General features: G+C 39.7%; 1 protein-coding gene across 3 annotated transcripts; it reads right to left on the bottom strand.

The window, feature by feature from the left end:
- Positions 1-10960: 10960 nt before the first annotated feature.
- Positions 10961-114907, bottom strand: gabra3 (gamma-aminobutyric acid type A receptor subunit alpha3). Of its 3 annotated transcripts, XM_019364101.2 has the most exons (12): positions 114448-114907; positions 114115-114355; positions 84175-84269; positions 59405-59526; positions 55229-55296; positions 38744-38964; positions 31391-31473; positions 30468-30611; positions 28114-28266; positions 25548-25753; positions 17657-17695; positions 10961-17511 (listed from the first exon to the last, which is right to left on the bottom strand). In XM_019364101.2, the coding sequence occupies exons 2-12, from the start codon at positions 114214-114216 to the stop codon at positions 17203-17205; spliced, it is 1542 nt and encodes a 513-aa protein (XP_019219646.1). In that variant the 5' UTR covers positions 114217-114355; positions 114448-114907; the 3' UTR covers positions 10961-17202. The 3 variants fall into 3 exon arrangements, with proteins under 3 accessions (XP_019219646.1, XP_019219647.1, XP_005472001.1); XM_019364102.2 differs by lacking the exon at positions 17657-17695 and having other exon boundaries at positions 114448-114903; XM_005471944.4 differs by lacking the exon at positions 114115-114355 and having other exon boundaries at positions 114448-114902.
- Between the last annotated feature and the right edge of the window lie 9001 nt (positions 114908-123908).

Raw genomic sequence — 123908 nt, 5'->3', positions numbered from 1 at the left:
AAGCTTAGGAAGAAAACTGAAAAGAGTATTTTTGGTCAGAAGCTTTTTCAACAAAGCTGCCATTTTTAACATTAGCCTGAGATTTGGTTTACACCACTGAACACACGTTCTTCCTCCCAAGGTTCCCTCCACGATACATTATCTGCAAAACGAAGAATTTGTGTACCGAAAAGTCTTTAGAATTCCACGCTTTAGGATTTACACACCAAAAATCATGAGCCAAGTGCTGTCACTACTCAACCTCATTTTAAAATATGACGTGGACTGTCCTGTACAAGCACACACACAGGTACATAACATCCTGTCCCACACTATGCTATCAAAGCCATTTGTAATGTCCTGGATCTGCACATATCGCATCGCTTTCTCAACAAAGCAAGTCCTCATTTCAGTTTCACTCAGACTACAGTTTAAACTTCTTTCAAAAAGAACAAGCAGTTTCTCAGTGTTGTCAGTGTCACCAGGGGGCGATGTTACCATTTTCCCTTCTCTGTGTGGATTTCAGCATTCACTCCACATGAGGCCCTTTTTCTTTTTTCTTTTTGTTAATGTTTGAAAAAGCCTCACTTTACTGAGAATCCCAACCCTCTTAAAAAGAAAACAGACCAATTGCTTTTATAGTTCTGGCTCCTTAGCTGGTTAATGTGCTTTAAGTGAAAAGACTGCAAACAATACTTTGTTGTCTTTGAATCATTTTCACTTTGACAGAGAGAGCTTGGAGCCAACTCCACACTCTGCAGCTGCCAAACCCCATTTTCAACTCCCATTATAAAATTCAGTTTATAGAAATAATTGTAGGACATTTCAGTTTAACATGAATTATCATTCCATTTGGTTTCTGCTTCCTACATTCTGCTTCCTATGTGTTTACTATTCGTGTATATATGTTTAAATTAGGCTAATTTCCTTAATGAGCTGGTTGGCATTCATTTCTTGCAGCAGTCTGAATTTTGCATGCACACAGAAAGAAAAAAAGAAAAGGGGATCAGACATGGCCAGCTGTGCCCCCGAGGTGATGGCTTCTACATGAACAACAGATAAACAGTTTTGTGACTCTGTGTTTGTGTTTGGCAGAATAGTGAGAAAAATCAATGGACTCCTGAGGGGGGAGGCCTTGCTTTCATAGGCCTGCTCCTCCTCTTTGCACTGCAGAGCGGGACTCAGTCAAGGATATTAATCTCAACATCAGTCATGCATGGGGAACACCCCACGAGGTGAATGAGCCTGCTCATCCATGCATCTCCTGGGGGGAGGTAGGGGCGCTTTGAGGAGGGACTCGAATGGGTAAATGCGTCAGGGTATCATCTCGGGAGATGCCATGTGGGCCGACTTGAGGCACACAGTCAATGAAACTCAAACCGAGGAAGATGCTGGCACCATCAAAACCCAGCGAGCCACATTATAATGTCAGATAAAGCTGAGAAATGCACAGTTCAAACTGCGAACAGCAAAGAACAATATGTGTGGGAAATGCTGCGCTTTATTTCTCTTATATGTAAATGTAATTCCTCTGCTTGCAGCCTAATCCTCCAGCCATCCCCGAAAAGCCACACAGGTAGCTTCACATATTATAATTCAGGGTTCATTTTCTCATTACTGCCAATATGCCACAGTTCATTTTCTCTTCTCTGCCTCTCTGTTTCAGCCGTTCGAACTGCGTTATCTTTCCAAGGACGAATGCAGCTGTTGAGCTGTTTCCTCTACGAGGATACTCCACACTGACTGCAGGGCATCTGAGCTTTCCACTCTGCAGTTAATCTAATGTACCGCAACTGTCAAGTGTGCTAACAGCTACAGAAACATGCCAACATAGTTCATTTTTACCCGCTAATCGATACTAAAACCCGGGCAAAAAAATCATGGGGCATAGGAGGGGGATTTGAAATGAAACTCCCAGGGACACGGTAAAGCAGAGCAGGTAGCTTTCTCACCCAATCCATATTGCTGCTGTGGTATCTGTTCTACAAGATCAATACATTTCTTAAGAAAAGGTAAAGTAATAGCAGAGATTTCAGAAAAGTCTAGTTAGGTTTGCTCTGTACGTCAGAGAGTAAGGACTCACTGGGTATTGTTACAGCTGTCTGCAGGGGTTTGGCTGACTCAGAGCGGTGCAGAGGAGGGGTGGGGGATATACATGCAAGAGCATTTGCGTAAGGGCAATAGGTTTGTGTTGCCTTACATGACAGCAATCTTTGCATTTCTGGCCATTTGATAAATAAAAGTGTCAACTCTGTTTGCATTATAAAAGCACAATTCACACACACACAAAAAGGACAAACTTTATCACAATGTTGATGATTTTCCTTTGACTTCAGCTCACGTCTCTCATGTGTCCAGTGTCCCAACTTCATTTAAGACAAGTAAACAAGGCAACTTTTCTCCAAATCAAGATTTCTTCCCTTATCTTTCCTGTGGTCGTGACATATTTATTTCCAGCTCGCAGCCACGGGGACTTTAACTCGTTTCAGCATCAGCAGAGTGCAGCATCACAAGTTAAAGCCAGATGAACAGCCTCATTGCAATCTTTAGAACAGTCCGTCTGCTTTTATATGCTTGATAAATCATTAGAGAGAGCGAGGCAGTCTCTTCCCAGGCAGATAAAATGACAAACCATCAAATGAGATGTCTGAGAGAGAGAGGGGGGCTACGTTTTTTTTATGGAAAGATTACAGTGAAATGTGTCACACACAGGCATGTAATAGAAAATTACAGCTTGTTTCATGGACATCATAGTTCAATATTATTAAATAGGACATTGCGTAAAAAAAATAAATGTGTGCAGCCCATCTGACCTTTCGCAATAAGCTGATGTTTTCATGCTGTGACTTTAGCATACTGATGAAGACTTTTCATACTATCATTACTTTGCAGGGGGTCCAGGCCCTCCAAGAACATAGGAGTGAGTCAGAATTTGGCACTACTTGATGCAAATTTTTTCCAGCATATTTGCGCCCTAACGACTTATAAAGTACCGGAGATGTCCGTATGAAATGATCAGGTCTGAAGCAAGAAAGTATTAAAGAAAATTTCAAACTGCACTAGAGTTAAAGAAACAAGCACTGGTAGAAGATCAAAACGGAGGTGCAGAAGGAGACCTTTCAAATGCAGCACCTTATTTTGACCAGCCATATCCCAAATGTTGATATGACCCCTGAAAGTTTACCCAAAATAATATTAATAATTAAAAAATGTTTTCTCCAGTGAACAACAACAACAACATAAAAAGCATCCAGGGCATCTGGTAGCTCCTGGTGCTATTGCAATCATAACATATAACATGATATTGTTGTTAAGAGGTGGTTGGTTTTCTTTTCTTTTCTTAATTTTCTTTTCTTAAATGTGTTTTTCAGCCATGAGAGTTTCATGTGCTACTAATAAAAATTGACCCACCCATATAAGCTATGAGGGTCTGTAACTTGGACCATTTTCAAAGGCATAATTTAGCATGGCTTGATTGAATATACAAAATTGCTGAGCAAAAAAATAAGCTTATTCAAAGGGAACTTTTTTTTTTTTTTTTTTAAAGATTTAACTGATTCTTTATTGAAAGACCAAGATCTAAAACAGAAATTCTAAAATTATTCTCTGGGTGGTAAATCCTGGGTCTATAAAATCATATTTTCCTATGATTTGACTGTGAAGTCAAACTAGTCCTTATGAATCAGGCTAATTCTGCTTTGTACATGCCTATCATGCCACTAAAATGCCTACTACACGTGATGCCTTTCAGTTCCTGTTATGTTTATTTTCCAAAATATTTACTGATTGATGAAACGTTTTCCACAGAGCTGTTTCCACTCGCATGTTTTTTTCCAGATTAGCATACTTCTTTTCTGGTAAACACAAACCATCGAACGCTCCATAGTAGAAGAAACTAGGCATGGATAGAGGCAATTCCAGCATTATTATCACTTGTATTGCAAACAAGCAGGCTAATTAACAACAAAGCTACAAGAGGCAGCCCTGAAACAGCCTTCAGGCAAAGTATCTGCCTGCAGGGTTACAGTACCTAAGCTAATCACTGAAAAGCACCAAGTGCCAGCGGTGTCTTCTTCAGTACAAACCGACGAGCTGAGCTGAGATTTGTAACTGAGAAAAATGCTAAAATTGCAAGATGTGACTGAAGGTGGAGGAAAGAAATCGAAGCTGATGTACAGGCTCGATATTTGAGTTTCACCTGACACGTTTTGTTCACAATCTTTTTGTAGAAAATCAACATAACAATTAACAAGTCTTAACAAGTCTTTACAATGACCCACTGCCACATGGTTATATTACTGTACTGTGAATTTTACATAGTATTAGGTAAGTATGAAGAAAAATCCGAAGGCTAAGTATTAGTATTAGTACACTGTATTAGTTACACCTTGCTAGTACCATCTTGGGCCTTCTTTTGGCTTTAATTCTTTGTGGCATGGAGTCAACAAGATGCTAGAAACACTGCTCAGAGATTTTTGTCCATATTGACATGATAGCATCACACAGTCACTGCAGATTCATCAGATGCACATCCATGATGTGAATGTCCCATTCCACCGCTTCGGAATTGGATGGGTTTGAGGTCTGGTAACCCTGGAGGCCATTTAAGTACAATGAATGTCATGTTCCTGTCTTGTCGTCTTCAGGAAACCACTTTGACATGATTTGAGCTCTGTGATATGGCGTGTTATTGTGCTGGAAGCAGCCATCAGGAGATGGGTACACTGTGATTATAAAAGGATGGACACAGTCAGCAACAATACACAAGTAGGTCGTTGTTTTTGAATCATGCTCAGTTGGTACTAAGGGGCCCAGAAAGTGCTAAGAAAATATCCCCACATCATTACGGCACCAACAACAAAGCAAATTATTGATGCAAGGCAGGAAAGCGCTAAATTCTGACCGTACTATCCAAATATTGCAGCTGTAATCAAGAATCATGACCAGATAATGTTTTATCCAGACTTCCAACTTCTAGCCTCAGTTTCCCGTCCTTACCTGACAGGAGTGGCATTTGGTGTGGTCTTCTGCTGGTCTGTTCATCTGCTTCAAAGTTCAGAGATGCTCTTCTGTGTACTTTGGAATCAAGTGGGTTTTTTTGAGGTACTGTTGCCTTTTTATCAGGTCACAGCAGTGTGACCGTTTGTCTTCTGACCTCTGGCATCAACTTGGCATTTTTACCTGGAGAACAGCAGCTGACTGGATATTCTTTCTTTTTCTTTTTCAGACTATTCTCTGTAAATCCTTGAGATGATTGCGCAGATAAATCCCAGCAGGTCAGCAGTTTCTGAAACACTCAATCCAGCCCACCTACAACCAACAACCATGCCATGTTCAAAGTTACTTAAAACACCTTTCTTCTTTATTTTAAGTTATTTTCAATTTGATCTTCAGCAGGTTGTCTTGATCGTGTTGCCATGTGCAACATGGTTAGATATTTGCAGTAAAGAGCAGCTGACCAAGTGTGCCTAATAAAATGGATGTTAGTGAAGGTTCTCACCAAAGAAAGTACTATACCCTATTGACAGAGCTACTTACATTTCATTCATATGTTGTTTGTTAGTAAAGCTTTTTGTTACTAAAGAGAAATGTCACACTGTGCCTGGTCTTCTGCTTGCAGTGGACAGTGAATCATTTTTATACTGATTGTTCCAATCCAGTCATTTTCAACAATTTAGTTCCTTTTTCTGTTCCAAAGTGAGTTGCAGCTAACATCAGTCTTTGCAAAAACTCAAGTTAATACTCATGAGAAGCTGCAACTATGGCTTCAAGATAGCAAGCTAGTACCCTTTATTGTTTCAAGGTTATTATCAATAATAAAGTTCAATATCTGTATGAGTGTCAGAGACATCACGATGAATAACAGTAAGGAAGATGCTGAAAGCTGATTGAGGTATTATGTATCAGTCCACATAGATGCTTTTCCAACCGTCTGACTGCTGTGACAGTGTCATTCCCGAGAGAGATGTGTATTTGGAGATAAAAGTCATGCAGCAAGTCATATTAAAAAACGTTTTTTTATTGAACACATTTGCTGCAGTCACAAACTTGGTTCACGGGCAGTTACTTCAAAAAGTAAGAAATATTTTGGGAGGTTTCCAGTTTACATAAGGATGTCTATGATATCTATTCCTCCATGCATGGCTGAAGGTGTCTAATGCATAAAATTGTATTAGACCAATCAAACTTTCATGGAAATGTATATGAAGATTATTATTATTAATAGATATTTTTTTACTCTAAAAGTTGATTTCCATACCTGGATGATTGAGCATGCATCAAGAGAAATATATTTTAGTAACTCCAAAATTGCTGATATTAAGTAAAATAAGTAATGATGACACAACTTGAACACACTTAAAGGGATATTGCAACATTTTTAAATAGACTGTACATAAACATTTATTTTCTGGAGTTCTCTTTTAGTCTCATCTACACACCTACTGTGGAACAGACACACAGTTGAAAGACCTTTTGCTGCTGAGCTAATCAAACACACACCTGAAAACACGATTTAAATATTTAATGTTTTCAATAATTAAATGTGATAATATTATAAACAGGTGCACAACACTGTGACATGTTACAAGATATATTTACATACGGAGAAGTGACATTTTAACTAGTCCAAACTCACTTATAGATATCTTTGATTCAATAATAGTCATCTTTAGGCTAATTCAAGTAGTGCTAATAATAATTAGCACATTCATTTTTTTCTTTTTTAGTTTTTATCCTAAGCATTTGCATTATGGATACGTGGCCTAAATTTGTTTAATCATTGCAGATAGTTCATGCTAATGAATATATTCAGCTTGGATATGTAGCCTGAAACCATTTCATCATTGCAGATATGTCATTTTAATAATCACATTAATTTGAGATTTTGAGATGTTTCAACTAAATGTAGCATATTTGTGATTCATATGTTGGTATTTTATTTTCTAAGTATTTTTTATGCTTCAATTCAATTAGGATCAGTTTGTTATTACGCATAAAAACTAGATAACATCTCATAAATGACAATCCATATTATCAATAAAATGAAATAGAAACTAAAGGGAAAATAATCATTTTACATTCATAGCCTCATGACAAGAGTAAATAGTCAAAACATGTAATAAACTTAGTATAACACATTTACCTATACTGCAAGTGTGGCATTAGGGTAAGTGACCCATCTGGTGCCATTATAATGTCTATGTTATATGTGAAAATCAGCAAGGAGGTTTTAATAAAGCACAAATTTTCCCTAATTTACTGAACCAGGCAGCAGGCAGGTCTCTGTTCCAGCCTTCCATACTGCCCCTCACTGAGCAACGAGAAGGAAGATAACCAGCTCTGGTTTGAGTCATCTGGATCTTATTAAGCTCTTGGTTTGAAACACTAGACCAGATTGCTGAACACTAATCAAGAAAGTGTAAGAGCACACAGTGTATCATGCTCAAAACGGCCCTATTAATGTCAGCTAACCATGAAAATTAAATGTTGACACCCAGTAATTTGGTGTCTTTAACCTGCTTCCACCACATTTAACAAGAGCGCAGATTTGTTTGAGATTTTAAACTCGTGGATAATAGCTTTAGTGACCAATGGAAATGATTTTTGATATCTAAAATTCAATTCTATAGATTCTGCTATATTTCAGCTATGACACACCAAATGAAATGGTAGAGAACATTCAAATGTGTTAAACAGCAGTTGGACAAACAAAGCCAAACGTGTACTTTGGGTTTTGGTCACTAAGCGTGTCAGAAACCCCCCCACAGTTTTTTAACACAGGGTTGAAGGTATATTTGTCCCAAACTTCAAAATCCATGCATCATTACAGAAAACTCAATTATAAATCAAACCTACACTAAAGAATTAGCAAAAAATGAAAATGACAAGGATTTGTGTGCTGGTCCCTTTTTTCTTCTCGTGCTTCATTGAATTTCTTACTTTCTTTTTCTTAAAAAACATTTTTAAACCTCTTTTTCTCCCTTTCTGTCTCTCCTTGTCTGTGGTGTTTGTCACTGCTACGTCCCACGAGGCATGGCTTCTGCTGGTCACGCTGGTTCTCTGGCTGGTGCACCTGCTCTCGATTAACTGCTCACTCACCCTCTGAATTTAAACACCAGCTCTTCCACCCACTCTTTGCCAGATCTTTCTGCCAGCTCTGTGATTGTATCAGTCAGGCTCCCTGGTGTTTTGGGGTTTTTTGTGATTCTTTGTGCTTTTTTTTAAATCAGGGGACATGTCTTGTTTTTCGCTGCTCTTCAGATGTCCTCTCTGTGTGTCATCAGAAATCCTGACCTCTAGTCCCTGCATCTGGATTAATTTGCATGTCCACTCTTAGCCTCCACCTGTGGATCATAATTGGACTTTTTTTTTTTTTACTTATTAATGAGCTCTTAATTAGGGAACTCTTGAATAGGTGTTCTGGTGGTTAAATTGTTACAAATAACCAACTTGGCATAGTAATAACACCTCAAATATATATGTATCTTAATTTAAAAAGGGTCAGTGGTTGATTAGTGGAATTAAACTAGAGATAATTCGACTGTGTGACTCTATTATTGTGGAACCATTTAGCCTGTCCTCCTGTTTTAACTTCAGATGCCCGGCAAAACCTCTGTTGTTTCTGTCAGACTAGCATTGCAAGATGAGCACCATATTTTCGGAGTGTTTTGAAGATGTCTGCATTACTGCAGTTCCACTTGTCTCTTGCTTTAAACAAAAACTTCAAGTTGAGGTTGTAGTTGATTGTGATTGGTTGTTGATACTAAATCCATGCCAACAAAGGCACCTGACTCCAAGGATGAGGTGTGCAGACTGTCAAACATTAAGCAAGCAGTAACCTCTGGCGCTGAAAAATAAAGCCAAAACACAAGTGCCAAAAAAAAACCTGCAGTTCTGGGAGTTGCAACTTGAGGCTGTCTCAAAAAAGTCATGGTTTCATCTCAGGTTCACGTACAACGGGAACACGGTTGCTTTGATCGACAGTTGGCAGCTGCACTCCATGGCCAGGTCTCACTTATACTAATTTGAGTTGCTAACTGAATGAATGGACAAATATTACACGTTTCTGTCTTATACATATCTGATGAATGGCGTGCGATCCAGGCTGTATTCCGTCTCTCTCCTAGTGTCAGCTCCTGCCCAAGTGGTAAAGTTGATGGATGAATGAAAGGATAAATAATGTGTGTGAAGAGAGAAAGGACACAGCTTAAGTGAGCTTGCTTGCATTAACTGATAGCACTCAACATCTCATCTAAATACCCCCCCCCCTCGAAAAAACAAACAAACAATCCACCCCCCCCCCCCCCCCCCCCCCCCAACATGGTGCAGTTCTCACTTTAATGTGGCAAAAACTCACAATAACTAGTGATGTGTTGTACACAACAGTACATAACGTTCCAGATTCAGTGTGTTAAAGAGTTGGCTATTCCCCTTTTTCTGGTAAGAACACTTTTTTGTGCCTGTTTTCAGTAACTTTAATTATCATCCCATTCAATATCACATTGAATTACAGATGCACTTTGTCAGCTAAAGCCTATTCACATGGTTGCCGTGCCACTTTACAGAGTATGCAGTATGGCGAATTACTCAAATAGACAAATTAGTCCTAAATTGTGAGTCAGATTGCCAATCGTAATTCTATCAATCCTTTGGCCAGATTGTTGAACCATAACTAAACAAAAATAACCTCAAGTGTTGGAACTAACAGGATTATATCAGCAGAACTGCTTTTATGGCTACTTCCTTCCAGCTTCTTGTTGCTTGGGAGACTCTGCCAGTCTTTTTGGTTGTCACATAATTATGTTTGGGTTAATGTCACAACCTTTTTACACCTTTTTTTTCTCTGTCAAAGTTAGTTTATGCTACTGCTACACTCAGCTGCACTCATTCATAGCTTCACTCGTATCTGTACTGAAGGTCATCTGCTGTATAATGGTAGAGCTTCTGAAATATTAATACAGTTTACTTAGCATAGAATAGCTCTCGAGTTAAATTTTCCATCTGCCTTTTAAGATCCGGTATTTGTTTAATTATTATTTATTTTATAAGACTTCTCCTCTTGAATAATCAGGCCTCATTTTATCTTAAAGACCTCAGAGTACCTTATCAACCCAACAAAGCACTTTACCCTCGGACTGCAGGCTTACGTTTGGTTCCTAGGATATTTAAAAGTAGAATGGGAGGCAGAGCCTTCAGCTTTCCTGCTCCTCTTCTGTGGAACCAGCTCCCAGATTGGATTCAGGAGACAAACACCCTCTCCACTTTTAAGATTAGTCTTAAAACTTTCATTTAGGATAAAGCATAGCTAAAGCTGGACCAGGTGACCCAGAATTATCCATTAATTATGCTGCAATAGACCTAAGCTGTTGGTGGACTTCCCATAATAAACTGATCATTTCTTCTTCACTTACCTCTTTTTACTCTCCATGTGTTTATGCACTAATATGCATTTAATCATTAGTTATTACTATCTATCTATCTTAAACTGAAAATGAATTGAATTGAATTCTCTGGGATGTTTGGTTGTGCTTTGTTTTGCAGTGGTCACATGTCAGCTGGAGTTGTTCCTCTCTTCTACATAATCCATGTGACTTTGGTCCACTTTGTTTTTGCTGTCTTGCTGTTCTAAACTTGGTGTGTCTGGTTTCAGGCAATGACTAGGCTGGGGTTTACACAAACCCTATTAACCTTGTCCGTTCTGCATTCATATAAATCTGTTCCATGTGAGCTGGCTGGCTGTAATGTTAAGGCGTGTTTCTGCACCTTTGAATTACATTAAAGTCACCCCCTTGAGCTAGCTGCATTCTAACAGTATTGTCCCTTGTGCAGAGTTGCACGTCTGTGAGATTGAAGACTCCCCTGAGTGGCTTTTGGTGGACTAGACTATTACTTGAGGTCCAGTAGCCTATTCTCTATAATGGTTTTCATTAACTGAAATCAGACATTTATCTGACCAAACACTCAGTCACACTAGCAGAAGCATGAAAGCACTTTAACTTTATTTACTGTAAAGAACAGCGATTCCTGGACAAAAGGATGGAGACAGCTTGTCAGCAGCCCCACACAAACCCTGTGTAATAGAAAGGTGAAAGGTTAAAATAAAAGAGCTTATGCTTAACAGCTTTGCTTCACAAGTAATTAAAGATGAGCGTCCTTTACGACAGCAACCCATTTTTTTTCCTTTCTTCTCTTTTTACATCAGTGAGCTCCATTCTTCATCAAACGAACTTCACGTCACAAAAAGAAGCGCATTAGCCCTATTAGCATGTTAGGTATTATCATCTACTGGCTTACCATAGTAACTGGTCTCCAGTTTGCATAAATTATACAATAAATTTACTGATCTATGCAACTTGGCATCTTACTGAAAGAAAAGCATCCTTTGTGTGATGTCAGGTCACTGGTTAAGTGAAAATAAAACTTATCTTTGACGCTTTACTCAGTGTCCTGCTAATTCCACTGGGTTCACAAAACATTTGTGTGTTATCACGTTGTTCTGAGATGTGTGTCGGGACTCTCATTTTAGCCTGAACAGTGCGCAAACGGAGTGGTTATCCCAGTGGAAGATGGTGTTCACTCGATTGAGTGTGAACAGGTCTTTAGTGTTGCTGTACTCAAAGCCTTTTTCCATGTTTGAGCTCTGGGAGATGAACAAAACAGGCGCGCAGACAATAAAACAAAGACAAACAAAGCACTTTACGGTCTAAGAGATAGCGCGCACAATATCTTCATTTATCATTGCACAAGCATGAAAACAACCTTTTGTGTCTATGTCGTGGCGGGGGGGGGGGCTAATTTTCTCAGGCGTGCGGTTGTAGCTAAATTTAAAGGTTGTAGTTTTACACATAACGCCGTTCCCGTGCAGTTGAAGGCACCTACAGGGCAGTCAGAACTGGACTCCAGCCAGACAGCAACAACCTTCAAAGTCTGTGGACAACAGCACAGCTGCTTTTGTCAAAAACACAAGCTAGTGTTCATCAAATGTTCAAAGTTCATCAAAACTCTTGCGCTGTGCAGATTTTACTTCCTTTTTAATTCTCTGCTGTCACTTCAGTTGCAGTTACTCTTTGTAACACTGATGCTTCCCTCCCCTCTAAAAGCTGTCTGGCGGTTTTTGGCAGTTTACTCATAGTGAAAGGCTCTCGAGGGTTGCGTTTTTTTTCTCTTTGTAACGTAATGTCTGTAATGTAATGTCTGGCTCATGTGCCTTCTGGCCAATGTGCAGCATTAAATCAAGTTTTACAGGTAACCTCCAGCATGTGTACATCTACCAACATTTTTTTGTGTGTGTGTGTAATAGAAAACTGTAATTTCATAAATCCTGACCATTAAAATGTACGGGAATAACACTGCATCTGTCAGTTTAGAAGCTAATTTGGACAATTCATTAATAGCAGGCAGCACATGTTAAATAACCATATAAATGAGGTACAACATTAAATATACACTATTTATCATGACATATATTAAAATCATCAGTATACACTTTAAGCCAGATGCTGTGCCCTTGCTGTTTTGTCTGATTTGTGTGTCTACAGTGGCTATAAATGTTGTGAAATATCATAATAAATTTTAGGTGGCTGTGCTTTGACTTGAATGTGTGCAATATGTTCGTTCGCTGTAGGATGTCTTCAGGCTGTAACTGAATTTTCCCCTAATGAATCACAAACAAAAAGGACCCGCATGCACAGCACAGACAATCACACAAAGGGTTAAACAACAATAGTCGTCAAATGAGCCTCTAAAGGAGCATCAGGTGAGTCCAGTGTGTTGAAAGCGTGCACCTTTCAGGCTCGGATGTCACCAAGAAGGGCCTTATAACTCCGAGACAAAATTAATGGTCCTTTTAATCCTCATTTCCATTTGCTATATCCCATACAGTAAGCACATGAATGACAGAGGGCAACACACAGAGTCCAGTCACTGAGCATATAGAGACCACTTCCTAACGAAAACACAAAGTCCACAAAGTTCCCGGCGCTGTCTTTGTAGAGGAAGTCTTTGATCTCTCAATGCGTAGGGACATGCAATGAAATTGCTGGAGAGAGAACACAGTGTGTACGACTGCTTGCAGACAGCTGCTTATTCACAGTTAGGTTTGAAAAGTGCACACAAGGTACGGATCGTTTAAATAGCTCGATGAGTATTATCTCTACTGTACATCTTTATAATACCATAACACGTAGTGTTACAGAGCTCAATGTAAGACAGCAGTACTTATCAAATGTAAAAATAAATGACATGACATATCAATATTCACAAAAACTATCGGAATTAATTTCACAATATCTACAAATTCACAACTTAGTAGCACTATTCTGAGCAATTATTCTGCGCAATTAGAATTGTTGCCATTTAGTTGAATCATTTGTTTAGTTTGCCTATTTTATCTACAGCTTTCTACGCATCAGGAGTTTTGCATAAATGCTGTTGAGGTTACGTCGTATAAAACATAGAATATTTAATGCTGTACTGAATAGCATAAATATATTAATATAGTAATATAGTCTTAATATACTCTATCTCATATGGATGACATGTTTCTGCTGAAGTTAACTCTGGCCCTGTGAGAAAAGGAGTTACCACGCGACTAACACAATCGTAGCCGAGCCTAAATGGCAACAGTACAGTGGAGTCCTGCTCATCGAAATCATCCCAGGAATGTTCAAATCAAACAATCAATCAAAAAGAAATAAAACAATTACCACAGGTGTACATGCATACTCTTCAAAACACAGTTTTTTCTTACAATTTCTAGTTTTAAAAACTGCTCAGATTCTTATTTCTGCACTATGACATGTGCTGGCTGGTATGGCCTTTCCAAGCAGACTGGACAACAATGTTACGCTGTAGTTTAGCGGCAGAGTGAAGTGGTTGTGGTCTTATAGCTCTGGAAGTGTTTTACCCTTGTTTGCTAATCACAAACACACAACATATTTGGATTTAAAAAAAACCTGATAATTGATGAAGTGTAGAGAAGTACGTTATTCTGTAAATATTTAACTTGTTCAGTATAGTCAGTACAGCTTGGCAGTCACACTTATTTTATGTTGTAAATGGGGTTAGACATAAGTTTATGAATGCTGTAGCACACATGAAATTACAATGCAAATTGATCTTTGGTTATCACATTATACCAGATCCTGACATGACAAGGGCCTTTGGGCATATCAGGGATATTTATAAGTAAAGCGACTGTGTCCCTCAGAAATGACTGTTTCTGCTTAGAAGTACGTACCTACAGTACATTTATCCCACTACCCAGAAGAGTCATACACAAACATTAATGCTGTGTGTCATCAGCTCCACATTTAGCAGCAGCCAGCAGGGTTTATAAACCCTCAGTGGATGTGTATAATGGATCATTTTGTTTGCGACTAAATCCTAAAAAAAAGGAAGAAAAAGAAGAGGAAACAGGGTGTTTTAATAGAAAATTGTATAAATCAATGAAATGTATCGGATTAAAAAAAGCTATACTGCGCCGGGATGACGTGTGGTGTTCAGAAATATTCAGAGGTAATACGTATCATTAAGACACAGCGACATGCTTCACCCTGTTTGTTATACATTTAATTTGTCCGATGAAATGAAATGAATTTCTATTCCTCGATTTCAGTGCAGAGGTTAGTATCGCGCTTTATTTTGCCATTATAGCTGCTGTGTTTCCAATGCCTGTGTAAGGTTTACAAAGAGATGCACACGCTGTTGCAATTTAGCTGCAAGTGGAAGTGGGACATAGGGTCTCACTTTGTGTATGTCCACATACATATGGCTTGAAATTACTGCTTGGGATTTACTGTGATGGCTAAAAGAGTCAGAGCTCTACAAATAGCCACTGATCACATTTTATAATAATAAAAAAGTAAATATCTTATTTGTTCTTCATTTGATATTGAGCATTTTTTATAAATATAAGGTCTTGTATTAAATTGTAACCATAATATATAATATATATATTTAATAAGAATAGCTTGTTTTCATCATGTTATGCTAAATCCGCAACTTGTTTGATGTATTTAACTTAATTCTTTCAATCACGGAACAAAATTTTCTTCTATATTGGTGTTGATTAATTAAGATGACTGCAGAGCCAGTTCAGTGTGTGAACTGTGCGTGTGTGACCAAATAAGGGTAAAAACACTCCCAAAACTCTGTACCAGCTGTAGAGCAAAAACATTGCATAATATGCACAAATAATTGGAATTTAAGTGTGTTTATACAGATGCTGGGTTATGAGAGGTTATGAGTAACTGGGATGAAGTACAACACACTGATACCAAGCCCTATTTCCTTAGTGACAAACACCAATATTTGAGGCCGAAGACGAAAAAACGTGTACAGACTTCATCATGCATTAAGCTATGACTGAACACTTCTACGTGGTTTGTATTAACAAACCTTTACAGGTGCCACAACACGGTTCACTCACTGTCCTAAGCTTACCACTGAAAATGGTAAGCTTAATGTATGAAAGAGTATCGAGTACAGTGGGTGTCAGAGCAGGTATTTAACATGATGAATAACAGTTTGCTTAGCATAAAAAGCAACAGAAATGGCTTTAGACCTGCATAAACGCTTAGCACACATAACACAGAGTGTCACAGAAATACAGACACCACTAAACAAATCAGAGACAAATTCAATGTACGAGCGATCATTGCTCCATCGTTAGTGGCTCTTTGGCACGATCAGAACAATTTGTTGTTTTATTATTATGAATTTTGCAATGCAACTGTCGCCAGCGATGGCAGTGTCTCCGAAATGTGTTCAGAAATGCTGCATGACTGTGACTCGACTTTTACTACAAAACACAATATATGGAGACAATCAAATCAAACGACTTTACACGACAAAGTACAAAAGGGCAAAAAATACAGCACGAATCAAAACGCTTGTGCATGAGTGTGGCTACGGTGACCGATGGAAACAAAAGAAGGGTAAAAAACAAAAACAAAATAAAAGGTTTCAAGGTGCCTGCTCACAGTTTACTTAAAGGGCGAGTGTCTGCTATGATTTAATGTGTGAAACGTGTCACGTTATTTGCATTTGAATGGTGAAAAAAAATAGAATAATGTGTGAATTTGAATTCGACTTCAGTCTGAGGTAATGGCGGTAGTTTGTAATGACTGCTCAGCTCACAGAGATGTCAAAACATGTCAAAACATAAATGGCACACGGACTATGATATATCCTTTAATATCTTTGCTTCAGCTTTTCACTAGTGCTGAAAGGTCTGTTAGCCTTCCGCACTCATGGGAAACATTTACACTTTATACCCATCTCCACCGGTTGGGTGCGTGATGCACAGCCCACACTGCACTACACTGCAGAGCATGGATGCCATTGTGTAAATGTTTGTATGTAATGTAAACACACAGACCGTCGTCTATATGTGTGCAAATGCAAGTGTAAGCATGTCAAAGCCTTTTTTGCTTTGTGATGTGTGTATTTACCAAGGCACGTAGCTTCTCTGTCGTAGGACATAGCCAGTTAAACCTAAAAGAGCCACTGAACTAGAAAATGTACAGGCAGCCCAATGAGACGCGAAAGCAGTTCCAGATAATACTGTATTGGGACTGTTGAACTTCAGCGCAAGCTGAAGGTCAGACACTGACGATTATTAACGATGTTTCTATGGACCTACACAGGCTGCCCCCAGCTAACAGAATAACAGTAAAGCGACCAGCAAATGGCTCTCTTGGTGTCTTCTGATGCATGTGTTTGTGTGCGTGTCTGCATGCATACCATCAACTCAATGCACGTGACAGAGCCTTATTACTGGTAATGAGCTACAACGAGAACGTTGAACGCATGCTTGCCCTGACTTATCATAAGAAAAGCGCAAACATGTCCAAACTTGGTGAAAATGCAATTTGACTACTCTACAAAACAGCAAGCCATCAAAGGTACAGCAAAGATCACCGGGTTACTCACAACAGAGAACAGGGCCAGAGCTAAGTGTGGAGGGGACAAAACTAAAAAGAAATGCTGCACAAACACAGACTGACGTGACAATGTGCTTCCTCCACGGTCCACTACTCTATGTGAATCTACTGTATGGTCAAATTTGCCTTCCATCTATACGGACGTGCAAAATATCAGATGCCTAAGAAAAAACAGACACACAAAACATGCGCGCACACACATACACACGCACAAAAAAGATGTAATGGACTTGGCACACCGAAACCAAACCCAATCAAGCCTAGCATTTGGTCAGACTCAGTTTAGGTTGTTTGCCTTCATGATAGCGGGCTTTCTGTTGACATATGTGGCCCAGTAACCTAAGTTGAAGATGAAGAACAAAACTGGGAAAATGATGCGTGATATCTTGTCCACTTTGCTGACGCGGTTGTAGGATTTCTTGGCCTCCATGTAGGGGTCAGGCATATAGGGATGCTTCGCCGACGTTCCCGCGCTCTTGGAAATGGTCGTTAAACCTTGATCTTTAGCTACGTTGATGGCGTAGGTGGTTCCGACAATGTTGAAGGTGTTGTTCGCCTTTTTGGACAAAGTCGCAGATTCTCTTCTCTGAAAAGGAAGAAGGAAGTAAAGCAAAGGTCGTTAGGAAGGGGGGGGCACCAGACTCGACCATACTTCCATTTGAACTCATAAAGAGGAAATAGAAGCAACACCACGAGACACGACACACACAAGAACAAAACAAAAGCCTAACCATATCTTTAATCCTGGCCATGTTAGCCTGAAACGGTTCCTGAAAAGAAAAGTAGAAAAGAAAAAAAGTTTACCAATTATATTAAAATTACCCAACTTACATACTGTATTCATCAGTATCTAGCTGGAACTACTTTTGAACATACTGTCAAATCAAATCTGCATCATACAAATCTGGATTGCAGAACGTAAAGGATCAAGATCGAAAAAAAGAAAATCATGATGAAATTAAGAGTATGGGAATAGGAACAGTTCTGATTTGCATCATTGCAGAACCAGGCTGGACTGGCGTCTGATACTGCTAGCAGTAGCAGTAGCAGCACAGAGCAGGATTAGAAAGAAAAGCAAAATAACAGCGCCTGAAAACATGTCTGACAAACTGTATCAATGAGAGCAGCCAGACCTCTGCAGGCAAACAGATTGCGATACAACAAACACGACAAAGGCTCTGTGTGATAAAGCTGGCTGGAGAGACTGCCGTCTTAGTTCTACTAGAGGGAAATCATTAGACTGTCTTTCATATTGAAGTCGCACAGGGAGCCAGAATTTTATTTGCTAAATTGGTACTGGCTCAAATAGCTAAACTTGCATCACTAGAGGATCCTGTCAGCCTAGCGGAGAACAGTACAGCACACACAGTAGATGTGGGAGAGCAAGTAGGACACTAAGATTGATTACCAGGCAGAGTTTTAGTTTCCTGTGTGGCATCCAGTGTGCGAGTCTGTACTGTGGTAATTTCCTTCACACCATTCATCCCCACTGTGGCCACTTTAAGAAACTAATTCAGTGCGTGTCTTGTAACAGATTTTCACTTTCACAGCTCCCCCTTTTCACTTTTGCTTTGAGCCCAGCTTTAATTTTTGCTCCACTTTTTTTTTTTCATTTAATTTTCCTTCCTTTTTGCTTCTCTCCATCTTTTTAATTAGCATAACTAATGTCCCCTCTACCCCAAAGTGCTTCACGGTGAATCTCTTTCAGCGCACAGCTCATCACCAAATATTTTGTTTGGTCTTTATGCTCAATGTTCACATATACTCACGAATGGAGGCACAGCAATGGTTTTACACGTGACAAGACGTGCCGTGGCTTTGTTCAGTGTCTCGAGTGTGTGTAAATCTCACAGGGAATCCTTTTTAATGTCTGCCAGTAGGTTTTGCTTGGTTTTTTTTGACTTTGTACTGGAGGCAGCAGGATTGAGGAGGAATATATATTTACTGTGATAAGTGTGTTTCCTCGAGTGAGCAGGGCAACAGGATGAGTATGATCCTTCAACCTTGAGGAGAGCTAACAAACTTGCAGGCAGTTGATTGCTTTAAACATAGGAATGGTGAACCAGTGCTTGAAGCGCCTGCTATCTTTAGTCAATTTGAACAGAAAAAGAAAGGAAGACAGAAGAGTCACACTCGTGCTCCCAGACAACCAGGTACCTTTCAATGATATTGATTCTAACACAGAACGAGCTGCTCTACTGGAGGCTTCTGTCACCAGGAAAGGCAAATTACTACAATATCACACATCAGGGATGCATCAATTGTAGTAACAATATAGCTCAATATGGCTACCCGTCACGCATCTTTTAAAGAGCAGAAATTCAATCATAAAATTTGTGAAACTGGGTCGACTGCAAAATGGATGGAACACAACAGATAGCCATCAGTCACTGCCAGTGGTGAGTGTCATGTCTGACAGTAGAATTACTTGGCTGATGAATATGTGGCAAACACCAGTCCTGAGAAATGAAGCCAAACCACAACTTGATTTCCTGTAATGGCCACTTGAGTCTGGCTCCAAACGTAAGTCCACACAGACACAGTGTTTTCACAGCCTGCTACAAAAATCAGTTTTGGCCTCGATAGCTAACAGATACTAAATTTTAGCCTTGATAGCTAATGCCCGCTATACCTTCTGCCTATGTACCTGTCAGGTGCTATCATTTTAGCTTTGATTGCTAGCAGACCTCAATAGCTAACAGATGCTACCATAGTGGCCACTATAGTATATTCATGGAAATTGTATAAGAGGCCTACGGTAGGTATGTTTGGAGAGGGAGCTTCAAATTAATAAGGATGTAGCTGCTTTGAATGACAGGTGGGTGCTAACACAGGATTCTGTAGTCGCTAACCGCTTGTTTGCCTTCACCTCAGTTAACTTGAATGGCTAACTTGAGAAACTTCTTAAATGTTCCTGCGGTGCTGCATTTAAGAGCATTTTTAATAAACAGAAATACTATGTTTAGAGTTCTCCACCACTCTGGAGAAGAAGGCCTGAATGAAAGTGGTTGTTAGCCTGTATTTAGAAAACATAAATTGCAATTTTAGAGGTCAGTTTATGTCTGTTTATAGTGAAACTTTCAGTGAGTACTAAAAGTGTTTGGCCATCTCAATTTAACTTGCTGTACATTATGAAGGCTGTGTACCAAACTTCTAAAACCAATTTTCATACCGATCAGCAAATGTTCTGCACTCTTACTCTCTAAGCTCTAATAATACCATCCCAAACTGTTCAGTCTTTTAGACTATGGATGCTATCTGCACAGTAATGTAGCAAATTTGTAATACAAAGTAATTTTCTGTTCTTTTTTGCTGTTCCATTGTCCTTGTAGGTAATAATTTATATGGTCTAATTATTGGGGGAACAGTATGTAACACTGGGCTGTATGCATGTTTTTATGAAACCTTATGTAACAGAGCACATAATTCACTAACAGCCAAAGATTCCTGTGTACTATTCAAAGTCATTTCGCTAGCTGCAGGCAAAAATACTCCCTGAATACAATGCATCTATTGACCTTGTCTTTGTAACTTCTGAAAATTGTTGCATCAGAATTTCTTTATGAGTGTGATTAAGTGTCCTGGGGGTAATTGTGCCTTGCTGTGTCCTGCTGTTTGGAGCTCAGTGTGTGCATGTGTGCGTGTAACTGAACCTTGTGACAGTCTGTCCCCCTCTAAGACTGGAGCTGAGGTGTTGGCGTAATAAATAGCCCCAAGTATGTGAGCATGTGGGTATGTGAGTGTGCAGACTGTCTATAGGGAGCCACGATGTCCCTGTTTGTGTTCCTGTGGACACGTTTTGACATGAGCATTTAAGTGTGTATTTAGGTAGAGAAAAATTTGGAGGAATTTGCTAGTTGCATGGGTGGCCTCTCTTAATAATTATGTCATTTAGTTATGATATTATATATCATATCTTTCTGATTTCACTTAAGGAAGTGTTAATGTACACTATATGGAAAAAAGGATTCTAGTATTTGAATTCAGGTATTTTCTGTCCTTTTGCCACAGATCTATGAAATCAAACACCTAGCCATGCGGTCTGCCATTACAAACATTTGTTAAAGAATGGGTCATTCTAAAGAGTTCACTGATTTCAAGCGTGGCACTGTAATAGGGTGCCATGATGGCAACAAGTCAGTTTGTAAAAGTTGCAAGCTATTCCACAAACAGCTGTGAGAATCTTGAGAACTGGATGAACTCGGGCAACGTAAATTTACAGAGTGGGGCTGCCATGTGCTGAGGTGCATAGGGTGTGAAAGCCACCAACAGTCTGCTAACTCTGGCATTAACATCAGCACAAAAATGGTGCACCAGGAGCTTCATGACATGGGTTTCTGTACGAGAGCAGTTCCTGTTTGGTGTAGTGTGTAGGTGGCCCATTACATTTGTTCACATAGCATGGAAAAAGCCAACAACAAGGGGTCAGCAATTTAGTGGTATTTCATGCTTGCTACGTCAAAAAACTTGTTTGTTTGGTGTAGTTTGTGACTTATTTGTGATTAATGGCTCACAGCATTTTATCTGGCAACGTTTTTTTTTGTTCAGTTTCCTGTCCGTGTTAGGTTTTAACACTTTAACACAGAAGCTTTTATTGCTCTTTGAGTAACATAATGAATTTTTCTCCTTCACATGGTGAAATATACACACCGACAGACAGAGCAGAGAAGAAGAGAAAAGCTAGCGTGACAGTATATGCCAGCACATGATGCAGACACTCTCAAGTGCAACTAGATAAGTTAAATCCCATTATTGTCATGTGCCTGTTTCCTTACATACAAAAGAATGCTTCTAAGTATCCTCCTCGCAGTGAGGAACACAGCTTAACACCCAAGTATCTCTATCATTATTGGGACTGAAAAAGTACAAAAGTGCACCCTTGGCCTCCAGAAATGTCAACTCACCTTTGTTCTTTCCACCTGAGTGCATCAAAACTTCCAGAATACATTTTACTGACACGAAACTGCTTGTGCTAATAAGAGATAATGAATTATTCTGGTAAAATGTTGATGAAGTTATTATGTACTGCAGGTGCGTAGAGACACACGCGCACACACACACACACACACATGAAACCGCGACCACCCCTTGGCTGCAGCAGAGCAACCCACAGCCAGTGCTTCTGCCTCTGCTGATAAAACAGCACATGATATCCAACATAGCAGTGTCCAATCATGTGTCACAGGGTGCCGAGAATACGCAGGCTTTTCCAACCAAACTCCCCACCGGCTAATTTCTGTAATAACCTCACCTTCAGCCAGAGAGGGGATAGCTAATTAGGCAGATTGCCTGTCACAGAAAACGTTCGAATAAAAGAAAGGAAAATGGCATCGATGCTCCATAACCAGTAAAGTAAATTAGTGCGCACACACTCGGCTGTGGATCATATCTGAGACCTAAAAAAAGAAAGCAGCCTAAGGGTGATGAAGTCATCATTTGGTTCCGGTAGGAGTGGTGGCTGAAACCCTAGCTCTGATGGCTGCGGGGCTGGATTTTTAAAAAAGACTTACTAGCTAAAACTTCTCTCCTGAAGAAGAGGTTTTGCTTATGTAGCTCGTGCTCATTAACAGCCATTTTTCTAAATTTGCTAAAAAAAAAGGGAAATATATGCATTGCCTGATTGCTTTGGATTCCAGTAGCTTGTTCTAGCAGGCAGTGTGTTGGGAGTGCCACGTCTCCCTCTGTGACCCCATTCTATTTTATCTATCATGACAACTGCATGCTCAGCACAGCCCCTGAGAACCCAGTCCAGGCTGTTGCCGTTAAGACGAGCCATCAAAGAGGAGGGGCGGGAAAAAAAAGAAAAAGAAAAGAGAAAAAACCCCTCCTCTCTGCAGCAGTGTAACGCTGCAAAGTATCCCCACCAACTGAAAAGTTCTGTGGCAGCAATATGCATTTCTGCCAATCACTCCGAGGACCAAATGTCAAACTATAAAAAAAGCGGGAAAAGGCTGTACTGATTGTGTCAAACAGTTTGTACAATGGTAGCAGAAAATAGATTCGTGGCACTGTCTGTCACAGAAGAAATAACTTTCCCTTTATGTTGTGTCTGTGGCTGTGTTTTTATGCGCTCACAGCAATACAGTAATAGCACTGCCACTGTTTACCACTGGCACAGCTTCATAATGTTTCTTATTTGATTCTTATATGTTTTTCCAAACACCCCAGAAGGCTGTCCTTTTAATATAGCTTTGCTTATAAGCCACAGTTAATATTCTTTTTCTCAGTTTGAAATAGACTGTGTTATACATGTATCAGGTAAACTCATTTTAGCTGCACAATTACTAACTTATATTAGTCTCTTTATGCTGGTGTGCTTTGTTTTTATTGTTCTAATGCTCAGTTCTATGTAGGAGGTCTATCCTTATTGAACTTAAGCTACTTCTTCATGCAGCCCCCCCTTTTTTTTTTAGATGAACTCACTCTGATCATAGACTGTATATAAAAGATGGGTGTAGCCACCATGACGCTGTTTTTTTGTTTTTGACAAAAACGGGAAAAGTCTGACTGACCACCCCAAAGCATACCCAGCTTTTTGCTCCTTTTTGTTTTGAGTCTAATGAGGACAGAAGGTTGCAAAAAGAACATCATACTGCATTCAGTAAGACTTGAAACTAGCTCTCATGGCTGTGGAGTGCAGAAAAGTGTTTAGTGAAGTCAAAGGTTAAGTGAGCAGTAGGGTCATTTCCCCAAAGACGACTTCTTCTTGCATCCAGAGAAGTCGCCTCCTGCTGGCCACAAGAAAGAATCCAAACCTGAGCCACTTCAGCACTGTGGTTTCAATTTTCAGACACGTCAGTGTTTTATATATAGTCTATAGTTCTAACTGGCTGACATGTGAAATGCTCCTCCATGAATCTCTCCATGGTTCCGATGTCAGTGACTCACCATGTATGTTAAGAGAAATAAAGGTGATGTTTGGTCCATGCTAAAGTCTTTTGCTTTTGACTTTCTAGGAGCCTTTTTACATATGTTTATCTAAGGCTTTTGTAAAAGAGCTATATAACATGAGCATCTTACATCATAACAGTAAATGACCACAGCCTGAATTTAAAATGGTATTTAGTGCCTGGTGAGACTGATGTTGAAAGAAAATAAGACTATTTTGATATTTAATGTAAGTTTTTAATCTGACTTACTTTCTTTCATGAGGTGAGCCAGCTCACCCTGGGCAGGATTAACTTTTAAAGGGAACAGCAGAGTATTTTGTGTGGGAGTAGGTAATAGATAATAGGTATGGATTTGTAAATAATTGGATATAATTATACTACTGTATATATTTTTAACTAACTAAGCAGATCTTGACAATACTTTCTTTAAACATACAACATATAACTTCAAAGAAAGCCAGATGTAAAAGTGAGGTCAGAGGTCAAATGTGACATGACATTTAGATGCAAACTATAGTGTAATATTTAGAACTCCCATATACTGGCAGCATTTCCTAAATCTTCCAATACAAACAAAGGCTGTGGAATTTCCAGCACATAAAGGACATTTTATGAAGGTCTGGCCTTATTGGCCTTATCATTATTATTATTATTATTTCAATTATTATCAATCAGTTATTATCACTTTGACCTTCAAATCATTCTATTGAGTTAAAGAAGAGGTCAGAGGTCAAATGTGACATGATACTTTAAATCTTTCTATATGATGACAGTACACACAGCACTTGCCATACGTTTTAAGTCATAAGGCTTTTTGTCACTCTTCGACCAATAAATCATGAGGGTGACCATGAAGACTGTGGTGGATCTAAGATACTTTTTAATGGCTCGTACTCTACACTAAAAAAAGGTTTTATCAGAATTCATTGAAAACTTTTCGAGCTGTCGTGATTACAGACAGAATGACGTCTTTCCAGTAAGGTAATCATACAGATCATATTGCATTTAAAGGCTGAAGCTGTCATGAGAAACGTGGCTTGATTTAGGTGTTTCTTTAAATTTTTGAACCACAACTTCTTTGGATACATATCTGGTTGTTCCCTCAATATAAACCATTAAATAGGCTCAGGCACGGACATCTTTTTATTTTTATTTTTTTTTGTTTGGCTATTGATAATGTATAAGATGTGATTTACCTTCATCATCACGTGATTCATTTTTAACCATGTACTATATAGATGTAAATGCACCATCTTTTCTGAGGAGAATGAGGCTGCACTGATTTTAGGATGAGAGTTGAACATATGCTGCCATCATAAATCAGGGCCAGCGTCTCTGGGAGTTTACCTCTGTTTTGCTCTCACTGTTCCGCCCCACTGTCTCTCTTCCATTTGGCTGGTAATGAATAAATAAAAGGTCTCTTTACAGTCTTTACAAAGTACTGCAGGTTGCATTAAGGATACTTTCTATGTGTTTCCAAACTGCAATTTCCCCTCATCACTCCTCCAGAATCAGGTGACATTTTTAGTAACTTCTTTTTTTTTGGATTTAATAAGCAAAGAAAAGTTGCGTGAGACTTTTTCCTGAACTAGCTGCCTTGCATTCTGTTTTTGTCCTTACATATTGGTGATAGTTAATGTTGGTGTGCTGCGATGAATCGAAAGAGCAGGCGTGACACATCCATAATTTTTTTTTGGGTTACATGAAACTGTTGCAAATGAGAATCACTCACCCTTATTTCCATGCCCTCTTTTTTCCCATCCCATGCCCAGCTGCGCTTGGTGAAGTAGTTGACTGTGGCAAACTCAATCAAGGCAGAGAAGACAAAGGCATAGCACACAGCCATGAACCAGTCCATGGCGGTGGCATAGGCCACTTTAGGAAGGGAGTTTCTAGCACTGATGCTCAAGGTAGTCATGGTTAGGACAGTGGTGACACCTGAGGAGAGAATAAAAGATCATCAAATATTTCATTATTTCTGAAATTAAACATTTGCGGCAAGCAAATGCCATGTGGTTCCTGTGCATTCAAAAGAAGGAAATTTGCTACCAATGTCTTCAGTTGCTGGGAAAATCTCTTCAAAACAGTCCAATTGGATAAATAACGATGTGGTAGTGAACTGTCCCTTTAAAGGAAAGTTACTTAGAACTCAGTCATGGTTTGTTTGGGTTTTGCTATCGTGGCACTAAACTCTCACTTTATACTGACCAACATCTCTTTAGAGATTTAAGAGAAAATGAAGCTGCACTGCAACATAACAATAGTCTGGACTATGGCTAGAAAAAGAAATGTTAATGTGTACTGTCTCTTTAAACCTAATATAGATTCACTTTCCTGGGTTTGGTATTAGGTGTAAGTTATAAACTAAAAATGATGGTGTAGTTCCCTGCATTGCAGAGCTTTACATAATCTACTGTATGAAATCAAAAAGTCTAGCCTCATACAGATGACATAACTCAGTGGTGCATAAACATTCAAAGTACACTGGGTCAGTCTTGCGAGTTCAAACAATGAGAATGTAGAATCTCAGTGTAATGACCCACTACGGAGGATTTTTCAGGATGTGTTCTTCTGTTTAAACCAGTCTGATGAATGTATTTTCTTACTAGGCTTATCTACAGTAGAACGAATGACAATGTTGAAAGTTTCCCTTAGCTTATACACAAACAAACAGACAGACATGCTATGGACCTGCATACATTAAGTACAACCCGTCTAACCTGCAGGGTTGCGTGCAAAGGTTACCTGAAATGAAATCGCTAAATGGCACCACTTTTGAAAAATGAGCAGCAGATCTACATCTGCTCAAATTAATTAAGGCGAAAATTACGTCTTAAAAACTTTCTAAATTTCGCAGATCATTTCACAACATGGCCTTTACAGTCACGGCAAGTGGAAATGAAAGGCGGCTCGGACAATGTTCGCCCATCGAAGCACATCGCTTTATCTGTTCCAACCTTTCTCATCTGATAAAAGACGGATACAAAGGAGGCTTAAAAAGGCTGCAACAAAAGAGTGATAGATGGCTATTCATGGGCTGATTGATTTGCAGGTAACGCATTTCTAATCTTGACTTTGTTCCACCATTTACATAAAATTAGAATATTCATCTGTACAGAAAGCAGTCCTTATTAGAACAGCAATTAACTGGTGTCAGATGGGATGAGGACATCTGGTGCTTGCGGTAACAGTGAATAATGCTCTTATATAAAATGCAGGTATAAATCAAAAAGTATCTTAACTAGAAAATATAACTTAGAAGGTGACCGAGGATGCAAAAACAATGATAAATTAGATTACGCAGGTAATGACAGTCACATGCTCTCATAAATGAAGGTACTGCAAGCATGATGGCGAGAAAACTAAAACCATCACAGCTTGAAAATGTGTCCACTGAGAAAACAGCACTGATTACAATTACTCTCATAATGTGAAGGAAATTGTCCCCTAAAAATTCAACCTCTTATGGGGCTGAAATGATTCTCAGACGACTGTATAAGAAAAATATAATAGTGGGTGTATTTGTGCAGAAGTGAAGGAGATGTGGTTATTCAGACTGCACAAAGGGAGCTGGAACAGTTTTTATCTTCTCAGCAGCGCTTTGCCTTGCATGCATCTTTAATATCTTTTGCGCAACGTATGCTTCTGCATGTACTTGTCTAAATGCAAAAACGCTAACCGTGTTTAGAATTACATAAGACTACTCATATTGATTATGCAGCGCAATAACAACAACTGTAGGAGAAGGAAAATTACATTCCTTCTTTGAGTATCTTTGAGTTGATCTCATCTGACACAATGTTCTTAGCATGAATTGAGTTGGATGGACAAATTGAATCTATTATTATTCATGGCTTCAAGGGAGAAAACACAGTCAATTGTCGCGATGGCAACTGGGAAAATGTCTCTATATTAAAGAGCTATTGTTATGAATAATAAAGGCAAAATATGACATGTAAATGCTTTAAATCTTGTTTTATGTTCTCTGTATTAACAGTGAACAGTTTTCTAAGAATAAGTAGTAAGGATGTTAGTGTCTGCAGCAGAATAAAGTCAGTACTGATAAAATAAATTACTCTCAATGCTCGTGTGCACCTGAATGTACTAAACTAACTAAAGCTAAAAAAAGAGAACTGTTCATGCTGAAACTTTTTCAAACCGTTTACTTGTTTGCTGAGTCATTTGACTGCGCCTTTCTGTTACCTCATCATTTAATAGCCCCCCGATTAACTAGCTTCTTCAATGAATCATTGAATGCATTTATTTGAGCTGGATTTAAAACACGAGATAGCACTCACCGAATACTGTGCGCGCCGGAACCGATTCTCTGTTTAGCCAGAAGGAGACCTGAGACAGTATGACAGTCATGATGCACGGAAGGTAGGTTTGAATCACAAAATAGCCAATTTTCCTTTTCAAATGGAAATATGTTGTCATCACTACATATTCGCCTGAGGGGAAAAGAGACAAACAGAAAAAGATGGAGAGACACAGACAGGGTCATGATTATTAATATACTTGTTCCTCGCTCACAGCAACACAAGGCAAAATATTTGAAAACTGATGCATTAATGTTTGAACATTAACATGCATGTGAGCAGTATTGAGACAGAAAATGCTTAGATGCTTAAAATATTCCAAAGATGCTGACGCACACTTCCAAACTTTAAGCTACAGACTGTATATAAAAGATGGACATAGCCACTGTGTCATCACCCATTGGCTAGTTTGGCCTTAATGCCTCAAGCTGAGAATGCTAGATCCTAATGAGCCGAAGGACTGCATTCTCAAAGGTTTCTATACAATATGATTTGATTTTGGAACAACAGGAGTCGCCACCTGCTGGCTGATAGTAAGAATGCAAGTTTAAGTAACTCGCATTGGCTCAGATGAGAAGCTATGTCCTTCTTTTACTTACAGCAAGAGTTTTTAACTGTAAAAGACAAAAAAGCATAATAATAACTAAATAATAAAGACTGTAAACAAACCGACTGGCAGATGACATCACATTGATGTCATTAATAAGACACATTTACAAAGTGTCACATTCTTTTAAGAGCACATTTACATGTTCCTTGGGATGTTTTTTGCTGTTCATATAAATATGTCAATTATACTAGCAAATGGATAAACTCACATCTTCCAACTGCCAGCTCTCAGTGCCATGTTTGCAATCTGTGTTACGAAGATAGGAGGAAAAACAGATTTCTATCCCTGAGGTGTTTTTTTGTTTTGTTTTTTTCTGAGGAGAATCGGACCAGAGCTGAACGGGCTCAAATCCTCCCATCCCCCTAGATCACTGTAGTCCATTAGGTTTAAAGTCTAAGGAAATGAGCTTTTCCAACAGCCATAAGCTGAAGCGGTTTATGAAAGAAATCGCACTGACTCTGTCTTGAATCTTTGGTACTTGTCAGACTTCTGTTGGTCTTATTCCATCGCTGCAATTCTCCTGACTTACATTCAACCCACCAAACAGCACAAACAATAAAGATACTCTCAAGGAACGCATCCTCTGTAGATTTAAACAGGTGCAGTTATTTAAAGGAGACACACACATACACACACACACTTTTATTTCTTGGAAAACAGGAGTGCCATCTAACAAAGTGGTTTCTTGGTGCTTTAGTCTCCAAAGACAACTGAAGTCTGACAGATATCAGTGACTCTGTGGCTCACCTCTTGAAAGTTTCACAAGCAAACAGCTTGGATGCAAAGGTTAAATCTCTCAAAACTGAGAGCAGCGTGGCTCGCTGGTAAGCTGTTTTACTCTTTTAGTGATTTCCAAACGCCTCACTGAAGCAACTTTTTATTTTTAGCTCTGCCATTACAAGCTCTTTGGTACTTTATCTAGTCCTATTACACCATTAACTAAAGCTGCTGATTGATGTTAGCGGTACATGATAGTGACTGATAAATATAATAAAAATGCAGCACATTCTTGAAGGTGTTTGAACTCAAATGATCTATTACCTTTTTTTTTTTTTTTTTTTTTTTAATTAATGATGATCAAATGATCTATTACCGGTGAGATGCTGCTGCTGTAAATATTTTCAGCATATGTGAGTACCCTGCCCTCACTGTGCTATTTCATCCCTTTATATTAAATTGCTAACATAAGTTTTAAGCCCTCTAATGGGGAAATAACAAAAAAATTGATTTTTGTGTGACAGATAAAAAGGATTCTGCAACAGTTTTGAAGATAAGATTTTAAGATCAAATGAATATGTAATCAAAAGAAAGGGCTAGACGATGGTTATTATAGTTGACTCTTGGCTGTACCCCAAAGCAAAGTGAAAAAAACCCCCCAAAAAACTTTCACCTCTGGCAAACATCTTCATATTATCTTGGTAAATGTGCTCAATAGTTTCAGTCATCACTTTCTCGATGGAGCCAAACAATGCAAGATGAATTTAAAATGACAGAAACTGTTGAGAAACTGCAGACTGTATATTATTTTGGAAGAAAAATTACACAAGAGCCACTATATGTCAGTGGAAAAGATTTTATGCAGAAAACTAAAGAAGTTTATCTTTCAAAAGTGAGAATTTGATCACTTTTGAGTACTCAAAATCAACTTTTTGCCTGTTCCAGACAAACTCTGATTTACTTTACAGTGTATTGTATGCTGCTGTCTGTACCCAGAATAGCATACCTGTGCTGGAACTGATGGTTTCTTTGCCAATAACATGTCCTAGTAGGTCATATTGGTTCAGCCTGGAGCCGTCCTCTGCCACAGCGACAGACCTCTCGTCGCCCTGGGTCCACAGGTAGATCACCTCATTATTCGTGTAAGCATCTGAGCAAAAAGAAGACAGCCCCCAAAAAACAGACAGCATAGGTGAGAGCTCGAAATATGGGTGCAATGTTTTCTATTTTTCTCCTACCTCTGCACATTGTGGGGTTATCAGCATTTGCTTTGGCAAAAAGTTAACTGCTGACTTCAGGATCTAAAAGAGATTTTTCCTAAATTCCAATAAGTCATTCATGATAATACGCAGCGTCCATCCAATATTGATCGGGCTGATAGACCTGCGGCCGATACTGATATAAATTTTCATGAAAAATTCCTTTCACCACCCTGAGATTTAATCCTCACGCGTTAGGGGATCACTGATTTTTCCTCCAGTGCCACTTTTTTAAGTAAATGTATCCAAAATGAATGCTGTACCTATCAGCATCATTTTATGTTGAGTCATATAAGCATTGCTGCTAACACATCAAACTACATCTAATGCTGTCTGAAACAGTAAATAGCCTATGCTTGTGTATGGATGGTTACATGCCCCGCACTATGAGCATACTGAAAGTAATTTTAGCACATTAACTGTCGCTGCGGCGATGCCTAAAGGGTGCAGCCCAAAGAGGGAGAAGATCTTTATTAATAAAATTGTCTCTTGACTGCTTTTGTTATATTACCAAACATCATACTGCAGTGTAGTTTTAGTCTTTGTTTTTTTTCTTCTTTTTTTATAGGTCAGGAAAAGGTTCCTAACACCTGCAGAGAACCATCCCCACTCTTTCAGATGTCTGATCTTATATAAAACTCTTTTGTTTTGACCATCTGGACTGACTTACAACTTCCAAACTTCAGAGGACAGGCGTGTGCATCCATCGGGAAATCCTCCAGGTGCATGGGGCACTCGGCATGAATGGTCAACCTGTGGGGGCAGAGGGAAAGAAAATGCATCACTGTTCAGTCTGCAGGATGGTTGAACAGGTCATTATAAACAAATAATGATGCATAATGATGTCAAATATTTCTGCAGAAACATAATTTGGAGCATTTTCATAGAGACATGTGAGACATGCTGGGAAGGTCTTATGCAAATTGCTTTATCGTGCATCAAAATTGGCTTTCCCACAAATCCAAATGTAGACCAAATAATGCTTTAATCTCTGAGTTTATTTCAAAACCAGGGATTTGTGTACGTGTGAATAAAAACTGAAGGAGAACAGATTTTGTTCTCTCTCTCCTTTGCATCAACACCCTCTCAGTGGTAATTAGAAGGCAGACATGGACTAAATCTCCAGAGAGCACCCGAATTTGTTTCATTTGGTCAAATGGCCAGGCCACAAAAGGCACTCTGCAACTAAACAGAGAAATTGTGCATATTATCTCACTCATACATGTTTAATCAACATCGGGGCTACATTTGCTGAGTTCAAACAAAACAGCAACTCATAAAAAGCCATCCTTCGGTGCACTAACTCACTAATAAACCCCTAAAACTGGGTTATTTAAACTCAATTATACCATATTTACCCTGTAAATCCATTGAAAACTGGGTTTTTACTGGGTAGATTCATTTGGTCTCACTATTGTAAACACTGTTTAATGTTGCAGAAAGTCCCACAAGTTTATTTGTAGCCACAGCCTTAAAATTTGTAACATCGCGGTCTGCCTCCACAGACAAACTTTCTGTTTCCAATTAGCTCATTGTGTTGTATTTACAACAATGCCAAGCCTGTTTTTTTGCCTATCACTTGCTTCTGTGCTCTCTGTTGCTGCCTCATTACTGATAAGTGGCTCACTATCTACACAAGCTAACGCTTTACAACATAAATGTGAGAATCCTTTGCATCACACGGCACTTAAAACCAACATTCATGCGCTGTACTTATACTCTGACAGAAACAAAGGCAACAAGAAGACAGAATAATCTTGATTAAAGACAAAAAGGCAAGCTGTCTTTATACAGAGCTACAACTATATCATCAGCCTTGTGAAGAAGCACTTGGGCATAGAGGTACCTTACACAGCATGTGTCAGCAATTTATGGTACTCACAACGCGGACATGCTGGTGTTTTTTGGGGAGGTGAAGTCTGATAAACTTTGGCAATGTTTACAGAACCATAAACACCAATGAACACACACTGAAACCTCTAAAAAAAGGTTCATTTTTCTGTCAGCCACTTCTCCTTAGCCACCCTTAGTAACCTAGTAAATTGTATTTTTTATATTCTAGATGTGTTTACATTTCAGACTCAGGATTGTAATCAGGTGAAATGGACCACATGTTCCAATATATGATAGAGAGAAAAAAAAATAATGAAAATAATAAAATTGCAAAAATAAAATTAGTACTAGTAGTTTATTGGTAGGGTTGTCTAACATTACAGTGTGATTGCATCTAAAAATTAAGTTAAATGTATTTTGCTTAATGTTTCTTTGCTGCCTTCAAGCCGCTGAATGGAGTTTTTGTCTGAACCGACATTTCTGCCTTTCCTCTCTTAATCCTTCCTCTTGCCTTACAATTTGTTCTGGCATTTTCTCTAAAATAATATATTCCACTTTAATGTATTTAAATAGACCTAGCTTATTATACTTTCAAAGCCTTATTAAACCTGGCATGCCTAATGTTTTAGCATGTATGTAAAACCATATGATAATTAAATATATACAGAAAGAATTGGTCGCACTTATACGTGCAACTGGACTAAAAAAATAAAATGTATATATATTATAAAAAAGTATTATTTCACCCATCACTAATGCTCTGTTTCTAACCTGAGACTTATCAAATCAAACAAAAACGCTTCAAATGCTTTGCAATAATTTTAACTGATTGACAGTGACTGATTACTCATATTTAATTTAACAGTATTACTCCTTCCAGTACTATTAGTTTATTAAAGTACTGCTGATGACGGGTGACAGGAATGGCAGCAGTGTTCATAAACCAAAACGCTGGGCAATCTCAAATGGGATCCGATGATTGGTGCAAGTTAAGTGATCGTTATTAAGAAATAAATATTGATGTGCAACGTGAATGACAATCGACTGAATAGCTGTTGAAACATGTTACTAAAATATTAGTATAATTCAAGTAGAAAGCCTCATTTGGAAAGCCTCGTTTTGATCTGCCCCCACAGAAATTCTTAATTTCTTGAAGGGCTTGAAACATTTGCAGGCATATGCAAGAACAGCCAGACTAGAACAATAATAAAGGAAGACAAAGCAAAGAATTAATGAGGCGAATGCTACCACTGTGCTCTTTTGAACAATGTGAGACATGATGGGTACCACCCAACTATTTTCTAATCCAGGACTGTGGGGGCAGCAGTCTAAGCAGAACCCCACCACCTCCTCCGCTTCTTGTGTATGTGTGCGTATGTGTGTTTCGGATATCAGAAAGCTTCCAAACCACCAGTGAGTAAAAATTTCCCAATTGTGTCCCAGAACTCCATCGGGATCTTCTCCCTCCTGAACTCCTTTCTTAGAGCAAACCCAGACATCCTTCAGGAGAAGCTCATTCTCGGCACTTTTGTTTTGCTCACTAGTCACTGCTTGTGGCCATAAGGGAGGGTCTGAACAGTTGCTGCCCAGAAAATCAACAGCTATGCCTTGTGGCTGTTTTCACCACAACAGACCTGTATAGCTGCACTGATCCACTGATCAACCTGCTGCCTCAAGGTAGAGTGATCAGTCCATCCTCTTCCAGCAGAGAACCACGTCTTCAGACTTTTAATTCTCATACTGCTTAGCTGCTTTGCAGTGTATTCACTGTGTACAATAATACAACACTTGCCTTCACAGATACCAGTTTTTCTATTTGTTTGATGCCTGTCTTTATTTGTTCATGTGGATCACACCCACTGCCATCACTGAAGTCTTTCTTTAGTTAAATACAATTCTTTCATTTAAGTAAAAATGTATTTCACTCTGGATAAAAGGGGGGAGACATAGCAGTCCTGCTACTAGCAAGCTATAGATCCTATAAAACTATTTATTTAGTTTTTTTATATACTAAATATACCAAATGTTTAAAGACAAGACAAAAAGTTGTGTCTTAGCAGCATTGCTTTTGTATTGTGTTGCTTTTATAGTCACATAGCAGTGTGTTAAGTGAAGCATTACTTCTCAACTTTGGCTGTGTTGAAAGTGCTTTCTGGAATTGTAAATCCCCAAGTACGGCTGTACAGTTGTATTTGTTTTTGGTGGTCTCTAAGCTGTTAAGTCCACTTAGTAAATGATACATTCGCATACAACAAATTCTTGAAACAGCTTTTAATGACAAATATAAACCTCTCTCGCTTTAAAAAGTACACCTGAGTCTTCTCACAAATTAATATTAGTCAGTGACGGAGAAATGCCGAAGAAGAAACAAGGAGGTTGAGTTAAAATGAGGTGAACTGTAAATGAGTGACAAATGCTTTCACAAAAAATAACCGCAGCAGCGCAGGCAGACAATACCAGCTCCCTCAAAAATAATGATGCAATCCTGCAGAGCCGAGGCCTTCATAGCATTTGTCAGTTCAGATCCTGTAGACGTGCTGATTAAATGGATTTAAGCAGTTGTTTAGTGAGGAATGCCAATCAAAGCAGGGCGCTGTGGTGACGCACTGTGCACTAAACTTCCCGTGAGACAGATTTATATTCTAAAGCCTAATACCTGTGCAGTATGTGGAAATTTAAGGTATCAGTCTCTCCTTGGGAGTGTTTGCCAGTACCTCCAATAATACAGCAATATTTTCATGCAGATCCCCTTCAACTAATCACCCAAAGCTTAAGATAGATGAAAGGTAGCCCTAAAATTGAGAAAGTTCTTGCCAGTGCTTTCAAAAAATACATTCCATATTAAGTTTATGATATAATATGAGTTTTATGATAGAGTCAGTAAAAGTAGGGATGGTCTAAAGAATACTTTGCAGGTTTTCATTAGGGCTTGGCAAGATATCAATATATTTGACAGAATTTTATATAAGAAATGACATTATTGATGCTGTACATTGAGTGCGCAGATTATCACCTACATGCATTTTAGCAGTGCAAAAAAGTTCTCTCTCGCCGACTGCTCACACATTAGAATTCCAGATCTTAGTGTTTTTACTTTTTTGGCTCAACTCTGCAATGATGGAGGGAGATGCAGTTGTAAATTTGCATGAACTAAGTGTTTATTTTCTTTATTCAGGCAGTAAAGATGGTTCACAACATTTGGATTTAGGTAATAACACTATTTTTACTTAAAGTATTCAGTTCATTTCCATTTTATTTATATAGCACCAAATCACAACAGCAGTCACCTCAGGGTGCTTTACATTCTTAAGTTAAGACCCTTTAATAATATAGAGAAAACCCCAATGATCAAATGACCACATTTGAACATGCACTTGGCGACAGTGGGAAGGAAAAACTCCCTTTTAACAGGAAGGAGGGGAAACCATCTGCTGCAATCATTTGGGGATGATCGGAGGACAAAAAGCACACTGCGGAACTATGGTTTTAATGTTAATATTAAATAATGTAATAATGTTAAAGTATGTAATGTATAATAGTGTTAATAATATTAAAGTATGCCCCCCCCAAAGCATTGCAATGGGAAATACAGAATTCCATAGAATGAGTTTTATTTGCTGGTGTTCAAACTGAGTAATAGTTTATTTTAGCTCCATAATACAGCTAAGCTGGTTCCAAAAATGCTTTTGGGCCTCTAAGGATTATCAAGGATGCCAAGGATTATCATACTTAATCATGCAACTTTTTCATCATCTTACAATACATTCCCCTGCTTATTTAAACATGTTAGTCCTTGTAATACTACATCAGAGCTCAGGGATCTTTGTTGGCCTTGGCAGAACTGCCACAGCATCAGATCTACTCATGTGGGAGCACAAAATGATTTTTTCACCATTTCATTTTCACCCCTAAAAATCTATACTGACCTTGTGCACGAGCATCATAAAAACATTTCTGCAGCCTTTTCACGGCCCTGGTGCAAAGCTGGTGAATGCTGATCGACAGGTTCAGTGTTTCCAGCCAAAGCAATCACAGAATTATTTTTGCTGTTATTCAGTACATAATGGTATTCAGTGACTATGACTGTCTTGCTGATGCTATTTACAGTGTACTTTACGGATGACATACACACAATGACACTGCTTTGATCAAGTGAGTATTATTCACTCGGCTGTCTGTGTGTGATACATATATGGGCCAGACTGGCTGCAAGTCAGTTATCTGACTCACAGACAGGTAAAAAGCACAATTTTATTCCTAAGATGTTGATTTTCACCCTAGTGCCACCACGGTGTTTGCATTCATGCTTTTAAATAAAATGTCTCTTTAGCTATTGAATTTGCTGATATACACACATCATCTTGTAAAAGCTAAACTAGGTTCTCTCATAATCTTCTAACTTTTCTTTGGAACCTGGGACTATAGTTTCCAATTTTCTTTCTATCAAATGTTCATGTTATAACTGAAAAAATATGACAAATATTCAGATTTCATTTGATAAAGGATGAGAATTCTCAGCTTAAAAAATGTTTTCAGTGATTCAATATTGACTATTATTGCTGCAGCTGTTGATACATTTAATCGCTTGGTTAATTAACTACTCATTTTAAGTCTTTTTCAGGGTTTCCAGTAGTTAGATTTCTCTGTACAGCTCAACAGCAACCTCCTAGGCTTGGAAATTAAGCAAACCTGGAATCGTCAGCAACTACTGTTCCTCTAACAGCCGGTTGAGGCAAGCTGGGAAAGTGAGTCAATAGACTGCCATGTTCAAATATCTGTATATAATGATTAGAGCATATGTATGTAAATATGCCTCTATGTACCCTTAACATTGGGCCAATCTGAATTAAACTTTGCATGGACATTGTGACGCATACAGTAACTTACAGTAACTTCTATATGATCTTTAAAAAACCCATTTATTATAAATCAAAACTAAGTTTTTAAAAATGTTTTAATATTGGCGACAGAATTTTGCTTGACTTGACTAAATACAGGATGATGAATTTGAAAAACCATTACAGGTCTGGCAAAAATTTCCCACAGGCTGGAGTTTTGCTAGTCCAACAAAACAACATTAAGAAGCATTTTTACAGACTGGTACAGAACATGACTTTGATCTTTATGGATAGTTTTCCTTTTCATATGGTGGGTCAATTTTGTTTGAACTAACCCATCTACATAAACTACTAGTCAAAAGTTTTAGAACACCCCTTTTTTTCAGTTATTTATTGTGATTCAAGTTGTTTAAATCCAATGCATAGCTTGAAATGGTACAAAGGCAAGTGCTCAAATTAAAAAAATAAGGTTCAACAGCTTCAAGCACATCTTAATTGTAGTAAGCAACTCTCAGTTTTAACTGTGAAGAGAAGACTTCAAGCTGCAGGTTTGACTGGACGAGTTGCAGAAAGAAAGCCACTGCTAAGACATCAGAATAAGACAAAGAGGCTTGCCTGGTGCATGAAACACCACCATTGGACTACTGAAGATTGGAAGAAGGTACTATGGACTGATGACTCAAAATTTTAAATCTTTGCTTCATCACGCAGTATTTCAGTATGCCATCAAGCAGACGAAAGGATGGTTCCACAGTGTGTGACATCAACTGTCAGACATGGAGGAGGAGGTGTGATGGTTTGGGGCTGTTTTGCTGGATCCAGGGACGGTGACTTGTACAGAGTGAGAGGCACCCTGACCCAAACCAGCTACCACAGAATTCTGCAGTACAGTGACAGTACAGTGCAGTGTTATATCTGCCAAATGTGGCTACTTTGAAGAGTCAAAAATGAGAAAAATTGGGGTGTTCTAAAACTTTTTACTGGTAGTGTATACTACTACTACTACTACTACTACTACTACTACTACTAATAATAATAATGATAATAGTGTATTTAAGGCTTAATGTTATGAGAGGTATGCTGTCACAGTCAACTGTATCCCAAGCTTCTTAGCACAAGCTTATAAGGAAGTGAGTCACCCTTTCATACATATGGAGAACTTCTGGCTGTAAAAAGTGCTGAGTGCCAGTGGGTGAAATCTTTTATCATGCTTTCTTTTTTCTTTTAGGAATGTCAAAATAAGGATGTCCTCATGCCAAATTAAGATGGTGAATATATCTACTAAACAGCACCTGCAGATTTTTTTTTCAAGTGATGGTGTTGACCTCCGAATCACTACAAAAGGGGCTCACCTCATTGTGTATAGAAGCGTGCCGTTGTCGACTAGTCGTAGCAGTTTGTTAGGAGTTGTCATGTTGTGGGCTACAGATTTCTTTCCGTTGTGGAAAAAGGTATCAGGAGTCCAGATCTTACTGGCCAGGAGGTTGTTGAGGGGTAAAACCTGCATGGGCCCATCAAACTTCAGCCTCTCATCCCTCCAACTCTGGCGAAAGAAGACATCGATGGTGTACTCCTGATGGGAAGAGAGTTTGAAGAAATAGTTAGCAAGGTAACAGTTCACAAAACTGGGAACATGGCTCTCATTCAAGCCTTACAATGCTCTTATTTGTGAAAGCATACAAAAAAAAGGCTACATGATGTTAAGGTGAGCCACTTTTTTTGTTCTTTTATTTCCACTTTTGCTTTTCCTGCTTTAACCAGTCAAAATGTGTTTCCTTTTTTTTGGTGACACGATAACTGCTCCGTTAACAATGTTGTGTTTCTCTCACACTTAAGGTGTTAGAGCCTCAGCGAGAAAGCTTGTAGAACATCTGTTTCATGTTTTATTAATGTGCGACACAGTATTTCTGCATCGTCACCAACACACAAAAGACCAAACAAACTAAAACAAATGCGGGAAGTAGCTGTTCAAAATGAATTTATTTCACATTATTCATTCAATGGGTCTTGGTGTCCTAGCAACTGCTTTTCCTTGCCAGCTGTGTACAGCGACTGTGCAGACAGAGAGCTGAAGCTTCAACAGAGTGAGATGTGGGGAAGCAATCTCACAACAGTGCGCAACAAAGGCACGGTCCACGTGTTGCTAGCCATTTTTGAGCTTTTTGCTCGTTCGCTGAAACAGCTCAGGTACTGTGAACTGTAACTGGCTTCCCCCTGAGTGACACCTTGATTAAGTCATTTCCCATTGGTTTTAACAACAGGAATCCTTCATGCTCTGTGGGGAGGGTGTGCAGCTTCCATTCAACACAGCAACAGGTCTCCTCTAAACAGCACAGGATGGACGTCCATTAATTGATGCGATTGACCTCCTAAAGGCCTGCAAACTTGCAATGCTATACAATAATTACATCGCATCTGTCCTCACAGCAGTGCTCTAAATAAAGCCCACAGAGAGCTTCACAGACTGATAAAAGCCAGAATGTGACTAACGTGCGCAATCCTCAATCACTTTATTTCATCTTTGCCCCATTTATTAATTAACTGCAGTCTCTGGTTCTCTTTTTACACCTAATAACGAGTTCAAAAAGTAATTCATGTACTCTTTTTCCCATTAATTATGTCAGACTGATTCCTTCATGCATTAGGTTCTCAGTACTGTCATCAAAGGACTCTCCAGGTCAAAAAAAAGACAAATGACCAAACACATGTGGACAGTAGGGCAGCCATGACACTGATTTATTGTTCTGTCCTGCGCATCTTTAACAAAAACTTTCCTGCACAGTCTAAGAAAGTTTGTTCTATCTTGGCATACAAAAAAAAGGAACCCCAGAAAAACATTTAAATCCCCATCGCCAAGGTTATCCTTTTGTTATGCATGTTAATCACATCTTTATGAGATGCCAAATCAGGCCTCAATTAGTGTAAAACATGCAGTGATGTAAACTGACAATAGTGAGCTTGGCCCAGCTGGGGTGAAGCCATCATTTGATTGTTTCCTTTGGACAGAACCTCCTGTAAACATGGGGAATTAATTTGAAGACTGAAAGACAGAAGTGAGGAAAAGTATAGTCAATCTCCACAAGGCCAAATGGCACAAACCATTCAGATGCCAGCTGGTGTTCCTCCAGGGACTGAGTGATTGATTTCTCCTTGACAGAGGAGACAGAGCGGAGCCTCTACCCAACAGTGGCTGTCAAATATCTTTTTTTACAGCAGTCAGAATCATGAATAGATTAACTATGGCAAACAACTCTAATTTAAAGAACCCCTTTAAACACGTGACACCAGTATTGCAACTGCATTCATTAATGCTGACTGTCTTCACAATACGCAGACCATTTTTACAAGATTGCTGGCATCTTGCCTTTATTAGAATGATGAATATTTGGGGGGATTGATGTGCCTTGGATGGATTCAAAGTGGATGGTGCAGATGCTCTGTCTTTCTTACCCAGACAGCCCACAAATAAGTACAAATTCCATAACTGTAAAAACATATTTGCTGCAGTTAAAAAAACAATGAAATCATAAAAGTTGCAACTGGATCTTGCAACTTTTATGATTTCATGCTCCACAAAGAAAATTTGTGGAGCATGCTGAGCTGTAAACTAAATCATTTGATTGGGTTCTGATAAAAAAAACAAACATGTAAAGACTTGCATTTTATGGGTTGAAAATTGCTCAATACAGGGAGTGCAGAATTATTAGGCAAATGAGTATTTTGTCCACATCATCCTCTTCATGCATGTTGTCTTACTCCAAGCTGTATAGGCTCGAAAGCCTACTACCAATTAAGCATATTAGGTGATGTGCATCTCTGTAATGAGAAGGGGTGTGGTCTAATGACATCAACACCCTATATCAGGTGTGCATAATTATTAGGCAACTTCCTTTCCTTTGGCAAAATGGGTCAAAAGAAGGACTTGACAGGCTCAGAAAAGTCAAAAATAGTGAGATATCTTGCAGAGGGATGCAGCAGTCTTAAAATTGCAAAGCTTCTGAAGCGTGATCATCGAACAATCAAGCGTTTCATTCAAAATAGTCAACAGGGTCGCAAGAAGCGTGTGGAAAAACCAAGGCGCAAAATAACTGCCCATGAACTGAGAAAAGTCAAGCGTGCAGCTGCCAAGATGCCACTTGCCACCAGTTTGGCCATATTTCAGAGCTGCAACATCACTGGAGTGCCCAAAAGCACAAGGTGTGCAATACTCAGAGACATGGCCAAGGTAAGAAAGGCTGAAAGACGACCACCACTGAACAAGACACACAAGCTGAAACGTCAAGACTGGGCCAAGAAATATCTCAAGACTGATTTTTCTAAGGTTTTATGGACTGATGAAATGAGAGTGAGTCTTGATGGGCCAGATGGATGGGCCCGTGGCTGGATTGGTAAAGGGCAGAGAGCTCCAGTCCGACTCAGACGCCAGCAAGGTGGAGGTGGAGTACTGGTTTGGGCTGGTATCATCAAAGATGAGCTTGTGAACCCTTTTCGGGTTGAGGATGGAGTCAAGCTCAACTCCCAGTCCTACTGCCAGTTTCTGGAAGACACCTTCTTCAAGCAGTGGTACAGGAAGAAGTCTGCATCCTTCAAGAAAAACATGATTTTCATGCAGGACAATGCTCCATCACACGCGTCCAAGTACTCCACAGCGTGGCTGGCAAGAAAGGGTATAAAAGAAGAAAAACTAATGACATGGCCTCCTTGTTCACCTGATCTGAACCCCATTGAGAACCTGTGGTCCATCATCAAATGTAAGATTTACAAGGAGGGAAAACAGTACACCTCTCTGAACAGTGTCTGGGAGGCTGTGGTTGCTGCTGCACGCAATGTTGATGGTGAACAGATCAAAACACTGACAGAATCCATGGATGGCAGGCTTTTGAGTGTCCTTGCAAAGAAAGGTGGCTATATTGGTCGCTGATTTGTTTTTGTTTTGTTTTTGAATGTCAGAAATGTATATTTGTGAATGTGGAGATGTTATATTGGTTTCACTGGTAAAAATAAATAATTGAAATGGGTATATATTTGTTTTTTGTTAAGTTGCCTAATAATTATGCACAGTAATAGTCACCTGCACACACAGATATCCCCCTAATAGCTAAAACTAAAAACTACTTCCAAAAACATTCAGCTTTGATATTAATTAGTTTTTTGGGTTCATTGAGAACATGGTTGTTGTTCAATAATAAAATTATTCCTCAAAAATACAACTTGCCTAATAATTCTGCACTCCCTGTAGGATGTATAAGCTCACCTTAAAACAAAAAGGTGCCTTTAAATGTTATGTATTGTGGCCATGTGTATAAAACCTGGAAGGACTGTTGACCTGTACAGGGTGTACTCTGATCTGTTCACTGTCATCTGAGACTGAATCTATTTCCCTGGAATCCTAGTTGGATATGCAGTTTTGAAAATTGACAGATGAAGAGTCACCTTGTAAAGCTAGTGCTGACATAAAGTCAACAGCTTGAGACCAATCAGAGGTGGGCTGTCCACTTCCTTCAGCTGCCCACCCTTCAGTGGCAGGTCTGTGAAACAGCGCTCATTCTTAATCCATCCTCAAGGCTCCCAATTCACAGGAGCAATGTTTGGAGCTATGGTTTAAACTTGGACTTTTGATGACTGTAGGAGCATCACTTGGCAAAGGTAGAAGCTGGCAGGATGGGCTCCTTGACTCATTTTACTCCTCTCTCGCGCTTGCATTGACTAAACCAGGGGTGGGGAACTCCAGGCCTCAAGGGTCGGTGTCATGCAGGCTTGCATGTGTCCTTGATCTGACAGCTGATTTAAATGGCTAAAATACCTCTTCAACATGTCTTGAAGTTCTCCAGAGGCCTGGTAATGAACTAATCATTTGATTCAGGTGAGCTGACCCACGGTGATATCTAAAACAGGACACTGGCCCTTGAGGCCTGGAGTTCCCCGTCCCTGGACTAAGTGATACAAAATGTCCCTGCTTTTGACATTATTGGGGATGTAGCAATAGCTCTATTTGATAGAGCTGAAGTCTTCCACAACACTAATGCCAGCTTCAAAGATTTCAGGTGCCCCTCGTCCAAATTTTGCCCATTGTTTGTGAGCAGATCTATTCAAAAAGTTCCAAAAAACAATTTGCATGAAACTGTTACTTTTGGAGTTGACTGAAATTTGGGTTCATGAATTTTTCAGTAGGATTAATTACCGTAACAACACAGGAAAAAATGGGAGACATTCTCTCGATGACATATTCCTGGAAGCAGGTATGGTGTGGAGGGAATAGTCAGCCTTTGTGTGGGACTGTTGTTTTTTTGTAATTTAGCAGTGGGGTGAAGTTACAGTTTAATTACTATAGAAAGTAATTATCTAAGGCTATCCTTATTATAGTCATTCCTTAATGTGAAAAAGAACTAAAGAAAGGTACTTCACAACAAAATACTGTAAATGACCGCTATAATCAATATCGTTTGAATAACAATTGAACTAAGGCTAAAGTAAACTAAGATGAGCTCACTGGCCACTTCACTGAATGCCCCTTTTCCTTCAGAATTGCCTTATTTCTGGTGGTAGAAACATTCCTCAGAGATTTTGGCTGCAGATGTACCAGCTGCATGTTTGCAATCCATGATGTGAATCTCGTGTTCCACTAAATCCCACAGGTGCTACTGGACATAAATCTGATGGTCATTCAAGTAAAATGAACTTAATATCGTGTTGAAGAAACCAATCTGAGATGATCTGAGCTTTGTCATATGGTGGGTTATCCTGCTGGGATAATGCGCCTTTATCAATGTGGTCATAAAGGGACGGACAACACCGATACTCAGGTGGGCTGTGGTGTTTAAATGATGCTGATTTGGTACTAAACACCCAAAAGGTGCCAGGAAACTGTTCCCTACACCATAACATCACCAACAGCCTGAATCATTGATACAAGGCAGGATGGATCCATGCTTTCTTGCAGTTTATACCAAATTCTAACTGTATCATATGAATATCACAAGACTCAGACTCAACAGAAGAAATCAAGACCCGTCATGCTTTTCAAATTTTCAATTGCCCAATTTTGGTGAGTCTCGCAAATATAGTTTCCTGTTGTGGCACACAAGTGGCAACTGGTGTGGTCTTCTGCTGCTGTAACCTATTAGCTTCTGCATACCCTGGTTGTAAAGACTAGTTATTTGAGTTAATTTTGCCTCCATATCAGCTAAAACAACCATTCTCCTCTGACCTCTTGAATCAGCAAGGTGTTTTTGCACAGAGAACTGACACTTACTGGATATTTTCTCTTTTTCAGATCATTTTCTGTAAACCCTATAGACAGTATATGTGGGAAAATTGTAGCACATCATCAGTTTCTGAAATTTTCAGTTTAGCCCATATGGCACCAACAACCATGTCACATTCAAAGTCACTTAAATACCGTTTCCTCCCCATTCGGATGCTTGGTTTGAACTTCCAAAGGTCATCTTGACCTTTACATGCCTAAATGCACTCTTACTGCTATGTGAATGGCTAACTATATTTGCATTAAAGAGAAGTTGGACAGGTGCACCCAAAAAAGTGGCCAGTGAGTGTATTTTATGAAACGATTCAGTCACAGTTACAAAGTCACAAAGTATCTTTCAAGCCCTTAGTTGTTTCCAGAAGCAGCAATTTCAGCTACAGAGCTTTGATGAAGCCTCTGTACCCTTGCTGCTCACCAAAGATAGCAACGAGCTGAGACGGACGGATAGATTAGACATTTTTCTCACATGTTGTGAAAGGACCACAATGTAGCTAAACGAGGAGAAAATCTGGACTTTGATCTGATAAACACAGCGATGACTCCAAATAAATGCTAATAATGACTTGTGAGTTAGATGTGTAAGTACAAACAGTTTCCATTTGATTTTTTTTCTTACTATATCATCAACAGATTTATCACCGGCTGCAGACGTTTGATAATAAATGTCCTCTTTTAATGGGCTTAGATTTAAATTAAATTCCTCCTAAACTGTCTGACTGCACCCCTCTAAGACCATAAAAAAACGAAATTTCATAAAGTGAAAGCTTCAAAGGGCACAGCTGGGGTTATGTCTGTTTCTAGTGAGAAGGTTTACTGGAGAAATCAGATAAGGTTTCATTTACTGAGATGTTGTTGCGTATAAAGAACACAGTGCATTATGGGAACAATTCTTAATAAAATCGTGCATATTTGTGTTCATGTTTTTTTCTGCCTTGGGTACTGCAGAACCAAATGAACTAAAATGAATTAGGTAAAACCAAATCTCTGTCACTCTCTCACGTCTAATGTTTTCAAGTTGGGTTTAATGGCTGAGAAATTTCAGTAGATACTGACGGGCTCGCCACTGCAGTGAAAAAATAATTCACATTAGTGAATTATGGAATGAAAGGAAATTAGGAAAATATGAACAGTTGTTGAGGTAGGATGTACACGAGACTGGGCTAAATGAGTCTAGACGTTAAAAAACGAGATCGGGTGTCTGGATCTCTGGTAATGGCAGGAAGGTTGTGTCTAATATCTGATAGAATATTAATGCAGTCTTTTATCACGAATTAATGAGTTCATTAAATTCTAAACATTTAGTTATTACATCCTCTTGTAATAATGTCACCACGGCTTTGTTTTAAGTTGTTTCTTTTCTTTTTTTGTCCGTTTCAATGAATCCTTTTTATCAAATGAAATCAGCTTTTAGCCAAAGCAACCTGAACAAGCCGTTTATGCCAGAAAATTTCCACTCGGTAACCCATGCTACTGTTATTCGTGGCTACAACTGGAGACATTTTTTCTTTAGATTAGCAGACTGGTTTGACAGGTTTGATTTAGTGCCTCTGACGAGATAGCATATTGTGCACAAGCGCTGTTTCCCCAATTTACTGTGCAGAAATGGTATGCGTGGTACACAATATGTCATCATGTCTTGTTTTTGACAGCGCACAGCAGCCCAGAGATAAGAGACTGGTTCGCTGGTGTGGTAACGATACAGAATTAACACAGCTTTTGGGCCCAATTCTTCTCTTCTGTGGGCATCGTGTCGATCAGTCAGAGGCTTGATTAATAATTACAATTTCGCCTTTCTCTCCCCTTGCCAATTATTCTGTCTCACTTGGATTCTTGTTTGCTGTTCACCTTTCCCTGCTGAGAGTAGAACCTGCGTGAGACTTGCATTGAGCTGTGAATCCCATACCAACTCCAATTATTGTCAGAGTTCACAAGCTTTTGCAGCTCTGAGCCGTAAACATGTTTTAGCACTTCACTGCATCACACTTCAAATAGGAACATTTTGTTCCACGAATATAGAGTCAAGTATGTAGCAGTAATCACATAAAAGCAATATGGAAATGGGACTCATTAGCAAATTACGACTGTTTGGAGCTGCATGCAGTGATGCAAACATGAATGAATTACATTTAGAAAGGAAATTTTGGTTTATTCATCATGTGTTATATATCTACTACAAAAATAGAATGAATCCATGCATGCATGTTAAAAAAAATGCATACATAGTGTCCCCTGACAGTGTTTTCAAAGTCCGCAGTAGAAAATGCAAGAGAGAGATTTATCAGAGATCAGGGTTTCCATCTTGTGTCCAGTGGAAATCACGTGATTTAGACTGAACATATTCAATTCAATTTATATATCACCAAATCACAAGAACAATTGCCTTGAGGTGCTTTATATTGTAAGGTAAAGACCCTACAATATCAGAGGAAAACCCCAACAACCAGACATCTGTCCCTCTGAACAAGCACTTGGCAACAGTGGGAAGGAAAAACTCCTTTTTAAAAGGAAGAAACCTCCGGCAGAACCCAGCTCAGGGAGGGGCAGCCGGAACGAAGGACACACCATGGAATATATGTAAACTGATGTGTGGCATATGTATAAAAACTGAATACCATTATAGTAGATCTGCTATATTAGATTTATAGTGGCTCTGCTGTACTACTTTAACATGGATGTTTTTTTATCCTTGAACTTCCCTTGAGTTCTAGTCCTTATTTATCTTACACTGCCCTTTGGTGCAGTTCCTTAATTCATCCTGTTTGAAAGAAGCTGATTAGCTTCCCTCTGTCTAACCCTCAAGCAATCAAGCTATTTTTAGACACTTAAATGTAAATCTATATGAACACATTTACATTTAATTAGAGAATCTAATGCTATTTGTTGTAAAACTAATTTTCTTTGTTTTAATACTAATAATATTTCATTTTTGAAACCTGAGGTATGTTCGAATCAGTAACGCACAGTTTTCTCATCCTTTATTACTGCAAACAAAGATTTTTTTCTGCAGATTTAACCTATTTTGTACAGACACATTCAAAGCATTTAGATTACTGAAATATCTAGAAATATGGAATAACTGCCTACAAGCTAGAGTAAGGTTTCACTGGTCAAGTTCACGTCTTGCTTGTATTTATGTTTTAAAAGTCCATTGCATACTATGACTAGTTTGTGGCTTTGCTCTGGCCTGCGTTGGTGAAGCGTTGCTCTGGTCCCATAGACACATTCTGTGTCAGAATGGTCGGACATCTCAGGGATATTACCTTCACTATCCGATGCCAACTCATCTCCGTCCTTGAGCTGTGTTCACTGTCACTTTGGGCACTTTCAGCACTTTGGGAAAGTATCTGCCTCAAGGCAGTAAATTTTGATACTCTGGGTCTGTTATGTCTGAATGTAAGAGAACAGGGCATTTAGAGCCATCTAAAGCCTGTGCTATCGGCTCACTGCAATTTCAAACAATACAATGAGCTCCTTATAACTTTTCCAGTATTTAACATTAGATGTCCCATCAAAAAAGAGAAGATGGCTGCAGCTGCAAGACTGAAAAGCACCTAACTGTAGTGTTGGTTTAAATGGATTTGTGGTCATGATTTCAGTTGGCTTCTTTGGGGTCAGAAAGCGAACATGTTTAAAATAGAAGCCATACAATAGTTTTGCTTTTAATAATAAAAAACACAAGCCTCCACTGCCCTTTACTTGCTAAGGGATTAGGATTAGGGATGGGAATCATGACGTTTCAGGTCAGTAGTTCAATTCTTTGGAATTGGTGGTCTGCTAGCCTATTGATCCTGCTTATCTGTTCCACTTTCACTTGTGCTACAATCAGCTGATTTCAGTTTGTGTGCTGAAGGACGACTATAAAGTTGCAGTCTACAGCGTGAACATGGACATTACTTTTATTTTTACTTGATAAAAAAACAAGAGTGTTATGGTGCAAAGTGCATCAGGGACAATTGCACTATGCTGCTAACACAATTTTGGCTCTTTGCAAGCATCTGCACAGACATCATGCTAACGCTAAGCTAGCCAAGAACCCAAAGTGACGTTAGCTGAGCCAACCCCCGCCCAGCAGGCAGACCCTAAACTTCAACAGGTAACAAACTGATGAGCAGTCAGGCTGCAGCTGTTCACACCTAAATACGAGGAGAGAGATCATATGTGTAGCCTCATTCAGATAATGATTTGTCTTGGTGTATGGGACTGTAGCCACAGGTTTACACTGTTAAAATGTAATTATGAGACTATGTGTTTCGGGTCATTTTATAAAGAAAACTTTATCCTGGGAGTATTACTTTAAAGACTGCTTCTTAGCGATGGTGGTGACATTTAAAGCAGAGCCAACGAAAACTCAATGAGAACTGATAAACGATCGAATTAATAAGTGATATCGATAATGGAATTGGAATAGCTAAATTCTTATCACTTTCCATCCCCATGAAGGATGTTACAGCCTTCTTACTTCTGGCTGCTATTAGAAGAAAAATATAGGCTTTTAGGTTGCAAAAAAGTCTTCCTGTTCTGCTTTCAAGTTGTTCCTGTACGACACATGAATCATGCCGCAACACTGGGGAATACTATGACCTGTACAGTGAGTGGAAAAAAGCCCTATTTTAAGAGTAAAGTTTTTTTTTTCATTTTTTTATGAAAGGTGGTGGTGATGACCAATTTAAATTTGGTGTATTCTCTAAAAAGGGCATAAGTGGGTTAGCAAGTCCTTGAATAAGGACAACATGATTGATACAGATTCCAGGAGTTCACCTTTAAATTTTAGCAGCACAAAGATTCATCTGTTCTCTCCAGAATTTAAACTTGTAGGGGGTTTGTTTTGGAGCTAAATTTTTCTGAATTGTAGACATACAGATATAGGCTGTCACTTTTTCACATAACCCAGTAATTTTTATCCCCAGAAATTTTGCAGCCCTGGTGAGATCGGGCCATCACTGCCGTCTCTGTCAAACCGAGCCTCAGCACAGTCCATGTGACAGCCTAAATCGCTTCCCATTTCATCAGCAAAGGCCTGTCAAATCCCACCATGAAACAGGTACATGTGCTGTGACACAGCATGCATGTGGATACGACGTGACTCCATTGACTTACTGAAAGGGCAGGAGAAAGACACAAACGAAAGACAGAAAAAAATCCACCGGAATGAGTGAGAAAGTAGGAGGCTCGGGATAGAGAAACACACCAACCTACTTACTAGAGATCAGCATCAAGATCGTAACCTACATTCTTAGTGTGACAAAGTGCAGAAATCTTCTCTTAGTCAGACACAACTGTACAAAGTGCCCTGCTACTGGCCTAATATTTGAATCATGCACGATGAATACGCAGTTGTGAGCGTTCCTCTTCTTCCAATATGGGACACTAAAGGTAGATGTGGCGGACAGGGGTACAAGTGACGTCTAAATGTGTGGCCCCAGGGCGAGCAGACATTTCTAGGACACTTGATGTTACGGAGATCGGTAGCTGGATGTATGCAGCAGAAGATAAGATTAAGAGGTCATTGAGTGTGCTCTGACTGTGAATTTCTTGTAACAGTTTGGAGAGAAATATCTCTACAAGTATAGTGTTTGTTTTTTCATGATCCCACATCAACCTATTGCCTGATCCGATTTCATGAGACTTTATTTGGTGATATTGTTCTTCTTGAAATTGTTTGTTTCCCCTTATACACATAAGAATGAGGTCTAGTATGAGAACGCTTTTTTTAGGAGACAGTGTTGCACGATAAGATACTTTAATGGCTAATTCAAAAGATATCTTATGCTCCTATAGAGCTGGTTTGCCTTTTTGTTTCAGTGACTCTGCAGCTGCCTCAAAGTAATCAGTTAAACTGCGGTTAGCTGTAGACAAAACAAAACTCTCTTGTGTGAACACATCAAGGGAAAACCTCAAAAAGCTTCTCTCCACCTCTGAAATACCTCCAAGATTAGCCGTTTCCTCTTTTTTAACTGACCTAGAAAAATGGTTCAGGCTTTTGCTTCCCAGTACTGTTTACTGCAATGCCCTACTCAGAGGCTGTCCTGCTCCACGCTCATTCAGCTTGTTAGCCTGAAAACTCATCATCCAGAAAACACGATCCCGCGACCTCAACCTACTCTAGAGATGCCACCGTCGGCTCTGACGAGTGTCTTCAAAGCTCAAATATACAACCATAAAATAACCCACCCTATAGGATTATCTATAAGACAGCACTAATTTTCTAAATTTGAAAGAAAAACTACGCCAACTTCCCACCCACTTGTCCTAGAAGGCATCCGTCGATGTGGAAACAGGCACCGATTTCAGACAACTCCTTATTAAAATGCACAATAGGAATTTTAACCCAGCCTGCTATCCACATATTTTCCTTGTACTGCAGTCGGTCTTGCCTTGTGTTATTTCTTCCTCTGCTTAAAGGACCCGAAAAAGCTCAGAGTGCTGATCTATGACCAACATTTTATTCATGCAATGCTACACAATACCTTTGGAGATAGAATTTAGTAGATAGTGTAGGAGGAGATTACTGGAGTATAAAAAAACGAGATGTTAATCTCCATAAAGTTGCTATCTGAACTGGACCCTTGCAATGTATGCACAACAATGCAAACACAACACTTTAAGCAGTTCACTGGTACAGACAAGATGCGAGCAAGCGAGAGGAACAAAAAGAGTGTCGGCACTACATATGCAAAAGATGTCCTATAAACACATTTGCAATGCAGATATTCAGACACTTGACTTTCAACGTCAGTTCCATTGTGGGATGCCTTTTGACGGCTTAAGCCTGATCATCTTTTCAGACTAGGCTGTGGAAAATCTTGAAAGGAAGTACTTGGAGCCGTTCTGCAGCCTTCATGTCAGTATGGAGCAAGAAAACCCAGTGTACCCTGGGGCCAAGATGAGTCCTTCTTGGGTAATGATCTAAAACTGACAAGACAATGGAGAAATTAAAATAATAATAATATGTTGATGCTGTGTTTCCCAGGCTGCTACTTTACATGCACTGACAGCAAGACAAAGGTGCCAGCGTGTGTGAACCAGCACTGACCTAGCTAACTGCAGCTCTGACCAAAGCATTACCACAAGTGGGCTTCTGTGTCCCGTGGTGTTTTCTGTTGATTCATGCAGCTGCCAAGTGGAGCATGTGAAGAGAATAAAAGACTGGATCTAGAACTGAGCTCTGAGAGACCCCAAAGGTGACATGTCCTGAAAAAGAGAAAGCACTGTCCTCTGCACCAATGCAACAGAGCCCTTCTCTCAAAGCAGCGAAACTGCTGTCTTTCTCATATTAATAATCATACTCAGCAAGTGTCACATGCAAACATTAAATGAGTAATCACTTTGTTTTTAGGCTACTTGTAAGAGGAACATTGATATGTCATTAACTTTTAGTTTACATGGCACAGTTGTTAGAAAACAGGTACTTATTCACATATAAAAATTTCCTCTTATTTTGTTTTATTTGTGTCCATATAGTGAACATTGATCCCAGGAAACTCTTCTAGCACTTTATTTGGTGTCTGCCAACACATGAGCCAAGTGTCTCCTTTATTGCTTAATGCTATGTTCATGAGCTAGTCACTGCCTGCCACTTGATTTGGAGCAGGCTGTGTACAGTGGGACAGATGTGTTCTGTGGCAGCTGAATGTGGCATGTGTGAAAAGGTGGCTGTGAGTGCAGGTGTATCAAAAGGCCCGCTATGTCTTGAGAAAAAAAAATGCAAAGAACGAGTCCCATATGGAAATGCAGTATTTTACATATGAGTTTGATGATCATTGAAAAGTTATGGGCCAAGAGATCATAAGTTTTTATTTGAAAGATAACGAGTTGTCTGCAGATCTGCACTTTATGAATGTTCACTTTTGCTCAGTGGTTATTAAACAAGAGTTTGCAGATTAGTCTTCCATGCAAACTAAAGACAACTGTGGCAAGCTGCTAGCAACCAAGGAAATGGCATGGAGGTTTATGGTGCAAAACCCTCTGTCACTCGGCAACCTTCAGCAACAACTCATCAATTGGCCAGGGAATGCACATTTTTCCCTAGCGATCGGTTGTTGACAGGGGGCCACTGAGTGGTCTCAGTGAAACTGGGGGTATTAGCGATCGATTTCACAATGCCTGCCTGCAATCTCCAGCAACTGGCTGGGGAATATTTCTGTAACAGTTGGTGGTTGCCAGGCTGTCGCCTCTGATCTCTAAGCCCGTGTGACTGGAGCCATGGATAACCAAAAGTCAGTATGTTAACAAAGAGCCTCAAGCTTTTCCAAGACGTTTAGAGAAGATTTATCAAGATTTTGATGTGAGAGTGTTTCTGCTTAACAACATTTTGTCAGCATGTTCATGTACTGAAATGTTGCCATCACTGTTTGCAAAATGTGAAAGACACAGCTGTTGTATCAGCCTTACATGACAGTCTCGTAGCTTATAGAGTACATACTTATGGATAGGCTTATTTAGATCGACATAGAAATAGCTCATGAAATGAACTGTGCTCTGTTCTTGATGCGAAGCTACATCACAATCATTTCATCTGTCAAATAAGCAGTGTGTTCACACTGTAGCTCACATTATGTTGAACTAAATGTTGAAAGACTGCTGTTGAACATCCAGTCAATATGCTGAATATTTATATATTGCCCTTGTTATGTATCCATGTATATTATCCTTTTGTGGATTAAAAGAGAACAAATCAAGCAAAAAAAAAAAAAAAATTACAGCAAGAAGAACAACTGGACTGACTATAGTCCACCACTGGATGTGGAATGGTATTTTACCTTTTTTTTTTATCATTAGACCACAACCTGTGTTGACTAGTGACACATCAGTATATTGGCACTATACAGTATATTAATGGGTAAGTGCATTATTATACACAAATAATTTTGTAGTCTTTTCAGGTATCAAATTTGGGATTATAAGTCATTTAACTACCATGATTACTACAGTGACAACCCTACAGTGACAACCCTATTTTATACACTGATATAATAAAATTATTCCTTACAATTACAATAATTTCTAATTATGCAAAGTCAGGGTTATCGCCCAGTCACAGTAGAATAAGAACAGAATGGCAATTTTCTTGTGACTACCAAAAGCCAGTACCTGCCCAGTGATTGCATTAAATTTTCGCATTTGACAATCAAATGCAAGTAGCTGAAGCAACCACAGTTGACTGCAGAGTTACTGAACAGGTTTCTTGGTGGGAAGCAACTGGTCTCTAAACAGTTGAGTCCCGACACTGGTAACATTTGCAAATAACTGTTGTCTAATTTATAAATGTAGACAGATTTCCAACACATCTGAATCAATCTCAGACTCCATTCAACTAATAGAGAGACAGATTTATTGCTTATTATGGCCATCCTGAGACACCAAAGTTGCTTGAAAGAAAGCAAATGACTGCAAGTGGTTGCAGACCTGGTCTTTGAATCATAAGTATTGAGATTGCAAGCTGATTGCACACGATCGCAATAACTTTGGATTGATTTGGGCCATTAGAAAGATGTGTGTTGACTCAGGGATTGCATAGCATAGGAAAATAAAGAAGCCACCAACCATGCAGACTAATATCATTTCTGACTTGCATGGCGCTACCTCTTTTGTCGTCGGTTGGCTGGTCTCCTCCTCTTTTTGTTTTTTTTTCTTTTCACTAATTAATTAATTTTCTGATTCTTCCAACAAATCTCTTCTTTTGTGTACTAATACTGACATTTAATTACTTCATCTCATTTAATTATATTTCATTTAATTATCTAATTATATACAGATATACACCCACTCATTTTATTTGTGTCTTTGTTACCCGGCACACTTAACCATGACAGCATGAATATTTGTGCGTCTCTGTACTCTACAGTTGAGTTAGTTAACATAAAGAACATCTGTCATATAACATTAAGGAAGTAAAGCCGTTCACCTTTAACATCCTCTGTAACCGTCTTCACACAAGTTTATGACATCCTCAGGAGATCCTCATCGACTCGTGTTCGAGTCTGACAGCCTGAACACAAGCTGCTGTAGAGGAGCTATGCTTAGAGCCCCAGAACAGAGTGAAGCAGAGCTCCAGTGAGACCGAAACACTCAAAGTTTGGCAAAAACGCACTAATCTTGCTACGTCATGCAGGCTGTCAAGCCAGCTCTGTGCTCAGCTTGAGAAACAAACCCAGAGCTCAAGGCGGTCAATTAGAGCTGCATGATCAAATATGTCAAATGCTGTACAGGGTCTCAAGACAACGCATAAAAAATCTCAGGCAATTGCTGCTTAAAGAGGGTCATATGAGGCTTTTAAAGGCTGTGTTTTACAAGGAGACCACTTTGACAAGGAACAGCACCATCCGAAAGTTGTCTGCTAGTATATAACATAAAGATATGTACACAAAACCAGTACTACTACTACTGATAATAATAATAATAATGAATGCATGAATAGCTAAGACCAACAATTCCAAAATCCTCTACAAGGACCTCCAAGCAAAGGTGCTTAAACAATCCAAATTCCACACTGTGATGAAAAGCCTTCTTAGGTTAGATGGCTCTGTTCAGGTCTGATCAGAGTGAGGAGGAAGCTGAGGAAACTGATACTCACCATGTCCGTGTCTGAAACGGGTCCAAAACTCGTTACATAGATGTTTGTCCTCACTTCTGTTACGCTCTCTGAGGAAAAGAGACAAAAAGGACCAGAACACATTACGGTGCAGTCTGCACACAAAAAAAAGCATTGCTGCAGCTCTGTCTTTGTTAAGCTGATTGTTTGTGTGCATGACAGTGAAGTTTGCTGGTTGGATTTTAACTAAGCTGCCTTAGAAAAAGCCTAGAGTATTAAACGGTTAGAGAAACACCTCAATCTGAAGGAAAAAAATAAAACAAATGCAGAAGACTTATGCATGCTCAGGGAGGAATTTGTGTCCTCCTGGATGGCTTAATACCTGGATTCAAACTGTCTTTATGCATCATTTCGTCAAATCCGTGTTCTTGTAGCACAGGCTGCTGGTTTAAGAACATAATGCTACACCAATAACATAAGACATTTTCTAAAATACACACTGCACTGGCTATAACAGTCCTAAGGATTTGGCCCAGGAGTTGTTGTTTGTTTTTTTTCCTTCTTCCCTGACCTCAATTCGGAGGCAAAATGTTGCTGCGAGCAGCTTCACAGATGCTTCTGAAAGTTATCCATTCAGTAAAACTACCATTTGTTTGGCTCAAGCTCGTTTTTGACCACTAAAGCATAAAATTTGCTTTGGGCCACGCCCAAGTCTGTATCTTCAGAGACGAGATTCCCTTTTGACCAAAAATGATTTTAGTCAGCCTTTTCAAAAAAATATTTAACAGCCCTTAAAGGACTACTGGCTCAGGAATAATATGCAGCAGCTTAACGGTAAGCATTATTTAACTCAGATAATGTACATGTTTTGCAGTTACACACACATACACACACTGAGTCTGATTCTGGCATGACTCTATAAGACTTTCTACTGTGTCTATTCCTAAGGAAGATGTATTTCTTCAGTTTTAATGACATGCATCGTTGCATGTTATGTAACAATAAAAGCTCCATAATTGCTTTTCTGTCATAATGATTTATAGATGATTCCTGAATTTGCAACACCGATCACACTGATCATTATACGGCATGCTAGTGCAGACCTTTAATTGTGATATGAATCATGCGACGTGGAAGGATTGTTTCCAAACACGTCACTAATGATTTTAACATCGCATTAAGTAGGGCATGAGATGAAAGTCATGACAGATCAAAATTTGCCCTCTTCAGTGTGGGCTGAATCAGCTCCTCGGGGGCAACCGTGTAAAGCAGGCTCTTGGGCCGCTGGCGAGACAAATAGCTGCTCCCGGTGGTGCAACGACTAGAGAGTGATGAGGCTTTTCTCCAAAAGTGAATGGATCCTCGCTCTAACTGTGTCCCAGATCTAAATGGCCACCCACAGGTGAAGTCCCTAATCCTTTAGCAAAGAACCCCCCTTTCCATCCCAAGGGAGGAGATCCACTTCCACATTAATCATTCCTGTGACTCAAATAGCTCTCACAAATACACGATTATCACAACACCAAGTCAGCAGTTTGCATGGAAGACATAGGCAGGGGAACAGAATGATTTGCCCTGTTTCTGTTTACAACAAAGCACTGGAGCATAGGGCAGAGCTAATAGATGCTGCTGAAAATAAAATGAAATGGCATTTTTCCAGTTTCTGCCCAGTCTGCTTGTCTGAGATGGTCCCACATGACTCTTTTTTCAGAAGGACTAGTGAGGCATAAGGTGGCCAGCAGGAAGAAGATTGGTACTCTTCTTCTTGTGCAGGCAGCAGCTTTAGACTTTAGAGCGTCCCGGCTATACTAAAGCGTGGTGCCTCGTCTGTGTGAAGGGCAGATGCTCCTAATCTAATCTGTAGATTTAAACCTGTGTCCAGAAATTTTTCAATACTTTACATTTAAATACATTTTAAAATATATCATAACATAATTATATTAAATTAAATTTAAAGAAATACAAGTGTATAGCAGTATTGCAAAAGCTTCGATATATTTTATACATTCCTGTCATATTTTTGATGAATAAAGAAATAAGAAGATAATAAATGTCACCACCTTCCTGTCTATTAAATACCAAAGAGGATTTCAAATATGAAAAATTCAAACAGGTCTCCATTCTGTGCCTTCATAAAACGTAATACGGCTATGATAAAGTAACTTTAGAAATGTGTCCAGCTATTGCACCCTGCTTACATACAAATAACTGACATATTTGAACCAATCAGAATCATTTCACCTTCAATCCTACAAATGTTCTTTGCTCAGTGACAATTTTCCTAAAGAACTATGAGTAAAGAGGTGTTGAAAAATGGAATTGTGCTTTAATCTATAGGCAGTCACTTCTGTACAGAGACACCTGATCATCTGTTTTGCCTTTGGAGATGGGAATATAACATGAGCAACCTATGTTTGGTTCCTTTTAATGGTTACTGCCACAGAGCCCGAGTCATCCAGCATGGTGGGCCTGTTGCCCAGTAGGTGTGCTCGTGGCATGTGAATCAAGCAGTAGAGCAGAAATGGACATTCCAGCTGACTGGCTGAGAAATGGTAAAGCCTGCTTGAGCATGTGGGCTTGCTGTTGTCCTTTAGGGCACGGATATTAGGATGAAATGGCATCAATTAGTGGGATTTCCACTGACATGTGTGCTTATTTGCCATTTGGGCATGATTGAACAAAAATTTTCACCCAAGGGAACGCACATTTCCACAAGAGTGATGTAAAAAAAAATGCTCCATATTGCCCACTAGCAGTGCATAGTGTCAGTTTGTTTTCATGAAGCCAAAAACCTTCAGTTGAGAAGAAAATTGAAGTTTCAGCTACACTAGTCTAATATCTGATATTTACACCACAAAGAAAATGTCAGTAGTTTGTTCAAATATATATATATTTTAAAAAGAGCAATATGAAAATTGCATAAGGATATATAAAATAACCTGCAGATGTTGGGCCAATGGCACCTATAAGAGTTTGCCAAAGTATGTGTGCTGATGAACAGGAGTGTGCTACAGGCTTAGAAGTTTATAACCTTCATAAGCTATGTGTCAGGCACTGCTGCAGCAACTGCTGACTGTGTTGATAAGGGGCCAAATTAGCCTTCCGACCTCACCTAACTCACTTCCTCAAGCACATTCACCTGTTTGAGACGTAGAACATTACACGTATCAATTATGTAACAGCTTTTTTAAAGAAAAAAGACTATATTAAGTCTAATTATAAATAAATGTGTCTCCTATGCATCTGGACTGAACCACAGTGTTCAGTTGGATCAATAAATGCCTCAGTGAAGCATAGAAATGCTGCTCCTTAGACATGCACAGAACATTTACTTCAGACATTTACTGTTTGCGCGCTTTCTAGCAGCTCTTTGCTACAAATAAACATAGTCAAAAGACATAATTAAGATTATTTTTTGCCAACACTAATAATGGCTAAAGAGCCATAAATATCTGACACCTTGTAATCCCTGTATTTAAGTCATAAATTAAATAGATGGATTAATGCTTCACACACCCCTTGATTACAAAAACGCCAATAATTCAACTTCAACATTTTCTTTAACAGGACTCATATTCTATTACACAACAATGTTAATGAATTTTGCAATATAGCACTTTTTTTCCCACTCCCTTAGGCAGATGTAAGTAATTATATTCTGAAATGAAACAACATAAACTCCTGATATTTAAATTACATGTGATTGTTACGCTTTATTCTACTGTACGCAATGATTCACGCATCAGGACGACAGCTTGAGGTTTACATCAAAGTTCTGTCTTTGCACAGCAAACATCACTCTGCAAAACACGATGATACAGACATAATTTGCTACTTAAATCCAGAACTTACCCAGCACACCCACTCTATATTAACTAATATTAATGGAAAAAGCCACAATAGTGAAAGACAAGTATGAAAATAACTACAATGAAATTATACTTTGACGTGGCGCTTACTTAATCTGTAAAAAAAGTTCAACTTAATCAAAAATAATCCATTTCATTAACGCAACAGGAAGGAAATGACATAGGATCTCCAGGATGAGTTAGTAGATTAATTAATGTATTTAATGACTTTCAGCATTTGGGATTACAGTGTGATTAACATTTTTGTGTATCCATCATCAGTACAGTTGTTTAGGAACAGTGACACAGTGAGCAGTCTGATCCCCCCCCCTCGTGTTTAGGTGTCTGTGATTTATCCAACGATGCTTACCTCCCAGCCCGGGACGGAGCCTGTTGTCATATCCATCCAACAGCCTGTCTAAGATTCGGGTGAAAATGGTGATGTTGTCTTTACTGTCATCAGGCAACGGCTCTCTGTGTCCAACTACTGCCCTGCAGGGAGAAACAAGGAAACGAAAGTGGAGTTCAAGAATAAGAAAAGCTGTCAGATTTAGCAAAACCACTGATATGCTGACACTGCGCACAACAGTGTGAAAGCCTGCTGTTTGTTAGTATCACCCACTGTCTCGACAGGGTGGACTGTCCGTTTTTAGAAAAAGAATACATTTATAGTAATGAGTTGTTTCCCAAAAAGAAAACACTCAGCAGCATTTTGTTAGAAGAGAATTCATCATATGCTATCAACCATTAGTTATTAATTTACACGGCGCACAATCCCCAACAGAACAATACTGTAGTGAAATGAAAAGGCCACTATATGTGGAACTGTGATGAGTTAATGAGTACCATCTTTAATTAAGTTAAAATCCCCCGGGGAGCTGACCTATAATATTAAAGTAATCCTCGTCAACCACCCCTCCATGCCCAGATGCACTCTTCCACATGCAGCCCTTCACACTTCTGCAAGGAAGGAAACGAATCGTGTATATCCCGTGAAAGATCCTCAAAGCAAATCCCACACTCCTCAGCAAATCTGTTTTCTCTTGACTTTCTGTAGCTTAATGTCTGCTAAAATAACAAGTCAATATAAAGAGTCCACTGGAGCTACAGTATTATCCATTAAAACACTTAGTGGGTGAAGGTCACCTCTTTAAATGTATGCAATTGTAATTATTATCAGCTCGGGGAGTTTGGGATCTTAAAAATGGCATTCCTACACAAAACGCATCATAATTTTGAGGCACCTGGGCAAAGTACTTCGGTTTAGCTAAGTGGCCATTATGAGGGCATGTGTGGGCAATAAAAAATATCAATTAAGCATCAGGGTTCCTTCGTGTGCTAGCGATTATTCCCTCCATAATGTAGTGGCACTCATGTTGTACAATACACCAAGCATAAATGCTTTTAAAGCTTTAAAAAATGATAAAGTGCTGTTTTTATATTAGGCAGTTTAAAATGTGTAAACTCTGCCAGTAATACTTTATTCAGTGTTAAATTAAACATTACCACCCTCTGGTTAATATAAAGGATACTGTGCTGTCAATATTACAGGGAACTTTGTATTTATATTGATTATAAAGGTAATGTAATGCGGCACAGTTAGCGCTTCTTTTACAATGTGCTTTTTATTGCTTTTAACTTTCTTTTATGTTCTGCATTAGTAGAGAGACATTTAATTTCTGTTGTATATAAACTGTTATGGCTCTGGTATGGTCTGTATGATGTGAATGAGGTAATATGGTCATCTCAGGCACGCAGCTCTGTCTATAAGCATAGAAGTTAAGTTCTATTATTACTGGTGTGTCTTAGTTGAATCTTAGTCTGGTTGATGTTTTAGGTCTTTTCCTGTCCTCTGTGTAGTCTGTCTTGTCCCTTATGTTAAACGTGTAAGTTATGTCAGCGCCGTCGTCTCCCTTTTCTGTTCCCAGTTATCTCTCCTTGTGTTCAATGCCTTCCCAGTCTGTCATGTGTTTTATGTCTACATTTTCCATTGTCAGCTCGTGTTATCGTGTCCACGTCTCTCTATGTTTCCTGTGTTATTTTGAAAGGTCTAGTGTTTCCATGTTCAGTGTGTTTAGTTTCACTTCTCCTGTTGTGTCATGTTGGTTTGTGTCAGCTGTGCTTCCCAGGTGTTTCTATTTCCCTCATTGCCCTCCTGTGTATTTAAGTCTCCTTAAATATTTTCTCCTTCTGTTCTTTGTTGGGTCGTCTGTCAGGTCACAGAATTTTGTTACAACTGTTCAGGTTCATGTTTGGATTATTTCTCGTCTACGTTTTGCTTGTGCCTGTTCAGTTTCATGTTCATGTCCCCTGTTTGTTTAGTTTATTCCCAGTTTATTGCCAGTTTTAGTTTAGTTCCGGCCTTGTTCGCCTTGCTTTGTGTTTTGGTATTGGGCCAAATAAATGTTCGCTTTTCATTTCCTGTTCTCCCGCGTCCGCTTTTAGGTCCGCGCCATAAACACACATGTTAAACACCCGACGTGACAGTAGCCAAGGGAAATGAGTTAAAATCAGTCTCTTCAGACAGTGGAGCAAATGAGGGACTATGGTCAGGTGTGAGATAAATAAGAATTAATGTGAAATGTAAATCATGCTAAGCTATTCTAGCAGTGTCGACAAAGATCAGGCAGGAAATGATTACAACAGGTTCCCTTTAAACACAAGACTCAGTTCGGCAGTTTTCATTGCCAGTCGAGTCCACCATTCACATGCATGAAGAAGTCCCAAGAAATGAGGCAAGCTTATTAACCACCATTAACGTGTGTAATTTCATCCCACTGACTGACTCATTGACTGTTTACTAATTGATTTTCTAACACTGTACTGGGGGCTGCGTTAAATTGTTGGCGCCTCACAGAGAAAGCATGTGGGTTGGGTGACTTTTACTGTGAAAAGCTAATGAAGCAAGATGGTTATTGAATAAAAAGGCATGTATGAAATAACATTTTATTTTCTTTTTGGACAGTGGATCAGTTTTAATTATGGACGACAGTAATAGAACTTTAATGGGGTGAGCTCTTAGATGAAGAGTCGGAGGCGAAAGACGGCACACCTCCACTGTCTGCAAATTACACTTCCAATTATTTCTGATTGACTCCTTGAAACATTGTTTGTTGGACTGCACAGTAAACAGAAACTATTGTGTGTTTTAAGTATTTAACTCATCAAAGCTGCTCATTTTGAAATAAGAACACTGGGGGCCTTTTACCAGTACATTGCATAACTCTCACACAACACTACTGAGAAAAGTACCTGCAGCACTCAGTGATTTGTGTCTTTAATAACATAGCATTCAACATGCGCTGTAAAATCTTCCACTGAGGTCTCATACCATGTCTACAGTTAGGTCCATACTTTGTTTTCTGTTATTTTGGACATCACCAAATGCTGTGTTTCGTCCCTCGATGCCTTTACTGCAGCTGCCTTCAGTTGCTGCTTGTTTGTGCTTCTTTTGGCCTCCAGTTTTGTATTTAATAGCAGAAAAGCAAGCTCTTTATTGGGCTGAGATCAGGTAACTGACTTCGCCACTGAAGAATTTCTCATTTCTTTGCCTTGAGAAACTCTAGGATTGCTTTTGCAGATTGCTTTGGGTCAGTATCCATTTACAGTGTGAAGCCCTGTCAGTTTTACAGCTTCTGGTTGAAAAGTTCATCTTGGTTTTATCTGTCCAATTAGTTTATTTTTTTCAGAACTTTGAAATGTCTTGTTCTCGAGCTGTTTGAAACCAGTGGTTTCACTTGGGCAGCAAACTGCTTACAGCCAATTGTCCGACTGGTTTTGAGCGTGAGGCTCAAGTAAAAATGGCTCCAATTACTAAACAGTTACTAAGCTGTTGTAACCCCTTAAATTAAAGCTGAAAGTATGCACTTCAATCACATCTTGGTTGTTTGATTTAAAATTCACTGAAGTTATGTACAAAAGTTGTGCACCTGGGCCTAACTATACGACCACGACAGGTTCACAGGTTTGGCTGTACCCCCGAGTAGAAACAGCACATGCTCAGAAAGTCCCAAGAGAGTCGGAAACTTTCAGAGGGTTCTTATCACTTCCCCGGGTGAAATCTTTGCTCACTTATGAAACTTGTGCTGAAATGCTGCTGGTAATTTCAGCGTTCAGGGTGGCAGCAGAGGGACGAGTTGAGACTTCACAATAAAATCAAATAGGGCCCAAAAAAGTTGTCTAGGAAAGATGTAAAATGGAAGAAATTGCCTCTGCAGCAATCTCCCTCAATGGACTTGGTCATGCCCAAGCAGGCGCAAGTACACCGAGTTCACTAAGTGCACGTTTGTTTGAACAACAACGTTGGTGTTTTAGTGCATTTCTGCTGTAATTGCACAAGATTAAAAAAAATCATTAATCTTCTTCTCGTTTTGTTGACATGACACAACTGGAATTTCTGTTCATCTTTTCTTTTCATGCCCTAAATGGACACTCTTTTCTATGCTATATATTAGTTATTGTAATGAAATTGACTCTTCTAGTATGACCCATCATCTTACCATTAAAAAAATATAAAAAATGACAAATAAAATCAGATTACGATGGATTTTTTTACGACCGCGTCCATCAAAATGACAGAAACAAAACCTAATTCTACCTCTGCACCGAGGTGAACATGGAAAATAATAAAGAATACAACTTCCAGAACCGAGGGCAGGTGATAAGACGGATGATGTCAGATATGGGAGGCTTCGTAACTTGTGAGTGCACTCCACTGAGACTGAGCCTTTTAACTCCAAGCTCACGACTTGAACCCCATCGAGCAGGGCATGGTTTGATATATTCCAACTGTCAAATAAGCACCTACCTCTATAATTATGCTCTGGCAAAAAATATATTAAAATATGACAGCATAACAGTGTACTCATAAATATTTGAATGAAGTAATACTGGATAATTCTGGATTTTCCATTCACGCAACTTATCAAAAATGGACAGGCATGTGTGTTTGAAGTAGCTCAGACACCCCGAAAACACCAAAATACAAAAAAAGCTTTTAGAAATGGCTGGGAGGAGTTTAACTGCAATAGGTGATATCTCACTTAACATGAATCATATATCAAACAAAAAGCCTCTGTGGCCTCTCAGACGGCACCAATGGAAATTCAAAAATGAATGAGAACCCCTTAGTCGCTAAGAAACCGTTCGAGCAACATCTGCTGCACAAATATCCACTTCAGAAAAAAAACAAAGCAAATGTGTGGCGTGTAGCATCTGCATGTTTAACTGAAGCACAAACGCTTTCTGTGACACACACACACTAACACACACTCTCGTAACCTCTTCCAGTAGGCGCCAGCTGTTTAAATTCACTGATGAGGACTAAAGAAATGGGACATTCCCTCTGTATTTGACATCATTTTTATTGAAACACAGAGGTTTTATAATCGTGCCAGCTGCTGTGTTTCACTCCCTCAACCCCCTTCATTATTCACACCATCTCAACACAAGCGCATGAATCCAATTTTAAAAGAAGCACAAAGAACCAAACAGCCATTATATCTGCACATAACGGGATGTTTGAATTTCAGGGGGGGAAAAAAAGTTGCAATAAGAGCAAAAAAACTCCCCCCAAAAACGATTACTGCTGTATGTCTTAGTCTCATGTCAACGCCAAATTTGACAAATACTTTCTTTTATTAAACATTGATATTAGTCATAGGCTCAGCATATAAATACTGTTAATTATTAATGACTGCCAGGATGTCTGATCGCATTATTCTGTGTAGCTACTCTAAAGTTGGACTTTGATGGTTAAAAGTGAATTATGAATATTTGAACATGAGATGAGTGATATTTACCGATGCCGTGTGAAGCCAGCCCGGAAAACTATTAGTAAAAGGCCCCAATTCATCATCAGATCAGTTTGCAACAGAATTGTAAGAATTAATTCATTTTCATTAGTGGCTGCCGGAAGACATGGAAAGATTAGTTGGACCTATTTGGAGGGATATAACTCGTACTTTTTAATTCTTATTGACCATTTTCATATCAAATGAGTGACTAACACACTTTTTAAGCCTGACATTGAACACAAGTAGCTCGTGTTTTATTTACTGAGGCAGTGACTGTAAATGAAACCGATATGACTGCTCTAAAAAAGGTGCAGTGCGCTAGCGCTCGGAGCTTCGGCTTGTATTCTTCTCGAGCCTGAGCAGGTTTAATAATAAGGATAAGTGGAAACAGCTGTGTGGGTGTGCAGGACCTTTAAGCTAACAATGGGCCTTTTTTCACAGTGGGTACTTGACTTGTATCTAGGAAGAGCACAGGTGTTACAACTAACTTTAACAATGGCCCTGTTATACCGTGCTGCAGAAAACGGCGTGGCAGCAGCAGGAGCCCGAAACCGGAGCAGATAAATGGTATTCACTTCAATAGGATAACAAACGTCTGTGCTTTGTAGTTCTTTGTTCAATTTGCAAAATTTTCCATATGAAAAATGCATTTGAAATTCTCGTTATCCATTTTATTTTCCTGGTTGCTTCACTTCATTTGTAATGTCGGCACCTGGTTCTTTGCTTTGTTTTGTCTGTGCGGGTGGACTGTACCAGTGTCCGGGGGTGTCTAAACCCACTAACTTAATCATATGACGTACAATGTGCATTTGAACACGTTAATTTATCAGCAACACTAAGGCGTTAAATGTTAACTCGTGGACTGGATCCAAAGGCCAATGAATTACTGTTGCTGAGAGGACACAGAGTAACCTTCAAAGCGCCCACTTTGAGCATGTCCTCTCCTTCCACACTGCAGAAGGTTTGAATATATTGTGTATTTAACGATCCTCATATCTGACTAGTTACAGTGACTAGCTACTGCTAGTTAAATGAATTGTCAGAGAAATGTAAGTAAAGACGACTTTGTTCTTGTTAGTAGCAGTCTATTAATGCCTACAAATGACTGCTCACATTTTACTTGCTTTGGAACTCTAAGGCACATGACAATGGTACAGTCCATGTTTTTTGTCATGTAAAATATCCATTTGTGTATTTATTTAAAAGGGTGGTTATTTATTTTGATGACACAAATTTAAAAAAGAATCGAACTGTGAAGTGTTACACTGAACGATTACTTGTTAACAACCATTAACAGGAGTCACTCTGTGCTTTTGGTCCTCTTAATAGCTGATTCCTACATATTTTCCACAAAAAGTCTCAGTTTCCACACTGCACAATTGCTCACTTACATGAAAAGGCAGACAGTGAGCTGCTATATCTCAAAATCCAGACAGTAATTAATATTTGTACACAACAGCACTACACTCCCTGTTAAAGTGATGACGACTGACTATTTTCTATAGACAGGAAACAAACTTGCATGGACTTTTGCACAGCTTTATCCTCAATGTTTAGGAGCAGCAAGCACACAGTGTTGCAGAAACAGATTATAGTAAAGCATTTTACAGCCTGAAATTAAAAACCCAACGCTGCAGCATTTGTCACCAAATTAATGATATCAAAAACAACGCCGACTCACCGGAGCGGCGAAAGGTGCACGCCGTTAACCCGAGGTTGGTGTTACCATAGTTTTAAAATATTTAAAGCCTAAATTATAATATTTAATCACTTTAATTTAGTTTGGGTTTTTGGCTTTGATTTTGACTGAGTACTTTTGCGCAGAAAGCTTTAATTTAGAATTTAAATTGGCTGTTTTGTCACTTCCATGGTCGCAGTGAAGGCAGGAGAGCGCATTAAAACCAAGCTGCTGGTGCTAGGCATATTTTCTGATGGCATCATTAGATGGGATAAACACGGGTATTAAATCAAGGGTATTCTGCCTCCTGGAGCACAAGGAAAAGTTTCTAACCTAATCATATATGCGCAAACTTTTTGGGAAGTTTACTTTCTGTAGTAGACACTATGGATTTAAATGTTATCCTGTGAAAGTTTCTTAATTAGCAATGTTCTGTAAAAGGCGTCTCTTTAATTAATTATTACCAAGTCCCATTTCTGAAGGGCATCACTGATTTCCGATATTCCTCAGCTGAAATGAAAGCGACTAAACATCAAAGGCCTTTGATACCTTTACTGTCCATAGTTTTATTCCAGTGGCACACCATATTGTTTGTGAACGCTAACCTCGATGTGGTCACTTTCTGCTGTAGTGTCAGCATCTTACATGGATGACTGACAACCTGAGAAGAAGAAGCAGACTCGCTGGGCTGGTGGGAACAAAATGCGTGTGGGCCCAGCAGTCTGAGTTAGTGGAACGGGCATGCACTGAGTGAGTGGACTGGCGCCGATCCAAGGTTAGTGCACTGAACCAGTCTGACAGGTGAAGGATTGCACTCTTGGCCAGGGAAGAGATGTAGTGTTGGTCTCCCAGGGCATGCTGGTGCCTGCTGGCAGCCAGAAGGTGTGGAATGAGCAGCGAGGCTGGAGGGAAGTGAGCGGTAATGAGAGCTGTTCGGGTGGCAGGAAGAGATGAAGGTGCTTCATGAGCTGACAGAGTGATGGCAAATAAACCTTAGTGAAGAGGAGTAATTGTGCAAGCTAAAGTTCAAGTGTGCTGTTGTGTGCAAATGTGTGCTTCGCTCGGTGACGGATCTGCCTCGTTTTGTGGGGCCAGTTATTTTATCCCACAGCCCCAGGATGCTGAATATATAAAGCAGTTTCAAACTATTTGATTAAATCTTTGCTGTACACACAACAGGGACTGAATTTCATTACCAGCTAAAGGAGCTCTGAGGTTACATCGGGACTGGCCAGAGGAAAAGGTAACCAAATCAGATTTTAGGGAAAAGTTGTCACTGGGTTAAAAGATTTACTGCTATACAGCTACCACCGACTTAAACGCCCCGTGAATCAGCATCACTTCCTCAGTGTGATGCATCCTCATTTCAAACAGGATGTCTGTGAAGACAGTGAGGGGCGAATCTCAAGTGTGAGGCAATGAGCTTCGGCGGTTTTATTAGAGAGCTGGGTCAGAAAGGTGAGGCTGCTGGAAAAGTTGTGAGGATTTTATTCATTGGACCTTCAGGTTACACCCACTTGTGTAGCATGAGTCACCTCTGAAAATGCTTTGTTCTCCTGAAGGATCTCGGTAGCTTTGACCTAAACACAGCTAAACAAACCAAATCCATGTTGAACCCCATTTAAAAACAAACAAAAAAACCCAGCCTTTTCATTAACAAGAATGTGACTTGTCTAGCAATGAAGCAGAGTGCGCTGAAGGAAACAAAATAGATGGACCTATTTGCTTTTCCTTACTGTCGTCTATTCTGTTACAATGGTGGATGTTCATATTAAACATGGGCAAAATTTAAAGCAGCAGGTTTTTCCTTCTCACCATTCCCAAATGCTTGTCCATAGGGGTTTGTCTGATTGTTGGGGTTCTCTCTCAGTCTTAGCTTTACAGTATCAGGTATTGCAATATAAAGGTGACTGTTGTTGTTTTTTGGAGCTGTATGAATAAAATCAAATTGAATTGCTCTAAACAACTATTTTCCAACCATTTTTTTCTACTTTTGGCCGTGGCTGATATTAACTGGCAGGGATTTCCTGATATGGTTATCACAGGCACAGCAACAGGTGTAGATATGAGCACAGCAGCTTCTTGGTTCTAAACCAAATTTCCTAAAGAGGAAAGCACAAGGCAACAGTGGACCCAGTTTCTGTTAATGGCCAAAGTTTTTGTCTGTATATTTCACAGACATCGAATTCACCCCAGAGCCCGGGGAGCAGTGTGTAGAAACGTTACCTTGCTCAAGGGTACCTCAGGGTAGCCGTTCAGTGGATTTGAACCCTTGACCTTCTGATCATGGGGCAAACACTATACCTACTAAGTAGAAGCAACATTAAATCACTTAAATACTTGTCTTTATATTCAAACCCAATGGTTTGTGGCTACAGTTTTAGGAAGGCAATGGATGTATGTAGTCTACAAGGGAACCAAGTTTCATTATTCTACTCTTGTAAGTCAAGGTCAAGATGAAGTTCAAGTGCAGAAGTTCAAACAGAGCATCACAATGGCAAGCAAAGGTGACGTAAGTGATATTAAACATGATATGGCTGTTGGTACAAGATGGTCTGGTTGGGTTCAAAAAGCCCAAAAGTAAGAGGTAAATGGCTGGACTACTTCAAGCTGACAGGAAGGTAAGAGTGACTCAAACAGCCACTTACTACAACCGAGGTATGCAGAAGAGCATCTCTGAATGAAGGCCACACCAACTGCCAGTCCTGTCAGCTAAAAACAGGAAACTGAGGCTACAGTTCACACAGTGATTCCACCAGAATTGGACGATAGAAGATGTGAAAAATGTTGGTCTGATTTCTGCTGCAACATTGAGATGATAGGGTCAAAAGCTAGGTGTAAACAGCATGAAAGCAGAGATCTATCTTGCCTTAACAAACAAATTAGTTGCCAGGAACAGTTTGAAACCTCCACAGCAGCAGGAAGAGGAGCCTCTTTTTCTGCAGTCACTCAATCAGAAGAAAGTCAGCTTTTAGAGAGCTGCATAAAGGGCCAGTATCAGTTAAATAAGAGCTTTTTCTTTTTTCCATCTGCAGCTTTAAAAGTAAATTATGCAAAGCTACTCTAGTGGAGTCCCAAAATAAAAAATATATTGCTGGAAAAGAGCAGAACGGGTCCCCTTTAACGTTTGATGGAACAGGAGGAGACAACAACTGGAAAGATGTCACATAGATGCTCATTCCTGGTATCTTACAATGTAATAACAACAGTGCAATGCTTTTCACACTAGTACTTGCAATGGACTTCATAAACTGTATTTCATATTTTAATCCCCAACAGGTCGTGCCCTTGGATTGTTTTTAATGAAGAAAGAAGAGCATGTTCCTGTGCGCATAGTGAATACATACTTGCACGCTGGAGAATTACAATATATATTGGACAGTAAATGCAGCACTCTACAGCTCATACTAGAGCAGTACATGGGGATGCGACGCACCCGTTGTAGTGCTGCGTCATTCTTATATTACCGAGAGCACCCTTTTAAGGTTAGCGGCTTGAAAAGCTGTCGAACCCTGATAATAGAACAGGAGTAAAGGAAGGAACAAACAAATGGTCTCGTTGATTAACTCCCATTCCAACAAACTTTTAATCTCTTAAACATTTGGCTGCTGCTGCTGTTACTGCTCATGCAGTCTGAATTCCAAGTGGGCACCTCAGGAAATGCCACAGCATCCTCATCCAACTACCTTGTCTCTATCTCAAATGTGCGTCACCCCATCTGGGTTGATGTGAGAGCTGCCGGATGACTGATAAGAATCCTGATATCCAAAGTGGCCCGACGACGCACCCGCTGAACTTCTCGCTGTCTTGCCGCTGAGAGCCAAAGCGACTCAAATCGAATGGAGGGGATTAGTGAAGCTGCTTGGAGCTTTGGGAGAAAAGATATACTGGAAGCTGATCATTTTTCTTGACTGCAGTTATGGGAGGGACTGATTAATTTATTTATTTAAACACATGAAGACAAATATTTTCATCTTCCTGGGAAGAAGGCATGATGGGAAGAGATTTCTACATTGCTGATTAATAAATTTTGAATTTTAAGTTTGCATTTATGCATGAGGTAACCTTTACAGCATAACTAATCTTCCTCACCAGATCCTCCCACTCATATTCTTGCCACATCTACCAACAATATATTGATAATGTTATGCGGCGCAGCATTATGCAGTATATTGTCCCTTACCAATGGATGCCTTGTATCATTCATAGCCTTTTCAATGTGACTGATTTTTCTTTGTTTGCTTCTTTATTCTGTCATCCACTCGCCTGGTTTAAGCAGATAATATGCACCAGAGAGAAGCTGAAGTAGGAGGGTGGGGGTGAAGTGCTTCGGGTAATATCAAACGGTACCTTTGCCCGACTGCAAATGTCTCATCTGCAGTCATTCCTCTAGGCCAAGATTTCTCACATCTTTCACTCACTGTAGTTGAAGTGTTTGAGAGGAGCCGATCAAAGAAGTTCAGAATCTGTTGGAGTGGAAACTGTTCGAAAATGTGATAAACAGAGGCGTTTAAACACATCAGAATGACAAAAGGCTTTATGGCCGTGCTAACGGTGTTCTTGTTGTCCATCACTTTCTTTGGGAGCATTTTTCTCATCATTTCAGATGCTGTGAAATTGTTGTGAACACACTCACTCCCTGTATAAAGAATCTAAACCATTTTACAATGCCACCTTTTTAAAGACATATTTATACTATGTAAGTACGAGTCATTACAGTTATAAGTGTGATCATATTCTGCATCCAGTGCATAGGTTAAGATTCAGAGAAATAAGAATTTCTGACTTATTATGTACTAAATTCCAAGACTTTTTACACCATGCAGCCTGATAAATTTTCCTCTTACAGTCCATCTCATCCAATCATCTTTCTACTAAACCTTGCATCTTTCGCTATGCAGTTTCTTACGGCGCTCTTCCCGCAGGATCCCCAGGCACTCCCCTGGCAGCTGGGCTGGAGTCCCTCCAGTATTTTCTCAGTTAGCCCCCCTAGGCCTTTTACCAAGTATGCCACACCTGGCACTCTTTTTAAGGCAGGCACCTCGGGGACATTTTTAGTACTGGACACACTTTTCCAGTGTGTGTTTGGAGTAGATGCCAACTTAGGTTATATGTCCACTGGGAACATTCCCTCTGAGCTCTGTATCACTGTATTGACTTATGAGAAACTGCTACAGATTTCATACGATGTCGGGAGATTTTCATTGAGTTTTTCACTCAGAGCAGAGGAGTGAAAGAAACCTTTCAACTTGAAAAAAGGTTTTCAATAATTGTTCAGGATTAATGACAGGCATGTCCAGCAACTCTTCCCCAACATCTGTTTAACACTTCCAAGCAAAGAAACAGGAGCAGGCCAATTTGGAGCCTCGTCAGCCCATTGATTACCATTAGGCTTAAAGTTGGAGACTGTGGCACAATCTGTTCAGACAGAAGAACAAGAAGAGGAAAATAAAATCAATTGAAAAACGTTAATTTTCAGCTGTACTACCATCAGATTTGTCGAACATTGTTCTGTCTCTTGTGGTTTGCAGTCCCAGATTTGCACAGAAATATGTATGTGACATTTCTGTCACCAGAAATAAAAGCTACACGTATATTAGACTATGATAGGAGTTAAAACCATTAAAATGTAATTTCTTTAAGTGTACAGCAGGTGTATGTTTCAGCTCTTAGTTGCTCATTCTTTGAAAAACAAGCTCCTCTTTCCATTCAGTACACACATTCATCTTGCATGCTCATCCCACACACAGTCTCAATTCCCCAGTCCATCGCTGTAAAAGCCTCTGACTTACTTGATCTTGGAATTTAACAGTTTGCGCCTCTCTTGTTGTCCTTGATCTGTAACTAGCTTTAATTCAGTGCCATGACAACCAAGGTCGGCGAGAGGGCGGAGAAATGTCTTTCTGGTGTCCGTTCAGCTCGCAGACAGAAAACTGACTAATCAGAAATGATCGAGTTGCAGCGGAAAAGAAAAAACAGAGAAATGAAATCTCAAAAATAATGAGAGCAAGGTCAGCATAGTTCAGTATTGCTGTCATAACAGCTATTTGAGTCTAATCAGATTTGGAAATGAAGCGCAGACTCCATGCAGAGATCCACAGCAAGGTTATACCATACTGAATTTAAAGTAACACGTGCTTTAATACTCCAATAGTGATGAGACATTGCAAGAGGAAAGCCTTGGATGCTTTATTTGGAAGTATGCCACCACAATAGATATATGCTTTGGTGTAACAACTCCTTACAACAGGAGGAAATTATCTAACGTAGAGATATGATCTGAAATGTGTTGCGACACCAATCTGCTTTGGAGGCCCAGAGTTTCACCTGCACTACTGATATCATCGGGGATTACAAAAGCTCTACCAGCACCATCAGCAGCAATGAAGATATCATTTACAACTTTAACCCTCTCTCTAAGTAACCCTAATCCCTAACTCTCTGCTTGCAAAATATGTAGTATCTCGATTTTGCAAATTACTCTCTAAGTAAAAACACAAACAACTGACAAACTATTAGTCTTCATTATGAAACATGATTACAGCAGTCGTGTGAAAAAGAGAGCTCTTGCAGTCAAAGCACATCATTTCTGCTTCCATAGGAATTAGAAACAGTAAGTAGCAGCTACTGCAAAATTCACCTGAACAAATCACAAAGCTTCTGAAACAATATCCTTTAGACAAGCGAGACAAAGTACAGATGTTTGGCCATAATGCACAGTACTACATTTGGAGGAAACCAAACACAGCATATCAACACAAACACCTTGTACCAATTGTCAAGCACGGTGGTGGAGGGGTTATGGTTTGGCTTATTTTGCATTCACAGGAAACTGAGTCGACCACGAACTCCTCTCTATACCAAAGCGCAGTCGAATTCCAAAATTTACAGGGGTTACACTCATATAGCACCCGCGGAATGAATTTTAGATGTGGTAAAAAAATAAAAGCCTATTTTTATTTTATTTTTAGCCCTAAATATGCATTTGGGTGGCATCTTAGGGCTTTAAGAAGAACACAAGGATAAACTGTTATGATGCGAGAATGCTGGACTGCATCTGCTGCAGATGCAATGAGGTGAGATGAATAACGCTCTCGGATTGGCTACTTTCACACCTCCCACCTCTGATTACAAGGGTATTTCACCACCCCAAGCTTCTTTTTGCTCTAAGAAAAAAAAAGCAGAGGATATTTGCGGTTTCTGTGAAAATGCGGTGATTATTAATTAGTTCCTAAGGAAAAATCTGCAAAAGACTGAGGTTGCAAACTCTGAACTGCAATTTCGTGGGGGTATACTGAATTTTAGATTCAAATGTGAGGTCTTCTGTCCAACAGTCAAACATATGACAATTACTTGAAGTTGCTGGTTCTAAAAGCAATTAACTAATTAGGTGTACTTAGTTTTAAATTCCATGAAAACCTTCATATGACTGTATAACCTCACAACATGTGCTATTCTTCACAGAGGATACGAGTACTGCATGGTAAAAAAAATTCAAATAACTTGTAAGGAACAGGAAGGCTAGATTAAATACATTTCTATACCTGATTATCTTGAAGATGACATTCCTCACCTTTAAATTCAGAATTACTTCACAGTGTCTCTATGAATATATTACAGCTACTGAGAATTCATATCATGGGAGCAAGCTTATTGCAATAAAGTCTACACCTAAAATCACATAGGTCACAATCCTTGGAATTTCTAGCAAAGGAATAGGTGTCTATTTCTTTTTACGTTTCTTAGATTGTCATGATTTACTGATTAGGAAGCCATCTTTAAAGAGTATACACAGCAGAATCTTGCAGCTTTTATGACCAACATATGTATCTCCATCTGACTGCGATGTGAAATCACTGGAACGGCTCTTTTTCTCTTCCTTGACAGAAGTGTTATCCTTTCATCGTTTTCCATCTCAGAAACACATGTTCTCCCGCCTTACTCTCTTTTCAACTTGATTTCCCCCTCTCTGTTTTTAGCTGCCTCCAGCAGAAACAAACATCTTCCAACCTCTGAAAATGTAAATGTTATTGAACTAGTGTATACTATTCACTACTGTGTCATCTATTACAATATATCCAATCACGTGTAGGAGGTTAAATGTGTGAAGCAAACATTTACCCTCTGACGTGACATTTTTCATGGGTGTCGGCAGAATAGCTCCTGCGGTAAAAGCCTGTGGTCAGTGAGTCAGTCACAGCAGCTATACTGCAACATCCAGGACATTCAACTGACCTTCCACGCGCACAATCACACATCTGCAGTACTCAGATCCATTTGAGGATTAGAAATGAAATCATGGACTCTTAATTTGAAGATCACAACTAATTTGTCTTTAAGAGTAAGATGAAAAAATGTCTTATTTATTTTTTTCTGAAGGAGGCGATTGATGTCCTGATGTTGGCTGAACCTAAACGTGTGATGCGAGTTTTTGAAATAATGCTACACCCAAAGACTATCATGTTATCATATCTTTATTAATTAAAATGTCCATTATGTACTTTTTTTTCAGTATTCAATTAATAGATCAAGTCCTGTTTTATTCAGTGTTTGTACCAATAAACCCCATCATTAGAACCACTGACAGCTGAAGTTACCCTGATGATCTCATTAGAATGCCACCTGTCAGGGAGTGGGATATATTACATAGTTTTTTTCTCATCTTTGCTGTTTCTGTGCATGAAAGCCTGCAGCATGCCACCGGAGTCATGTTGGCTTGCAATGTGCCTGCAAAGTTTTGCAATCTGTCACATAAAGGTGGCCAAGTGGGCTGGGCAAAAGTCACGAATCTGGAAGCAAGTTGGTCTCATTTGTTTAAATTTTCTATGCTGTATCAATCCAGGAGCACAAGTATTCCCAGATTTAGTGCAACAGCTGTTAAAGAGGAGATGTTCTGCAGAAAACTATAGAAAAATCCCCATAATTGTTTTAGTTCATGTTTTAACCCAAGTTGAGTAGTTGGTACAACAGAAAATCATTCCTCAAGAAACTGGTCTGGGTGGCAGCGCGATCAAGCTTCTTTGGCATGTGCACTAAAAAGCAAGTTGATCCCTACAAGCCCTACTCTCATATCTGCTGCGAGCGTCACAAGGAGGACCTACCCAATACCCAAAAAACAACAACAAAACACAACTTGATACCAAAAATTCAGATTAGATACTCATTTGCAGCAGTATTTATACCAACAACTTCTTCACGCCCTCCAGTTGACAACTTCACACACAACCACTGCAGATAGACACACAGCTCCGCCCCTCACTAGCAGCTAAAGTTGTTGACGTCCACAACACTGAACAACATTTTAGGAAGAATTTCAAAAGTTCAGTAACATTGAAGTGTTAAACACTTTTCATGACCTTGATGGAATACTGACTTTAGTTGTTTAACTATTAGTAATAACCTGGAGCCATATTAGTTTTCTATTAAGGCATCAGGTACTGGTTAGGGGGTTTGGCTAATAATAAAATGATAATGTTTGCGCTAAGTTATCAAGCCTGAAAATGCTGCATATTGTCACCTGTACAAAAGTAATTTTTTCAGATTACCATGAAAACTAACTTGTATAGTAAGTTTCTGGTGATTAACTTGCTGAATTTGTTAAGAACGTTAAATAACTATGCAGGTTAAATCTGCACTATGAGCTCATGAATGTGATAGGAACAGAAATTGGTTATAGAAAATATTCAGCCAAATAAAAGTATCTATATCTATATGCATATATATCCACGCTGTAACTGTGCCACTATTTTCCTCCCCTGGGACACAAACTGAAATCAGCTGATTCTCTATAAGAACCGGATCTATAAATGAATTATGAAGAAGTCTCTATTCTTTTTGCTTAATGCTTAAAAAACAAAAACAAAAAAGTCTGTTCCCATCTGCAGTACAAAGTAATTTGTACAGAAATATGTTACATCTGAAGAATGGGCACCAGCTGGTTAATGAGAGAATAAAAAAAATGGGAAGTGGACTGTAAACCCAGATCAACTGGCACACCTGGATGCTGTCTAAAGCTTCCAGGCAACATTGTGCTTGCCGATTTCAATGAGATGTGACAACCTGGTGGTGTACATCACACCCCCACCTGCGACACCACATGTGCTAAAGCTACCGGTACAACTGCAACTGAAGGAAGGAAGGAAGGAAGTGCTATGTAATCGATTAATAATCTAATAGTCAGCAGTATGTGGTGCTTTTTCACTCTTTAAGGAAAAATTGCTTCCTGCTGCACAGCTTTAACTAGCCAGTCACTGTAATTTCCCATATAGTCACTGAACCCATCATGTGGATACAAAACAGTTAATCTTGACCACATTTAAATCTGCAAGTCATTTAAAAAGAAATTCCTAAAGACATGTAGTCCCCCATAGCTAATTACAAGACATAACCAGAACGACACCGGCTCCCATATTTTATGAATCTTTTCCTGCTACAGTGATATAACAAGAATAAATGTGCACACCTCTGACTGAACAGGCAGGATGGGAAAAACGGCATGTTTGGAAAACTGAACACACAGATGTTCTCGTCTTTCAAGTGTCGTATCTTATCAATCTTATAAACAGTCAATATATTGAGATGTCTTGATCTTGTAGGGCTGTGGTAAAAATAGCAGATTTCAAATATTACACACCTTACGCACATTCTGCGTTGGCTGTTAAAACTGATTTCACTACAATACGTAGAAAAGAGACTCAGAAAATATGTACACTTACAAGGTCTTCATGCATCAAGTCCAACCCACATACCAAAATTGCATTTGTAAAAACCACACACTGTTCTCCAAATATATAACTGTAATGCATAATGACAGCATAAGGCACCTTGGAATAATATTTCCACTTTCTTCCAGATCAACATGACCTCATCCAAAACATTATAGTGATGCTCATGCATAAGACCTAGTAGCATCATTGTATTTTGTTCATCTTTCTGCAGACTGTGTTAAACATTTTTACCACGTTTAGACTTCCTAACCAACTGGCCTCAATCGGTCCGCCCTGACACCAACCCATCCAACCAACGTCATCATCAAATATGCCACTGAACCACTGTGGGTGGGCTCATCTCCCATGGGGATAAGACATCGTACATGGAGGTAGAGAACTTGTCCCACTGGTGCTCAGAAAATAACCTGAAGCTGAACGTTCTTAAAACAAAAGAACTCATAATGGACTTCAGGAGGCACAGACAGGTTCAATCTCCTCTCATCATAAATGCCCTGGTAAAGAAAGCCCCCGCCCCTGGAGGCCATCGCCAGCTCCTCCTGTCTTGTGGGCCTTTCTCTTGTTTTTTATATATTTCTCCTGATTGCTATTTATTCATGCCTCGTTCACCATAAACTATTCTTTGCATTAGGTATATTTTTTTTCAGTAAAATGTTTAACATTTCCCTTTGACTTCCACATAATTTTACTCCCTTTTGCAAACAGGCAAGCTGCCCCCCTGGTAGCCATTGAAGAATGCAAGAAACAGGCTTCATTTTTCAAGCCCTAAAGCTGCTTTTCTTGTATAAAGTCTTTGCCTGTGGACCAAACAGATATTTGAACCTGTTTGCTGGTTAAATTTCAAGCAAATAATGTGTAATTCAGTATGTAAACTGTAATACTTCTTCTGTGTTTTCAGATGAACAGTAAAATAAATAAATAAATAAATAAAAAAACAAAAATCACTTAGAAACTGAAACAGCCCATGTACTCTGAGGAACAGAGTTCACAGATGCAGTTATGATGATGATCTAAAAAATAAACTTTGATGCATATCACTTGATGAAAAATACAAATTACCTCATAAGATATAAAAAAGTGTTTTTATACACTTTTTTTGTATATGTGCGTCTATATATTCCATGAAAACCTATTACAATCTTTTGTTCATAACACAGTGGAGTCGGCGTGACAATTTCAAAGGCACCGCTACGTTTAAGTATTTTAATCTGTACGGCTTGTTTATCCATAGCTTTACTGACTCAGACTCAACTTCAGAAGGGGTCGGGGGTGGATGTTGCTGGTGGCGAAAAATATGGGATGCACTGAAAATGATTGTGCTCCACTGAAAGTGAGTCAGAGCTATTCCCAAAAAGAAATAAAGAGAACCCACAGAGTTATGTTAAAACAACAAAAGCACAATTGAATCCAACAAGTCTATAAACTGGTAATATCTGAGGGGCCATTTTAATAAGGATCACATATTATTTTCAACATTTGTGCATTTTCAGGAATGAGCGGTCTGTGTCTAACACCTAGCTGCACAGACACTGGGAAATCTATTCTGTCTTCATCTTGATTCATGCCTGCCGGGGATGTCAGCTAATTGGTTGCTTGGAACATTATTGACCAGATCTTCAGTATATCAATATAAAATTGACTGAAACTCCAAAGTAATTAGAGCACAGATCAATAAAATTTTTAAAGAATTCACGATGGCGGAAAACTAGTTTTACATGACAGGACTGCTGCCAAAAACATAATTTCTTTAGCTGTTTACAACTACCCTGTTCTTCAAAAAAGTCAATTAGTAGACATAGCAGCAAAAACCAAGATGATTAGAAGACAGATCAATACAATGTCAAAAGGATTAAAAAGAAGTAATTAATCCAAATTAAAAAACAACAACAAAAAACAAACAAACAAAAACAAAAGTCGGTTTTAATTACGAGTTTTTTAATTGTGGAATGGAAATATGAACATTCTGGATGGATCTGCAAGCTGCTTGGCAACCCATCTCCACCCTAGTGCTCCCTTTCATGCTGTACCTGATCTAACTGTATATTTTGTACATGATCCCTGTTCAATTCTATATTAGCGTCTTGCTGGTGTTCTTAAAGGACCCAGTTTGGCACGGTTTGTGGTTGAGCCGGTTTGTGGAACAAGTGACCTACAGCCCTGCCCCTGCAATTTTCTCTCTCTCCCTCTTCAGCCACCCCTTATTTCTTTACATTATATTTTTCTTTGGATGTTGTGTGCTTTTTGTTCTGTTCTCTATCTAGATGATCCACTGTGTGTTTTTCTGTTTATCTATGCTTTTAGTGCATTGGCAGTATGTTTGCAATCACTGTCATGACTGAGCATGTATTGTATCTAAATCTGTATTCAACATCTATTACAGCTGTAGACACTCACTTTTGTACCTCTCTTTTGACCTCCTCCAGATATTTTGACAATGATTTTAAACCAAAAAGTTCAAATTTGGAGTCATCACTCCATAAGACCTTTGTCACTGTCAGTTTAGTTCTTGTATAATTTACCAAACCTTTTCTCCCTGCTTCCTTTCCTTAAGTATGGCTTCTTGACAGCCACCCTTCGCCTGAGACTACTTTTGATGAGGTTTTTTCTGCAAGTTAGATGGATCTGCAGAAGGCCAAGTTACACCTCTCAAGTACTATTGGTGGCTGTAGCTCAGAAGGTAGAACAGGTCATCTACTAATTGGAAGGTTGGTGGTTTAATCCCTGCCTGCTTGATTCTACATGCGAAGTATTCCTGGAGGCAAGATACTTACCCCAAAATGTTCGTCCATGCATCCATCGGAGTGTGAATGTTAGATAAAAAGAACTTCTGTGAATGACGCAAGCTGTATAAAGCGCTTTGATTACTCAGCTAGAGTAGAAATGCATTATAAAAGAACCAGTCCATTTATTGTACCATCTGTTTCAGACTTGAATTTTTCATATTTCTTAACAACATGACTTTCAGATACTATTTATCTGCTGTACATTGTGTTTTTTTGGCCTGAAACTTGTTTGTCCTCCATTTGTTCAGTTTCCTCAGATTTTCGGAGGATGCACTGAATACCACGCTGAGATAAATCAACTTCTGGGAATCAACTTGGTGCAAAAATACTACTTCATGTCAAACTCTCCTATTTTTCTCCTTTTAAAGCTTCAGCTAAAGAAATTGGAAAAGAACTTATGTGTTGCAAAAAGGCTTCAGGTAAAAAAGTGCCTAAGACATCATTTGCCTAAGACATCATTGGTTCTTTGCCAAGTTCTCTATTATGTGTAGACACAACACTGTTTCATCCCACAAGTGCCTTTTTATGGTCGAAACTTGAATGACTCATAGGTCAGGGTTAAGTTGCTTAACAAACAAACTAAAAAAATCCCCTGACTGTGAAAAAGGACGATAATGTTCAAGGAAAAACTTTGAAAGACCTCTGTGTGTGTGTGCTCTTTGACCACTTGACCAGTGACTCAATTGTTCAAATGATTGAAGCCCCTATAACACTGGCTAAGCTAAAATAACTGATAAGCCAACTAATTAAATCAATTTAGAAAGGAAAAGTGGTGTATAATATTGGCAAATCTTGACAGGTAACCTATGATTTGACATTAAGTACATCCTCATCCTCTGACTTTCTATTCCCTTTGACTCCTCTGAGAAACTATTTGGCTGGTCATTCAATCAGGAAAGCAGTTCTGCCGTGAATACCTTACCCTTGTCCAGACCTGTGAAACATTAACCTTGACAACACCACTGAAACAGAATGTTAACTGTTGACCTGGTCACTTCTCAAAGTGATGTCCCTCTCTGCCCTGCTGTAAATAATTCATGTGGGATGAGCTTACAAAGCCAGCAGAGCCCGGGTAACTTCAGAGCCAATATACAGGCAAAGTGTACATATAGCACTTTCATTCTTATAGCTATTGATTATGTGCCATGTTATCCAGAAGCTTGGCAACAGATTACAAACAAAACAGACAACAAGATGGCCTGACTGTCGACACTTGTTAAGCGTCGACTGTTTAAGTGGAAGGCGGAGTGGAAGCGAGGCAAGCTGAAGGACTGATGGACCTTCGCCATTATGCAGACTTCTCATTTATATGTGGTCCATGGATTGCTGGGAATAACAGCTTAATCATGCCCCGACTTTCAGCGTGGGGTGAGGAAATTTGTTGATGTGCAGAATGACAGATCCTTATATAGAGGATTTGTCCGTTACACCTTAATCCATTAGGAAAGTCTCCTGCTTCAACTGTAGTAAAGCCGATTTGGAGCCTGTTGATAGCATCAGTGGGCATCAGGGAGGTGGCAGTTCTCAGAGAGAAACAGCTTTGCTGATATGCAGATATTCTGGGAGCATGTGCAAGCTCATGGTCTGAGGATTATACCTAAAGTTTAATGGACAGTTAATATATACTTTTACTTTCAGATGCAAAAAAATTCCATTTTTCAGTTTAGGTTTGGATTTCAGGAGAGGCAGCACAAAAAAGTCTTTATTCGAATAAGCAAATGTGAAGCCTCATGTAGTACAAGTTAAACCAAAGAAAATGTTTTAAGCAGAGACTGCTGTGCTACACTGAGTCTGAAATAACTGGAAGATGATTTTTAGTGAGTCCCTGTCATGTGTCGCATCAGGCACATGCATTAAAACTTTCTCGGACTGCAGCAGCAGTGCTGCAACAGCATGTGGGTAGGGCTGCTGTGCTCAAAGCCAGATGGCCACGCAAGGGATATGTGCTCTCATATCAGATATGTCAGAAACTAAACGTTAGCACAGTCTGCAGCCTGAGCTTTTGGCTCATAGAGATTACATGTGCTGACGCTGACATCATCATTCAAAACTTTGGCCGTGATTAGTCTTCCTTTAAGAAAAGTTTAGTACAATAGTATCGGAGTCAATCCTGTTTTAGTGTACATATGGCTGCCATCACCAGATGCTTTTAAACTGAAGTAAAGCTTAAAATTAGATCAGTCTTAGCCAAGTACTGCAGATAAAGGGAACACCTTGTTTTCTAAGAGCCAGGGGAGGTTAGTCAAAACCTCGAGAAGAAAAGGTAACACTGTGTCTAAAAATGTGTGTGTCACGCCGGCGTGCTCCTGTTTGACTGAGTTATGATACGGAAAAGTACAAATTTTGATGCAAACTCTAGCTTGAGGTAGTGTGACACCTCCAGAGATCAGCTGTGAAAAACGTTCAGTGAAGTCACTGAGACACTGTTTACTGGAGACAATAAGTTTGCACAATAAGAACTGCGTGCATGCGTGTGTGTTTGGGCAGGCTGAAAGAAGTCTTCATGAAGAAGAAGAATGTCTTAAATAAAGTAATGCGCCTCTGGTTCTGCTGCATCTATTTAGATAAATGTCAAACTTTTCTTTATAAATACGACAATGTGGCACAAGTGCAGCTGACTGTTAGGATTAAGTTCTGTCTTGTATGTCTGGATACTTTTTTTTGGACAAGTCAGTTTAGTCTGTGTTCATCACTGACTAAACATCTGTCAATCTACATACACTGTATGAATGTGGCTGAATTGAAAGCTACTTTAAGACCAGGGCACAGGTTCTTGTAAAAAGATGTCTTGCCAGGCTTGGCCAGCACCTTCCCCTGGTCACACATTTCTATTTAATATATGTAATTACAAGCACTGTGTGCTCCTAATAAGCAAGGAGAGCCAAGTGGCACAGTGACAAAGCAAACTGGGCTAATCCCTGTCACAGTGTTCTGATTTCCTTCCCCGACCGGCTTTCTTCCAGGTTCGGCAAGCCTTTCCTAGCGTGCAAAATCTTAAAGTGATTTACACTCCGTCGCGTCTCCCTGCCATAACATCCTACCTTATCAACAATGCAAACATGGCAACCTGTGCAGTCTCTGCGTTTGAAATTACAAGGAGTATGATTAAAATGACTCCTAGACATGCTGGAGTTTTCTTTTTTCGCTGACTCGTAACACACAGCCTGAAAAAATATGCACAGGATGCAGGAGTGAAAATGCTGTGAATGGACAATCATAGCTGTGGTGTGCTGCACAATGCAAATTAACTCAGCAGTCAGTGAAATTTAGACGAGTGGTGAAGACAGCACTAGGTGCATTTAGATGGGAGGATAACTCACTTTATGTCTGTTCTCTTCCTGAGGACACATGTCATCTACTCTATTTTAAGAGTCACAGTGCTGTCTGGGAGGTCCTTGGGTACAAACACTTCAATATGTGCAAGAACAAAAGAAGGTGAGTTTTTCTCTATACACTCAATTATTAAGCTCCTGCAGAACTATACACACAAGAATTGAGCCATAATTCTTAACATCTCAATTCAGGTGTTGTCAGTCCCACTGTCACAGGTGAATAAACTGAGCATCTGGCCATGCAGTCTGCCTTTACTGTAAAAGTATTTGGGAAAGAATGAGTCGCTCTGAAAAACTCATTGAACTCAAGCAGGGTGCTGTAATATGATGCCACTGTTGCAACATTCAGTTTGTGAAATTTCTGCCTTCCTGGATATTCCACTACAATCTCAAAGTGGTACTATTGCAAAATGGAAGCATTTAGGAACCACAGCAACTCAGACCACAGAAAGTTAAATGAAGACTCAACAAGGTGCCAAAGCTCTGCGGACGGAATAATTGCAGAGTAACAAATCTCCTCTGGTGTTAACATCAGCACAAAAACTGTGTACCGGGAGCTTCATGGCATGGGTTTCCATGGCAGAGCAGGTGCAATGTATAGGTGGTTCAGTACTTAAATCCATATAGCATTCCAGTTATTGCATCTGTCGGTCACAACTAAGATTCTCATTTCATACATTTCTTAAATTTTCCATGCAAATAAAAAAGTTAGGCTGCAGAAGCGAGTCTGATCAAACAAGTTCTCAAAAAACCCACATCAGCAGCAGACACCCAAGTACTGAACTTGAATGGGTGTTACAGCGTGACATATATATTTTTGTGTACCTGACTTCAGGAATGAGGCTGAGGAGCAGGAGGAGCCAAAAGCCAATGTCCACCGACTGAGGCTTCCAATGTGCAGCCATAGTCTCTGCGCAGGTCTGCAGAAAGAAAGAGGAGAAACAAGCAGATGGTGTTATGTTTGGAAACTCAACCAAAATATCCAGTATATTCCAAATATATATCCAAATATTCCTTATTTATTCCATAATTTATTCCATCTTCGCACTCTGCACCACTGCACATATCAATACAAATATGCTATACATGTTGTTATTGCGACATGTCCAGGCTGTCTCCTGCCCTTCGCCCTATGGTAGCTGGGATAGACTCCAGGCCCCCTGCGATCCCGAATTGAACAAGCAGAAGAGAATGGGTGGATGGATGCTGTTCTTGTCTGTCTATTCTGCAAAGTACATTGAGAGCAAAGAAAATAACAAAGCCTAATTTCCTGTATTTGTGCACATACTTGGCCGATAAATGTGATTCTGAATTACTCAGACTTCTGAATGTATTACTCACAAAATGTTGTCTGATCTAAGTCACGATTATAGACAAACAACATGACTACGCTATGATGAAATAACACAAACAGCTGGACTAAATATAGTAACTCAGAACCTCTTTTAGTAGAAACCGTCCTCATCAGTGTTTTCTTGTAGCTGTTTAAAAGCTCTAGATAATGATGTTTTTTAAGTTTATTAAAAGTTTTAATGATTAAACAGCCCTCTTTAGGTGATGCCCCAATATCTAAGTTGGATTATGTTCAGGAGTCTTGGTCTGAATTCTATTTTTTCTTAACTATTCTGTGCTTAATTTATTTGTGTGCCTTGGGTTTTCTTTATTTTCAGGTCACAGACTGCTGCCCTGACATACTTCTGTAACACTGTTACACTGTTTAAATCAATTTACAGTCTAATGCAAACTGTTCAGCCACTGAGGTCAAAAAGCAGCTCCAAACCAAGTTGCTCCCTCCACCATGCCTCACAGTTGGCGCTAGTTCTTGATGTCGGTGTGCAAAGTCTCCTTTTTCCCCACTCCAAAAAACAAAACGATAGCAGTGAATGGATTTGATGAGGGCCACTTAGGAGAACTCTTTTGTCTGATCTTTTCAGAAAGGCTCTTGAGGCAAAATTGAGAAAATAGAGAAGATACTTCTAAACTGGCAAAGCTTGTCTTGCAACTTTGACACAAACCCGAATCTTCTTTTTAAAATTCTTGTATTCGATGCACCAACAATCGACACCAACAAGCAAAAATATATTCTTTAGGGTTTTAATAGCAATTGACTGATTCTACTGTGAACAAATATTTTAGCAAGTTGTAGAGATTTCTGCAGGTGTTCATTCTTTCTATTCTTTCTGTTACGCTTTTAAAATTACACAGTGTGCTCTTGGTGTGCTCTTAGTAGGACGCCCACACCTATGGAGAGTAGCTCTACTGAATTTCATCCATTTGTTGACAGTTTTTCTTATTGTGGATAAAGAAACACCAAAGTCTTTAGAAATGCTTTTGGAGGATTTCCAGCTTCTTCTAAGGTGCGATGAGAGCGTTCGTGATTGAGGCATGGCTGCACGAGTCATTTTTTCTCAAGAAAAGCCGACTCAGCAACTGGGTTTTGCATGGCTGTATTCACAGGGCAGGGCACCTCTACAACCCACACTTCTAATCTCATCTCCTTAATTTGAATGCCTGACTTTAAATAGCTTTAGCACAAAGGTTCACTTATTTTTCCCAGCCTGCCTTTTCAATCATTACAATTTGTTCAGTGAAAATGTGAAAAGTTCAAAGTTTTTCTTGTAACTGTAAGTACAGAATTGATTACTGATCAAAACAAACCTAAGACTGCTTTTCTTTTAAATTACTCACCTAAGCCTCAACAATAGCCCTAAACACAGTTAAACCTGCCTGTTCTCCTGTGCTCGATAAGTTATATTCATGGTATTAATGGTGTTTTTCAGTCTTAAATTCACCCCAACACATAATACTGTGAGTCTGTCTATTATGTGACACAAATCAAAAGAAGCTTTATGTCAACTCAGTGTTTAAATAATCACTGTGGAAGAAAAAAAGACACATTGTCCAAACAATACTCAGAAAAGCAGTGTGTATAAATTTCTCCGGTGCTTAACGGAGATGGCCTGACTTATTTACGAGAGCTGGCTTCATTTATTCTGCGCCTTTATTTTCTTATCATAATAGAGAATTTATTTTAGAACACTAGTGATTTGAAATGACATGGGCTTATAAGGTTCTTTTGCATCACCACAAAAACGGAACAGGAATGAAGACAAATATGTCAAAAAAAAGCTGTATTTCACAGTATTTTTGCATTTTGCATCTCCTTGCATCAGCAGGTGATCTCAAAAGACACTCTTTGTATACATGTGTAAACTTGCAGAAGTTTTGCAGCTTAATGCACCAACCACACAAAACTGCAGTTTACTGGTGCACAGAGTAAGAACACAGACAGCCGTTCCCCATCAGCAAAGAGTGGACTTTATTATGTTGGGTTCATTTTCTTTTGTGCTGGAAACAGTCCCCTCTGAGTTTCCATTCGCTGATCCAAAACGAGCCTGGTTAGCACACCACAGACACTGAAATAAGGCACGACTCTTTGCTAGAGATGTACACTTGTGGAATTGAAATTGTAACCAGTAATAATTATTTATTCCACATAATTATTTGAGTACAATAGTCAGTAATAATACTGTTTATACAGCCTTCAGAATCCCTTTAAGCACATGCTTATTGTAAACTGGATGGTTTAGTACTTAATATATACTTTACTTTAATTAATGATCAGACCTTATCTCTTTAACAAGCATGCATAGGCTATATAAACAACTTCGCATACTGTGCGCTAATTAATGGTTGCCCAAGGCTTTTGGCTATCTGGGAGAAGAACTCAGGCCATGCAGTAAAACTGTGGCTGCCAGTCTAAGTGGGGCACAGGATGGGGAAAAAAAGTCGTCAAGACATTGTGTACATGAGAGGATAACCTAAACGGCTCTGTGGCAGCCTTCATCCTCTCCTTCATCTTCCTCCCTTGGGTTCTGCAGTGAAGTCACATCATCTTCCTGAATTCAGCTAAGTTTAAAATGTAGCTTCATAGGCTCAGCTGTGAACACGCAACATGCACTTGTTTGAAACTTGCTTTAAAATAATCTGCCAGAAAATGTGATGAGGTTTAGATAAAGACTGCTGTAGTAACTATCAAAGACATAGTTTGTTGTTTTACCACCACAGGTTTATACTCTACTTGTTCTGCAGGTGTGCAACACGACAGAGAACAGAGTTTAACACTCAGCTCAGGTTTCAAGTGGTCTTCATTGTTTGCAACAATGCTTCACTTTATCAAGGATTGCTATTGACTGACATTCTATTATCACAACAGTAACATTAATTTAATTTTCTCATTTATGAGAGTGAATGTCTTGTTTATTCTCTACTCCACATCCAATTTACTTTATGATTTGAGACCTGGCTGGAGTGATATTATGGGCTCAAGCCCATCTGTAGACAAATGCTGATGCTTGTGCTTAGTTAAAATTGAATTCATTATTTTATTCTTTTTCATGAATGTCTTTGGTGGCAGATATTGAAAGTAACAGTTCATAAAAGCCATTGGATTAACAGTATATAAACACGTAATGGTTTCCAGAATGAGCAGGCCCGTTAATTCTGCTGTAAAAATGTCCAAACATCAATTTTCAAGGACATGCCTCACTATATTTATCCATAGTTTTAACACAGCACAAACTAGAAATGTACAATGACGTGAAAATGATTTTGTCCCCTCTTAATTTCTTAGATTTGTTCATATTTCTTATACATTAAGGTTTCAAAATGCAGTCTTCAAATGATGATTTCATTTATAAAGGAGGAAGAAATCTATCCAAATCTACCTGAAAAAGTAATTGCCAAAAGTAACTGTAACTGTGATTAGTAAATTTGTTTTTGGAAAGCTGAGTTCAGTTTCAGCAGCCACACCCAAGTTTGATTACTGCTACACATGTTGTATCAAGAAATCACTTAAACAGTCTGACAAAGTGAAGCTGGCTTAAAGATCTCAAAGAGAAACGCATCGTAGCACGGCCTAAAGGAACTCAGGAATGGGAAACAAAGACATCATCTTTGGTTATAAAGCCATTTCTTAGGTCATGGGACCTCAGCGAACCACAGTAACAGCCATTATCACAAATGGAGAACTTAAAATAGTGGTGAACCTTTGCAGGAGTGGCTGGCCTACCAAAATTAATCTAAAAGCACATTCACGACCCATCAGGAGGTCAGAAAAGAACCCAGAACAACATCTAAAGAACTGCATCCAAAAACCTATATGAACCAATTCACTGTCATAGTGCTGGTTTCTTGGTGCTCTGTGCATGTAAAAGGACTAATTTTAACTGTTTTAACTGGACTTAAATATCCGTGTAAATAAAAGCTCAAAAATTGAGATCTCTTCTCTCTGGGCCTGTCTGTGAGGGACATGGGCAGCTGCCATATACACTATAAAAACACAACGTCATACTGAAATCACGCACATACTGTGACTCTTTCCACAGCAGTTAGGCTAGAGTAAAAAAACTACCCTTTATTTATGCCTTCATGTATATGTAACTATTACCTACAGCTAAACTGAAACTAAATTCATAAAATTCTAAATAAATATTCTCAAAACAAATGTTGCTGAAAACATACAAACCATTATTACCGCTCACTGCATGACACACATGTTCAGTTTGCTGCTTCATGTTAGGATCTTCTGCATTTGCTGTTGCACTCAAACAAACTCAGCACAAACAGATTAGTACACGCACCTACATAAAACAGATTATACAAAATCACAGTTTCAGTTTCCGTTATACAGTATATGCACTCTCTTTATGATGCAGAACAACGGCTATCTTAAAATTAAGACTGTCATTAATAATGCAGTTAATAAGCAGCGGGGCAATTTGCAGAAAGATATTACCTTGCATTAAAAATGAATGCATTCAAAAATTGGCAAAGCTGCTATTGAATGCAGTCTGAAAACACTGAGATGAGAAACAAGAAGCCCGATGACTGAGGTACAACAGTCACGCAGCCACATGAATGCACACACACACACGTGTAGCAGGTGTGTGGCACTTTCAAGGCTTTCATCGTGCTTTTGTGAGATTCAGCCCTCCCTCTCCATTGCAACCGTACAGACAGAAGATCAAACCCTTTCCTCAGGGGAATCACTGATCTCTATGTTACCTTCGAGCACTGATCATTACAGGAGGAGTAAACAAATGAGTGGATGCAAAAATACAACTCGGGCTGGTGTTCAAATATGCAGTCGCATTAACAGTGCTCCAACCTGTGACTGTCTTCCTACACTATATCTGTGATGGAGCTGAGGTGAAGCCGTTTCAATAAGGGTGTCTTAATATTGATTGAAGTAGCTAAGCACCAAGATAAGCCAAGATCCACATCTACTTTAAGTCTTTATACTGGCAGCTGTGCTTGCGAGAATTGGCAATTATTTTAAACCGTCTTTGATGCTTCCGATTTCTTGGCAGTTTGTCACCTAAATTTCTCCAAGACCCGAAGTAGCAAATAAAGAGATGCCTCAGTGCTGCTGCTGGTGGCATTTAGTACAAGCCTTCACAATTTCCTTGTCAGATTAAATAGCTAAGACCGCATCACAATGCAAACTGCAATGAACAAACGGTTAGATAAGTAGCAGGAAATCAAGCTCAGGTCAAAGTGGCCATGCTGTACCTACAATCATCTGATACCAAGAATAGCAAAAAGGTTTTATTTGTTCTTTATGATTGAGTATAAAAAGTACCCAAAAATTGCTTTGTAACCTTTTGACTTGTTTAGGGTGCACCCCACCTTTTCTCCAGTGACACTTGGGATAGTCTCCAGCTGGTTCAGAACATCTCCAAAACTGACCACTGCAGCTCTTGTGGGGTGTTCCCAGTCTGCAGTGGTCAGTACCTATCAAACGTGGTCCAAGGTAGGAATAGCGACAGGGTCATGGGAGACCAAGACTCACCGATGGACGTGGGGAGCAAAGGCTGGTCTCTGTCGTCCAGTCCAATAAACGAGCTACGCTAGCTCAAATTGCTGAAGACCTACAAAAACTGCTGGTCTGATAGAAAGACGTCAGAATACAGTTTGTTGCCTACAAAAGGGACTGCAGACCAAACAGGGTGCCTATATGACCTCTGACCAGTGACGAAAACGCCAACAATAGGCATGTGAGCATCAGAACTGACCCTTGGAGAAATGGAAGAACATCACGTGGATCGCCAGCTGCGTCACTTACCTGGGCAACACCTTGCAATAGGATTGCCATGAAGCAAAAATGGTTCAGGAATGGTTTGAGGAGCACAACAATGAGTCTGAGGTGTTGACTTGGCCTCCAAATTCCCCAGATCTCAATCCCATTAAGCATCTACGGGACGAGCTGGACAATCAAGACGCCCCACCTTGAAACTTACAGGACTTATAGGATCTGTTACTAACATCTTTGTGCCAGATACCACAGCACACCTCCAGAGGTCTAGTAGAGTTTATGCTTCGACTTCTCAGGGCAGCAAAAGGGGGACCAAAAACAATATTAGGCAGGTGGTCATATATGCCTAATCGATATATGCTTACAGTCTCTGTTATAAACCAGTAGCTGTCATTGTTAAATAAAGCATCACGTATACCTTTGGATGAGAAATATTACAGTGGGGCTTTTCTCTAACATGGAAACACAATCCTGATGGTCCCTTTAAAGAAGAAAGATACAGGATCTGAACATATTTCCATGCCCACCTATCACATAATCTTATCAGGACAACTCAACCAGAATTCAAGAGCACTCTCATTATTTCACATGAATTCACCTAAAACTGGGTTACTTGAGCAGCCACATTAGGAGGTGAATTGTAAATGTAGCCATTTGAATTGAGCATGGTTCATGCAAATCAGCTGAAATGTTACTTTTAATCATTTCAACACATGTCATGCTCAAGGCCTAGCCAAGACCCAGTGTCAAATTATAGCAATCTTGTGTTGCTTAAGAAATGCTGGTCAAACAGAAAGCTGCAGTCTGCCATGCAAGATTTTGTTTTATTCTTTAAACACATCACATTAGGTTTCCAGCCTCTGTCTCTCTCTTTCGTTTTCTTCTGCGCTGTGTTTTTGTTAAAAATAATCCTGGCTCGTTAGCCATTAAAGATTTTATGTTCCCATAAAAACTACTTGATGCCCTCTGGTACCAGAGGTATCATTTCCTTGTCTTCTAACATCTGTCTGAAAATTGCATTGCTAATTTCCTGACATATATTACCACCTATTCGAGTCACTTCCACTCATACTCATCACTGCATATGTGTCATCTTTAAGGCTTCAAATGTCCGGGGTGAATAAATCTTTTGAAAATATGTAGACACTTCTGTGCCCTTAGGCTCAGTCATAACACGGTTTCACCACAGGTAGTCTTTGTAATTTGTGACTGAAAAAGTGGAGTATTTCTAGTTAAAAAGATGAAGATACAGAATATTGAATATTTCAAATGACTACGTTTAAAAAAAAAAAAAGATGACCTAATTATTTTCATTAGTCAGCCCATAAACTCCATAATCTATCTGTTAATTCATCAAGAGAGCATACGAGACAGCACTCTTATTACGTGTCCTTAAGTCCTTTCCAATAAAAAAGGCAAACAGGCACCAAAAGTCTAGCCTCTATTCACTGTATACAATTCTGCACCAGATTTACCAATACCTGTCATGTAAATGAGGGCTCCAGCCGTCCCTGGGGCTCAGATTGGGCTTGAAAAAGAGAAAACGAAGGAGGGGGAATAAAGACATGGTGCTTTTGTTGGCAAATTAAAAATAGCTCGCCTAAAGTGACAGTAGACCTAAACCACTTTCCATTTCCTGCTCTTCTAACATTTGTTTTCAATTCTGCTGTCAGTCTATTTTTTCCTGGGGATAAAAGCATATGTTATGAATAATGTAATCACATTTTACAGAATTAAAGGCTGTAAATGCCTTTGACGCAAAGGAGGTGAATTATCTGACTGGGCAACTATGCTGAGCGATTTACCGAGCAACCAAGATAATAGGTGGTAAAATAAAAAGTGTCAGGGCCTAGTTTCCTTCAAGCGAAATGTCACTCGGAGACAAATTTGTTTATTGTTCATAGTTACACTGCCAGTCGGAACATAAAAGAAAGTGAAATTCAAACTGAAGGTATTATACAGGCCGGTATTATACAGGCCGTTTCATGGTGTGCAAAATACTACAGCTGCAGCTACTGCACAGCCGGGATGACAAGGAGCATTTAATAAAAAAAGGAAATCTCATCAGCCAATAAATACCAGTCACTCCAGTAATTGTTGAATTCAGTGCACAGCTCTATAGCTATCTAATCCATGTGGCTGTTAACTAAAAATAGCCCCAAATCCTGTCATATTTGCTTTGATGCGATGATTATGCACTGTGCATCTACCAGCAGTCTATTATTTACAACATACATCAAAAAGGACTCATTCCTACAAAGTTGAGGGAATCACTAGTGTTCAGGATAGCAGGACACTTTGATATCATGACGTTTGTCTAAAATCATATTAAAGCACAGAGAATTAAAAGTGTACATCCATGCGGAGCTACTCCCCGCTGCAAAACCGAGTGACAAGTTAGGAATCGAAAATAGCTTCATTCAGTGTAGTTAATACAGAGAAACCCACAGATTTAGAGTCGTAAGAAAGCACAAGTACTGAAACGGAATACATTTCTTTCTCTTGAAACAGATCATTGACTAAATAAAACAGTCCTAAAGTAATGAAACAAAACAATCATCTCATTGGTAATGAATAGTAATAACATGAATACAAATACGAACAATAATTAGAAAAGATCAAGAAGAAACACATCGATTGGTTTGCTGACATAATTTCCTACAGTCACACCAGGAAAAACATTAACTGGTTATCAACTGCTGATATCACCAAGTGCAATGAACTCGCGATCTTGTTGCCTTTGAAATGGTTGTTTTGGAAATGGGGACCAAGCCTGCACTCACTTTCAGCCTGTTACTGTTTTCAAAGTTGAAAGGAGGCAGCCATCATACTTTTACTGTAGTGTGACTGAGCTATTAAGAAAATAAATGAACAGCTAAAATAGCATAAGGTAAACAATAGGTGTTCAAGTAGCTTAACGTAGCCTCCTGGATAGGGAATTCAAATAGCAAATGCTAGTAGAAAGTTGGAAAGTTAGCAAAAATAACTTGATAAATAGTTCAAAGCGTTAGCTTAAATAAGAGCTGAGTATAGTCATTTGAAATATTAATGGTAAAATTTTCAAACATTTATGCTCTTTTGGCAGCTAAAATACTAAATAACGATTAACTGTATTTGCAAAATATAATGAATGGTTGAAAAAGTACAGTGAACAGTGAAAAATGGTTTTTGGTAATTATTTGCTAATAATAATGGTAACGTGGCTTGAGAGCATGAATCCAGCTAAATGCAAAATGTGAAACTTTATTAGAAATTGTGAAATATGGCTGAAATTTGAAACAGGAAAAACAAAAATAAAACACATAAAACGCTTGAGGGTAAACTTTGTTGTGCAATCAGAATCAGAATACTTTATTAATTCCTAGGAAATGATGTATTATGTGTATTAATGATATGTGCTCCACTTCGTAATAACCTATTTGGAACGTGGAGCGAGTTCATCTGTCTGTGGGGCCATGTCTGACAAATAAAAAAGTCTGGGAACCACCATTGTAAATGATTCCTTCTACAAAGCAGACAGGTGGAGCTCTAATAAGGGAAGAAGCACAATTTTTCTCTCTGCTTTGGGACTGTGTGTGATATAATGATCATCAGACTGTTCTCAACCAAATGATCAATGCATTGGGCTGCAAGGCAAAACAGTTTCTACTGGGACCCATCACGATTATGTTACGCCAGAGATAATTTGTCAAGATTTGGGTTTCTTCCTCACAGACATGTAATGAGAGTAAAATGAATCCATTATGAACACAGCGCCACATGACAATAAGCCTATGTTGCTGTTTTTAGGGAGGAGAGAGAACGATATATTTCATTCAGTTATTTCCATCTCACTGTGCTAAGGCTTGGCTGACTCATTTGCAGAGGGAGTTGTTCACAAGTGCTGAAAGGAATGATAAAATTATGGCATGAAACAGCTAAAGTGGCCTGATGGTCCAGTTTAATGAAAGCTAAACATATTTAATCTTGTCTGAATATAAAGCGAAGTGACTTCGAAGAGGTTTTATTAGTGCTGAACTTGGCAGGAATCGAAGTCTCTCACTTCCTGCTTTTACCAAGATCTACTTAAGGAAACATCCTCTCCTGACTGAATGTTAACAGGGCCAGAAAATGTATGACATCAGTGGTTTATTAGCATAAAGGACATAATAAAAAATATATAACAGATGGAGTTATTTTTATAGAGACGGATTTGGACTTTTCATGCCGAGCGCACACATTTACATGACAGCGGAGAGGGAATAACAGAAATCTGGCTTCCAAAAAAATGAGACCAAAGTGGTTGAAAGCAAAACACTGTCACAGCCCTTAAACCTTTGTCATTTGATGTTCAGAGAGTACTCGAAACTTTTTCGGAAATAAAATGTACACTGTGTGGTGACAGTACGTGCATGTGACATCAAATGAGATTTGATATTCCACAAGGCAAAGCTTTCATGGGATTTAGCTTCTCTCGAGGAAACAAGTGATAAAACAGTGAGAGAAAGTGCAAATTCCTGTACATACTTGCAGCTACCGCACTGTTCAAATGCACCAGCGAGCCATATAAGGCCGCTCCACGGCCAGTTTGATCAATTACGACCCATTTTTACTTCCCCTTTCACATGTAAGAGTGAGAGAGCAGAATACATCCACAGCCAGATTGATCCAACAGTCCCTTCGGTCTGAATAAAGCCGATTTGGCTAACACCTTGATTCAATATTTCTATACGCCATCAAAAGTTCTCACCTGTCAAGCTACAAATGGGAAATATCTGCAGCATAATGCTTACCCAGTTGAGCACATTTGCACACATACACATACACAGCTTCTCTATAGATACTGCTGAATCGACTATATTTGAGATCCATTTATTAAATCTGCGAAGCATACAATAAAGAAATGGCTGGAATGTGATTCCAACAGAGCTCAACAAAATGCATTCCCACTCTAACCCAGAAAATTAAAGAAAGCTAGTATCTCATAGAGAGCATCCCATTATTCACTAAATATTTTCCAGTCACTATCAATTATTTGTAAAAGTAATTCCTATTATAAGAGTGGAGCTGAGAAAATAAATGCTGAAATCAAACATGATTATAAGGATACTGTAATGGGGCAATTTTGCCTGCAATAACATTCATTACTCTGCTGGGAGGAAGAGATTTCATCAGATAAATAGAATAATCATGTAAATCAGTGTGACTTTTACAATTATAACTAAACTAGTGCGGCTCTGCACACAAGTCAGCGCCGCCACGGCTTGAAAAACTGGAAAGCAGATGTTAAACTGGAGACAGGGTGGCTGCCTCGTAGGTGTAATCTGTCAGAGTTCATCAAGGACTCCTGGTGAAGAGCATTACCTTTTCTAGCACTGACCACCTGTGCACATGCGTTAACGCTGGCCTTGTTACACTGTGTGCAGCTCAAAGTCTGAACAATCCAGAACGAAGACCTTGAGTCTTGACATTTCCATTCTGCATCTCACCGATACGTCTGCTCAATCACAGATATATCTATCGCCATATGTTCTCCAGAATCTGCTGTTTATATTTTTTACTTTTTACAAAAGACAAAATATTTCTGTCTTCTATGGTATAGTTGAGGATGTAAATGCTTTGTGTGAATAATAGAAAAATATGAATCACAGAAAAAGTTAATCAGTCATCCATCCAGCCATTCATCTTCTTAACCACTTAGCCGATTCAGGGTTGCGGAGAGGCCTATCCCAGCTGTCAGCTGTTGAGAAGCAATCAAGTAATTTTCTGCTAATGCAGTTTTAACACCATCATAAAATAAATAGAAAAAAGTATTCACAAAGCTTTTTGGGTTAACAAAACCAAGTCCCTGTTTGTCCAAGATCAGAGGTTGTGTACGAGAAAAGAAAAAATAACCTTAGATCACAAAAAGAAATGCAATTTCCATCACTTGTCCTTTCAAATATGCATGAAATGCTACATGTTTTGATCACTAGAAGACTGATTGTCTACTAATATTTCCTTGAGCATTAATTTATCAAGATGAAAAAAAGAAGATTTTGTCTGAGGCACAAATTTTAGATCTACTAACAGACATCGAAAGTACCACATTTGGATTATTTATAGTTCTTAATAAAAGCCACATTTTTTTTTTTGCTACCGGAAACGAAAATACGTGAGCTTTAAATGTGCTGCTTATTGTAAATAAGAGATGTTTTTTCTCTGACCATTAGCACAAATATATTCTTAGCAGAAAATAGATGTCAAATGGAGTATTTTCACACGGCTTAAGCAGGCAAAATTCCTTCAAAGCTGAAAGCATTACATGGCCAGCAAAGCAAGTCCCCACATGGAGGGAAAATTAATATCCCAGTTCAGACTGTGACAAGTTCTGCATCTCCTCAATGGATTATGATTACAGCTGGAACAAAGTCTTTGGCCAGTAGGAGGCGAATCAAATTGGCTGACAATCAGAAGAAGTAGGCACCAGAAGGAAAGGATTGAGAAGATGAACAGTTTAAAGTATTGAGTTTACAGCGTCCCCCCCACTAATGGTAGATTTCTATTAGGCTGGAGACACTTTGATCATCTGATTTTTTTGTGTAAATGCTTTATTTTAAATGCTGCTTTTTCTTTTCCTTACATATTTCTAAATTTTTAAAAATGGTCCAGTCGCAAAAATGGAGGAACCAATTTCATCATGGTGGCAGTCCACATCTGTGACTGTGTACGTCTTCTACTTCAATTAAAACAGCCTTGCAGAAGCCATTATTGACAGTGCAGTAAGAAAAAAAAAACCATATCTCTTTAGATGAACGTGAGAGCCGGACTGATAGATTTACCGTCATCTTACTTTGAAGCTATATTGATGCTGCGGCACAGAACTAAGGCTGAACACAGTGAGACATGTTTAGCCAATCAGTTAACAGTGACATTGCTATGGGAATACAAATGAGCGTTGCCTGGCAAAGCGTGCAATAGATACACCATGTACTGGCTCGCCAGAGAGAAAGGACATGTGAATTCAGATATAATGAAATGGGGAAGACAACGTATACGGTAGAAGATAAATTGCTCTGAGGCAACTCTGGGCTAATAAAAATAAGCAATAAGGCTCAAAGTCTGGACCCAGTTTAGCTACTTAAATCCATTTGCATTTAAATTATCGTGTGAGAAATCAGATTTACGTGACGATGCACCCTGCTAACTGGCCTGGGCTGGGGGTAACCTGCATTATTCATGTCACAGCATGCTCCACTTGTTTGGATGGCAGTAATTGTTATATGATTAACCTGCTGACTGCTCGCTTGATACATTTTCTTAAGTACCTTGCTGATGTCTGATTGTTGGAACAAACCGAATCTTTTATCGCGGTCCTTTGCCAATAAATTCAGGGGAAAAAGTAATCGAAAAGCAAGTGAAAATCAAAAACAGTTAGCTTCAGATACATTGAGAGAGCGCTCGCTCACTTTATTACAGTCTAAAGTGTTGGATTTCACAGCAGCCTCAACACACTTGGTACCTGGAGGGGATGCTTTCAAGGCTTTCATCACTGAAAGAAATTTCACAATGAATCCAAGTTCATTTTTCTTCTCCATAACCCATATTAAAAATTACCATGCCAACAGCTGTCATCAAAGATTAGAAGAAATCAGTTTAATCTCATGGTAATGTTATGAACTCAGAATAATTATCTGTAAAAGGCTTTCGAGGAAAGAATATCCATTACTCAGCTATGAACAGTCAGTTGTTCACCGTCAGATGCCAAGTCACCGTTCCATCGAATACGCTTCCCAAAAGAACAATGGCTACAAGCCAGAACACAATAAATCATGAACAAGGAATCACTCTGTACAGAGTAGCTCACAATCCTGTTAATTTTTATCTTTCACATCCAATAAAGTATACGGCTAACAAGACAATTTTAAGATGAGGCCAGGAGCAACAGCAGCTCAGCCACTCTAGCCGTCTAGTTTTGTTAATGAGCTGTACCATCCATACCATATTGAAGTTTTCAGGCACTATGCAAAATGCTTTTTCCAAGTGCTACTTCAATACATTCTGAAACACTAATGAAGCATTACTTTAATCTACTGTCACATCACAGCGGATTTCATTTTGCCGAGCCAGGTGTGCTTTACTAATTGGTGAAGGACTGAACGGCACCCACAGCCTGGTTTCCACAAAAAGGTTAAAAGCCGAACACAGCAGAAATCATAGGGTCACTATCATTGACACCTAAAATGAGTCACAATGTGCCACCTAGGAAACTTTTCTGCTTTACTTTTAATTATAACAATAAACATGGATTGTCCAGTATTATGGCTATAAGATAATGACACTGACTTGGCTTTAAGTCTTTTACACCAGCCTGTTTTCCATAGCTGGGGAAATGAAGACTGAGATGCACAAACACGAAGAGGTAAGTGCTTTTATTTTACTCTGTAGGCTTTGTTTGGTAGCTTAAATAGCAGCTAGTGGAACAACTGGTGTACCTGTGAAAAAGAACCTCATTATCTAAGGAGACAAAGAAGGTGAAGAGGGAAAGTGAAACAAGAGTGAGTCTTGGACAGGCTTGCACTCACTAGAGAGAGGCCCTAGCCTGCAAAGGCTAAATGAAATTCAGATGGCATTAAGTTGACTAGTTATGTAAGGAAAGATGCCTACTTATGAGCCTAATACGACTGGGTGTTTTAAAAGGGGACGTGACCTGATCTTTCAGACAGCAATACTGACAAGTTGTCTGTTACCACTGCAGAATCATTTATTTGTTGGTCCATTAACCTAGTGCACTCTGACTTAAATCAAAGCTTCTAGGACATAAAGTGAGTCTGGAAAATGCAACAGCATTAATATTTCAACATAAAAGACCATTCACAAGACTGGCAGATAGTCCCCCAAAGTCATCAGTTAAACAGGGTCTGAAGAAGCAGGGCACAGCGCAAATATCTGTCCAACTTCATTTTGTCCGTAGAGTTGTCTGGTTCTTTCTATGTTTTCAGGTGCACAAGTGCAAAAACACGACTCGGGCTGTTTATTCTCCAGTGGGTCTTCCATGTCATTGCCATCAATCAAATGCTCTGTATGTCACTTTGAATCACTATTGTAGGAAAGACAGTCCGTGCATTAACATGTCACGGATTCTTCATTGCTAGCTGCAGGGTTTTCGGTGCGTCAGTTTGTCAGACAATTTGCTGCTCCGGACCAGACCAGAATATTTCAAAACCTGTCCGATGGATTGACATGAAATATTGGACAGGCATTTGTGGTCCCAGAGGAGCAAGGCTTACTGACTTTACACATCTTTTGACATTTCCTCTACAGCAGCAGCAAGTCAAAAGAGCAAATTTTGTACGGACGATGAACTCTAATGACTTACAAATCCTAAAGCACAAACATGAGGTTGACATTTGTGATTTGGAGCTAAATGTCTATTGAACTGGTTGCCAGAAATTTTGAAAGCGTACATGCCCCGTCCTCAGGATCAAGTCTGAAAAACTGTGCTAAAGCTATGATGTAATAGAGCTGGATTATTATATTGAGTCATCAAATTTAGATGCCAAAGACAGATGGTCATGGTGAATCCAATATCGAGATAAACCTCAAGGTAAATACTGACTTCTGCAATGAAAAGAAGATCAATTTGGAACATACATAGCACAGTTTACAAATTAAATCCCACTTCTTTGTTTTTAAAATTTTTTTTTGAGAGCCAAGTCTTGTAACTTAAGAGTATCATCGATCATACTGAAAGGGAAAGTACTCACAGGCAGGGTTAGGATTCAGAGTAAGTAGAAGCTATAGTCATTACTAACATGAATGACAGCTATATAGCCCAACTGTAATTGGAATGCAAGGTTTCACTCCCAGGTAATAGCCATACAAAGAGCAGGAGAGTTCAGTACACGCACTATACTGGCCCAACAGAATAATTTGAACCATAAATCAAAAATCCATGCAGCAGTTCACCTTGAAGCTCTACAGGCTCGTCTTTGCCACTTAGTGCTAAATTGTGTTAAATATGAGTTCTTGTTTTTGTATCCTACCTAAACAAGGATATACTGTAGGGATTCAAGGATGTATTAAATAACAATACCCAATATAAATGTGCAGCAGAGTGAATGGGGATAGTTTCAAAGGCGAGACAGTTGTTTCATTTGCGGAAATAAATTGAATGTGATCTGTTGTTCCAGTTAAGATCGACCTAAATTTCAATTTGAAAAGAGCATTTTTAACATTAAAGAAAGTCTATTAATATCTTGCAAAGAATTAAGATGCAAGAAAGGTGCTAAAATTCAGTATAAAATACGAAAGGAATAAAACAGCAGTCACAACACTTTACCTTGATGAGTATTTGCAGAAATATGCAATCTTAAAAATTCAACAATTTCCACTGAAACCTGAATAATTACCTTAATCTGATACAGATTACTCAAGTGAGCAAGAAGAATATTATTTCAAATGGTAATGTATTTAACAAGCACCGTCATCGGGCTGAATTTTAAATAGGCAATTCGTATTTAGACTTATCGTCAGTCAGCCGAATACATTATGTAGGCTCTGGCTCTGCCATAGGCAAGAGCTGGCCACCCATTTCTCCATATGACACAGAGAGATATTACTGATGGTGTTCTTCCATGGAGTACATTAGGCTTGCAAGAAATAGCAAATCTTATCTCAAGAGCAGATGCGCTGCATCAAAAAAAGGCCTTACGTTGCAAATGTGGATCCCACAAATCTAAAGTCGCACACTGAGTTTCATTGCCTTCTTATTACACCACACAGATGGATGGAAAGACAACTTTAAATTTGATCCAGAAACATTGCTACAGTGCACAAACGCATGTACAGCAAGTTATTCGCAGCATTTCCAGTGTCCCCTACCACTCCACGTTGTCTTTCCCCGGACTGGGTAATAACTGTTTTTCTCTTCAGCTGGATGAGGTGCGTGTGAATCTGAACAGAGCTGCGATCTGCTTTGGGCCCTGCTGTGAGTCTCTGTGGATGAGCTGTTTACTGGCGCTTTTTGTGTGGCCAGTAGGATCCCACTTAGTGTGAATGATGGCAGCTGTGAGGGTGCCTCTGGCAAGTGTGACTCCGACTATGGCTGCTCGGTCTCATGCAGAGTATAACGCCAGCTGCTCAGGCTGAGTAGCACTCCAGTGAGCACGACCGATTGTGGCTGAGGTAAGCACGTCTCTGGCGAGAATGATGCTGAACGCAGCAAGGGGTGAGCACAACCCTGGCTGTACCTATGCCACATCACCGAAAACATCATCTTGGTGCATCTGGATGCTTGAGATTGTCACTGCATTAGTCCAACTGTGGCAAGTGTGACTGAGTTTCTGTGGCAGGCGTAAGTGCGGGCTGCTGCCACGCAGGCTGGCAAACTGGTGAGGGTGATTTTGTGATCAAGGCAGCTTTGACTGCTGGGGCAGCAAGTTATCACTCTGGTGGAGTTTGCTGGTTGGGCAGAGGCTGCGATGAACACAACAACAACAACAACAACAACAAGTGTGACTGCAGCTGTGGTGAATGCGACTCAGTAGAGCATGGCTCAAGCTACTCTATTTCAAGTACAAATGGAGTGAGGGACTGTTGGGCTCCAGCACCTTCAGTCTGGACACACACAGTTGGCTATTATTGTGGTTGCAAAGGTAGAAAGCATCCATTAATTTACATGTGGCCTGAATCACTTGAATTTAGTTTTAGGATAAAACCAGAGGTTAATGTAGCTACGACAACTGACTAGAAGATAGTTATCGTGATTTTGAAACATGTAACTTAAATAACAGATACAAGTAATTCATGAAGAACACTGGCTTTAATGGTCCTGGAAAAGAACTTAGCGAATGCACACAAAGGACATCTACACAGGGCTCAGTTATCACATATAACATCACTACACTTCATAATCTTTGACTGGGACTTTAATCTTAACAGAAGTAACAGCTAACTTGTTTTAAAAAAAGGCTTATATATTTTTTTTCCATATAGAAAGAAGACTCCTTGTACTCTTGCTTTATTCAGGGCCACAAAACATACACAACTAACTAAAACAAAAAAAAGAACAAAGTTTTTCACCAGCTTCATAAATCTTGGACAGCACCATGGTCGTAATTTCCTGACTTGTATGGTGTCGATATATTGTTTTTTCTCTGTGTTTTTGTCTCTCAGAAGGTTGCCTTCTTTTCTTTCTTTCTGATAGAAAGTAAACTTGTGAGGTTACAGTCTGGTCTTAAAATAAACAGCAGCCAATGTTCCCAGCAAAGCTGTGAGTGCTTCCAATTCCCGAGGCACCGCTCACAACGACTATAATCTTTTCACTCGTCTCTCAGTTCAAAGATGTAAATGTTTCAAAGTTCATCGGCTTCACAGAATGCACCTGAGATATACATAGTAATCGTACTAACAGCATTATGGAAAATGACAGTATAAAACACCACTATTTCTGTCTACATTACCTAACATCATCAAAATAAAATATAGCTTTTACGTTTAATTCTTAATAACACTCAAAAGACCCGCACAACAAAAACGATATCGTGATTGAGCGTGATTTTCCGTTCCTTCCTTCCTGCCTGCATTATTTGGTTACTGCAGCTTACTGCAGTCAGTCCGTGTAAGGTCACACCGCTTTCGTCTTTTCCTTTCAACATTGAGCTATCTAATTCACAAAAGCAGCCTTTTATCATGAAAAGTACCTAAAAAAACATTTGCTGCAAAGTGGCATTGACCCATCAATGGAAAAATCCAGCTAAGCACAGAAACATTCAATCAATTAGTCAAGTGGCAGACAATAATTGTAATCATTGATTACTTGGCATTTTTTAAATTATAGTTCAGTAGCTGCATTTGAATTGACGTGCATCTTGAGTACATACAATTTATTTTTGTGCCCTCTCTCTGAATAGACTTCAAGGCCAGCAAAACTCCCAACAATAGCTTCCACTGAGTTTGTATTCACTAAAGCTCCCCTGCTCTTTTTTCCTGCTTTCCTCATCCATAATTGAAAACTTTTAGACTTACTTCTTGAAAACTCTGACCGTAACTCGTCACACAACACTAAACACAGACCACTGGGCCGTTCCAGTTTATTGTGTGTGTGTGTGTGTCTTGCAGGTGCAATTCAAGTCAGCTACATAAAAATAAAAAAAAATAGGAGCTCATGAGGGCAGGAACAGGCAATATTAAGAGAAAAGACAGCATTCTTTTTTATGATACGCAATACACAAATGCACAGAATAAGAAACAAAGCTTATGTTTCAATAATAACTACGAACACGAAACTATAGTCAGTTAATAATTATTAAGATGATAGCTCAAGAGGTCTGAAATTTGAATGCAGGTTTAAAAAACATAAACATTCTGCAATTAAAGCTACAATACACAGCCAGCTATGGGTAGAGGGAACCATCTAGTGAGGCGATACATTAATGATTGACTAGATGACTCAAAATAGGCAGTATATCTGTGGTTAGGACGCAGCAAAAAGGAGCAGTATGTTATGGGGGTTATGGGCTTGTTCATGGGCAGAATTGGTATTCACAATGACGAGGAAGGACAGACCTCAAAAGGTTCTGTAGCTTCAGTCTTGATGCCAGATAACACAGTGCACCTTTAGAGCTTTTTTCAGTCCAGACTTAGGCAGCGTGTTGACCTTTCACATGGAAGCATGTGAAAGGTCAACAGCACGTTAGATATGGATGCTTTTGGCTCACTGGAGTATGTGATTCATAGAACTTCATGGCAATAAAACATAATGTGTCAGAGGTGTTCTATTGGATTGAGGACAGGTGAGCCTGGGGGCTAGTCAATGGTATCAATTCCAGGAGCTGTTTGCACTCACCATACGATGTCGGGCACTGTCCTGTGCCAGGAGGACCCCAGGACCCAGAGCACCAGGTAGGATGTGTAAGGACTGACAGTGGATCCAAGATTACATTCCAAAATCCAATGGCAGTCACAGTGCTGTTGCCCAGCCTGTAGAGGTCTGTGTCCCTTCATGGATATACCTTCCCACAATACCACTGTCCCACCATCAAACCGGACATGTTACCACGTCCTCTGCGGACATTTTTTTATCTGTCACATGTGCTCAGGGTGAACCTGCATTTATCTGTGAAAAGCACAGGGCACCAATGGTGGACCTGCCACTTCTTGTGTTTTCTGGCAAATGCTAATTGAGCTTCAGGATGCTGGGCAGTGAGCACAGAAACCAATGCAGGATGTTGTGCCCTCAGGTCACCATCATGAAATCTGTTTCTGATTTTTTTTTTTGTCAGAGACATTTACATCAATGGTCTGCTGGACATCATTGTGTAGAGCTCTGACAGTGCTCATCCTGTTCCTTTTTGTACAAAGGAACAGATTCTAGTCCTGCTGATGGGTTAAGGACCTTCTGTCCAGCTCTCCTAGAGTAACTGCCTGTCTCCTGGAATCGCTTCCATGTTCTTGAGACTTCGCTGGGAGCCACACCAAACCTTCTGGCGATGGCATGTATTGTGTCAGACTACCTGTACAGCCTCTGTAGGGTCCAGGTATCGCCTCATGCTACAGTAGTTACACTGACCCTAGCCAAGTGCAAAACTAGAACAGCCTGAACAGTCAAAAAAGATGTGGAGGGAAAAAATGTCAGTGGCCTCCACCTCTAAAATTATTTCTGTTTTGTGGTTATTTCATTGTTGCCCCTCTAGTGGACGTGTTTTTAATTTTATTAACGCCAAAGTAGCAGAAACTAATTAACACATCCCTCTGTCAGCTCACATTCCCACAAGATTAACTGACATGACGCTAAATTGTGAATATGCATCAACAGCCCCAATTTGCTTAGACAATATCATGTGATGTACAAACATTTAAATAGAACTTTTCCAGTATTACTGACCACTCAAAGTGCTTTTAACCCTACCTTTATACAAAATTGTATTCTACAAAGTCAAAGGACTTTATCTAGATCACATTAATGGCTCATTTAGAATGACCAGTTAACCTAACCTGCATGTCTTTGAGAGGAAGCTCAAAGTAAGAAACCTTTGCAGGCACAAGGAGAACAGGAGAAAAGTCCGTCTGCTGGGGTTTGAACCAGGAACCTTCTAGGGATGAGGCAACAGTGTCCACTCCACCACTGTGCCACCCAGTTAAGACAACAGAATCATGGAGCTATATAATTCCACTGACAGAAAATGTACTGCATCTTTACAGGACTGCCAGCTCTTCCTATTTTAAACACGTAGCAGAAATGACCACGTTATCTGGGGTCACTTGCGACAGGTTTTACAGGAGGACAGAATCACCACAGCAAGTCATTCTGTCCTCCCGGGGAACTGTGTTCACATTCTTGGCAAGAAGTCAGGCCTGTTCAAGGTGGGCGTCTCAATCCAGCAAAGTTGTCACCTTGCCTGTCCGCGGTTTTCATGGATATGTGTCGAGGCAAAGCCAAGGTCTGACTCCACAGCTCAGGGACATTACAGTGTTATTCTTGCTGATTACAGAAAAACATCATCTTTTCATCATCTTTTCCAGAATTGGGCTTGCTAGTCACATTTGTGCACATTGTGTTTTAAAGGCTTTGTTTTATAAAAAGATCACTACCCTCCCATCACTCTTAGAGGACAAACTGACACTGCTGACAGCAGTGATTGCTGTTTGTATAGCCCTAGTTTCACAGTGAATAACCATTCACAGGTCTCTCCTTTGGCTCTTGTATAAAGGTTTCATAAAAGTGTTTTTAGTGTAGTATACATTTTTTATACAAGATGCACTATCACATCAATAAACACTTGTGGCAGGCTGCAACCAAACAGCGAAAACCTTAGATATAAATGATTTTGTTTTTGAGGTATATTGTGTCTACAATGCACTTTCATGGGCAAATACAAAATCTAATAAAGTGGCACTGTCTCTTGATAAAAGTGCTTGTGAAGCCATAACATTTCAGAAAATCCATGCTTGCTTTTTTGTTGCCTCTCAGTAAGTTTTGAATATTTATAGCCGCAATAAAAAACACAGTAAAATGATCTTTCAAATATCTAGATAGCATTTTAAGTGCTCACAATGACTGCTTTAATATTGCAGCGCCTGCTTTGTCTAAGCTGCTTGAAAGCTTTTCACGAAAGGGAAGAGACAGGAGCATCCCCTCTGTTTTACCATCTCGCTGGACGCCTGTTTTAGCATTGATTTTTTTTAGAGCTCCTAATGTTTAGTAGTCTTTGAATGACCTAGCCCTGGCTTGTCTCTGAACTTAAGCTGCCTTATGGCTCGGTGTGCAGCCTGAAATCCTCAGACAGGAGCAACCTGACAGTTTTTCTGTCAAGGTTAAAGACTAAAGGTGACCATGCTGTTGTTGTCAGAGCTCTGAAAACTTATGAGCCACTTTCCAGCAAGATCGCGTCACAATTAAAGCTTTTTTTCTAAAAAAGAAAAATCTTTGATATTTATTCTTCTTGCATCCCTGCTGCTTTGACGGCTCTCAGGATGTCACATTTCTTATCCCTAAATGACTCCCTTTGTTTAAGGCATTTATGTTTGTCAGGCGTTATAACCTTGACTAACAAATTTCCTGTGGCGAATGGCGAGAAATCTCATAGTCACCGTTGTTGACAGGAACACTTTATGTTGTAATATAAACTGTAAAATCCCCTTGTGCATCTTAAAGATATGTTTCAGCAGCTATAATGACACCTACTCTATGTTTGTCCACGGCAATGCAACAGTGATGTAAAATAATCTGTGAAGAATAAATTCTTACTGTGCGGTACCTGGTGTAATACAGTGTGGGCTGAGATGACATGAAGGCAGCCAAAAGCTACACACATTAAAAAAACCAGACACAATCATCTGGCAGCTTGTGATAAAAAACAATAAACACTATGGTCTCAGAGAGCAAAAAGACAAACTGTCTGCATGCAAATATGCTTTGAATCACATTGAAATCATTACAGTACTTTGCTTAGGCTGTGTCTTAAAGGGACAGTTCACCGTGCCAAAATAATTTACATATTTTCCCCTCGCCTTTAGCGCCATTTATCCATTGAGATTGTTTCGCTGCAATTTGCCCAGTTTGTGGTGTATCTGTTGAACAGATATAATGGGACTTGATGGCAGTTGCTTGGGGAGCTCAAAGCACCAAAAAGTTACATTTTTAAAAACTCAGCAACAACGTCTCTTTCTAGAAATCTTGACCTAGTTTCTCAAAAGACCACAAAGTTGCAGTGAGTACTTTCATGTATAAACTACTGAACTACTACTTTTGCAAACCATATCGCTCTGGAGAAGAAAGCAATCATCAACCAGTGACAAGATGCTCATGCTTCGACTACACTGACAAGATGTAAATGATGAGAGTGTCCCCTTTAACTGTATGGGCTCAAAATGTGGTCATAAATATTTTGTACTTGTGAATCAGTTTTGCACTTGTAAATCAGGATTTGTATGTGTAAAAAGAATTTGTGTGTGTGTAAAAAAGATTTGTATGTGTAAAAAGAATTTGTGTGTGTGTAAAAAAGATTTGTGTGTGTAAAAAGAATTTGTGTGTGCGTAAAAAAGATTTGTGTGTGGACTTAGCCAAAAAAACACCTGCAAGTTACAAGTACGAATTTTGACCCTACAGTTTGAAGCTGGAGGATCTCTATATAAATATCCGATAGCAGCTAGGTCCCCTAACTTTCAGCAGCTGTTGAAAGGATAAAGTTGTGGTATATCAATGGTTAGAAATACCATTATTACTTTAGGATTAGTTTAACACAAAGTCAGGGCTGACCTGGGACCAGACTGACAGAGGCAAGGCTGCCATATCGCGCCAACAGCCCCTCTGGCCAACACCAATAGGCGGTAGGGTAAAGTGTCTTGCCCAAGGACACAACAACCAGGACAGAAAGGCTGGGGATCAAACCAGCGACCTTCCGGTTACAGGTGCGCTTCCCAACCCCCTGAGCCACAGTCACCCGCATTTAAATAAAATAGTTCCCACATGAAACCACTCATGGAAAGGGTTGTGGACTTTTTGAGAACCTTGGTCATAATTTCTAAAAACAAATATTACTGCAGTTGTTGCTGCTTTTTTTAAAACTTAAGAACACCACAAAAACCTGGCACCCAGTTCCATTATAGTCAAGAAAGATCTTTACAGCCAATATCTCCTCAATAGGGCAACACACACCAAAACAAGCTACAGAGACAGGCAGCACCGCAGGCTACAGGAAAGAATAATGTATATTGGACAGTCAGACGGCTGTGTGAAAACATCATGAAGACTTTTGAAAATGGATGATGGGTAAAAATTTACCCTTCAACTGTTATGAGTGTTGATGAGTCGCTACCTAAAATATGTTTTACACATTACAACATATGAAATGCAACAAATTACTTAATTACTCACCAGAGAAAGTAATTAGTTACACTACTCATTGCATTACACATTACTGCATTATCAAAGTATAAGTTGATATATCTGATTTTTTAAAGGACCAAATATCGGTATAACTTTTAAAATCTTATATCAGTCGGGCTATATTCTTGATAAATCAAATGTGATGCCTGAACGAAGCACGCTGTACCTTAAAGTCCAAGATGTCATCTTAAAACTGCTTGTTCTGTAACTAGAAGGTATTTTTCTATCACACTAAACACAAGCAAAAGAATTAAGTGAGAGGATAAAATACTACTGTTTTCCATGCTATTCAATATTCCAGCCGAGGCCTACAGTAAGTGTTATCTTAAGGGCAGTGCCAAGCCTCGAGTCAGCAAAGGGTTAGATAAAACGTCTGTGGGTCATTTGCACGTACACATTTTCGGTAGATAATATGAAGCCATTTAAATTGGTTCAAAGCCCAAACTCAACAGGCACCATCTAGATGAAAGGGCACAGTCAGATTTTGCCCTTGCTCTTGCGTGTTTGATTATTCTGCTTTTATTTTTTATTTTTTATTTAACAGCTCAGTCAAAAATATGCATAAAAGAACTGCCAGTAGAATTACAGCAGCAAACACCAGGATGTCACAGAATAATGAACAAACGTGCATGCCCCTCACATTGATCTCCTGTATCTTGATGTTTAACACACACAGTCCCACTTAATGCAGTAAAAAATAGTCAAATACTTATATATATATAATACTTAAAATAAATAAATAAAGAAGAGACAATTAAAGCATCTCTCTCTCACCCCTCAGGACCTTTGGTTCCCAATAATCCCCACTATCTTCAGCCGAAAACACTAGGTTACCAGGGCAACAGCTGCATTGATGGTGTAGCTTCATGAATGCGTGTGTGACAAAAGCGGTACCTGAAGCATCACACTTATAATTGCAATCAAGGCAGACCTGTGGCAGAGATGACTGGAGCTGAATTATTTCTGTGTCTCTAAGTGTGTGGTTTAAATTCCATACAGGCACGACAGGAGACGAGAATTAGTGTGCAAGAAATTTATGTAGTCATGTAAATCTTTGCCTGTGTGCCTCCACTCCCTCTGCACACATTACACTTCACTGCATTTTTTACCAAGCACCTTGATTCATGAAAAGTGCACTTGCCGTCTTTGCCAATAACCTTTAAGCAATGTTTCTCAGCTTATCTGGATCACAACCAAAAATCAGGCTATTCAATGCCGTTGCTTTAAAAAGCCAAAAATACCTTTTAGTCGACTGCCAGCCTCGATCAAAAGCCCCGCATTTAATACTTTAAATCCCTTCCACTGATAGATGATGAAATAAATGCATGACTTAGGTAATTTCTTAGCGGACACAAAGCATTTTTAAAGTTATAAATAAAGAAAGTGTCCTTCTTTAAACACCATTTCAGATCCTCAATGTCTGTAACAATCGCTGACATTTTATGAGTATCTCAGGACCTGCAAAGACAGCCTGCCTCTCAGGAACAGGCGGTCCCAATATGAAGCTTTAGGCTCTTAGAAGATTCTGACATTTGAAAGATTTGACTGTCAATCTTAAAGGTCATTGACAGTGTGAAAGACGCGTGGGGTTTTGAAGAGTGGGTGAAAATAAGTCAGAGCAAGGTGACGCTATATGTTATACAACCTTCAGCTTTATATGCATTCAAGTCCCTAAATGACAATTTTATTCCAGGGATTACAGCATGCAGATTTTATAGAGACTCCAAAGCTGAAGAACGTTTCATTTAACTGTAACCGTGTGCCTGACACAGACTTCATTTGGGTAGACTGCCCAGATAAATTAAAGATCACTCATTTGAATGTTTTGTGTTTTTAGTATTTTCTCTGTCTTGTTGGCCAGGTTGCTGTTGCAGTTGTCCTGATATCATTCGAATATTTCCTCAGAGAAACATACTCCAACTTCAGCATCTTTGACTGCAGCTGGTGACAGTGATCCTCCACTCATAGTTGGAGAGCCACTTTAAGGCCAACCTGCAGCAGATGGGGGAACTGTGGCGAATATCATCGCCAGCTGCAGTCCAACATGGTGGAGGTGGAGTCCATCCGCAAGACTCACTGGAGAGGCAGCTGATTATATTGATTTGTTGTGTGTACATCTATATCCACCACCCCACCCCACCAGTACAAATCCATTCAGCTGGAAACACTGAAAAAAATAATGAATTCATTAAGATAGAAGTGTGCCGAATCCTGCAACATGCTGAATGCTCGTCTAAAGGTTATCTTAGCCTTTATGAAAAACTGTCTAACAGTTTATGGCTTAATTCAAAGAAAAAAAAATCATCCAAAAAACAAAACATCAAGTCTGACCTCTGATGATCTAACAAGAAGAATTGGAATTGCTGTTGGCGCGTTGCGCAACTACAGTTCGGGCTCCTGCAGTCTTTTATCAAACAGCAGATGATAATTTGCTCTGCTCATAATGCACTTGTTGAAAATGCTTTATGCAGCCTTGGCAGGCAGTTCTCTACTTCCTAAATAAATGACTGGGATTTGCGTTCCACACATGATCGTCCTTGTCAGGCCTGTTCTGTCTCAGCCAAAAATACAGTAATAAAAGTCACCACACTGGCGGAGGGTTTAACATAAACTACATTTAAAGGAGCAACTGCTCGCAGGGTGAAAATCAGTGACAATCATGGGAATTAGCATAAATCAGTGGGCGTCTGGTGGTAACGTTATTCCTGTGTGAACGGAGCTTCTGTGATTAATCGTCTCTCATGCACAGAAATGGGGAAATGATTGGATCTCACATTAAGGGAAAAAGACTAAGGCAAGTGCAATTGTTGGAAGCTCCGAGTATGCAGACAAAGAAAAAAAAAAGTTAAGTAAGACAAAAGAAGTCAGCAGCTGCAAAATACTGCATTTCTTGACTTCATCCAAAAAAACAACATTAGGCTTTTCCTGGATGAGGAGAGCTTCCAGGATCTGTCTGCTAACCCTGCTCTGCCTTCTCATGGTCCTGCTTTGCTCCACCTCTCATCATCACTGTCACTCTGTGGAGCCAAGCTGTAAAATTTCCCCTCAGAGCTTATTGGTTGTGACTGACACTGTCCTGGTCGAGGCTTCGGTGTATGTGGAGGGCTCTGATGATTACCTCTTGTCAGCTGTTATCATTATCATCCTCTGAGCGTTGCATCATGCCTGACTCCTGTGCCCACTTGACCCGTGTGGTGGAACCTCAGAACATACTGCCATCTCAAAAACAAGACTACCTTGTAGGGAAATTCAGTGAAGTGGAGGGTAACGCCATTATTTATGCAGGAATTATTTGCTTTCTGCTCACAAAATACAAACTCACAATTATATATATATTATATTTATATATAAACACTTATACTACTTTTCCCTGGGAGCCATTACCCCCATTTATTTTCTAATCACTCAAGATACTTTGCATTTTTACTGCATCACGTCTTACGGTGCCTCGAGTAACAATAATGCAAATCCCTGCAACAGTCTGCCTCTGTCTTTTATTTGCCTGCATCTGCACGCTGAATCCCAACAATAGCAATTACAAAACAGATTCTCTAATCACTTCAGATGCGGCGGGTTCACACAAGTCTTACACAAGCACGGCACATCCATCTGTAGCTCTCGGATGAGACAGCACCTTCTCCTTCAAACAAAATCTGCTCTGGCTGACACATTCCCTGCTGGACAATAAATCTGAGTTTACTTCCTTTTTCACCACACACCCATGCACTGTGAAAAGGGTTGTGTGTGTGTGTGTGTGTGGGGGGGGGGAGACTCTCTCTCCGTATGTCTCAACAGATGAAGAAACTGGCTGAGAAAAGTCATTTACTTGTGGTCACACTCACGGGCGTCATCGCATTACGAGCCCTGTAGCGTGCAAGACTGAGAGCCGGATGACTGTGCATCACATCAAAACGTGAGGTGTGGTAGGAAGAAAAAAAACATTCATGCATGATGTTGCAGAGGAGCAAACGCCTGAAAAAACGTGGCAACATCAGGGTGAGGGAGGGAAAGGATGAGCAACATTCAGTGCTGTGCTTGAGCGACGCCTCCCAGGTCTGGCAATTAAAACCAGCTCCTGGCCTCTGACACAGGCTGGATTCAAGCGTGGAAAAGATGAATGCAAGGATTCATGCAGGTGTACCATAGCTCTTCCTGACACGTGTCTGCATATGGAGCCTGCTTGTTAACCTTTTCACCGTGACACTTAAAAAAAAAAGACATGCAGGAGCAGATGTCTGAAAAGGTGCCACACTGTCTATTACAAAAAAAGAAAAGATCAGAACCAAAGGACTACCCTGTCAGGGACTCCCATTCAGTACTCTGACAGCATGGATACCATTTGTTGTCACCCATGTCTCAGGCAGCAAACAAACAAGAGATGCAGATTCTCTAATTGTGTCTCGTTTGTGTGTGTTGAAACAATTTCACATGATTTTAAAGAGGGGTTGGGATTGCTGGATGTACTTTTGCACTTGGGAAGCTTTGCATTGCTGAAGCTGTCCGGTGCCATTATTACATTTGCATCATTCCAGCTGGACACCGCTCAGCATGTGCGCCCACTGACACTCTATAGGCTACACCACGCGTGTCTAACTGACAGAGAGGATGACGAAAGGGAAAAAATCTTTTCAAGAATCCCCCCCCCACTGAGACAGTCGTGTTCCCTCTCGTTTTGCGCTACGGCAAAACACACAACTACGCCGAATTTAAATGATTAAGAGCAAGAAAACCGTTAAAATAACAAATAAAAAAACACGCATACACATGGAAGTGTTTTTCCACTGTCGTCATCTCTTAATCTGCTTTTTTTGCGTCAGGTAAACTTGTCAGTCCCGGTGAATTAAAGAAAAAAATACTGATAATAATAAAAGACAAACCGCAGTGGTGTTTATTTCACTGGCGGTGGAGTTGAGGTTTAAACGCAGACAGCTGCCAGACCCTTCGCTTTAACGGACGACGGTTTTTATTCCAAGGTTAAGTTAGCCTGTGCTCAACAGTCTTGTCACAGGTTGCGGTAGCTCGTTCCGAACACGATTCCCAGCACGCGGGGTCAAAGCACGAGCCCGGAGTTCCTGTGCAGGTGCGGCTTTTTTCTTTTCTTTTTTTTTTAATCATTACCAGAAACGTCTCGCGCGCCTTCACCGCTAATTGCCCATTAAGGGAAAGTAACAGCCGCTCAAGCAGTAGTGTCGCATTGTGCTGCTATTTCGACTGTCCTTAGAAGTCGACCTAAGCTTTTAAATAAACAAACAAATAAATAAAATTCAACCACCCTTGTGACAGGTGTATCTCCACAAACCCCCCCACATTTGTTGCTTACTACTTTAATTCCCGGGCGAAATCGTCGCGGTTGAGCAGAGCCAGAGCTAGTCGCATGCAAGCCCCGCATCCCCCTCACCGTGCATCCTTTCCACTTCAGCATGCGAGGGGAGACCTGTTAAACCATCAATTATACTGCGGTAGCTACACAAACAGCAGTTGTTGCATGTGAATGAAACATTGCCGCTGAGCCCATTTGCAACCGTCTCCGGCAATTATCCTGCCGGCGACGTGTGCGAGATCTTAAAAACAAGAAGAAGAAGGAAAAAAATCGCATCACAGAAGACACAGCAGAGGTAATGACTAATATTAAGAAAAATAACAACAGTCTCACCAGCAGCAATGAGGATGATGTTCCTGCTGTTGTGTGTGTGTGTGTGTCTTCTCTCTCTCTCTCCTGGCTTTCCTTGGAGTTAATGAGGTTCTGCCGTTTGGTCCGACTGATTTCTCCCTCAGCTGTTATCGGCCACTGGATTTGGATAATTTTTCTCTTTCTTTCTTTTTTTTTTTTAAATCCAGCGGAGAAATAACGGGGGAAAGCAGCGTCCTCTCGCAGAGCTCTGCCCTCTTCAAACTAACCTTCCCGCCCCCTCCTTCTGCCCATCTCAGATTGGCGCTGGGCGGGAGGGGCAAACCTTGAACCCGGGGGCTGGTTATGGAGGAGTGATCTGTCGCGCCGATCAAATTCCGCGTGGACGTTTGCGGGAGGGCTCACTGTTAACTGATCAGCTCGTCACTGATGTTCCCGACAGCTGGAAGGGGGCTCTCCCCCCAGCCCCCCAACACACACACCGCCCCCCACCGCCCCTCTTGTGCAGTTATTGCACAGCAACCTCCCAGGCGAGAGACAGCAGTGAGTGGGCCCACTTACTCCGGCGGATTGAGCACTGACGCAGGTGCCCAAGGTCCAACCGCGACAGACAAGAGATGCCAAGCCTAAGAGCTGCTGCTGACAGTGATACAGCAATCTCATCTGAGTCATTGCAGTGGTAGGAAATAGGAGCAGATCATCCCCACTCTGTGACCTTGGAGGGGGGGATGTTGTGGTCTAATCAAGGAGTGGAGATGGGAAAAATCTGGGCAGGGCAGTAGGAACACCAGACGTCTCAACCTCTGTTTGAACAAGGTGCCCTTTTCGCATGGCGCGTAACGCCACCTCTAACCTCTGCTCAGTCAGCAGCAAATAGTACAAGACTGCTCTTGTACTCTGCAACTCCCGGGTGTGCCGCGCCTTACACAAATCTGTCAAGAACAGACAAAACTGCTGCAAGTGACCTGCCAGTGAAACCTGCATTTTAAGTCTGCATGGGTCTGAAAACTGCTGTGATCTGTTTACAACTTGATTATATCTGAGATTTGAAAGGTGGTTGCCCCACAGTCATTTACTCTAAATGTTTTTACTAGATAGCAAGACATGTTGCTTACATGTAGTTTTAGATAACAGACAAGCATGTGAATCCACAGAAAGATCTTCTCTCGATCTGCTTTAAAGAACTGCAAACTTACAATATGAACTACTCAAGTACCAGTGTCTGTGCTTTTTACGCTCTTTGGCACTAGCAAATCATTTGAACACTTTCAATTCATGATTAATGTATACCTGTAGGCCACCCTACTCTGCAGTTTCAGTTATCGTGTCTGCTCAGGTAATGTCTGAACCTTTAGGTGACTTTGGGAAAGTCAAGCCAGACCTTTATCATACTGATAGTATTCACTATGAATTATAATATTTTATAAGGCTGTCGATATAAGAACCTTTTTTTTCACAATTCACAGTACAAATCCGCACACTTCGGTATTTCTGTCCATAAAAAAGGCCACAAATTGTGCCTCCTGTCAGTCTTCATCTACTGTGTTGCATACATCAGCAGTGCAAAATGGAAACAATGCAACACCAAGTCAATAAATTGTTTTTAAACTAAATTTTTAAATTTAGTTTAAAAACTAAATACACTACACAAACTTTCACTACATCCACCACTGCTTTCCTGGAAAGAGGGGAATTCCTCGTTGTGTGGTCCAGCCTAAGGCATCTCGCATCTTGTCCCTAATTAGGTTTCGTTGAAAGGCTTTTCTCCCCGCTCTCACTGGGGGTCTAAGGTTGGGGTGGTGTGCCTTTTTCATTTATCATTTTCATTTATTGTTTCATTGTGAAGCCCTTCGAGACTGTAATTGTAATTAGAGGCTGTAATAAACTTGATTTGCTGGGAGCTGCTGTGGGCGAGGGGAAGGAGAAGGAGAGAGAGAGGTGCTGGCCAGTTCTTCAAAGGAGCATGTGAGCTGAGGAGAGAGAGCGCTGGTACAGGATCCAGGCTGCTTCTCATCCACGCACCCCAGAGCTATAAGGTTCCCCACTCGGGTGTCTACATCACGGACGCCACAAGCCGCGAAAGCTTGTTTGTTTGTTTTATGTGCATGTAAGAGTCGACGCCTCGCATAAAAGGGGACCAGCCGAGAACATTTCACATCTGCTTCACTTCTTTCCCACAGCGATAAAATGAATTGAGCACAATGTGCCATTTCCACGCTTTCTGCAGTTACCAAGTGCTTTCTAGTTCGCTTCATTTGCCTCCCCCCAAAAATTCCTTGAGCTGGCATAATCATGTCCTCCAGCTAATAATTATAAACTCTGGAAAGACCAACACTGAGGTGTGTGTGTGTGCGTCTCGGCTGCTTTTCTTAATTAGTCCCAGCTTGTTGGACAAAGATGAATCAGCCTTTTTTTTGAGGGGGGTATGCAGAAATAGGACCACAGTTTATTTAAAAATAGATTTGACATGTTTTGTGTCATTTAAAGAGGGGTCACTGTCCAGTTTCTCTGTAGTTTAGTTGCGATTTAGAGACTCTCATTGCTTGATAACAACCACTTCTGGGGTCACCCTGAATGAGGCACTTGTGCCTCAAGAGGTGCTGCCGGCCTAAAAGTCTGCTCTCAGCATCCCATGTGAACGATGTGAATGTACATAGCCAATGTGAATATGTTGTTAAGCTGTCTCATTGTTACATCCAACCCCCGCCCCCCAGCACCTAATGAGTGTGACCTTTTAGACATTTCTTATTCTCGAAGATGAGTCTCCAGGCTGTGTTTTTTCTACATTAATGATCTCATACTGAAAATTCAGGCAAAGGTGGCTCATTTTTCCATTACGCCGTGTGCATGTGTGTGTATATGTAGCCAGGTCTGAGCCACAGGTGCACAGGCTTTCAGAGGCCCCGGTAAACAAGTGATTTGTGGAACCTGATGGCTTTGCTGTCATGAAGATGGAGCAGGGTGTTGTGTTCTTGCAGATGTGTGCATTGCCCTGTCAGATTAGATCATCACTGTAACTAACCAAGTGCGGAGCCCCCTTGTGGCATCCTTGAGCAGCTGCTTAAGTAAATGAACACTCCATTCCATCACCATTCATAAAGCGGGAGCGTGTGCGTGGTGCGTTAAATGTGAGGAAGCGGGGTATTTAGAGATGAAACCTTCCGCGAGTTTGGGCAGGAAACAGAACGCATCGACTTGCCATCAGCTGATCCTTATTAGCGTTAATTACCTTCACCATTTAGTGCCAAGCATTTCATTGAAGCTGTCAGCGCTTCATTTAAGGCTCACCCCGTCTTGCGGCGGTTCTACAACACCGCCCGGCCACATCCTGTTCTATCTCCTCTGTCTCCTCAGTAATCAAATACAGTAGTTTGTGGTGTGTTTCTGCAGACCTGTCTCCTATGACGATGACATTTGCAGGCATCTCATGGCACCCTGGTGGTTTTCATCTTGAACTGTGTGTTATTCTCATGGGAGGAAAAAACCCCCCCAATGGAAAGCAGAATCTATATAAATGGACGTTTGACAGAAAACAACACATCCAACTGCTGCATGATGCCTCAGCCGGAGTGACTGTTTACTGAGGAAGTGCTGGCATCATCGCCTCAAAATCAAGCCACACAAATCATTGTCAGCCCTGCAATTAACTGAAAGATATTGCTGCTTCATTAATATGTCCTCACATCATCCATCAGTCTCTTTACTTTCAGCAGCTTTGCTTATCTCCAGCAAGAAACAGCTTTTTTGGTGTGTGTGTTTTCGTGTATGTGTGTGTGTTTTGTCAGAGCGCTGGGATGGAAACATTCAGTGGGTGTGTGTGTGTGTGTGGGTGGGGGGGTAGGGGGTCAAGAGGTCCTCCCCCAGGACAATTTGAGCATCAGACATTTCATTACCTACATTCTGGTGAATTTTTATGCACAATTTTATACCCTTTCTGCTCTTTCCGTTTATGGTAGAAATGTCTGGAAGTCTCTTGGCCATTCTGTGTCGTTTTCAAATAGTTATCATCGACTTTTCTCGTCGAAAACCTCTCAACACACTTATAGACACATGCTTAGCTCTTCTGCCCTGTTTGCCAGACTCCAGATGTGACAGAAAGCACAAGGAGTCGACAGTTTTGTCGGATATTAGGCTCCGTTTGCTTTGGGGAAGTAACCTGCTTAAATCTGCATGAGTCACCAGTTCACGTCAATGATAAGTTAATTTATTTTAATTTATTTTAATTTATAAAGCCACAATATCAGACCTCCTACTCCTACTCCTTTTCTTTATGGCCCCACTATGATTATAAAGCTGTCTGCCTTGCTCTCCAGAGCAGAGGGAGAAGACACTGTGTTGCTGCTGCTGCTGCTGCTGGAGATCAGAGCACTGCGTGTGCATGTGGTGAGGATAATTAAGTTTACCACCAAACATTCAGTGGTGGTATGAACTGATTTTCTAATTGTATTTTGGGAGTGAAAAACAGACCCACTGTTAAAGAAGAAAAAAAGGCACTCAAATGCAGCGGAAGCAACGGAAGCCCAAATGGCCAGCTGCCCATCTACAATTCCAGTTTCCACCTACTTTCTTTCTCTTACACTACGCTATAAAACTGTTGCATGGCTTCCTATTAGGCCTCATTGATAGGGCCTGTTTGCTGTGTGAGTAATTTTTTTTCTGTGCCCACATTCGTTTTGCAGTTTCATTTAGTTAGTGACTTTGCTGGGGTGAGATTTAAATGTATAATGAGGCCATGACTACCACTTGGTCTCATGCCGCACAAATAAAATTCCCTCAAAGACTCAGCAGCAATCTGAATTCAGACCATTTAGCTCAAAATAATCCCAGATGGGACTCTGGCATTTTCTACACAAGATGTGTAGCTGCTCTGAGGACAAGAGGTGCTTACAGCCAAATGCGTCGCTCTACAGCAATGCTTCTCAATCCGGTGCCTGGCGCTTGGGCTACAGGCTGCTTTTCTATTCCATCAACTCCTTAATTGAAGCTCATCGCATTTTTCTCAGTATTCTGGTCCTTAATCAGTCCTTGATTAGATGGCTGAAAAGAAGGCCAAGAACTTATTTAAATAGAAGCCCGTGCACAGTCGTCCCCAGATGTATATGTAAAACAGGCCTCGTGAGACTACATAAGTATTGCTTGTCCCAGAAGTGTGTTGAAGCCTATTTGATTGTTGAGCACAGAACAGAAGTTTATATTTGGTCTCAAACAGTCCTCCAGAGACCGCACAGTTGAGCTATTGGATCAGACTGACTTGACTTCCCAGTAGTGAATCTGTGCTGTTTATTTTATTTTACAAAGGATTGTTCTAACTTGGCATGATACAGCAAGGCTTAACTGATACATACACAGATACAGTAAGTACTTTTATATTTATGTACAAATGTACTGTTTATTAAATGAGATAAGTTATTATTCCGACCCAGGCTCAAAAGCTGCAACATAAGGCAGACTAAAGACTCACACAACAGTTTGTAGAAACATTGGTTTTATTATATATTACTTAGTAATCTAACCCCCCACCCACCTAAAAGCTGGCCTCAGGCATGCCTTCATCCTCACCTCTTCAGTTATAAACAATCAACAGTTAAGCCTTAGCAACACTCAGAGTCTCTTACGCCGTTGCTGCAAGGCGTGTAGGGTTGGCAGAATGAGTGTGACAGCGTGACCAGCCTACGTCAAAAAAGCTGTGGTAAGCAAAATTAATATAGAGAATCTGTGAACTGTGTCATCCTCATATCTACCAGAACACTTGTGCATTTCTTCTGGATTTGGAATAACAAGAAGTCACTAGCTGAAGCTTCAAAAAACTTCAAAACCTCTCCAAAGCTGTCTGAGCTGCTGGGGAACGCTCCGACACTGTGAGAAGGGTCTGGATGTTCACTGCTGCATGTGGCAGAAGGAGGAAACTAATGTTCAAGTGGCTGAGCGATCTTACATCTCAGACCTCTGACATTCTGACAGGAGACAAACGCTCAAATGAGATTTTGTGTTTGCGCTCAGTTTACAGCACTTTGTGCTCACAAAAACCCCTCAAAAGTCTGACGTGCAAAAAGGCAAAAAACACGAAGCAGTTTCATAGAGTAGAAAAAGATCAATTTCAAAACTATCGAGATTTGGTTAATCAGCTAAAAATGACAACATCTGTAAACAGCCATAAGCATTCATTCATAATCATTCATTATCGCTGATTATTACCACTAATAGCTAAGGCTACTACTGGACATCTCCAGTCTTATTTTACTACCAAAAACACTCAGTCAGAATCCCATTTTACAAGTCATGAACTAGGTGTAAGTATTGTTAAGCACGGCTTTGGAAAAATATCTTAATAATGAATAATTATTCTACAAATACTCGGATTTAAATGCTCAAGTTAAAAAAACAATCTTTCCTTAAATATGAAATGGTTTGAAGTGAATGTGGAAATTCTTAAAAAGCAAAAATTTTCCTAACATTTTACTGGAAGATATCAAAAAATAATGTTAGGAAATTTGTATCATAATAGACCCCAGGGTTCAAACTGGATCACACAGAACTCCTTCTGCGTAGCTACAGCAATCCTAACTGCTAGCTCTCGGTTTAAGCTACTGTAGCCAAATAGAATAATAAGGACACAATGAATAATGCACATTTAATGTTAATATTAAAGGAAAGACATTCAGTAAAAGCTCAGTTCTGTACGAATGCCACGGTGATAGTAATACAACGATGAATACTATTGACAGTGCTCATAAAATTCTAATAATGTTGGAAGAGCAGCTGCATTATAAATGTCTTTTTCTATTCCAAGAGAGAATTATGACACACATTCTTCGTATTCTAGTAGTGAAATTATACCCCGACTTTGGTAAAAGAGTTTGAATTTACGAGTAGAGTTTTTTTTTTTTTTTTAATCTCTATGAATCAGGGAGATTTAGAAGGAGGACAAACATCACAGAGGGTCCAAATTTTGAAAGTCTGCACATTGTAGCGGTTAGCCTTCTGCATGTCTGCTGTAAGGCCACTTACATTAGAGCCCTGCTGTACATTTTGCACTTTTTTCTCATAATCTTTTATGATGATGCAGATGCATGCAGCCTGACTGGATAGCCTTAGTAAGATTGTGATGTTGAGCATTATTTTATTCTTTTAACATAAGGTTTGATCTTTCATCAAGCACTTGTAGACTTCACATAGTGTCTGTTTCTTAGATGTGCATCTTCAGACTGGCCCTGATGATTTCAGCTACATGGAGCATCACTGAAAGAGAACCTGCCTGCCAGTCAGCTCTATAGGCTTCAAAGAGTTTGCAGTTGTGATTTGGATTTTATGAAGCAGAAGCTATGCTTTCATGATTTTGGGTGTTGGAGAATACCCAGAAGAATGACTTCTTATTTCCTGCAGCAGTCATTCTGACATAACAGCTTTAGATCACTGAATTACACCGTGGATCTGACATCACCCTTTCATTTGAATCAAATGAATTCGCTACAAGTTAACAAAACTCGTTTGTCCATATTACGTGAATGTAGAGTTTTATCTGCACAGATTTCTCTTCGTGATTCTTTCCCTCCAACGTTTCACGGCAAAGAATGTTTTTTATTTAACAAACATCGCTTTGTGGACTTTTTCTACAAATCCCTTGTTGTAGACAAGGTTTTCCATGTTAAGTAGGAAAATGTGATGAATTCTGAAAATGAAGAGGAAAAGAAGCTTATCTAGAAAGAGGGGAGACACAGGAGAGCTATCTTTTTGTAGATACAGCTGGCGCTGGCAGCACTGGCATTAGCTACGCAAGGATGTAGTAATTCAAAGTAAACCAAGAGAAATTAATTATTGATGTGTTATGAGAGACAACCATACATCATTATGGCGTTTTAGGTGGAAAAGCAAATAAGAAAGAATTATAGAGTAGGCATTAGTTAGGCCAGCCACCAGGGAAAGGAAAATGCGAGTATTAAAAACATCAACTTGCAATCCTGCCCATCACTCAGCTTTCTGTTTACACTGGAAGGCGCACGCTTTAGATCAGGAATATGGAAGCAAAAAATCAGAAATATGACAAAAACTAAACAAACAAATAAACAAAAACACACCCTGACCCTGCAGCCAAGGCTGAACACACTTTACAGCTTAAAAAAAGATGTGGATGTGGCCGGGCCTTTCATCAGCAGCCAAAGGCATCTTCAGAGGCAGCTACAGAACAGAAAAGCGGGTGGCTGAAGTGGAAGAGAGACAAATCTGGGACTCAAAGTCAGGAAATTTATCACGAGCGATGGATGCCTTACAGGAATGGATAATGTGCTATAATATGTATTTATCAGTAATTTTATTTCTAAATACATTCATCTCTGTTTGTGGGAGTGGTGGAAAGTTTATGGTTTTATTAAGATGGATAACCTCGATATAAATCACTGTTAGCTCTTTTAAGAAATTTCATGAATACTATTATTATTTCCAGGAAATAAAATAAAAATATTGATTATAGCCCATTTTCTGACAATCAATAAAACCTGTCTGATGGCTGGAATTGATCAACGTGGCAAGAAAGAGAGGCTGACAGGAAGGGTCGTGACCTTTACAATGACTGGAGGAGGCACGGTAATGAAAGGCGCAGAAGCAATTATCTCGTCAGCTCCGGGTTTCTCCGTATGATCAATGAAACAATATGGCTTGATGTCTACATCCACCTTAAGTCTTCGGCGCTCCCCTGAATGTGCCGGACCTGTCAAAGTGAGCAGTGCTGTATTTTACCCCGAGGAATTTGGGTGACTTTAAGCCCAGATTCAAATGTCACAACTCAAAGCACATCAGCAAAGCCTCAGCACATACTAAAGGACAAAGTTACAGTTATCAAAGGGAACACTTTCTAGCACACACGCACATACAGAGATACAAACAAGCGCTGGTTTGAGAAACATTTGTGTGTCTCAGAGAGGGATGCATAGGTGTGACAGAAGATAGCATTCGTGTGCAGCCAAGACTGTGGCTTGTCTTCCAGTGAAGCATATTAAATCAACAAAACCAACTCCGTGGAAGGGCTTAGTCATCCTGTGCTGCCTGTTTGAATAAAAAAGCCGAGCTATACTTGGGAACACTCGCTGTTCCTACTCCAAATAATTGTTCTACACTTTGGAGTTCTGCACCTGTTTGTGGGTTTGGCTGTTAAAGTCATGACTTTTTAAATCAATTTTTATTGTTTACATATGGATATGAAAATGAACAATGACAACAACGAGTTTCTGATTTGTTTTTAGAATCAGAATACTTTATTAGTCCCAGGGAGATATTGCTTTGTTACAGACGCCCACTTGAAAGTATAAATCCCCAAAATTAAGCAAAACTAAGGCGCTAACTAAGATAAAAGAATAATATGTAAAGTATGGATAAGATATTACAAGTGAAAATAGTCATAAGGTGTCATAAATGGGACTTATGAAGTCTTGTAAGGACTTTGTGTCCTTTTGCAAGCCTAACAAAAGAGGACCTCTTGCAACACGACTAGA

This window comes from Oreochromis niloticus, linkage group LG10 (genome assembly GCF_001858045.2).
Source record: "Oreochromis niloticus isolate F11D_XX linkage group LG10, O_niloticus_UMD_NMBU, whole genome shotgun sequence".
Classification (NCBI taxonomy): domain Eukaryota; kingdom Metazoa; phylum Chordata; class Actinopteri; order Cichliformes; family Cichlidae; genus Oreochromis; species Oreochromis niloticus.
The sequence above is the reverse complement of the archived record's forward strand: the minus strand, read 5'-3'. Positions and strand labels throughout refer to the sequence as shown.

Coding starts and splice junctions, on each gene's coding strand:
- gabra3 (XM_019364101.2), bottom strand. CDS start 114,216: ATGCTGAAGTGGAAAGGATGCACGGTGAGGGGGATGCGGGGCTTGCAT. Junction 55,297..59,404: donor GCTCCGTCCCGGGCTGGGAG/GTAAGCATCGTT, acceptor TCTTTTCCTCAG/AGAGCGTAACAGAAGTGAGG. Junction 25,754..28,113: donor TCCGGCGCGCACAGTATTCG/GTGAGTGCTATC, acceptor TTCTCTCCTCAG/GTGTCACCACTGTCCTAACC.